This window comes from Salvelinus sp. IW2-2015, linkage group LG1 (genome assembly GCF_002910315.2).
Source record: "Salvelinus sp. IW2-2015 linkage group LG1, ASM291031v2, whole genome shotgun sequence".
Taxonomy (NCBI): Eukaryota; Metazoa; Chordata; class Actinopteri; order Salmoniformes; family Salmonidae; genus Salvelinus; species Salvelinus sp. IW2-2015.
Window position 1 is genome coordinate 15703315 of NC_036838.1, and position 144179 is coordinate 15847493.

Consider the following 144179-nt stretch of genomic DNA (forward strand, 5'->3'; position numbering starts at 1 on the left):
TTCATGAAAACCAACAGTTTTGTTTTAATTTAAGTTTAGGCATTAGGGTTAGCAGTGTTGTTAGGTTTAAAGTCAGATCGTATGACTTTGTGGCTGTGCCAGCTAGTGACCACTCTGCAGAGCTCCCTCCAGAACAAGATTCATGACGAAAAAAGCTAATCTGCCTCTCAAAGTTTAGTAGTCCTGGGTTAAAAGCTATTTCGATGGTGATTCTACATTGACCATGATTTTTATTACAGGGCTAGGAAGAAAAACTTGCCCTTTGTTATGTAGAACACTACCTGAGGAAGTAGTTTTGTCACAACTGCTGTAGCATAATATGCTGATCTGCTTGTGTTTCTATAAATATTTGTGTAGCCTATAGTACACTACAGTCAGTGCGAATTACACCGTGACATAACACATTTTTTATGGACATAATAATAAAGACTGGTAAAAATGGTAAAAATGTATTGCCTTTTAATGTGTCATGAACACCACCAGTCATGATGCTTTCATCTGATTGTCAGACAAACAGCTTCAAAGCGTAGGCTACCTGTGCATGTTCTTCCACTCCAAAATAATCCAAACAGTGCAATGCATGTATACTCGTGCCATTTGATGAATGGAAATAGACATCTGTTACAAAACACCAAAAAGTGTGCCTAATGACATTCACCGGTTGCTATTGATTAGGCCTACATTAATTGATACATCTTCCTGAAAAAGTTACCTTTTTGGTAGCCAGAAATGGGGATGAAACTGTCCCGGGGAAAACGGGATGGTCAATTTTTACTAGACTAGGCTGCAATGTGTAGGCCTATTACCATGAACTTCAAATAAGCCTACCTGTAGCCAGTGATGTAGTGGGAAAATAAAAAGTTGGGTTAACTCTGATTACCGGTCACGGTGAGAAAAAACCCCCCGCTTCCTATACTTTCAGTTAGGGTTGGACGGTATCCAGATTTTCATCTTGCATAGCTTTCATATATCTTCATTAAGAAATGTAACTGGCTACATTCTTTCTATGATAGGCCTGAACAGAAATATGATGGCCATGCATCGTTTTTGCAAAAAAAAGCTCAGCATTCAACACCATAGTACCCTCCAAGCTCATCATTAAGCTTGAGTCCCTGGGTCTGAACCCCGCCCTGTGAAACTGGGTTCTGGAATTCCTGACTGGCCGCCCCCAGGTGGTGAGTTAGGAACAGAAACACATCCACTTTGCTGATCCTCAACACTGGGGCCCCTTAAGGATGCGTGCTCAGCCCCCTCATGTACTCCGGCCTGATTACCAACAATGACGAGACCGCCTACAGGGAGGAGGTGAGGGCCCTGGGAGTGTGTTGCCAGGAATATAACCTCTCACTCAACGTCAACATACAAAGGAGATGATTGTGGACCCCCCCCCCCCCTGAAGGTACACATCACTGACAAACTGAAATGGTCCACCCACACAGGTAGTGTGGTGAAGAAAGCGCATCAGCGACTCTTCAACCTCAGGAGGCTGAAGTAATTTGGCTTGTCACCTAAAACCCTCACAAACTTTTACAGATGCAGGTGAGAGCATCCTGTCTGGCTGTATCACCGCCTGGTACGGCAACTGCACCGCCCACAACCACAGGACTCTCCAGAATCACCCTGTGCGGTCTGCCCAACGTATCATCGGGGACAAACTACCTGCCCCCCAGGACACCTACAGCACCCGATGTCACAGGAAGGCCAAAAAGATCATCAAGGACAACAACCACCCAAGCCACTGTCTGTTCACCCCGCTATCATCCAGAAGGTGAGGTCAGTACATGTGCATCAAAGCTGGGATCGAGAGCTGTTTGCAGTCTCTATTGCAAGGCCAGACTGTTAAATAGCACATCAGAGGCTGCTGCCCTATATACATAGACTTGAAATCACTGGCCACTTTAATAATGGAACACTAGTCACTTTAATAATGTTTACATATTTTGCATTACTCATCTCATATGTATATACTGTATTCTATCCTATTCTACTGTATCTTAGTCTATGCCGCTCTGACATTGCTTGTTCAAATATTTAACATATTCTAATTCCTTTACTTTAGATTGTGTGTATCTAAGAACAACAGCAAAGGACTTTGTGAAGATGCTGGAGGAAACAGGTACAAAAGTATATCTATCCACAGTAAAGCGAGTCCTATATCAACATAACCTGAAAGGCCGCTCAGCAAGGAAGAAGCCACTGCTCCAAAACCGCCATAAAAAAGTCAGACTATGGTTTGCAACTGCACAGGAGGGACTGGTGCACTTCACAAAATAGATAGCATCATGAGAAAAGAAATGTATGTGGATATATTGAGCAACATTTCAAGACATCAGTCAGGAAGTTAAAGCTTGGTCGCAAATGGGTCTTCCAAATGGACAATGACCCCAAGCATACTTCCAAAGTTGTGTCAAAATGGCTTAAGGCCAACAAAGTCAAGGTATTGGAGTGGCCATCACAAAGCCCTGATCTCAATCCCATAGAACATTTGTGGGCAGAACTGAAAAACAGTGTGCGAGCAAGGAGGCCTACAAACCTGACTCAGTTACAGCAGCTCTGTCAGGAGGAATGGGCCAAAATTCACCCTACTTATTGTGGGAAGCTTGTGGAAGGCTACCTGAAATGTTTGACCAAAGTTAAACAATTTAAAGGCAATGCTACCAAATACTAATTGAGTGTATGTAAGGTTCTGACCCACTGGGAATGTGATGAAATAAATAAATGCTGAAATAAATAATTCTCTCTGCTATTATTCTTACATTTCACATTCTTAAAATTAAGTGGTGATCCTAACTGACCTAAGACAGGGAATTTTTACGAGGATTAAATGTCAGGAATTGTGAAACACTGAGTTTAAATGTATTTGGTGTATGTACATTTCTGACTTCAACTGTATGTATATGTTAGGTAAGGCTGCAGTCAGTTGTAATTTCGGATAGAGCAAACATTTCCATATATTTTTGTTAACTACACGTGACAACTCCGCCTTTCCTATTCATAATATAATTGAATAAAAAAAATGTTTTAATCAATTTGTATGTTTGAGTTTAACCTTAATATTTGTTACTTGTTCTGTCTTTTCTTGGGATGAAACTGGAATTGCAACCAGCTTTGTATGGCTTGTTTTTAGAAAGGGTGATATTTTGAAAATGGTTCCATTATCAATTGACTGAAAGTGAGAGGTTGTAATCTGGATTTCCTTTATTTCCCTTATAAAGGCAATTTTTTGAACAATGGGTGAGCTTTTCTTACTAATCTACTGGAGAACTAGTTTTGGTTTAAGTATAACTTTTGTATGACTGATGCTTTTAGTAAGAGGTTTAATTCTTGAATATTTAATAATTTTTGCCCCCCCCGAACTCATTCATTATATAAATAAGCACGTTTAATTTTGTCTGGCTTGCCGTTCCTAATAAAGGAAAATGTATTTCTGCTCATATCATTTTATAAACTAATTATTTGGCATAGGCAGGGCCATAAAATGTGTAAACTGGCATATGACTAAATAATTAATCAGGGTGATTTTTCTACAAATAGACAGGTATTTATCTTTCCATGGTAGTAAGCAAGATCTTATCTATTTTTGCTAACTTTCTATTGAAATTTGTTGTGAGTTAATTTATTTTAGGGATATGAATACTGAGTATGTCTGTCATTGTTGCTGTTGTAGAATATACTGGGACCTGTACATTCAGACAAACGCAGTGATCAGAGAGCGAGCCCCCGCCAACCATCTACCTCCCCACCCGGAGATTGAGCTCCAACGCGCCCAGCTCACCACCAAGCTACGGCAGCACTACCAAGAGCTCTGCTACCAACGAGAAGGTAAATTACCCACACAACTGGCGTTGTCAAGTCAAACTTTGCTTTAAATGAAGATTATTGCTTTTCTTACCTTTTTTTAATGACTTACTTTTCAAAGTGCCTCCCCATTATGCTGTCAGATGTTTGCTTTCTAGATGAGCTTGAGGTGTCTGTCTGAAAACAGTTCTAAGGTGTCATATTTTTTTTTAACAACGCTCAACATTTTTTTAAGCCATTGTTGTCACTCACCACCCCTGGTCCTGGAGTGCCATAGGGTGAGCAGATTTTTACTCCAGCCCAGGGTCACGTTCATTAGTAGTAAGCTGTTAATGTAAATAATAATTTGTTCTTAAACTGACTTGCCTAGTTAAATAAAGGTTACATTAAAAAAATATATACAGTGGGGAGAACAAGTATTTGATACACTGCTGATTTTGCAGATTTTCCTACTTACAAAGCATGTAGAGGTCTGTAATTTTTATCATAGGTACACTTCAACTGTGAGAGACGGAATCTAAAACAAAAATCCCGAAAATCACATTGTATGATTTTTAAGTAATTAATTAGCATTTTATTGCATGACATAAGTATTTGATCACCTACCAACCAGTAAGAATTCCGGCTCTCACAGACCTGTTAGTTTTTCTTTAAGAAGCCCTCCTGTTCTCCACTCATTACCTGTATTAACTGCACCTGTTTGAACTCGTTACCTGTATAAAAGACACCTGTCCACACACTCAATCAAACAGACTCCAACCTCTCCACAATGGCCAAGACCAGAGAGCTGTGTAAGGACATCAGGGATAAAATTGTAGACCTGCACAAGGCTGGGATGGGCTACAGGACAATAGGCAAGCAGCTTGGTGAGAAGGCAACAACTGTTGGCGCAAGGGAGTCTTTCAACCGCTGGCCCCCTACTGCCCAGCGATTGTGACCCCATCATCTCCCGGTCCATGTTCAGAGAGGTCATGAACGACATCCCCATCAGGTCAGTGGGAAAGGGAATCTGTACCAGTCCTGGCTTCAAATCTGTGCTTGATTGATCTTTCCTGGCGCAAAGGAACCAATGGAATAGACCCACAACTGCAAACCCCGCCCATTGGACACACCATGCTGGCTCAATCAAACGCTCAATGTATTTGAAAGATGTCAAATATAATATTTGAAAGAAGACCTGTACATACCAATTATACTATATTCTTTAATTAACGTCTGTATGGCTTGATTCAATACAGTAAATTACGTTGTCTGATGTTGCACAAGGAGCTAGTGAAAAATGAGTGCGTCAGTCTGGTGCAATTTTGTTGCATGTGAAATGTCGTCTTAGCAATTCATTCAATTTATGGTTAATTTGGACAACAGTGGCTCCTCTCAACACTTTTTCATTTACTACTATTTTGTCATTTCTTATGCCAGGTTGTCCCGCATCAAGTACAAAGAGGAGGCCCGGAAGCTCTTATTCAAATACGCTGAAGCTGCCAAGAAAATTATTGACTCAAGGTAGGTGTTTCTGGCACACTATAATTAATTTTTTACAAATTCCCTTTTTATATGGCCTGATATTCTTTGATGTCGCTCCCAAGTATGACGTTATAGAAGCTGTCTTGAAGAATTCGAGCCACTAATATGTTCTGGCACACCGCTACATAAAGCCCCTTGACAATTTAGAATGTACTCTATATGGCCGATAAGTTATATAACTCAAGTGATGGCTCAGCATTTTTTAAGACCACCGCTTTGACTGCAAGATTCAGCTCATAACATAAAAAGCAACACAATGTCTCAGTATTTCGGCATCCTACATAGAAAGCTTTTATCGACCTGAAGCAGAAACCCGCAGCTTCTGGGTTTGCACTCTAATGCTAAACCAAAACCGTCCCTTATCTTTTTCCAACTGTCTTGACTGAGTGGCAGCTTTGATAGATTGGAGAAAAACTGAAGAGAAAAAGAAAGCATTTAAATGGGAGATTGATTGGGCTTGTTGAGTGTCTCTTTGGTTTGAAATGCTTTGTCTTGCTTGGAGAATGACCGGTGTGTTTTATGTCCTGTTAGGAACGCCACACCAGACAGCCGGAAGGTTGTGAAATGGAATGCGGAGGACACCATGAACTGGCTACGGAGAGACCACTCAGCCAGTAAAGAAGACTACATGGTATGTGTGTGTGTGTGGTCAAGGAGTAGAGTTTGTGTGTGTGTGTACTCATGTGTAGTTGAGTAGTAGATTGTGTGGTTTAGAAGTGTGGTGAACTGTATGTTTGTGGCAAAAAAAAAGTATCCATTGCTGTATAAATTCACCTCAATAGAAAGTACACTGACATGTATCTGTTGAAAAGCGGATCCTAAAACAAGTTTTTCCCTCAGGATCGTCTGGAGCACTTGCGGAAACAGTGTGGTCCCCATGTAACGGCAGTAGCCAAAGACTCTGTGGAGGGAATTTGTACAAAGATCTACCACATCTCAGTAGAGTACGTGCGACGTATTCGCCAGGCCCACCAGACCCTGCTGAAGGACTGCAACATCACGGGTGAGACGTGCTAGCTAGCTAAATCGCCTTAGACTGCACACTAGGCTAGACGCCATCCATTTAGCCCCACCCACGGTCTCTGTGAAATGATATTTAAAAGAATGCAGGGGGTGAATATGAAAGTATAATCTATAGCTTTGTAACGATTCACCTATACAAGTGCATTGGTCCGCGGACCCCAAACTGATCCAAATGTAGTATTCGCCTGTCAGAAAAATGATTAAAACATTACGAATCGCCTGTTCACTACATTTTTTTTGGCTCATTTTCCATTTTTTTACCCTCCGAAAATACCTTTAATCTTTTCTGAAAACTGATATGTCCTCCTTCAGTATCGAACTGCATTGACAGTCATTAATTTACAATTAATTTTGCATGCTAAACAACCCCAGGCAATATCAGTAGACTAGTCAAACTGGGCACTGTGCCCGGCTTTGCACGCTGGCTAACATGAGGAATGCCCCTGTTCCTGATCTTTCACATCTGCGCGGCACCTTCAGCATTCAAATGCTAAAATGGCTTCCTTGATATTAGGTTTTATTAGTTGAGTGACAACCTATGTAATTTGCTAGGTTATTGTTATCTATGCGATGTTGAATATCTTGTTTTACCGGAATATAGGTAAATTACCGGAGACTCAACTCTCATCTAGCTAAACCTGCTGAACGGGGCTCACAATAGATTTTAGTTTGATTGTTTAGTTTCACCATCAGCGATAGTTTTGCTTTAAACAGTCAGTGCCTTCAGAATGTGCTCATACCTCTTTACATTTTGTTGCTATAGCCTGAAATCCAAATGGATTAAATAAATAAAAAATGCTGACCCATCTACACACAATAACCCATAATGACAAAGGGAAAACATGTTTTAGGAAGATTTTGCCAATTTAGTGGGGGAAAAATAAAAAATAAATATATATACAGAAATATCTCATTTACATAAGTATTCATACCCCTGAGTCAATGCATGTTAGAATCACCTTTGGCAGCGATTTACAGCTGTGAGTCTTTCTGGGTAAGTATCTAAAAAATTTCCACACCTGGTGTCGGTTGGAAAGCAGACTGAACAACTGCCCGAGTTACACCAGGAACTCAAAATCCCTCCATCAGTGCTCAGACTGTCCGCAATAGGCTGAGAGACGCTGGACTGAGGGCTTGTAGGCCTGTTGTAAGGCAGGTCCTCACCAGACATCACCGGCAACAATGTTGCTTATGGGCACAAAACCACCGTCGCTGGACCAGACAGGACTGGCCAAAAGTGCTCTTCACTGACGAGTCGCGGTTTTGTCTCACCAGGGGTGATGGTCGGATTTGTGTTTATCGTCGAAGGAATGAGCGTTACACCAAGACCTGTACTCTGGAGCGGGATCGATTTGGAGGTGGAGGGTCCGTCATGTCACAGCATCATCGGACTGAGCTTGTTGTCATTGCAGGCAATCTCAACGCTGTGCGTTACAGGGAAGTCATCCTCCTCCCTCATGTGGTACCCTCCCTGCAGGCTCATCCTGACATGACCTTCCAGCATGACAATGCCACCATCCATATTGCAAGTTCTGTGCGTGATTTCCTGCAAGACAGGAATGTGAGCCATGGCAGCAAAGAGCTCGGATCTCAATCCCATTGAGCATGTCTGGGACCTGTTGGATCGGAGGGTGAGGGCTAGGGCCATTCCCCCCAGAAATGTCCGGGAACTTGCAGGTGCCTTGGTGGAAGAATAGGGTAACATCTCACAGCAAGAATTGGCCAATATGGTGCAGTCCATGAGGAGGAGATGCACTGCAGTACTTAATGCAGCTGGTGGCCACACCCGATACTGACTGTTACAGGGACACATTATTCCATTTCTGTCAGTCATATGTATGTGTAACTTGTTCAGTTTATGTCTGTTGTTGAATCTTGTCATGTTCATACAAATATTTACACATGATAAGTTTGCTGGAAATACACACACACACACACACACACACACACACACACACACACACACACACACACACACACAGTACCAGGAAAAAGTTTGGACACCTACTCATTCCAGGGTGTCTATTTATTGGTACTATTTTCGACATTGTAGAATAATAGTGAGAACATCAACACGATGAAATAACAGATATGGAATCCTGTAGTAACCAAAAAATGTCGAACAAATCAAAATATATTTGACATTCTTCAAAGTAGCCACCCTTTACCTTGATTACAACTTTGCACACTCTTGGCATTCCCTCAACCAGCTTCATGAGGTAGTCACCTGGAATCCATTTCCATTAACAGGTGTGCCTTGTTCAAAGTTCCTCCTTAATGCATTTGAGCCAATCAGTTGTGTTTTGACAAGGTAGGGGTGGTATACAGGTAAAAGGCCAAGTCTGTATGATGGCAAGAACAACTCAAATAAGCTAAGAGAAACAACAATCCATTAGTACTTTGACTGACCTTCATGTCTTAATCTGGAAAATGTCAAGAAATTTGAAAGTTTCTTCAAATGCAGTTGCAACAACCATCAAGCGCTATGATGAAACTGGTGCTCATGAGGACCGCCACAGGAAATGAAGACCAAGCATTACCTCTGCTGCAAAGGATAAGTTCATTAGCGTTACCAGCCTCAGATTGCAGTCCAAATAAATGCTTCACAGAGTTCAAGTAACAGACACATCTCAACATCAACTGGTCAGAGGAAACTGCATGAATCAGGCCTTAATGGTTGAATTGCTGCAAAGAAACCACTACTAAAGGACACCAATAATAAGAAGATACTTATTTGGGCCAAGAAACAAGAGCAATGGACATTAGAATGGTGGAAATCTCCTTTTGGTCTGTCCAAATGTGAGATTTTTGGTTCCAACCACTGTGTCCTTGTGAGACGCAGAGTGGGTGAACGGATGATTTCTACATGTGTGGTTCCCACCTTGAAGCATGGAGGAGGTGGTGTGGGAGTGCTTTGCTGGTGACACTGTCTGTGATTTTATTTCGAATGTAAAGCACACTTAACCAGCATGGCTACCACACCATTCTGCAGCGATACGCCATCCCATCTGGTTTGCGCTTAGAGGGACTATCATTTGGTTTTTCAACAGGACAGTATCCCAAAACACATCCCCAGGCTGTGTAAAGGCTATTTGACCAAGGAGAGTGATGGAGTGTTGCATAAGATGACCCGGCCTTCACAATCACCCGACCTCAACCCAATTGATATGGTTTGGGATGAGTTGGACCGCAGAGTGAAGGAAAAGCAGCCAACAAGTGTTCAGCATATGGGAACTCCTTCAAGACTGTTGGAAAAGCATTCCTCATGAAGCTGGTTGAGAGCATGCCAAGAGTGTGTAAAGCTGTCATCAAGGCAAAGGGTGGCTACTTTGAAGAACCATAACACTTTTTTTTTACTACATGATGTGTTATGTCACAGTGTTGATGTCTTCACTATTATTTTACAATGTAAAAATAAAGAAAACCCTTTAATGAGGTGTCAACTTTTGAGTGTGTGTGTGTAACATTATTCAATTAGCACGCCCTTTGAAGAAGTTTCCTCTATTTTCCCTCCCGTGCGTGACATCGTCACCATTTCTATTCCAATGTATCTCAGAACTAATACGATGTCCAACTTATATATATATATTTTCTCACCTGTCCGTATATTGCTGCAGTGCTGACTGATCCGGGTCTTAAGGCTTCGACGGGTTTTCCCTATGTAAGACAGACCGCGGGGACATTTCAACATGTAAACAACATTGGTGGACATGCAGGTAATCAGGCCTTTGATCTTAAATCTTTGTCCTGTGCTGGGTAAATGAGTCACATTTTATACTTGGAACTGCCCAAGTACCCTTTCGAAAAGGACTCTCCCGGATGCACCCTGAATAGGACACTAGCATAGTTGCAGTCTAATTGCACTGTATGAAGGGAGTTTAAATATCTTTCTCACTTCCTTTCTCAGGGAGGAGATGTACTAGAAGGCAGTTCACGGCACGGTGGTCATCTTCCTGCAGAATGACGCCGGCTTCACCAAGTGGGAGCCCACGCCGGAGTGCATCCAGGAGCTGCTGGCAGCCTACCAGGTCTCCCAGCGAGCATTTTGCTCCCCAGTTCCCTCCTCCACCTCCTCTGCACCCACTATGCCCTCTCCAGCCAGTGCGGGGGTGTCGGGCAACAAAGACTCTACTGCCGCCAAGACGGCACCTAAGCGATCGGCCAGTTTGGACACATCACCCGCTAGCCAGGAAAACAGCAGTAGTTCTTGTAGTCCTCTGGAAAATACTACACCACCTTCCGAGGCAGCCAGCCTTTAAAAGCCGGGGAGGGGACATGGGTGAGATTAATGTGCGTTTTGGGGATGGGGACCCTACAACTGGTGCTGAGAGAGTGTGGGGTGAGGATTTGGCCCTGGACTACTCGGGCGCTTGGGTAGCCTACGAAGGAGGGCCTCTCCCCTAAAATAGGCTTACTTTCTCTGCCTCGACTATTTAATATTAGTTCTACTAGGTTTTTATGATTCTGGTCGTTATTTACTATAGTATCTCTCGTTGCTTTTTATCAATGTAGCTAGTGGTAACGGTTTACTAGGATTTATTTTTCCATCATTGTTGCTGTCATTGTCAGTAATTATTGGGTAATTCTATTCCTTGTTCATTGACCTTTTGCCGTAGAGTGCGTCCAAAATGGCACCCTGAGAATAGGGTGCCATTTGGAACATACATTTTGATCTGCTCCCGGACAGCAGGACTTGGTTGTCGGTTTTGACGTGTGGAATTGAAAAGTGAGTCCTTGGAAAAGTTTTTTGTTTTGTTTGTCCAAATCCTCTCTATCACTTAATAGGTACAGAAGGGAGATGTGTCATTGGGTGATAAGGCAGCTATGTTTCTAACCCCCTTAAGCCTACAAATAGTTTAGAGGCAATCATTGTACATAGGACAGCCATCAGTAAGTTAGAGCAGGGTTTCCCAAGCTCGGTTTTTGCCCTAGCAGTACACAGTGATTCAAATAATCAAMGCATGATGATGAGTTGGATGTTTTAAATCAGCTGTGTAGTGCTAGGGGAAAAACCAAAACGGGCACCCAGGGTGGGCCCCAGGATCGAGTTTGGGAAACCCTCAGAGTACTGAACGAGAGAGATTGATGGCTTTGAAGACATTGCATTTCTTTGTGGACTATTTTTATGCAGGTCACACATACCACAGAGTAGTAGTTCCATATCGGCCAAGTCGATACACCATTTCCATATCTGCAGTTAGAGGAATTTTGTAAAAAATAATTATCAATAAATGCAAATACAGGCCATTAATACATCTTACAATGGCAATATGTTATGCATTGGCTCGAGCAACAGCTGAATTACTATGCCTTTCCCCCTGCGCTGTGTGTAAATCCAAAACAACTGACAAAATTTGTTGAACTGGCTTGTTGCTTATAACCCTATCCACGTCTCTAAAATATGGTAAAGTACTAAATGAAATAATACCTGATGTAAATTATACCCTCGTTAAACATAATTTTGGGAAATTCTGTGATTGTGTTCAACCTGGTTGCGTTATTTTCACATTGTAGTGCGTGGTATGGCATGGAAACAGAATAGTTATGTTGTTTTTAATCCCTCCAATCTCAATTTTTATATGTTTACACCAGTATGACATTAGAACGCATCACTGGGCAGCACAATGAATGTACATTTTTAAATGGCAAAACAGAAGGTCTCAGATGCGTCCCACATGGCACTATCTTCCCTATGTAGTGCACTACTTTCGACTAGGGCTCTGGTCAAAAGTAGTGCACTATATAGGGAATACGGTGCCATTAGGGATGCTGCCAAAGCGATGCCATTAGGGATGCAGCCAAAGCGACTCACCTCGGCCTCAGTCATCTAGCCGAGAGAATAAATGTATAAAAAATAAGATACAAATGTTTATTATACAATTCCTCATTATATGACTAATTGTCTCTGTCCTTGTAAACTATGATCCTCACGCACTACTATGCCATCTCCGCATATATTCTTATCTATAGCCTGAATGCTTGTACAATGGTTTTAGGCATAAGTTTCTTACTAGAACTCTTCACTTGCCTTTGCCCCATTTGTATATACTTAGGATTTTGGTTTTTATAGAGAAGTAATTAGGCATGGGGCTGGAGGTTAAGGCAAGGTTCTGTTTATGCTGTTGCAAATGTATGATGGTTGTCTTGCTCTTTGAACATAATACTTACTGCAGTAAGTCTGGCATCGTGCCCAAGAACCTGGAGACAAACTCTAGCCATTCATTCTTCGTCATTTGAGCGTCGAGCAACAGTCACATACCCTGATCCTAGTATGTTTCTGTCACCAGCAAAACAAAGTGTAGATATTATACAGAAAATTGGTATGAAGTATGTTATTTTTCTCTGCTACACAGTTGTATTGAACTCTGATAGCAAAAATAATAATTGTGCTGTCTGTTTATCCATAATTTTTTTATTTGAGTTAATTTAACATAATTTAAGAAATCTGTTTTATGTATTATACAGTTTATTACATATAAATTGTTTTAAACTAAACCAAAGTGTTATTAAAATAAATATATATATATATTGTATGTAAAAGTAGACGTGTGTATGATTGCATTAGTAATGCTTAAGGTGTAACCAGCAAAATTACTACTTGAGTTTTATTTTTATAATTCTCTTTTTTTTGTTCTGGTAAGAGCATATTTTATGTTTGGAATTTATTTTGCATGACATTTCTGACACCTTAAATCATAAGAAATATATTTGTATTCTTTAATCAGTTCATAGACTTTTTACATAAAGGATGAGTATGAATACATTAATTTATCCCTATAGGTTTACCCTTATGGTCATTTATTGTCTGTAGAGCATCTAATACCATAAATGTTTTTCTCAATGTGATTCCTATGGGCAAGAATCAGGAGAATGTAAATGCTGAAGTCATTCATTTTCCTAGTTCCCTCTGAGTAAATTATCAATGTTGTGACATGATCTCCATTGGAACCAGCATAGAGATGCGCCGAATCACATTTGCTCCCAGTAAAATGTGTCAAACCATGTATGTTATTTGGATCTCTAATAAACTAGAACACCGTAGTAAGTTTTCAGGCTCTCTTCAAGATGCTTACTTATCTTCTGACACCACATGTTTTGGGCTTTGAACCATAATTTGAATAGCTCTCACAGACTATAAAATATTAGATACATTTTGCCATAGTTTTTCCATTCCCCTTACAGTGCATTTGGAAAGTATTCAGACCCCTTTACTTTTTCCACATTTTGTTTGTTACAGCCTTATTCTAAAACTGATTAAATGAATGGTTTTCCTTCCGAGTGGTACAGCGGTCTAAGGCACTGCATCTCAGTGCTAGAGGCGTCACTACAGACCCTGGTTCGATTCCTGGCTCTATCACAACCAGCCGTGATTGGGAGTCCCATATGGTGGCGCACAATTGGTCCAGCGTCGTTAGGGTTTGGCAGGCCGTCATTGTAAATAAGAATTTGTTCTTAACTGACTTGCCTAGTTAAATAAAATCGTTCTACACACAATATCCCATAATGACAATGTGAAAACAGGTTTTGACATTTTTGCAAACATATATATTTAAAAAATTATAATAATAGAAAATACTTATGAAAATATGGTAAGATGCTTAAAATTGAGCTCAGGTGCATCCTGGTTCCATTGATCATCTTTGAGATTTTTCTACAACTTGATTGGACATGATTTGGAAAGGCACACACCTGTCTATATAAGGTCCCACAGTTGACAGTGCATGTCAGAGCAAAACAAAACAAGCCATGAGGTCGAAGGAATTGTCCGTAGAGCGCCGAGACAGGATTGTGTTGAGGAACAGATCTGTGGAAGGGTACCAAAAACTCTGCAGCATTGAAGGTCCCCAAGAACACTGGCCTCCATCATTCTTAAATGGAAGAAGTTTGGAACCACCAAAGCTCTTCCTAGAGCTGCCTGCCCGGCCAAACTGAGCAATCGGGGGGGAGAAGGGCCTTGGTCAGGGAGGTGACCAAGAACCCGATGGTCACTCTGACAGGGCTCCAGAGTTCCTCTGTGGAGATTGGTGGAGGTCTTCCAGAAGGACTCCACCAATCAGGCCTTTATGGTAGAGTGGCCAGATGGAAGCCACTCCTCAGCAAAAGAAACAAGTTGGCCAAAAGGCACTTAAAGACTGACCATAAGAAACTAGATTTGGTCTAAGGCACTGCATCTCAGAGTAGGAGGCGTCACTACAGTCCCTGGTTTGATTCCAGGCTAAACCACATCCGGCCGTGATTGGGAGTCCCATAGGGCGGCGCACAATTGACCCAGCGTTGTCCGGGTTTGGCCGGGGTGGGCTATCATTGTAAATAAGAATGTGTTCTTAACTGACTTGCCTAGTTAAATTAATAAAAATGTATAATTTGCTAAAATTTCTAAAAACCTGTTTTTGCATTGTGTGGGAGGGGACGATGACGGCCTAACCCGGACAAAACGTAATGCTCTCTGTTTGTAACATTGTAGTTTCAGGAACAGAGAACTGTATTGAGATCAAACGATTCATCGATGAGAAAATGTGCATAATGTCGGCCAAAATCCATCTCGCGCGATCTTCTCCCATCTGCCGGCCATCGGGCTTCCTCTCATCACCATATTTGGTGGTGAGTGGAAACGCCAAAGGGATGCTTCATATTTATATATCCGGGGAAACATCTGGCTCATTCTGTGATATTACTTTGGGGAAATAAAAACGTATACTGTCATGCTAGTAAATACAACCGTAATGTTACAACCCAGTATGCTGATAGCAGTACGGAATAGTCCGTATATTCCAAAATGTTTGGTGATAGTCAAATTGCTGCTGAAAGCCCCTACAAAGATGGCGGCTGCATTGGTTCATAAGCATTCGTCACACGGACACGCTTTTACGCGTGCGCTGAATACATTTTGGTACCTCCCGTACAATAGATGGCAGTCATATGTTCGTTTTGGTTTTTAGAAACATCGTCTGTCAAAAAACTATTGTGTGGTTAGAAAATGAGACTGTTGCTTTTGATTGCTGGAATATTCTGTAAAGTTACTCAAGTAATTTGACAGCACGCATTTAGAAAACCATCAAGTCTTATTTTGTACAAATATATTTAAGATCTATTCGCAATTTGACAATTGCCCACTTCTGCAAAAGCGTCGAGACGGAACATAGTTTTCCTGGTCGCGAACTACCGCGAGGATCTATTCAATCATCACACCCCAGACTGTTGTCTTCAAATTAATACTTGCTAAATGGGTGCTCATCGAAGTGAGGGACGGAGGGATTGGCTTCAACAAGATGCTGTTGAACAGCCGCCCATACAAACTATGGTGAGCGCTAAGCATCTACAAACTCCATAACATACTTTCTTACGAACTGTGATTGCTACACAGTCATGTTACGATAAAGTGCACAACTGATAGTCCTTTTAAATAGTTTTGTATTTGTCAGTGAAAGTGGACAACTGATAGATGCTAATTTAAGGACTATCTCATCTGTCAATGATAGCTAGCTATCGCAGATTGATAGTTTGAGCTCATTCCTCAATCTTTGCGTGGAAGCGAGGCAATTATGTGTTTTGCGATTGTCATTTCAACAGTCTATAGGCCGGGCGTACGCTACACGTTTTTGCCGTCCCAAACGAATTTTCATAATCTGTTGAGCTGATTTTTTTGACCATTTCATTGGTCCTTAAGTGAAATCTGTATTTACCCGGTGCACCGGGCTATGCTAAACTCAATCCACCAATATTGGCCTACATTTGCGTCCTACCATGACATAAACCAAAAATATGATTTCATATTAAGTCCATATTCTGCGTCTTCGTCTCTTTTTCAAATTTTTTTTTTTTACAAAAGTATACATCTGCACATAATGCGTTACACTGTTTCAGTGACGGCATATTTTTCCTTACGACAACCAACAAACTCAGGGCAGGAACAACGAGGCAATTAATAATCGTGTAACGTTAGCACCCACGTCCTGAGGTTGAGAATGGACGGAATGAAAGATTTGGGAGAAGGAAATCAGAAAATGTGAGCACGTCAAAGTTAAGATTAAGTCGTGTAGTGTGTGTACAGCAGAAGTTTTGCAGTAGTGGTTGGCATTCAAATGTATTTATAAACTGGGCGTTCAAGCCCTGAATGCTGATTGTCTGAAAGCTGTGGTATATTTAAGCAATAAGGCACAAGGGGGTGTGGCTGTTCTTAGGCACGACGTAACGCGTGCCTTATTGTTATTATAAACTGGTTACCAATGTAATTAGAACAGTACAAATATATGTTTTGTCATACCCCATGGTATACGGTCTGATATACCACGGCTGTCAGCCAATCAGCATTCAGGGTTCGAACCACCCAGTTTATAATAGACCGTATACCACGGGTATGACAAAACATTTATTTTTTTACTGCTCTAATTACGTTGTAAACAAAGGCGAGCCGCACACTCTAGGAGCTCAGATGCAAAAATGTAATGTCCAACCTTTTGACAGCCAAGATGTCTTCATCAGGGTATAATCACAAACACTGCGAGATTACTTGTTTATATAGTGTCAAAAGACACACAGATGTCTGTAATCATGGCCAAATGTGGCTTAATATCATTGGTTAATTCTCAAGTATTAAAATGGCATACAAAGAACACCATAGAAAAAACAAATGAATAGCATACGGTCATAGATTCATTTTAGACTACACAAGCTTACAAACAATTACAATGGCAAAGTCACAATAATCACAAGAATGGCTTAAGCCTAAGCCTAATGGCTTAAGCCATTCTTGACCAATGATATTAGGCCACATTTGGCCATGATTACAGACATCTGTGTGTCTTTTGACACTATATAAACGAGTCATCTCGCAGTGTTTGTGATTATACCCTGATGAAGACAGCTTGGCTGTCGAAACGTTGGACATTACATTTTTGCATCTGAGCTCCTAGAGTGTGCGGCTCTCCTTTGTTTTCAAGTTTTCTACTCCGCTGGCCAGCACCTCGCCTAAACAGGTGTGCGTTTCTTTTTCTTCTAATTACGTTGTAACCAGTTTATAATAGCAATAAGGCACAACGTTTTTTTTTTGTATATGGCGAATATACCATAGCTAAGAGCTGTTCTAATTAAGCAATAAGGCACCTCGGGGGTTTGTGGTGTGGTATATTATACCACAAACCCCCGAGGTGCCTTATTGCTTAAATAGGTCATAATTTAAAAAACACTGAATTCTAACTGAAGCCGGGCGGGCCAGTTGTCCTCTTTGACGCCTCACTCAATTAAAATGTCTCTATTTTGGTGTTTTATTGCTGACTCTGTGCATCTTTTGCCTCTTCTTCCAGAATCCATGGAACATCATGATAAAACACAGACAGGTCCATCGCAGGGGCAGACGCTCACAGATGACCGTGAGGTAAGTTGACTGACTGTTAAAGGGATAGTTCACTCAAACACATCTGTGTATTTTGTTAATTAGTCCACTTTTAATAGTAATACAATACCAAATATTGTACATGTCAGCAGTCAAGTTTAAGATATATAATTTTTAGTACAGAGCTAAAACTGTGTTTTGTGAGAATGACTTTCCAGACAGATTTTCCAAAAGGTGTAATATAGCTAATCTATTCACTATCATTGTTCATCTAGTTACACGGATCCTGCTATATCCATGGACCTCCTCCGAACAGTTCTACAGCCCAGCTTCAATGAGGACATTATGGGAGTCTTCAGAAAATACATGAAGGTAAGTCTGCTGGATATATTTTCTTCCGAATTCCATGCATTTTAAATGGCGATTATCCCATTGCTATGTGAATATCTCCTCACAGTGCATACTCCCAGGACATGCATTTGTTTACTCATAACTTCAACTATTGTAATTCTCTCAAGGGATTTGATCAAATTTGAAATCCTTACTCAACACAGCTTACAAATTGAACATGCTTTTTATTAGACATTTTTCATAGTACCTTTTCATATGATTTAACGAGAGCACGTAATGGTTTTACACCCCAAACAAATCTGAAATGTAAACTAACAGTCACTACTTTGCCATTGATATGCTCATACTTTGGCATTTATTTGTCTCTGAAATGTGACTCCTTTCTTCTGTTGAGAGCAGTCTTCGTAGTTTGACTTTCTTTTACCGCAGTTCTTTGAGAAAGCAGCCAGCAATGTCAAGGAGAACGTTGGAGACGACGTGCAGACCGACCAGCTGATCCGAGAAGCCTGCAGAAACTGCCTGGAAAATGTAAGAAAGCAGCTAAATGTATTTAAGAAGTATCTCTGTGTAGATTGTGTGTTTAACACACGGAGACATCTATGGGTAATGTTCATTTCCTGTCCCTTGTCAGGCCAAACAGATCTTTTCAGATGGGGAGAAAGCGGTGGCAAGACCAGGGCCTGAGCTTCCATTCAAGGTAAAGGACGATTTTAAATGAGTGAAGAGAACGATGGCTTTTTTCTCCATCCATCTTTCCTTGATTCCTCACCTCAAAGTGCATTAGAGGAGAAGGACTGAGGGGAGGGCCTTGAAACTTCTCCTCCAATATGGTTGAAAGGAGGCGAGGAGATAGGATGCGAGGTATTGCAGAAGGACTTATCTAGATGGAGCCCAAGTCTCATATAAGTTAAGTTGTTTTAATGTGAACATGATACACTGATTCACGCTTCCAAAAAGTGATGTTGTTATTTGAAAGTGAGGATGCTGCCTGGAAGTATGAATGAGTGATTTACTCATTGCATTAGTCTTATTGCTCCTAAATCATAAATGGAGTTCTTGGAAGGAAAGTAGAGAGTACGCTGTCACTCATCTCAGCAACAATGTCTATTTTCTTACAGCGGGTGAAACTAGAGGATGAGTCCAGCCAAAGGGCCAGTCCTGTTCCAAAAAAGGTAAACTAGTCTGCCCTTCTTGTAGAAATAAACTTTTAGACATCATCAAAAATAATAAAGGTACCAAAAACCCAGAGTAACTGACAATTTGGAAATTATATATTTTTTACAGCGGAAAGGGCGTCCAACCGCTCCTGTCGGTTCTTACGACAAACCTGTTACATATAGCAATGTGTGAGTATGTGCTCCTGTTCAACAAGACATGATTTCACCTTGCTGCCAGTGAAGTTGTTTTCTTTGTCAAAACCTATGCAAAATACAAGTAAAAGCACTGATTCATGAACGCTCATACTCAAATTCACATAAGTGATGGTAATTTAGTTTTTTTATTTAACCTTTATTTAACTAGGCAAGTCAGGTAAGACAAATTCTTATTTACAATGACGGCCTAGGAACAGTGGGTTGCCTGCCTTGTTCAAGGGCAGAACGACAGATTTTTACCTTGTCAGCTTGGGGATTCGATCTAGCAACCTTTCGTTTACTGACCCAATGCTCTAACCTCTATGCAACCTGTCGCCCTGGATCTCAGCAATGTAAATCTAGCTTAAAATGAATATTCAAACATTTATGCCGTAAAATGCCATGATTCATATGCACGTTCACCCAGTGTATTCCCCCCTCTGTAGGCCCAAGCCCAAGACATTGGAGTCTGTAAAGCGTGAGGGACCAAAGGTGAGTTTATTGCATTTATTAATTACGTGATAATGGCTAAATGCAATAGTCATCAATCGATTACCGTGAAACTATAACTAACTATTTTCTCTCATGCGTTCTAATGTTTCAAAAGCACAGTCCTTTTTGGATTAAATTAAGATGAAAGTATGTCATTTGTTTGAATTATGTCCCATGGATTTGAGTGATTCATTTTCTCTATACAATACATTTTATATTCTACAGTGGGAACCTTCCAGACTGAATGAAGGAAGCACATTTGTTCTTGGGTCCAGGGCAAACAAGTAAGTGAAAATTAAGGGGAGTGTATTAACAACGTTCAATTGACTCACACAAAAAAAATAGAAAGATGATGACATTGAGTTACATGAAGTGTGGTCCAATGTCCAACTTTATATTTGTCTGCATTGCTTCTAATGCATATCTAAATCCCCTGCTTATCTGTAGGGCTTTAGGAATGGGTGGCACCAGAGGACGGATTTACATCAAACATGCTGAACTCTTCAAGGTAAATCTCTCTCTCTCGTGATGTACATTTGGTTGCAAACATACAGATCTGGTTCCAAATCTAACATACTGCATGATCCCAAATGTATTTTGGGACAAAATAAGAGCAATGAAAGAAGCATCAACTGAAATATTTATTTTCCAGACGGTTTAATTATAATACATTCAGAGAACATGGCATATTTAAAAATGTTATGCTAAATATGTTCTCTTGTCTAGAATCAAAATCTATGTGTACTGGCTGGCATTTCCATGCCAGGATCCTCCCTTTTTTTTCTCTCCTTCTTTTGAATGTGCTAAGGGATCCCATTACAGATCTCCTATGGCATATAACTCAGAAACCACCCTTTGGATATCTGGACAGTGGTCATAATCAAATGAAAAAAGGCCTTCCAGCAAGCCAAGGTCTACTATCTCTCTTGCTTGATGTGTTATGTAGTTGGACCATGATTTGGTATTGGTCAGAGGAAAGGTGTTATTTTCTTCATAAGCACAATACATTGCACTTCATAGCACTTCATAAGCAACCTACATTGCACTTCATAAGCACACTACCATGCAACAGCAGCGGTCCGTTGCATGGTAGTCTCCTCCGGGATTCCATAGGATGGCTGTGCATTGAACAGAAACTTTACTGACCTCAACAGTTACGTTATCCTCCTTGCTGCTTTCATTGGTCAATGCATCAGAAATGGATTCAGTGGAACAGAAGCCCTGGCTTATAGAATGAGTTTGTTCCACTAAGGTGGACTCAACATCTACAACAGTCTCTCCCTCAAAGGGAGTGTTTGCCAAGTCTTTCTCGTCCCTTAAGGAGTCATGGACTTTCTGGGGCGGAGTCTTGCATAGTTTTTGATCACAACCGGTTTATAGAACTCTTAAAATTTCAAGATTCAATCTAAAATAACATCACCCATCGGGGTTGTCCACATTAATGCGTTTCAGAATGTGCCCCATTCACTTGTAAATCAGGATAATCTGGGATTCATCAAAGCATCATTTGTTGTTATATTTGGACAGTCACAAAATGTTATAGAGGTTGAGTAAAAAGTATTTAGCTTAGGTTTTTTTGTTGTAGTGAAAACTAAGTTATCAGGAAAGTAAGAAGACAGTCCTTGCTTATTTTTACGAATAATATCTGCTGTCCTTGGATATGGCAACAGGTTGTGTTTACTTCAGTTACAGGTATTTCAATACAGTTTAGTAATAGACAAGTCTTTGGCGCAATATTCAAGTGACAACGTTCTTTGTTGTTTTTTTTGCACTGACTCTATGCACACACACTGGTCTCTACCCAAACACTCACACATATTTAAAATGACACCCCAACAGACACTACATACACCCACTCATGTATACTGAAGCCACACACACTTTAACACTTGCCACATATGCTACTGCATATCAGCTCATTCTATTATCTATCCTGTTGCGTAGTCACCCTACTCCTACCTATATGTACACTACATAGCTACCTCAATTACCTCGTACACCTGCACATCGACTCGGTACTGGTATTCCCTGTGTATAGCCATGGTATTTTTATTCACTATATTTATTCCTCATGTCACTATTTTTATTTGATCAATGAAATGTATTTATAAAGCCCTTTTTACATCAGCAGATGTCACAAAGTGCTTATACAGAAACCCAGCCTAAAACCTCAAAGAGCAAGCAATGCAGATGTAGAAGCATGGTGGCTAGGAAAAACTCACTAGAAAGGCAGTAACCTAGGAAGAAACCTAGAGGAACCAGGCTATGAGGTCTGGGATAAGGTAGCATGTCCAGTGAACAGGTCAGAAACCTAGAGGAACCAGGCTATGAGGGGTGGCCAGTCCTCTTCTGTCTGTGCCGGGTAGAGATTATAACAGTACATGGCCAAGATGTTCTTAGATGACCAGCAGGGTCCAATAATAATCACAATGGCTATAGAGGGGGCGGCAGGTAGCCTAGTGGTTAGAGCGTTGGACTAGTAACCGAAAGGTTGTACGATCGAATCCCCGAGCTGACAAGGTAAAAATCTGTCGTTCTGCCCCTGAACAAGGCAGTTAACCCACTGTTCCTAGGCCGTCATTGAAAATATATATTTTTTCTTAACTTGCCTAGTTAAATAAAGGTAAAATTTAAAAAAAAATACTCTCAGGAGTAAATGTCAGTTGTCTTTTCATAGCTGAGCATTCAGAGGTCAAGACTGCAGGTGCGGGAGTAGAGGGAGAGGCTGGGTCGAAACAGCAGGTCTGGGATAAGGTAGCATGTCCAGTGAACAGGTCAGGGTTCCATAGCCACAGGCAGAACAGCAGAAACTGGATCAGCAGCACGAGCAGGTAGGACGGGGACAGCCAGGAGTCATCAGGCCAGATAGTCCTGAGGCATGGTCCTGGGGCTCAGTTCTTTCGAGAGGGGAGAAAGTAAGGGAGATGTGGGAGAATTTGAGGGAGCATACTTAAGATCACATAGGACACCAGATAAGACAGGAGAATTACACCAGGTAGGACAGACTGACCATAGCCCCCGGCACATAGACTAAACTCAGCAAAAAAAGAAATGTCCTCTCACTGTCAACTGTGTTTATTTTCAGCAAACTTAACATGTGTAAATATCTGTATGAACATAAGATTCAACAACAAACATAAACTGAACAAGTTCCACAGACGTGACTAACAGAAATGGAATAATGTGTCCCTGAACAAAGGGGGAGATCAGAAGTAACAGTCAGTATCTGATGTGACCACCAGCTGCGTTAAGTACTGCAGTGCATCTCCTCATGGACTGCGCCAGATATGCCAGTTCTTGCTGTGAGATGTGACCCCACTCTTCCACCAAGGCACCTGCAAGTTCCCAGACATTTCTGGGGGGAATGGCCCTAACCCTCAACCTCTGAACCAACAGGTCCCAGACGTGCTCAATGCGATTGAGATCCGGGCTCTTTGCTAGCCAAGGCAGAACACTGACATTCCTGTCTTGCAGGAAATCACGCACAGAACAAGCAGTATGGCTGGTGGCATTGTCATGCTGGAGGGTCATGTCAGGATTGAAACGTCCCTTTTTCACTGTTGCTCCAAGCAGAGGAAACTGCAGTTCTGAAATACATCAAAACGCGTTAAGACTTCTGCCTGAAGCCCATACACGCAGCAGCGTACATGTTGGACCCCAAGTATGCTGGCAGTAGCATCCTGTCTGGTGCAGAGATCAACAAGGCCTATGGTGTCATCACTACTGTGTGTCTCGCCACCTTGGCCTGGATGAGGGTAAGGTTCTTGGCAGTGGCAAAGTACACTTCCAAGCAAGGCAAGCAAGGGCTTTGGGATGGAGATGCAATATGGCAGTCGTGCCAAGATATCTCATCAGCCACCTGGTGGAAGGGACTTTGTGGATCTGGGCCTCTTTCCCCTGTTGCCTCCATCCTCCTCCAAATCCCACCAACATCAGCCGCCTCGGAGCGCATCTGGTCCTTGTTTGGGAACACACACATCAAAGCACGCAACAGGCTGACCAATACAAGGTTTGAAAAATTGGTGGCCATCCAGGCAAATTTGAGGCTTTTTGAGGCTGACAACGAGCCATCCTCAACAAGGTTGGAAAGTGAAGATGAGGCCTCAGTCTGATGTTCAAGAGGTGGACATTGAGGAGGTCCAGGGAGAAGACATGGAAGCCTGAGAGGATGACAACCAAAGCTTTAGTTTCTAGACTATCATTTTACAGATGTATGTTGAAAATGTTTTTGTGGAGATGTGATGGATCATTGGTGATCATTCAATATTCCTGTTTTGTTGTTCAGTGAAATCATCCAATGTGAAAAGTCAACTCATTTAATTAAAGTTCAATTTGTAACTAAATTGTATTGGAAGGATTTAATAATTTGCAATTGTCTACTTATAAGGTAAAATGTTTGTTTGTCTCCATATGATATGGTAAATATATCAAATGCAAAGAACATCTACTTTTTATATGGTATTAATTTTCAAATATTCCCATGGAAATGTTCAACCTCTGAATATTCCCCAAAATGTGCAACCCTACTTGAGACAGGGGAGTTCAGGGGACACTGTGGCCCTGTTCAACGATACCCCCAGACAGGGCCAACCAGGCAGGATATAACCCCATCCACTTTGCCAAAGCACAGCCCCCACACCACCAGAGGGATATCAACAAACCACCAACTTACTACCCTGAGACAAGGCGGAGTATAGCCCACGAGGATCTCCCCCACCACACAAGCCCGAGAGGATGCAAAACCAGACAGGAAAATCATGTCAAGTCGAGTATAGCTAATAGTCTGGCACGACGTGATGCACCCCTCCTAGGGACGGCATGGGAGAGCACTGGCAAGCCAGTGACTCAGCCCCCGTAATAGGGTCAGAGAATGAGAGTGGAGAGAGGGGAGCCGGCCAGGCAGAGACAGCAAGGGCGGTTCATCACTACAGTGCCTTGCCGTTCACATTCGCACCCTTGGGCCAGACTACACTCAATCATAGGACCTACTGAAGAGATGAGTCTTTAGTAAAGATTGAGACCGAGTCTGAGTCTCACATGGATCGGCAGACTGTTCCATTAAAAAATGAGCTCTGTAGGCGAAAGCCCTGCCTCCAGCTGTTTGCTTATGGTCTGGGGCGATGTTCTGGGGCGATTTTCCATGGTTCGAGGTTGGCCCCTTAGTTCCAGTGAAGGGAAATCTTAACAGCATACAATTACATTCTAGACGGTTCTGTGCTTCCAACTTTGTGGCAATCGTTTGAAGGTCCTTTACTGTTTCAGCATGATAATGCCCCCGTGCACAAAGCGAGGTCCATACAGAATTTTTTTGGGGGGAAATCCGTGTGGAAGAACTTGACTGGCCTGCACAGAGCCCAGACCTCAACCCCATCAAACAACTTTGGGATAAATTGGAACGACGAGCAGAATTTCTATGATCTATGTCATCATAGAAAGTAATCAACATTCTAATCATGCCTCAACATTCTATTGCTATGGTTTCAACCTCACTCTAGTCCTTTATGCCTATCTTTATTACTAACAAAAATGTCCACCTATTAGAACATCCTATAAAAATGACCCTGGGCCTCAAGGTTTTGTGACGCTGACATGAATTGACCAAGTGGGTGACCTCTTGATTCATGTGTACATTGGGAGCTAAAAAACTGAATTGCAGTAGCACATACAATAAAATCTAAAAGTCAAATATGGAACAGGAATGGCCATGTGCGAGGACGGTTGCATCACTGCTCTATTATGCTAACCGACCTGTGAGTGAGACAACCAGTATCCCCTACCATAAACCATCACAAAGCTTACATAAAGTAATAATACTGTGTGTCTGTGTGTTTTTTCAGTATGCGGCTGATGCTCAGGACAAACACTGGTTGGCAGAGAGACAGCATATGAGAGCCACAGGTGGAAAGATGGTAAGAGCTCTGTACCAAACTCTAACCTCGTTGCAGATCTCTTTGTGCTTTAGCCAAACTCCTCTGTCATGTTCAATGTCATGCAAAGTTGGCTGAAGGACAAACAGGTCTTTGTGGACTACCCTACCAAATTCACATCCAAATGTGAGTTATACACTGAATGTACAAACCATTAGGAACCTGCTCTTTCTATGACACACTGACCAGGTCAATCCAGGTGAAAGCTATTATCCCTTGTTGATGTCACCAGTTAAATCTACTACAATCGGTGTAGATGAAGGGGAGGAGACAGGTTAAAGAATCATTTTTAAGCTTTGAGACATGGATTGTGTATATGTGTCATTGAGGGTGAATGGGCAAGACCAGCGGTTCCCAAACTAGAGGTCGCGACCCTTTTGAAAATTATTCAACTCTAAAAGATCAATTTCAACCAGAGTGCCCATAGATCATAGGAAAAGGCCGCAGTTGATCATTGCACTTGAATCATTCCTACGGTGAATGTCTAGGCCACCTACGCTATGAAACCACACACTATTGCAGAGACTTTGATATTACCGGCCGCAATTGATATGGTGAAAACAATGTGTAGGGAGGCAGAGGCACAGAAACTCACATTAATTCCTTTGTCAGATAACACTGTTAATCAAAGAATTTATGCTATTGCTAGCAATCAAGAGGAAACTGAATTAACGACTCAAACTCCCCAGCTTAAGCTCTCCAAATGTACGTTAGCTGTGAGGGCTGAGATGCGCATGCATTGACTTTTGTTCGCTATACATGTTGGGGAATTCTTTTCACAAAGTCATATTGTTCTTTTTCGCGATTCCCGAGCATGAAATGGCACAGGGGATGTTCAGTGTGCTGCGTGGCTATATTGACAAAAAACTGATTCTATGGGATTGAATGGTGGGCTTTTGCACAAATGGGGCTCCTATGGCAGATTGGTAGGCAGTCCTCTGCACTCTAGTTATGAATGTGTCTCCCTCTGCCATATGGACGCGTTGTATAATACACCGAGAGCAACTGATGGCAAAAGAGCTGAGCACAGAACTCTGCGATATACTGCAGCAGGTAACTTCGATTGTAAACTACATCAAACCACATACACTGCGTGAACGCCTGTTCACAACACTACATGGAGATATGGGATCAGAGCATGACAATGTTCTGTTTCACACCGAGGCTTGGTGGTTATCGAGGGGGAGTGTTGGAAAGAGGTTTCACATTGAGAGAGGAACTGTTATCATTCACAATGGATGTCGTGGAAATTCTTACACGGGGACACTCAGTCAAACTTAAATGAATCATCCTTTGTTTGTCAGCGTGCTGGAGAGGTTCTAACCAACTCAATGCACCATAGTACATATGTCTATCAGGAGCTCTGCCTGGGCAGTCCCAGCAGTTGTCTTATATACAGAAAAGTTACATTTGTATGATTTAGCATAATTCATGAATCATTACCATTTTGTTTCATTCATGTGACAGACCAATACCTCACGATGGTTCTTCTCTCTAAGCTGAGACATTGAAACAGATGTATTTTGTTCTTTCTCAAAACAAGGCCTCAGCTACTGATAGTGAGGATTTGTAGTCAGCCACTTGCATGAACACAGAAATTGGTTTATAGAACAGCACATGAATAGAACACAGAAATGTGTTATAAGAAAAGCCCAAACAAAAGTTAAAAAACAACAAAGCAGACTTCGTTGACTTTCTGTATAATGAAAAGAATGTTTCCTTGACTATGTAAGACATACAGGTATTTGGGAAACTGAATGCAAGCAATCTACATATGTGACCAAATCAGTGGATTCAAAGGAAATAATTCTTATTGGAGAGAGTCTTTCAAAAGCGATCTATGCCACCTTCCCTCGGCTGTGGATGTTTCTAACAGAAAACAGCATCAGTAAATGTCCCACTCGAGTGATGACTGCTCACCTCCAATGCTTGGAAGAGCAATTTGGGATTTGGGACCTACTTCCCAATCCATTGGACTGTGATTCTGGCACCGTTGACATGTCGGTAAGTGAAATCGAACAGCTGATCGAGCTGTCATGTGACCGAATGCTTCAGACAACGCATTCACAGGTCACTACAGAGGAGCTTTTGTTCCTGACTCAAAGGGAATACCCTGCTGTCTCCCTCTGAACATTAATGCCGCATTCAAAACAACTGGGAACTCGAAATCTCCGACTTCAGTGCGTTGAAGACAACTGGGAACTCTTGGGGGGGGGACAAGCTTAGACTGGGGGAAAATAGTTTTGAACGGCCATTCAACTCGGAATTAAGGCATCTTTCTACAGCTCCGACTTTCCCACCTGAACGTCACTGACGTCATAATTTGACCCCGTATTTTCGCAAGTTCCCAGTTGTTTTGAAAGCACCATAAAACTCATGGTACCTTTCGCCAGCTCATATCTGTATGAAGCTGGATTCAGTGCTCTCATCTGCATTAACCAGATATCGACCCAGGTTGGATGTGACAGCAGAGATGAGCTGTGTACTGTCAACCACACCCACTGACATTGAGTAGCTCCGACGCGACATGCATCAAGCACACTTATCTCATTAGTGGTGGTGAGAGACATTATGTCAGATTAATTTGCAATTGACTGTCATAGCCCACATTAAATGTATGTGATGGGGAGTTAAGACAATCAGAAATACAGTTAGAATGTTTTTCAATTGACTGCCATAGCCCCAAATAAAGTAAACCGTTAACAGCTGTTAATTACATAATTTTTTTCACATGGTTGGGGTCGCACTAATTTTCAGACATCAAAATGGGGTCATAGGGCCATAAAAGTTTGGGAACCCCTGGGCAAGAGAAAGATTGAACTGACTTTGAACAGGATATGGTAGTAGGTGCCAGGTGCACCGGTTTGAGTGTGTCAAGAACTGCAACACTGCTGGTTTATAGTAATTTAGTATGTTAAGATGCTTTTCTGTGCTGGAATGATGTGGGCGTATACACAACAGAATGCTGTGGGCGTATACTGGTCATAAAAATATAAGTAGACTGCTGGTTGGCCCAATCATCCTCCTCTAGACCGCTGATTGGCCAGCTCATCCTCCTCAGAAGTATGACATCATTCTCTGAGGAAATGGCAAGCATTTTTTTTAAACGGTCTGTGAGATACAAGTTCAATAACCCCACTTCAAAGTTTTTTTAACATTTATTATTATTTAATTCATGCATTGGCCGCATGAGTATAGCGTGAATCAACAACACTATTTGGGTATGCGTTAACAGAATATGAACATTTTAATGTGAGATTTTCACAGGACAGTTACTTTAAGCTTACCCTTTTCTGCTTTGTAAGCACTAGCTTCTTCAAATATAATATTTTTGCTTATTGAAAAGATTTTTGTTTAGATTTGTATTATTCTCTACAGTGTTGCTTATTTAGTCACATAAACTGAAATTAGGTGAACATGATCGTATATAGCAACCAGGTAATGGCGGAGCGATTTCTACATATTGTAAGTTTAAAAACAAGTTTGATTTGCTAAATGTATTAGCAAATGTAAGCTAATCTGAACATTTTATGATTTTTATAGGCCTATCTCCTTATTGAAGAGGACGTCCAGGACCTTTCTCTGAGTGACGATTACAAGTAAGGAAAACCTTTTGTTGGTCCCCATCTTATCCAGTAAGTGTCAATCTGTCATTGAACTGAGCATCTTCGATGGCTATTCACTTCTTAAACCAGGCACACCTCACCTGGTCGCCCCAGATGAGTTGGCCATAGCCTACAGCTCAAACAGGCTAAATCAAGCCCAATGGGTGTTACACTGGTGTCATGAGATTATGATTCTGTTGTGTATTGTTTATGTGATCTTTTTTCCAGAGATTGCCCCGACCTAAAAATGAACCCAATTGAATTAAAGCCTTTTACGGTTCCTGGGTGGATGATTGAGAAGATGCAGAAGGCCATGGAGGTCCAGAGTTCGGGGAAGGAATAAAATTGGACTTTGTGTGCGGGAAAGGAATAAAATCCAAGTTTGCGTCCCTATGGCACCCTATTCCCCATAGAGCACTACTTTTGACCCGAGCAATATACTGTAGGCCATGGTCAAAAGTAGTGAACGACATAAGGAATAAGGTGCCATTTGGGATGCAAACCTAGAAAACCACAGAACAAAAAGAATTCCTGTCATATCAAATCACGAGAGACTGGACAAGTGTGCCAATGTATTTTCTGCCTGTGTGGCTTTGGATGCAGTGTCATTGTATACAACTACTGAACAGTGTTCTTTGATGAAGAAATGTGCCCCTTTTTTCTATTTGTATCCTTACTGTACTGTAACGTTAAAAGGGGCTCTATGGCAGGCTATGGCCCCTTGGTAATAGAACGGTTCTTGGGGGTGAGGGTGTTTTTCCCCCCCCCCCCCCCCAACATAATGAATATACAAGGAGTTTCCATTGTTCTTGTACATTGATTTTGTTTTCCCATTTACTAGACTGTATTCTCAATTTTATATTTTAAAATGTTTCTACAATGTCAGTTGCTTTTGTTTGTCATTTGCTGTAATTTTATTTTTTACTACAAACTTTCAAGAGCAGAATGTATTTAATTTTGTCTTTTCGGATTAGCTGACTATGATTTAAAAGGATATGGGTGCTTGATGATCACTTTGTTAGTCATTTCTATGCAAAATACATGTTTTAATGACTATAGCTATATTTTGTTTAGTGTTTTGGTCATGACATTGTACTTCATGGCATAGACCTTGAACTTAAACCATGTCCTTTTTTTCTATCAAAAACGTGAATCAACCATCACTTAATATACAGTTGAAGTCGGAAGTTTACATACACCTTAGCCAAATGCATTTAAACTCAGTTTTTCACAATTCCTGACATTGAATCCTAGTAAAAATTCCCTGTTTTAGGTCAGTTAGGATCACCACTTTATTTTAAGAATGTGAAATGTCAGAATAATAGTAGAGAATTATTTATTTCAGCTTTTATTTCTTTCATCACATTCCCAGTGGGTCAGAAGTTTACATACACTCAATTAGTATTTGTTAGCATTGCCTTTAAATTGTTTAACTTGGGTCAAACGTTTCAGGTAGCCTTCCACAAGCTTCCCACAATAAGTTGGGTGAATTTTGGCGCATTCCTCCTGACAGAGCTGGTGTAACTGAGTCATGTTTGTAGGCCTCCTTGCTCGCACACTCTTTTTCAGTTCTGCCCACAAATGTTCTATAGGGTTGAGGTCAGGGCTTTGAGATGGCCACTCCAATACCTTGACTTTATTGTCCTTGAGCCATTTTGACACAACTTTGGAAGTATGCTTGGGGTCATTGTCCATTTGGAAGACCCAATTGCGACCAAGCTTTAACTTCCTGACTGATGTCTTGAGATGTTGCTTCAATTGCTTCAATAGATCCACATAATTTCCCCTCATGATGCTGCCACCCCTGTGCTTCACGGTTGGGATGGTATTCTTCGGCTTGCAAGCCTCCCCCTTTTACCTCCAAACATAATGATGGTCATTATGGCCAAATGGTTCTATTTTTGTTTCATCAGACCAGAGGACATTTCTCCAAAAAGTTTGATCTTGTCCCCATGTGCAGTTGCAAACTGTAGTCTGGCTTTTTTATGTCGGTTTTAGAGCAGTGGCTTCTTCCTTGCTGAGCGGCCTTTCAGGTTATGTCGATATAGGACTCGTTTTACTGTGGATATAGATACCTTTGTGTCTGTTTCCTCCAGCATCTTCACAAGGTCCTTTGCTGTTGTTCTGGGATTGATTTGCACTTTTTGCACCAAAGTACGTTCATCTCTAGGAGACAGAAGGCGTCTCCTTCCTGAGCGGTATGATGGCTGCGTGGTCCCATAATGTTTATACTTGCGTACTATTGTTTGTACAGATGAACGTGGTACCTTCAGGCGTTTGGAAATTGCTCCCAAGGATGAACCAGACTTTGGAGGTCTACACTTTTTTTCCTGAGGTCTTGGCTGATTTCTTTTGATTTTCCGATTATGTCAAGCAAAGAGGCACTGAGTTTGAAGGTAGGCCTTGATATACATCCACAAGTACACCTCCAATAGGTTAATTGACATCATTTGAGTCAATCAGAAGCTTCTAAAGCCAGGACATCATTTTCTGGAATTTTCCAAGCTGTTTAAAGGCACAGTTAACTTAGTATATGTAAACTTCTGACCCACTGGAGTTGTGATAAAGTGAAATAATCTGTTAACAATTGTTGGGAAAATTACTTGTGTGATGCACAAAGTAGATGTCCTAACTGACTTGCCAAAACTATAGTTTGTTAACAAGAAATTTGTGGAGTGGTTGAAAAACTAGTTTAAAGGACTCTAACCTAAGTGTATGTAAACTTCCGACTTCAACTGTATTTAAATGTGATATTTACGTTTTTTATTTTTAATACATTTGCAAATTAATTTTAAAACTTGTTTTTGCTTTGTCATGTGTTATTGTGTGTAGATTGATAAAAAATAACAAGGCTGTTACCTAACAAAATGTGGAAAAAGTCAAGGGGTCTGAATAATTTCCAAATGCACTGTAGATCATAGTGGTCAGAATTTGTATAAACCTAGCTGTTTGTCTCAGACATTTGCAACATTGTTTCAATATTCAAATTCGATCTCCAGCTGTCCCATAGTAATGAACGTGTCGGGAGTCGGGACGAGACCGACAGGCAGCTTTTCTCAGCCAGTCGAAAACATGAATCAGTGTAACAGTATAACTTTAAACCGTCCCCTCGCCCCGACACGGGCGCGAACCAGGGACCCTCTGCACACATCAACAACTGACACCCACGAAGCGTCGTTACCCATCGCTCCACAAAAGCCGCGGCCCTTGCAGAGCAAGGGGAAACCCTACTTCAGGTCTCAGAGCAAGTGACGTAACCGATTGAAATGCTATTAGCGCGTACCCGCTAACTAGCTAGCCATTTCACATCCGTTACATCAGCATAATCTTTATGGATATATACAAAGGACTATCAATAGAAAACAGTTTAAACAAAACTAAGTGCAGCTAGTTTGCAGTCTTTCCAGCTCCAGTTTGAATGGATTGTGTTAGCTGTGTTGTTGGCTAGCTCCTCTGAACAACAGTGTCCTGCCTAGAGAGCAAATTTTCTATGTCAGGTGAAATTGCACATTATTAGCTCATTGTTATGGGTGTATCCAAATAAGTTACACTAGAAAACAGCTTAAACTAATGCAAATGCAGCTACTTTGTTGTTATTCTGGCTGCACTGTTTGATGTGACTGTAAGTTAGCCGTTGTTGGCTAGCTAGTGTAACGGATGTGAAATGGCTAGCTAGTTAGCGAGGGAACGGTCTAAAGTTATACTGTTACACTAGGAAGGAAGGGATAAGAACGTTGCCAGCCAGTATGGCAATAGAATATTTTGAATGAACGTCCATATATACAGAACAAAAATACTTAATGACTGGGTTGCGTCTCTGGCAACCGAACCGATAGAACAAACGACCAGCTGGCTTCGGTAGCAACCCTAGATTTGTGTCGGACTATATTTTGTGGAAGGATGAAATAGTATGAATAAATTAATCAAAACAAGGTTTTTAATGAAAATATCTAAATCATTATTTTAATATGTTGGTAACCCATTGTATATAAGTGATAATGCCCTCGAAGCCAGTGTTTGGAGGATATATTGGCACAGTTTACTAACAACACCCATGCCAATGTATCCTCCAAACACTGGCTTCTCGGGAGTGGCGTGCCTGGGGCCTGGGCCTTCAGTGAAGTCCTACACAGTCCCACCCGAATTAATCCACCTCTTATTGCCATCATTATGATGCCATGGCTCTAGACACTATACATTTAGACAGAAACGCAGTATAACCAGGCGTTGCGTCACCTTGAAATTGACATTTTTATTCAGAGAATTGCAGGGGAAGAGTACAGTACAGTTCAACTAATAAGCAAGAACATAGTCGAGTGCAACAGAGTTATATTAATATTCTTCTATCCATTTCTGGTCCACAAACTTTGAGAAGAAAAAAAAATACAGTGTGTTCACTAAACAGCGCATTGTCGCACCCAAAGCAGTTTCACCGTGATGATAAAGACACATAACTATTCACTGAAAATAAAAGAAAGAAAACAAATAATTTGCAACATAGGCTATTTGCCATTTTATTTTGTTAATATATAGGCTATTTAATATTAACGAAATAAAATGCGAAACATACATACACATTTAATAAAAAATGTAATGCATTGTATGCCTACTCACCAAAGACTGATTATTTGAACACAAAATCCTTCCTCCTTTCTTTCCTCAAGAAGACTTCAATGACTCTGTTGTACAGTCTATCTGTGCGTTTTAGTTCCATCAATAAGTCCTTTTCTATCGACATGGAGGCTAATGCTGAAAGCCGAGTCTGTCCAGTAGCATTTCTGGAATACGTTATGATTCGCTTTAAGGCCGAGAATGACTGCTCGACAGAAGCCGTGGACACAGGGATAGTCACTGTCACACATGCCAATGTGTAAAGTTGCCCCATGTCCTCATTCAGATTTTTCTGCTTAAGGAAATCAAGGAGATCAGAGGGACTTTTCCCTTCAAAATCAGTCATAGCATACATTACAGTCAGTTCTGTTTTTAGCTTGGATAGGTCGAACAGTGTTCCGTGACTCTCTGTTAAGCTGGAGAAGGCTGTTTGCGGGATTTTTTCCCGGTAGGTCTGAAAGTGCTGGGGGTCCAGGAGGGAGAGAAACATACATTTTTCGTGGTCTTGAAACCTGTTTCGTATCTGGCAAAGAATGTTGTCCAGAATATTGCTGTGGAGTTGTTGGTAGTATGTGCGAGGGTCTTCTTGTGCTGGGCCTCTGCGTGCGCTGGGTGAACTTGAGATGCGCGCTGTGTCATCGTAGATTTGACTGAACCTGCGCCTCTCTCACTCAATTGTGTCACAAAACTCGTTCACCCTTGTCAGGCAGAATTGTACATCCAAAGTTTGTTTCTGTAGAATTCCAAAAAGCACATCCGAATAATTAAAAATCCCATTGAATGTTTCAAGCAAAAAACAAAACTCAAAATCATCCAAACGTGCATTAAATCCATCAGCCATAAGCACAGTATCCCCGTCATGGTCATCATGATGTTCCAGTAAGTGGTTAAACAGCTCCTTTAGGGCAACTCTCTTTTCAAAGACTGCATTGACCAATCTAGATGTATATTGCCACCTTGTTGGTGCAACCTTAGGAAGACGACGCTTGCAGATGTCATCCAGCAGTTGCGTGCGCTTAGGGGATCGTGAGAAAAATGCTGCAAGGCCATTGAGGTTAGCAAAGAAGACCTTGCATTCTTTAAGCTTTGAGGCTCCTTGAGTCAGTACTAAATTTAGTCGATGTGCATAGCAGTGAATGAATAAGGCCATCGGTGCCCTCTCTTTAACTTTAGTTTGCACCCCATTGAGTCCAGATGCCACGACTGCTGCACCATCAAAACACTGCCACAACTTTATCCAGACTACATTCCTTTTCCTCCAAGAAATGGAAAATAAGAGCGGCAATGTCATCAGCTCGCTTGCCGCTTGTCACATCTTCAAATCGGATAAATCACAATCAATGAGTCTTTTCAATATTTCCCTATTTTTCTTCACCTTTTCATTGTGCAGCTCCGTTGCCCTGCACGCTTGTTCGTTGAGCTGTAGATCCACTCGGGTGTCCCCAAAAGTTTTCAAAAGCACCATTGCTTGTAAGTGCCCAGCGGTACTTTGGTGTCTCGTTGCTGCCTTGGTTAGACAACTCAAGTTTGCAAAGCCAGTGTGGCTCCAAACACCAAATCGATCACTTGCAAATAATAGGCATTCCCAACAGTACAGTTTGCAGTGCTTCTCGGAGCCTGTGAGCCATTGATAGCGCTCGTAGTTGGAACTTTGAAAGTGGCGAACGAACCCCTTTCCCGCCTGTGACAGGCTTTGTAGCGTCGGCGTCGGGCGACCTCTCCTTACAATGTCTAAATTTTCTTGAAAAGTTCGTCTTGAGAATGGCGTTATAATTATATCCTCGACCAAATCGATATCTTCTCCTCCTTCCGCCATTGTGGGTTGAAAAAACAGCTTAGTAGTACGCGAATTAATTCGTTTATCAAATTCAGTTTCCTAGTTCTGAGGTTCTGCATAGACCTGCCCATAGGACCTGCCTCTCAATATTGGTAATCCAATCAAAAGACGTGCACGCACTACGCCTGCTAGCTGGCTCCTGTGTAACACTGGAGCCAGCCAGCAGGCGTACAATAGCCAACTCTAAAGCTGATTGGTTGACACTAAATTTTCATTTCTATTCACTTTAACCTACAAGCGCCCGCACTGTTGATTCTGAAGGCCTGAGGGCAGATTTTAGACCCCTGGCAACACATGATGGCTGAATATGATTGGATAAAAGATCTAACATAAAGACCAGCCCTCCAAATCTCAACCTGGGGCTGGAAGCAGTGCAACCAAGAGGAAAGCTATGAAATGAAGAGTATAACTCTTACTCTGGGGAATAATTTAATACATATTTGTGGGAAAATATATTTAAAACATTTTTTTATTCTGATGATGTTTAGGCCAGCAGAGAAGGCCTTGCTGGCCCTAACGGCCCACCACTGCTTCTCGGGTATTATCACTTAATTATCTACTTCCTTAGAGTCAGATGAATTCATGGATACCATTTTTATGCCTCTGCATCCAGTATGAAGGAAGTTAGAAGTTGTTTTGTGAGTCAATGCTAACTAGTGTTAGCGCAATGACTGGATGTCTATGGTATATACTAGCGTGCTAGCAGCTACCCATAGACTTCCAGTCATTGCGCTAACGCTAGTTAGCAATTGCGCTAACGCTAGTTAGCAATTGCGCTAACACCAGTTAGCAACTTCCTTCAAACTGCACGCAAAGGCATAAAAAAGGTATCCACTGGTTCATCTGACTCTGGGGAAGTAGATAAAGGGCTTCCTTGCCAAAATCTCAAAGTATCCTTTTAACCATTTGTAAATTTGAACTTCAATGGGCATGGTTGTGGGAAGATGTTTTTTTTGTGTGTAATGGCTATTTTGGTCCACTCGGGAGTAGTAAAGGCCATACAGTACTTTTCTGATTTATCAGGGGGCGCTGCAGCACCCTCAGTACCCCTTTTTAATTTTTATTTTTTGTTGTTGTTAAAAAATAAAAAAAAACGTATTTTATTCATAATACAAAAATCTACTTACATTGCTACATCAAACATGTCTAGCAAACCAAACACAGGTATTAACAGTGCTCAAACATACAAAAAATATAAAAATAAAATACAAAAAATAAACAATTTAAGTGCAATTATATTCACTCTGAAAATATCTTATTATAATGATTAATGGAGGTGTTATTCTTGTTGTTATTCACCAGGGTTAGTGTTTTAATAAGATAATTAAATTCAATCAGAAAAATTGGTAATTTTGGTATAGAATTTTGGAATTTTTGTTTGTGTAGAAAGTATTTGGCAACAAGAATTTAAAAAAGTAACAATAATTTCAGTGGTTTTGTTATCATTGCAATAGTAACATATTATATATTTTATGTTAAAATTATAGGCAGTGTTCATAATGGTAAATAAGTACTTTGCAAGGTTTTCCCAAAATTCTGACACAAATTTACATTCAAAGAACAAGTGAGACAGATTCTCACCTTCTTTTTCACAGAAAACGCAGATATCATCAATAGCCACACATTTGGAAATCATAGAGTTACATGGATATATCTTATGTAAAATTTTGATGTGCACTTCCTTAACTTTGTTTGGTATACAGTATTTGTAAGGCCTTAACCATGCATTTTTCCAGACAATGTCAGGAATAAGCATGTTCCAGAAAAACTTTCCTCTCGGTGTAAGTTGGTTTTATGAATGAAGAATTTGTCTTATATATTTATTACAACAAGATTTCTCAAGTAAGCCCACGCCTTCCAATCTGAGTTCTGGATAAACTTTGTGATCATTCCCAAAACTTAGATGACTTTTCATAAGTGTAGTTAGACCACTGGGAACGGCTTTGATCACAGAAATAAACTCTCTGAAAGGTATTGGAAACTCTTTCATTGTTATAAATTGTTCATATGTGAGAATATTACCCTTGTTGTCGAAAATATCTAGAACAAAGTAAATATTCCTCTCATGCCAGCTGGGGTAGAACAATGACTTATTCCTTACAGTGATGTCTGAATTATTCCACAAAAGAGCTTTATGAGGGGAAAAATTGTGCAGGAAACATATTTTCCAGGCCATTAAAGCTTGTTGGTGAAACCTAGCCAATTTAGCAGGTAATCTTTCAGGAATATAATTACATTTCAGTAAAAATCGAAGACCTCCCAATTTATTAAACACATTATTTGGAATGAAATACCATATTGAGTCAGTATCGAGCAAACATTTTTTTCAGCCAGTTTATCTTGAAAGTGTTATTTATGTCAACAAAATCCAACACTTCTAGACCGCCTTCAGCTCTTTTGTTAGAAAGGACAGATTTTTTTAGTTTGTGAGACTTATTTTTCCAGATGAAGTCAAGAAAGGTCTTATTGATCTCTTTACAAGTAGCTGGATTTACACATAACGATAATGAGGGGTACACAAAACGAGACAGTCCCTCTGCCTTGGACAGAAGTACTCTCCCAAGTATAGAAAGATCTCTTTGTAGCCAATTATTACATATATTTTGAGTTCTCTTAATTTTAGGAGAGAAATTCCAATGTTGTCTGACTAAGTGTTTTTTTGTTTTTTTGTATTCCTAAATATTTAACACAGTCCTTTACAGGAATATTTTCAATTTCTTTATCATCAGAGTCAAATAAACATAAGATTTCACATTTAGAAACATTCAGCATTAATCCTGATGCAATAGAAAATGCCGTTATAGCACCCTCAGTACCCCTACTTCCCGCTATGTCAGTGGGGTGACGTCAGAGTTGGGACGACCCATGGAGCCCTTTTAGACTTTCATTTGATGCGCGCTGTGTCATCGTAGATGACTACCGTTGAAAATGGTCCGGGATCCTTGGGACGTCCAAAGCTTGACTGAAATAGGTGCGGGTGTCACGTCCTGACCATAGAGAGCCCTTATTTTCTATGGTAGAGTAGGTCAGGGCGTGACTGGGGTGTTTTCTAGTTATTATTTTCTATATAGAGTTCTAGTTTAGTTTTTCTATGTTGGTGTTTGGTATGATCCCAATTAGAGGCAGCTGGCTATCGTTGTCTCTAATTGGGGATCATATTTAAGTAGCATTTTTTCCACCTGTGTTTTATGGGATATTGTTTTTGAGTTAGTGTATGTTACACCTCTTAGTTACGGTTCGTTGTTTGTTTGTTTCTTTGTTGTTTTGTGTGTTTCTAATAAATAATATGTGGAAACCATATCGCGCTGCAGCTTGGTCCAATAATTATTCCAGCGGACGTGACAGAATATCCCATCAATCCAGGACCAAGCACCGTGCCCAAAGAGGGAAGGATTTCTGGACATGGGAAGAAGTGATGGGGAGATGCGAAACCCTTCCTTGGCGACAGACAGAATGAGATTATGGAGGACAGCGACGACGACAGGGTTCGGTTTTTTTGGGGGGGGGGTTGTCAGCTCAGGGTTTCGCTTCTACTCGTCAGGCTACCTGCCACCCCCATACTGTCTTTAGCTGCGATTTAGGTGTGCTATTTATGAACTTTTTAATAAACATTACACATCAAATAGCCTAACAATGAGGAAAAAATTAGTTGGCTTGAGGATAAATTCAGCCACTATTTAGGCATATTGTTGTCTGGCTAATAGCCTACATAAATGGGCTGCAAAATTCAAGGTTAATTAAAATGGGCCTAAATCAAATTAAGTCCAACTTGAGAGACTCCCCTTGTGTCCTGAAGTACTCCTTTTTTGTGTGCAAATGTTTTCACCACGATCTGTAGGTCCAGGTTGTGGGCCAAAATGTTTTCTATACTGTGTATTGCCAACCCAGGCAGTCTTTCCTGAGACATTGGGCATTATATGTTCATTGCACTGCAGATGTAGTCTTGAAAGATGCATGCCAAGATATACCAGAGATAAGGGACTTGATATTGCAACCACACAACTCAAAGCCGGTTCACCAGTATGCATAGTCACTTTACCCCTACCTACATGTACAAATGACCTCAAATAACCCGTACCCCCGCACATTGACTCGGTACCGGTACCCCCTGTATATAGCCTCATTATTGTTATTTTATTGTGTTACTTTATTTTTAAAAATGTAATTAAATGTTTTACTTTAGTTTATTTAGTAAACATTTTCTTAACTGCATTGTTGGTAAAGGGCTTGTAAGTAAGCATTTCACTGCAAGGTCTACACCTGTTGTATTCGAAGCATGTGACAAATAAAATTTGATTTGATTTGAACGAAAATCGCAAACAGATATTTTTGTTCAAGCCCTCAAAAACTGTTATATGCTAAATATGATAATCTGTTTGCATATGCCACTTTATTGGCTGCCCAGTATCCAGACGACCTGTCCCTGGAGCTTCCTATACAGTTAATCTCTTTAACATGTTGAGGCCGGCAATCAAGGAGAATGAGCGGCTCAATTAAAGATGTTACTGAACTGCTGTATTTGACGCACTCCTCCTTTCTGCCCAGTTTCCCTGATGTTGCTACGGCACTCAAGCTGTTTGTAACCATCCCTGCAACTGTCGCTTTTGCAGTGAGATTGTTTTCTAAACTAAATAACTATTCTGAACGCAACATGCAGCAATTTCAAAGATTTTACAGTTACAGTTCATATGAGAAAATCAGTCAATTGAAATAAATTCATTAGGCCCTAATCTATAGATTTCACATGACTGGGCTAGGGTGCAGCCATGGGTGGGCATAGGCCCACCCACTTGGGAGACAGGCCCACCCACTCGGGAGCCAGTCCTAGCCAATCAGAATGAGTTTTTCCCCACAATAAGGCTTTTACCCCACAGTTTCATCAGCTGTCCGGGTGGTTGGTCTCAGACGATCCCGCAGGTGAAGAAGCCAAATTTGGAGGTGCTGGGCTGGCGTGGTTACAGGTGGTCTGCTGTTGTGAGGCCGTTTGGACGTACTGCCAAAATTCTCTAAAACGATGTTGGAGGTGGCTTATGGTAGAGAAATTAACATTCAATTATCTGGCAACAGCTCCGGTGGGCATTCCTGCATTCAGCATGCTAATTGGACACTCCCTCAAAACTTGAGACATTTGTTATTGTGTGACAAAATTGCACATACAGTGGGGAGAACAAGTATTTGATACACTGATGATTTTGCAGGTTTTCCTACTTACAAAGCATGTAGAGGTCTGTAATTTTTATCATAGGTACACTTCAACTGTGAGAGACGGAATCTAAAACAAAAATCCAGAATATCACATTGTATGATTTTTAAGTAATTAATTTGCATTTTATTGCATGACATAAGTATTTGATACATCAGAAAAGCAGAACTTAATATTTGGTACAGAAACTTCGTTTGCAATTACAGAGATCATACGTTTCCTGTAGTTCTTGACCAGGTTTGCACACACTGCAGCAGGGATTTTGGCCCATCCTCCATACAGACCTTCTCCAGATCCTTCAGGTTTCGGGGCTGTCGCTGGGCAATACGGACTTTCGGCTCCCTCCAAAGATTTTCTATTGGGTTCAGGTCTGGAGACTGGCTAGGCCACTCCAGGACCTTGAGATGCTTCTTACGGAGCCACTCCTTGTTGCCCTGGCTGTGTGTTTCGGGTCGTTGTCATGCTGGAAGACCAGCCACGACCCATCTTCAATGCTCTTACTGAGGGAAGGAGGTTGTTGGTGTAGATCTCGCGATAACATGGCCCCATCCATCCTCCCCTCAATACGGTGCAGTCGTCCTGTCCCCTTTGCAGAAAAGCATCCCCAAAGAATGATGTTTCCACCTCCATGCTTCACGGTTGGGATGGTGTTCTTGGGGTTGTACTCATCCTTCTATTCCTCCAAACACGGCGAGTGGAGTTTAGAGCAAAAAGCTCTATTTTTTGTCTCATCAGACCACATGACCTTCTCCCTTTCTCCTCTGGATCATCCAGATGGTCATTGGCAAACTTCAGACGGGCCTGGACATGCGCTGGCTTGAGCAGGGGGACCTTGTGTGCGCTGCAGGATTTTAATCCATGACGGCGTAGTGTGTTACTAATGGTTTCTTTGAGACTGTGGTCCCAGCTCTCTCAGGTCATTGACCAGGTCCTGCCGTGTAGTTCTGGGCTGATCCCTCACATTCCTCATGATCATTGATGCCCACGAGGTGAGATCTTGCATGGAGCCCCAGACCGAGGGTGATTGACCGTCATCTTGAACTTCTTCCATTTTCTAATAATTGTGCCAACAGTTGTTGCCTTCTCATCAAGCTGCTTGCCTATTGTCCTGTAGCCCATCCCAGCCTTGTACAGGTCTACAATTTATCCTGATGTCCTTACACAGCTCTCTGGTCTTGGCCATTGTGGAGAGGTTGGAGTCTGTTTGATTGAGTGTGTGGACAGGTGTCTTTTATACAGGTAACGAGTTCAAACAGGTGCAGTTAATACAGGTAATGAGTGGAGAACAGGAGGGCTTCTTAAAGAAAAACTAACAGGTCTGTGAGAGCCGGAAATTCTTACTGGTTGGTAGGTGATCAAATACTTATGTCATGCAATAAAATGCAAATTAATTACTTAAAAATCATACAATGTGATTTTCTGGACTTTTGTTTTAGATTCCGTCTCTCACAGTTGAAGTGTACCTATGATAAAAATGACAGACCTCTACATGCTTTGTAAGTAGGAAAACCTGCAAAATCGGCAGTGTATCAAATACTTGTTCTCCCCACTGTATTAGAGTGGCTTTTTATTGTCCCCAGCACATCTGTGTAATGGATGGAGTCTTTTGGCAAAGGAAAAATGCTCACTAACAGAGATGTCAAACAAATTTGTGGACAAAACTTGAGAGAAATAAGCTTTTTGGCCATATGGAACATTTCTGGGATCTTTTATTTCAGCTCATGAAACATGGGACCAACACTACATGTTGCATTTATATTTTTGTTCAGTAAACATAAGAAGCATTAGGCTCGCGGTCTGATATGAGCTTTGAAAAGCTGCGTAAGCTCCACTCATCGCACTAGCGCCGTTGTAGCCTTGACCATGGCATCTATTCGCCGATATCCCCGGTAGCCGGACATACACTACATGACTTCGCCACGAATTTGTCACGTTTTTTTGCCGTCCGAGACAACTTTTCATGATCGGGTTGAAATTCTATGAACATGTGCAGGATCAGTACGTTGGGATTCGCGTAGTTTGAGCAAGGTAAGGACGCACCGATGCCGGCCTTTCTGTTCTCCAGACCCCTGTCAGATGTCCTGATAATTTTCTGGCATGTCAGAAATTTTGGCATCTTGTATTATGAGCATTGCTACGACGCGATTGGACAAGGACTACTGCCAAGAGCCAATGAGCACTCAGCATTGGAGACCAAAACAAGGATGGCTAAGAGGAAAGCAACAACATGCAGTTGTCACTAGTTTAAGACAGCCACTATGTCAAAATAGGCTATATCGTAAACATTTCTGAAAACCTTAATTTGAGGTTAGGGTTAGGCATAAAATAAGCAAGGTTAGGGTTAGGGTTAAGGTTTACCTAACCTGGTTAAGTTTAGGGTTAAATTTAAAATCAGATTTTAAGAAGATAAATTGTAGAAATAGGCAGGGTTTAGCCACAATGATGACAGATTGGTGGAGTTGTGGAGAGAATGCAGCTGCCTTTTCAATATTAAAAGTTTTCACCTCCAATTCCCTCTGTAGAATATAAATCCATATTCTCCATGTCTGCCCAATCATCTGCTGGTGCAAATTCTACGCCTCAGTCTTTTTTTGGGGTGATGTTTCTGCACATAATAATGTGCACACTTATAAAGCAGCTTGCTGTTTGCATGTAAGAGTTTTTTCCCTAAGACAACGGAGAAGAGGAGGGCAGGATCAAATAGGAATCATTGTGTAACGTGAGCACCCATGTCCTGGGGTTGAGGATTTGGGACAAGGAAATAGAGAAATGTGAGCACATCCAAGTTGTTAAGATTTAAGAAATCATGTAGTGTATGCCCAGCATTATACTTTCAATCAGAATTTTTGGGGGGAGGTTTTCATGTCCTGGGGCACTTTTTCAGTCACACTATGAAGCCCAATAAACAAACACTTCTCTTACTAGTACATATATGGAATTTAAAAAAGGTTTATGAAAAAAATTGTTTTTGGAGGGTTACTGCCATGAACTATTAAATTAAATGAATTATTAATTTAAAACAATTTGACCTCTGACAGGCGCATGGCCCCCCAGCACGATATACCTGTGGGTGTAGACAGAGGTTAAGATTAGGGTCGTCCCAAGGATGCCAAATAGCACAGACCTGTACAAATGAATTCGGACCAACCATTTGGCAATCTGTCACTTCCGAATGATCTTTCCCCCAATCACATCGAAGTATTTAGTAGGCGCATTCTTTCAAATGGTTGCTACGGAGTTGCTTTGTTTAAAACATGAAGTTGCGATTGGTCATGTTCGCAAACAGAGCTGTGACACCGTTTTGAGAAATAACATTTAAACGGGGGCGGGATATCTACACAGTTTGAAAATCTCAGTAGCAGAAAAACTGAGTTGGTGAAGACAGAACAGACACATCAGGCAAGTTACATTATGGCAACATTTGAGTCTTATTTTTTGGTGGGGGCTGGTTGTTCTAAGTTGGTTATTTAGCTAACGTTAGGTGGCTAAAGAAGTCATTCAACCTGTTTTATGCTGCAACAAGATAACACTCACTCAGCTAACCGTTAGCTGGCTAGCTAATGTAGCTTGCATTTGCGCTGTAACAATGTTTAACTAGCTAGCTAACATTATTAGCAAACATACTCATGTGTTATTAGCTAACCGTGGTAAATTGTGTTGTGCCTAGCCCAGGATATATGTGGCCTACGTTAGCCAATGCAAACATTTCTAACGTTAGCTATGCCTTGCTAGCTGAAATGGATAACTAGGCAATTAAAAAATCCAGCTAACGTCATGACAACACCCTGGTTAGTTGCTTGCAGGTGCGAAGCAAAATGCCGTGCACTTGAGTGTTTAAGTAGCTAATATTTGTCTTTACTAGCAAGGTAGTTTAGTTTCCGACGTTAGCTAATTATCGTCCTCTCGATTGTTCTTCCAGTAGAAGTATGGCCTCTCAAAATATGGACCCTGCAGCAGCCTCATCCACAGCAGCTCTGAAAGGCACTGAGACCGGTGGGAGTGCAGCAAAGGGCTCAGTCACGAAAAGGTTTGACATTTAGTTTTGTTCATCTAGATTTAAGCTAATCTTAGTTCCCAGCTTTAGTAGGAAAGTAACGTTAACATGTAAGTGGAGGAACCAAACAGTATTCTGTCATTTGATTGGTGCCACTATTTGGGCATAGGCTAGTCGGGGTAAAAAGTTTGGGCATTTCTGAATCTTTGCTTTTTATACCCTAGACTTCAACAAGAACTGATGACACTAATGGTAAGTGTTCCCCATGTAGGACCATCTCTTTATAATCACAATTGGAGATATCAATCAACATATTTTGTAGAATTGCTATTTCCTTGATCTGATGTTTATTTCTTCATCGTGTAGATGTCTGGAGATAAAGGGATCTCCGCTTTCCCGGAGTCTGACAACCTTTTTAAGTGGATAGGAACGATAGACGGAGCGCAGGGAACAGTAAGTCGTGTTTACTTTCTACTCCAGCATGAAAAGTACAGCCTCAGTAGTTGCTCAGATTTTTAAGAACAGTAACCCTATACCATATGAACATGGTCAACAAGTCTACGGTATAACTCCTTTGAACATTCAAACGCTTGCTGTGAAATGCTTTTGCACACAAAAACAGTATAACAAAAATCTTCCATCGTTCATTCTTAGGTTTACGAAGGCCTGAGGTACAAGCTGTCGTTGGAGTTCCCCAGTGGCTACCCGTACAAAGCCCCCCGAGTGAAGTTCGTCACGCCATGTTTTCACCCCAACGTCGATGATCAGGGCTTCATCTGTCTCGATATCTTGAAAGACAAATGGTCAGCCCTGTACGACGTACGGTCCATTCTTCTGTCCATCCAGAGTTTATTAGGAGGTAAGGCACTTCCAACAGAAATTAATAAATGGCACTCAGTTCAGCAAGTTCACTGGAATTCACCCAACCAACTAGGTTTAACAGTGCTTTGCGATCAAATCACTGTCCAAGTTGTCACCTGTTTTTATTATTGTTTTGAGAGTTTGTGTGCCACTGTCCAATTTGTTAACTTTGTACTACTCTGTCTTCAGAGCCCAACATTGAGAGTCCATTGAACACTGCTGCTGCTGAGCTTTGGGATAACCAGGAAGGTTAGTATATGGACACATCTGTCCCAACATGGTGCACTTCTGACCAGGGCCCATAGGTCATTTGGGACGCACACTGTTAATACTCGTGTCACGAGTCAAGTTGTATGATGTTAAACAAACTTGCACTATATTAAGCAAAGGATTTTTTTCTTTCAGCTTTCAAAGTCCATTTGAACACAACCTACAAGAACTGACTCAAGCTCCTATAATCCTGCCATGTGTTTTATTTCTATGTGTTTTTCTATACTCTAATTATGTACATTTCAATACTGGGTATGTCTGTACAATATTTTTGTTTGTATGACCTCTATGTGAATAAAGATGTCTAGGTATGTTAATTGTGGCTCTATTGGTTACTTTCCACTCAACATTTGGCTTTATTTCACTTTGAAAAATATATTTATCTATCACTAACTTCAATACTTATGACATATCACTAAGATGGATATAATGACCATAAACATCTATCCTCTGCATAGTTCATAATGCCTTCAAAGGCTGCTTGTAAATTTAGATTGGATATCATCAGGATTTATCCCAGTATTCTACACAGGTGCATTTTTTTCTTCCCCCATCTATGCGGTCTGACACCCCTGTCTCACTGGGCCATGGCTCTGGTGGACTTGCTCACACTTGGTGCCAAAGCCAAGCCACTGGTACTTTTAAGATTGCATTTTAAACTTCTCGAAAACCAACTTTTGATAATGCAAAGGTTGACCATTCTGCTCTTCACAAGTCCTCACTGTCAGCCCTAACTGGAAGCAATTTCCCTTAGTGTAACACTGGTGTTAGGGACCAGTTATGCAGCTTTGACTACCCAAAGACATTTGTCCACCAGTCATTTTATTAGCCAAATGAAAATGACTTATGCCTGCATGTGTTTTTTCTCTGCATCACTGACAACATTCAGTAACCAAGTGTTCAAGATTACACCCCAAATTTGTCAGGTCAATAGACATCACCTTAACAGTTTAGGGGATGATACCATCTTGGGACACCACCTCTATCTCTTCCAGTCACACTCGTTCTGAGACTGGGCACCCTCCACCCAGGCCTCTTCAGTACTCCACTGCTAGCCAGGGGGGGGGGGTTTGGACTGACGCCACCCTAGAGACACCATCAGAAGCCCCTGTTTTCACCAGGGCCCAGTGGTCATTCCTTTGTTTCAAGGGGAAGCAGTCTATTACGTCACTGGCTTTGACAGGTCCTGTTGGCGCTTCTCTAACCCAGTGAGGACGGGGACCCACCACCCCCCACCTGTTGATTTTCTTGTCCAGAGTCTCCCAGCTGTCTGCAAACCTGGATCATGAGACAACATACAGACGAATCGGAGTGGAATTTGCATATGATGCACACACTATACAATGCATTTCCCAAGTACACACATTCTTGCACTTGTGGTTTCAGTTCCAGATGTAATTGTTCTGTCAATTACATTATTGTATACTTTATAGACCCCAAAGGGCTGAAAATGTTGCACTTCAAAAGATATAACCTGAATTTGAATGGAAGGGTCCAGATCTTGAGGTCCATTAAGCATTCAACAGCATTGGAGTGGCCTTACCTGTGCAGATTCTATAAGCCAGTGCTCTGGTCTCGCCCATCTCAGAAATCTGCCGTCCGAGTTGCTTCCGACAGAGGTGGCCATTTGTTGGAAACAGGCAGTCACCTTGCTCAGGGCCTGCTGGACAACCTCAAACTCTGTGACCTGCTTCCTAGCCTGGAGCTCATCCACTGACTTCCGCCACGATTCATCTGAACCAGTGGAGACTGCTGAGGGGAGGACAGCTCATAATAATGTCTGGAACGGAGCAAATGGAATGGCGTCAAACACATGGAAACCATGTGTGTGTGGTGTATTTGATACCCTTCCACCTCTTCCGCTCCAGCCATTATCACAAGCCCGTCGTCCCCAAATTAAGAACCTCCTGTGATCTGAACCTGCACAGAGAAACCATACAACAAAATGTAATACAATACTTCCATAATTGGTCCATTTACACAGATATTCTATATTTTTTGCTGTCTCATTACCCAACCTTATGTAACAGTATTGCTTCCGTCCCTCTCCTCGCCCCTACCTGGGCTCGATCCAGGGACCCTCTGCACACATCAACAGCCACCCTCGACGCATCGTTACCCATTGCGCCACAAAAGCCACGGCCCTTGCAGAGCAAGGGAACAACTACTTCAAGGTCTCAGAGCAAGTGACGTCACCGATTGAAACGCTATTAGCGCGCACCACCACTAACTAGCTAGCCATACACTTACACACATCTAAAGTGCCTTGCTCAAGAGCACAAAAGTAGGTATTATATGGGATATTGAAGCCGTTAACACTCCAGCTGCCAGCTCGCTTCCTGTAGGATCCCTACCAAGCATCTTGGGGATAAAATCCGGGAACCCTCTGGTTACCGGCTCACATCTCTAACCTTAAGGCTATCAAACCATAGCCTATTCATGGTACAGACTAAATAAATGACAGTAATAAATACAAATAATAAAAAATTCACACAACTTCACTAAACCAGGGGAATGTATTGTTATTATAAAACCAATATAGTCCTGAATATTGATAGTCATCTCTGATGATGATGATTATGATGATTGGCATTTAATGTTCACTTTAAAAGTATCATGAAGTTGTATTTTCTTTAAGGGTTCAAGGCTAGACAGCAAATATCCCTCATCCTCTTCCTTTATATTTCAATTAAAAAATATTCTTAGCATTACTATCAGTATTCCAGAATCTACAATCCAAATCTATACTCTGCCACCACTAATAACTCCACTAATTTCCACCAACTTTATCATGACCACATATGAAACACAAAATACAGGAATCTGGAATCAAGAGTTATTAGCTACTTACCAATTTACCAATCACCAAACGTCAACAGACAAATAGCTAACTCACCTCTGTTTTGAAAAGACTCCCCAGGGTCTCATGCTTTCTTATAGCCTATGGCCAAGTTGACAGCCTTCGACACAAGACTGAATACAACTGAGGAACTTCAGGATAAACCCTCAGTATTCGGCTCCTCCTCCACACCCCCCTGCTTAGTCTTTCCTCGCTGGCACTGGCAGGAACTGGTCTTCAGGGAAACACTTTTCATTTAGGCCAACCCAAGCAGCTGAGGCCCATGGAACCATTTGGTCTCTTGCTCTTCTTCCAAAATAAAAGTACTTTACGTCAATTGGGGACAGACAACTGAATAGTTTATTTCCAAAACGCTTTATCCATTTGTATGTTTTAATCAGAAATGATTGCTTGTGGGTACTTTCATGTGTGTGTAAAATGTTACAGTTCTAAGATTTTTTATTCATACTGTAGATTTCAAATGTATATGAAAAATGCTAAATGCAAAAGTATTCTGACCCCTTGGATTTCTTCCAATTTTATTGTGTTACAAAGTGTGATTAAAATTGATTTAATTGTAATTTTTTGTCAACGATACTTTGTCAAAGTGGAAGAAAAATGTGATTTAATAAAAAAGTTGAATAAGAAATTAAATAACTAAAATATAGTCGTTGCATAAGTATTCAGCCTCTATGTTTAGGCAAGCCTAAATTATTTCAGGAGTAAAATTTGGCTTAACAAATAACATAACAAGTTACATGGACTCACTCAGTGTGAAATAATTGGGGCTGACATTATTCTTTAAATGAAAGGGAAACTGCCTTGCTCAGGTGCAGAACAACATATTTTTTATCTTGCCAACTCAGAGATTCAACCAGAAACCTTTCGGTTAATGGCCCAACGCTCTAACCACTAGGCTGACTAACCCTTCTTATGTCCCGCATACATACAACCTCTGTAAGGTCCCTCAGTACTGAATTTCAAGGACAGATTCAACTACAAAGACCAGGGAGCTTTTTGAAAGTCTCATAAAAAAGGGCTGTGGGTGATTGGTAGATGGGCAGTGATTGGTAGATGGGTAACAATAACAAATCAGACATTGAATATCTCGTAAAGCATGGTCTAGTTAATAATTATGCTGTGCATTATCTATTAAACCACCCAGACACCCCAAAGATACAGTCATCCTCCTCAACTGAGCTGCAGGACAGGAATGAAACTTCTCAGGGATGTTACCATGAGGCCATTATTGATTTTAAAACAGCTACAGGGTTCAATGGCTGTGATGGAAGAGAACTGAGGATGGATCAACAACATTGTAGTGAAAATACAAATATTCCAAAACAACAAGGCACTAAAGTAATACCGCAAAAAAAAAACATGTCAAAGGAATACACTTGGTCTAAATGCAAAGCCCTATGTTTGGAGCAAATCCAACACAACACCACTGAGTAACTGCTTCCTTATTTAAAAGAATGGTGGTGGTTGCATCATAGTATGGATATGCTTGACATTGGACAATTACTGGAGAGATTTCAGGATAAATAGAAATGGGCACAGACAAAATCCTAGAGCAAAACCTTCTTCAATCTGCTTTAAACCAGACACTGGAAGAGGAATTCACCTTTCAGCAGGTCAATACCCTACAACACAAGGCCACATCTACACTGGAGTTGCTTACCAAGAAGACAGTGAATGTTCCTAAGTGGCCAAGTTATAGTGTTGACTTAAATCGTCTTGAATTATGATGGAAATATTTGAAAATGGCTGTCTAGCCATGATCCCCAACATCTTGACAGAGCTTGAAGAATTTTGCAAGAATAATAGGCAAATATTTCACACACCAGGTGTGCAAAGGTCTTCCACTTACCCAATAAGTCTCTCAGCTGTAATTACTGCCAAATGTGTTTCTAACCTGTATGGAGTCAGGGTGTGAATACTTAGGCAACAATTATATTTTATTTATTAAATGTATGTTAATACTAATAAAAAACGATTTCTTCCACTTTGACATTACTGAGTATTTTGTGTAGATTGTTGACAAAAAAAAATACAATTAAATCAATTTTAATCATACTTTGTAACACAACAAAATGTGAAGAAATCCAAGGGTTCTGAATACTTTTGCAAGCCATTGTTTAGCTGGCATGGAATGTTCGTATCCTGTATATTGGACTGTGATATGTGGTTGTCTCACCTAGCTATCTTAAGACGAAGGCATTTACTTACTAGCAGTACTACTTGTTTCACTGAGTGAGGCGGATATATAGCACTTTGCATAAAAACACCATGGTTCTTTGTCTCTCTGAAATGAAACCGTCAAGTAATAGATTTCAAACAAATGCATGTCTGTCATTGAACATGTCTGCAATGCCATGATTAGATAGTGAAAAAACACACCAATCTTTAACAAAAAAAAACAAATTTACCTACATTTCTGAAAAACTGATATATAGCGTTGTGGAATGAAACTCTGTCTGTTTGCCTCAAGTTTTGACAGAGGTTCATTATTAATCAAATCTAAAATTGTGTTTTTGGAAAGTGTTTAATTGAAACAGTAAAAGGGGTAACGTAAAGGTAGAATGATCAAGACGGGAGAGTAGAAAGGATGGACACGGAGAACGAACCCCGGTCTCCAAGGTTGACATCATCTAATGCTACGTGAGGTTTCTTATAATTAGCAGCATTTGATCGTGCTAGACAGGTATTCCTTCAAGTTGCGCTCCAGTGATAACTAACTAGAAGCTTTGAAGAGCTGAGGACCGTCGATGCAGCACGGGTGTTTCCATGTGCCAAGGTCTTCAGAGTAAGGTCACAAAAATTAGCTCATCGAGTTAGCAAAATGTCAGGAATTTAGCAAAATGGGTCTGTGGGGCTGCAACTGAATCCAGTGATTCACACATCACCACATGGTACACTTTTCACTGGGGGAAATTCTTCTGCATAAACAGCTACACATATTGTGGGATAATATTTTGATTTCTCCAGTCTCCTGAGGGTAGTTTAATTCAAGCAATGTATGTAGCTTTGTCTTGTCTTCCATGTCTAAATAAATGATGCAAGAAGCAACATATATTGGATCATTTTTTTGGTGGTTTTTACATAATACTTATTCCATTGTAATTGTGAAGTATAAGGAATGTGATTGTAGTCTATTAAAACTGCAGATTGGATAGTTGCCCATGAAGTGTGGGTTATGGGAGACATGTAAAAAAATAATGGCAAAGATCACAAAAGTGTCTTGAGTCTTTATTGAAATATCTAGTAACAGTTTAGGCGTTAGGCGGTTTGTCCATTCCAAATGCAATAACACAGACAAGTTCATATTACAACATTAAGTTACTGCAGGGGCACAGACAGACATGCCTTACAAAGGCAACTCGGAACTTCAACAGTATACATGGAGACTGTGCTGTATGTCTGAATACATCCCTAAAACTATTTTCATAGTCCGTATCCCATAGGTCGAGCAGATAGGTATTCTACCACGATAAGGTTAACAGTGTATGTGCAGTCATAGTAGATAGTATGAGAGGGTCGTATTCTTTTTGAACAATACAGTTTAGTGATCGTCACAATAACTAAAGCCCATTCCGGTAAGCCGTATAAACACAAACAACAGCAATCTGATGCAGGTTGAGCTGTGTAATTAGAAAACCATTCATCGGGTCATGGGCGTTGCACAGGTTGGCTTGTCTCGAATGTTCCAGTGGAAAGCCCTACATCCTAATCCAAGTGGTCACTCGGAATTGTTCGTTTTAGTGCTGGTATTATCTGAAGTGGGAAATAAGAAAGAAAGGGGTGGGTAGGGGTGTATTTTACAAAGGAGAGGGGATATACAGTGCAGTGAAAAAGTATTTGCCCCCTTACACTTTTGAATCATCTGTCCATAGAACATTATTTCAAGAGTCTTGATCATCCAAGTGCTTCCAGGTGCTTTTTGGCAAACTTGAGTCAACTTTTTGGACGACATGGGTCCAATTATGCCTGGCAAAAACCAAACACTGCATTCCACCGTAAGAACCTCATACCAATGGCCAAGCAAGGTAGTGTTAGTGTGATGGTTTGGGGATGCTTTGCTGCGTCAGGACCTGGATGACTTGCCTTAAAATAAGGAACCATCAATTCTGTTCTGTATCAGATAATTCTACAGGAGAATGTCAGGCCATCTGTCTGTGAGCTGAAGCTGAAGAGCAGCTGGGCCATGGGGCAAGACAATGATCCAAAACACAAAATCAAGTCTACATGAAAATGGCTAAAAGCAATACATTTGAAGTTTTGGAATTACCTAGTCAAAGTCCAGACCTAATCCCAATTGAGATGTGGCAGGACTTGAAACGAGCAGTTCATGCTTGAAAACCCACATATGTCGCTGAGTTACAGCAGTTCTGCATGGAAGAGTGAGGCAAAATTCCTCCACAGCGATGTGAGAAACTGATCAACAACTACAGGAAGCGTTTGGTTGGAGTCATTGCAGTTTATGGTGGCACTACCAGTTATTGAGTGTGAAGGGGCAATTACTTTGTTTATGAAATAAATGAAATAAATATGTAATTGTTGTGTTATTTGTTCACTCAGGTTCCCTTTATGTAATGTTAGGTTTTGGTTGTAGATCTGATAACATTCAGTATCAAAAATATGCAAAAGTAGGGTTAAATCAGAAAGGGAGAAAATACTTTTTCACGGCACTGTAGATATGCATCAGTGATTTGGTTTGGTCTTTTACAGGTCTCGCTATGTCATGTCCACAGGTAGACATACATTGGTATTAGGGGGTTGAGTAGGGGAGGGGAGTAAAGTGGGGACGTGACTATGTAGCTATTGACTGCATGATCTCATGGCAAAGGCATTGACAGAAGCCATAGAACACACACAGAACTAGGGTGGAGGGCACCAGGCTGACCAGGATGACGCCCAGGGTGAGCTGCTGGATCATCAGCAGGTAGATGCCCAGCGGCAGCGACGAGAAGAAGACCAGACACAGGACACCGATTAGGAAGCTGGGAAAGTTGCGCGAGGTCCAAGCCCCGCACTTCTGCAAGGGCATGTTGCAGGGCTGCGAGGCCAGGCTTGCGGGCCGGTACAGGCGCACCATATTGAGCATGCTCATGGAGTCCGATGACTGCGATTCGCCCGGCACCTCCATGATGGTGATGACCAGGCAGTCGGAGGAGCTATGCGACTGCTCGCCGGTTGTGACGCAGTCACCCCCAGAATCACCACCACAGCCGTCCCCTCCACCTCCGCTCCCGCTCAGGCTGCTTGGGGTGAGCAGTACTTCCCCGCCAGGGGGGATGGAACCGCCACTCTTCCTGGCCCGGTCCTGATAGGTGAGGATGGCCAGGATGTTGCTGTCGTCCTGCAGCAGCCAGATCTCCTCGTAGGGCACGTGCGTCTCGTGGCGGCAGAAGGGGCAGCTGACGATGCTGGGGGACGAGTTCTCCACAATCTTCTTCAGGCATTTGGCGCAGACGCGGTGGAGGCAGCCCAGCACCTTGGGCTTGCGGGTGCGCGTGTCGTAGCGGTTATAGCAAATCTTGCACTCCAGCTCCTCCACGGTGTAGACCAGAGGCTGGCAGCGCTGGTCCGTCTGCAAGTCCAACTTTTCAAACTTCTGGTTCATCCTGAGAGAGGCAAGGAAGGGCGGAATGCCCAGATTGCCAGAAATGCAGGTGCTGATGCAGCAGCGCTAGCCAGGAATGGTGAATGTTCCAAGGCGTCACCCTGCACTGATTCAACAGCAGCTGCCCGGTAAAGTTTTGTCCCTGATTCAAGATTTATATGATTTTTTTCTCAAGTGTGAAGATAGTGAATGTTATTTTTAGACTGTTATTTGTTTTTGTCCACATTATAGCTCACAAGAAGCGGGGTAAAAATAATTATTTAAGACACTGATATGATGGCACAAATATACTTTTTTTTACACCTTTTCACAGTAAAAATACATTCACATACGGTATTACTTCGCAAATATTGACACCTAGGTTGCAAAGAGAACAATCAGGCCCTGATATATATTTTTGTCTGGTCGTGAATACCCTGAATAACTGAGTTCGTACAGTTGAGCATGCTGATTGGTTTTACTTTCACAACGATGTACAGTATAGTGCTAAATTAGTGTTTGAGGGCATAGGATTGGGGAAGACAGCTTTGGACTGGTCCCTACCCTAACGTAGCGCAGGCAGACTTCGGATCAGAGGGGTTCTTTTGCAGTTATCTACTGCTATCATACAATGCAATGCTCTCATGGTTACCCTGCACATACAATGTCTGTCTGCAGATTTGGTACAAATTCAGATCTGCAGATGAGTTTCCAATGACAAAACCATTCCAACAATTTACTGAGAGAACCTACTGGTTTTGAAAGTCCCTGTGATGTGTAAAGTGCGTAAACAGAAAACATACACAAGTGGACAGGGAGCTGGAACCATTTTCAAATTTGCCTGTGTCACTATTGCTTCGATCGGAATATCCAAAATATGGAGGGATGAATTGGATTATATCCGTCAGGAAATCTTGCGTGAGTGGTTGTCGAACGATCAAGCTAGAGAGGGGTAGTGGTGTTGCCAGTATTGGTATTCTCAGGACACTGGTACAGCAGCATGGTCACTCCTCTGTGGAAAGAACACAAAGGAATATTTGTCAGTGAACATTTGGGAATCAAAAACAAGTATAAAACCATACAGTAGAGGCCTAGGACGATCTAGCGGTCTAAGCTGTTGCCTCCTGTGCACATACAGTACCAGTCAAAAGTTTGGACACGCCTACTCATTCAAGGGTTTTTTCTTTATTTTTTACTATTTTTTACATTGTAGAATAATAGTGAAGACATCAAAACTATGAAATAACATATGGAATCATGTAGTGACCAAAAAAGTATGAAACTTCTTCGGTATCGGTGTCCCTTCCACGGGACGGTTGAGCTAACGTAGGCTAATGCGAGTAACATGAGGAACATTTCCCAGGACATAGACATATCTGATATTGGCAGAAAGCTTAAATTCTTGTTAATCTAACTGTACTGTCCAATTTACAGTAGCTATTACAGTGAAAGAATACCCTGCTATTGTTTGAGGAGAGTGCACAATTTTGAACATGAAAAGTTATTAATAAACAAATAAGGCACATTTGGGCAGTCTTGATACAAAACTTTGAACAGAAATGCAATGGTTCATTGGATCAGTATAAACTTTGCACATAGACTGATGCCATCTAGTGTCCAAAATCTAAATTGCACCTGGGCTGGAATAATACATTATGGCCTTTCTCTTGCATTTCAAAGATGATGGTACAAGAAAATACAAAAGATTGGTTGGTTTTCTCTTTGTATTATCTTTTACCAGATCTATTGTTTTATATTCTACTACATTCCTTTCACATTTCCATAAACTCCAAAGTGTTTCCTTTCAAATGGTACTAAGAATATGCATATCCTTGCTTCAGGGCCTGAGCTACAGGCAGTTAGATTTGGGTGTGTCATTTTAGACATAACTTTTAAAAAAGGGGCTAATCCTTAAGAGTTGTTAAACAAATCAAAATATATTTTATATTTGAGATTCTTCAAAGTAGCCACCCTTTGCACACTCTTGGCATTCTCTTAACCAGCTGCATGAGGTAGTCACCTGCAATGCATTTCAATTAACAGGTGTGCCTTGTTAAAAGTACATTTGTGGAATTTCTTTCCTTCTTAATGCTTTTGAGCCAATCAGTTGTGTTGTGACAAGGTAGGGGTGGTATACAGAAGATAGCCCTATTTGGTAAAAGACCAGGTCCATATTATGGTAAGAACAGCTCAAATAAGCAAAGAGAAATGACAGTCCATCATTACTATAAGACATGAAGGTCAGTCAATGCGGAACATTTCAAGAACTTTGAAAGTTTCTTCAAGTGCAGTTGCAAAAAAAAGTCAATCGTTATGATGAAACTGGCTCTCATGAGGACCGCCACAGGAAAGGAAGACCCAGAGTTACCTATGTTGCAGAGGATAAATTCATTAGAGTTACCAGCCTCAGAAATTGCAGCCCAAATAAATGCTTTGCTGAGTTCAAGTAACAGACACATCTCAACATCAACTGTTCAGAGGAGACTGCATGAATCAGGGCTCCATGGTCGAATTGATACAAAGACACCACTACTAAAGGACACCAATGAGAAGAAAATACTTGCTTGGGCCAAGAAACATGAGCAATGTACATTAGACCGGTGGTAATCTGTCCTTTGGTCTGATGAGTCCAAACTGGGCGCGTTCCCAGTCATCAGCGTTATCTGCATTGCCTCTATTCAAATGACTCTCTCCTAACACACACGCCGTATGTTGCTGCTATTATTATTATTTTTTGATCCTGCATATAACTACCTCTGTCACGCCTACTCCAGCTCTTCCCCTCCGGCGTTCAACGTCGCCGGTATACTAACCACCGGTCCACCGGTTCCACCATGATACTCACCTGGACTCCATTCCCTTCCTGATTACCTCCCCTATATCTGTCACTCCCTTGGGTTCCTTCCTCAGTAAGTATTGTTCCTGTGTTCATGTGTAAACTCTACTGTTATGTTGTCTCATTTCATGTTTGTTGTTTTATTAAACGTTTCTCCTGCACCTGCTTCTCGACTCACAGCGTCCCCGTTACAGAATACTGACTCAAACAATGGAAGCTGCAGGAAAACCGAATATCTCTCAGATGGTCGACAAGCAGGGTTACCTTCTACGTTAACACCATGACCAGCAGGCACAACTGGGGACGGATATGGAAGAGGTTCTTCGCAGTTTGCAATGTTTCGAACACACCCGGGAGGTCTTGCCTTCAACTAACGGAGGATACTCTACAACCAGCCGACCCAGCGAGCCAGCACAACAGCCCATTCAGCAACCCGCTCAGGTCAGCGATGCCCGTCTGTCCCACCCAGATAAATATGACAGTACCTCATCCAAATGCCGTGGCTTACTACTTAATGTGCTCCCTCTTCTTTACATATCAGATGGGAGCTCCCACCACCGAGAGGACCAAGGTTGTCACGGTTATTTCTCTGATGACTGGGCGGACGTTGGAATGGGCTACGGTCGTATGGGAGAGAGGAGGAGCTAGAATCCTATGAGGGGTTCATGGCTCTATTTAAATGTATCTTCGATCATCCCCCGGAGGGCAGAGGGGGGGGGGGGGGGGGGGGGGGGGGTGAGTGCTACTTCAAATACGGCAGGGGCACCAGACGGCTGCCGAGTATGCGCTCACCTTCCGGACAGTGGCAGCATTCCAGCGGATGGAATGAGCTGGTGCTTCATATGCTATTCAGAAGAGGTCTGCGTGAGGAGGTCCAGACGGAACTGGCCTGTCGACACGACGACCTCACCTTGAAACAAACTCATTGCGATGGTCATCCGTCTGGATAACCCACTTTGTGAGTGTCAGTACTCTCATCACATCTCTCCCTCCCTTAGCGAACACTCGGGATCAGAGCCTAAACCCATGGAGGTAGGGGTCACACGCTTCCCCGCGGCGGAGCACCGCAGATGGATACAGCTGGGGCTCTGTCTGTACTGTGGGCAAGGAGGGCACAAGCTCCAGCGGTGTCCGGCACTTTCGATTCCGGGATCCACAAGAGCAGAGGGACGGTCACGTGATCTTCCACCCCCTGGGGCAGCAGTGAGTATTCCATCTTCATCACTTTCTGCTAGGCTCTTTTTGGTGTCCATCACACTAGTTGACTGTCCCTCATGTACTGTGTCTACAGCATTAGTGGATTCCAGGGAGACGCGGCTAAATTTATTGACCAGACCCTTGTCTCCTCTCTTAATATCATCTCATACCCGCTCTCCTCTCCTTTTCCGGTTCAAGCCCTCGATAGTTGACCATTAGGATCTGGAACCGTCACACACATCACCCAACCACTCACCCTCACCGTGGAGTCCACTCATCAGGAGAACATCCCCTTCTGCATTACCAGTGCACCAGTTCACAAGATCATCCTTAGCCTCCCTTGGCTTCAACGCCATAACCCTACCTTCTTATGGTCGAGGATGAGAATCACAGACTGGTGACTTATGACAGACTTATGATCTACCTGCTTCCCTGTCCCCTGTGGTTCCACGTCAGTTGAGAGTCCTGTGGTTGCCCTTCAGCCCAACATCCTGGAGGTATACCAAGACCTGCGGGAGGTATTCTCAAAGACCTGCGCCACCTGTCTTCCTCCTCATTGCCCCTGGGACTGTGCCATCGACCTGCTTGCAGGTTCAGCACCTCCGTGCAGACGCATCTACCCTCTGTCGGTGGCTGAGACCCAGGCCATGGAGGATTACATCCAAGAGGGGCTCCAACAAGGTTTTATCCGCACGACCACTTCTCCTGTGTCGGCTGGTTTCTTCTTCGTGGCCATGAATTGACTACAGTGGACTCAATGAGATTATCACAACGTATCGGTACCCTCTCTGGTTGTTGCCAGCAGCCATCGGACAGCTCCGCGGGTCCCGGATTATTACCAAACTGGACCTGTGGAGTGCGTACAATCTCATCCGTATCCGGGAGGGGGATGAGTGGAAGATTACGTTTAGTACGATGTGTGGTCACTACGAGTACTTGGTGATGCCATTTGGCTTAGCCAATGCTCTGTCAGTGTTCCAGGCATTCATTAACAAGGTGTTCAGGGACATGCTCGGACTCCAGGTGGTCATGTATATCGAAGACATCTTGATCTACTTGGCTAACCTGGAGGATCACATCACTCACGTTCGAGCAGTCCTGGAATGGCTCCTGGCTAACCACCTGTAGGTCAAGGATGAGAAGTGCCAATTTCATCAGAGGGCTGTCTCCTTCTTATGCTACCAAATCAGCCTGCGGGGAATTGAGGATGGACGACAAGAAGGTAGATGGGGCAGGGGCACCAGACAGCCCCATCAGGTCATGGCCAGTCCCAACCACCATAAAGGGGTTACAATGGTTTTTGGGGTTTGCCAACTTCTACCGTCATTTCATCAAGAACTTCAGCTCTGTCACCAGTCCTCTCACCTCTCTCCTTAAGGGAGGCCTCGTAGGTTGTTGTGGAGCCCAGCAGCCGACGAGGCCTTCTGTCTACTCAAGGGATGTTTCATCTCCGCCCCATTGCTCAAACATCCAGATCCCACGATATCCTTTGTGGTGGAGGTGGATGCTTCAGAGGTAGGCGTGTGGGCAGTTCTGTCTCAACAACAGGGTAATCCATAGAAGTTGTACCCGTGTGCTTTTTACTCTAAGAAACTGTTCCCTGCAGAGAGGAATTATACGTCGGTGATCGTGAGCTCCTGGCGGTGAAGTTGGCATTAGAGGAGTGGAGACACTGGCTGGAGGGCACCAATGAACCATTTGTCATTCTCACCGACCATCAGAACCTGGAGGACATACGGACAGCAAGAAGGCTGAATCCGCACCAAGCAAGGTGGGCCCTTTTCTTCACAAGGTTTGACTTCACGCTGACCTATCACCCAGGTTCAAAGAACACCAAGGCCGATGCACTGTCCCACCTCTACAATTCGGGAGAGGGTCCTGTCCAGAATGCGCCTATGATCCCATCCTCCCGAGTTGTAGCTCCTGTGGTCTGGGATGAAGATGTGGACATCCGCCAGGCTCTGGAGAGGGGGCCCGCATCCAACTCTCCTCCCGAGCACATTTACATTCCTACATGGATAACACAGCTGGGCAAACACAGCTGTTGTCGCTGGACATACATGTATTTCTCGCACTACCCAATCCATCTCTGGGGAATACTGGTGGCGCACCTTAGCACAGGATGTCACTTGCTACGTCAACTTCTGTTCCGTATGTGCCCAAACCAAATCCCCCCGGAATGCTCCAACAGGGAAGCTCCCTCCCCTTCCTGTGCCTCAGCATCCCTGGTCCCATCTATCCATTGACTTTGTTACAGATCTCCCCTCCTTTGATGGTTTCACCACCATTTTGGTGGTTGTGGATAGATTTTCAAAATCCTGTCGTTTAATCGCTCTTACTGGTCTCCCTACTGCTCTCCAGGTCACTGAGGCACTCTTCCAGCAGGTCTTCCAGCATTATGGCCTTCCCGGAGGACATTGTCTCCGACCGTGGCCCCCAATTCACATCACGGGTATGGAAAGCCTTAATGGAGAAGCTCTGTGTCACGGTCAGCCTCACGTCCGGGCACCGGCCTCAGTTCAACGGGCAGGTGGCGAGGATGAACCTGGAGCTGGGGAGGTTCCTGAGGAGTCACTGTCAGGAGAGAGGGAGAGTGGGCACAATTCCTTCCATGGGCAGAGTATGCCCAGAACTCGCTATGTCACTCCTCCACTGGGTTGACCCCCTTGCAGTGTGTTCTAGGCCCTGGCTCCGTGGACCCCGGGCCAGACCGATGCTCCTGCGGTTGATGAGTGGTTCCGGCAAGCAGAAGAAGTGTGGAGCGATGGTCACTTGAGAATCCAGCGAGCCGTCCACCATCAAAAGGAGCAGGCAGAACGCCACCCTAGTGCGACCCCTGTGTTCCAGCCTGGGGATCGTGTCTGGCTTTCTACCAGGAACCTCTCACTCCGCCTGCCCTGCAAGAAACTGAGCCCCCGGTTTGTGGGGCTGTTCAAGGTTCTCCGGAGGGTCAACGAGGTGACTACCGTATCTCACCTTCTTTTAATGTCTCCCTTCTCAGGCTGGTGGTTCCTGGTCCCCTAGCTGATACTGTCCCCACGACACCCCTACACCCCCGGACATCGAGGGGAGTCCGCCATATGCCGTCAGATCCCGACTGGACTCCCGACGTTGTGGGTGTTGGCTCCATTTCCTGGTGGACTGGGAGGGGTATGGCCCAGAGGAGCGGTGTTGTGTTCCGGTGGAGGACATTCTGGATCCCAACATTATCCGTGATTTCCACCTTCGCAGCACAGACCAGGCCGCTCCTCATCCTCAGGGTTGTCCCTCTGGCTGGTGTCGTCCTGCGGCAGGAGCCGCACGTCAGGGGGGGGGGGGGGGGGTGTACTGTCTACTCCTGCTCCTCCCCTCCGGCGTTCAACATCGCTGGTATACTAACCACCGGTCCTGGTATCCATCATTATGCGCATCTCTTATACACATCTAGATGTGTATAAGAGACAGCCCTCCTCCCCTCCGGCGTTCAACATCGCTGGTATACTAACCACCGGTCCTGGTATCCATCATTATGCGCACCTGCAGATCATCATGATACTCAACTGGACCCCATTACCGTCCTGATTACCTCCCCTATATCTGTCACTCCCTTGGGTTCCTTCCTCAGTCAGTATTTTTCCTGTGTTCATGCGTAAACACCACTGTTATGTTGTCTTGTTTCATGTTTGTTGCTTTATTAAATGTTTCACCTGCTTCTCGACTCACAGCGTCTACATTACACTCATCTATCACTGATATCGTTATCGATATTGTTCTTGTACATATCATTTTTTAAATATTGACACTATCTATTTTGGATATTGCTACTATGCAAGTAACCATTTCGCTGTACAGTTAACACCTTCTGTAGAGACCCATCCAGATGTGGCTGGGGGTTATAGCATTTATTTCATATGACCCATTAATTTAGACAAGTGTATCTGGGTAAGCGTCATCTAATATTTATAAAATATTTTTATCTGGACACTTGCTGTTTACCTGCAATTTTTCCTGATTGTAGGTTATTACTTTAACCTCTCTTGGGTAGGGGGCAGTATTTTCACGTCAGGATGAAAAGCATGCCCAGAGTAAACTGCCTGCTACTCAGGCCCAGATGCTAGGATATACATATTATTACTATATTTGGATAGTAACCATTTGAATTATATCTGTGAGTAAAACAGAACTCATTTTGCAGCAAACTTCCTGATAGGAAGTGAAAAATCTGAAATCGATGCTCTGTTCCAGGGCCTTCCTATTCATTTGCTTGAAATCTATGGATATACATGCCCTTCATACGCCTTCCACTAGATGTCAACAGGCAGTGGGAGGTGGAATGGGGTGTCTAGCTTGATCTGAGGTCGAACAAGAGCTCTTGGAATGACGTGMCCACWATTTCCTTTGTCTACCAAGGCGCGGGAAGGACATCAGCATTGGCTTCTGAAAAGCGTTCRGTATAGACGGCTAATATCTCYGGCTTTGATTTTATTTGATACATGTGATAATATCATCGTAAAGTATGTTTTTTCAATATAGTTTTATCAGATTATTCAACGTTTATCGGGAGTTTTGGAGTTTTCCGTTCTCTGCGTTAGATGAAGATGGACATCTTCGCGCCACTTGGCTAGCTAAGGTTGCTAATTCGACAGGAGAAGAGGACATTCTAAAACCAAACAACAATTTATTCTGGACAAAGGACTCCTTGTACAAGATTCTGATGGAAGCTCAGCAAAAGTAAGAACCATTTATGATGTTATTTTGTATTTCTGTGGAAAATGTTTAGTCGTATTTTCCTTCCTTTTTGCGGGCGCTGTCTCGCTATAACGTAAGCTGTTTGTTATGGTAAAGTTATTTTAAAAAATCTAACACAACGATTGCATTAAGAACTAGTGTATCTTTCATTTGCTGTCCAACATGTATTTTTTAGTAAAGTTTATGATGAGTTATTTGGTCAGATTAGGTGAGTGTCAGAAATATATCCGGGGATTCTGGGAAAAAGTTGCTACATTTTCACAATGTATAACCACGGTTTTCAGCTCAAAATATGCACATTTTCGAACAAAACATAAGTGTATTGTATAACCTGATGTTATAGGACTGTCATCTGATGAAGTTGGTCAAGGTTAGTGATTAATTTTATATCTTTTGCTGTTTTTTTGCGACCTTTGCGGTGAATGAATGCAGTTGTGTGTTTGGCTATTGTGGTAAGCCAATATAATGCTAAATTGTGTTTTTGCTGTAAAACACTTAAAAAATCTGAAATATTGGCTGGATTCACAAGATGTTTATCTTTCATTTGCTGTACACCATGTATTTTTCATAAATGTTTTATGATGAGTATTTAATTATTTCACGTTGCTCTCTGTAATTATTCTGGCTGCTTTGGTGATATTTTTGATGGTAGCTGCAATGTAAAACTATGATTTATACCTCAAATATGCACATTTTCGAACAAAACATAGATTTATTGTATAACATGTTATAAGACTGTCATCTGATGAAGTTGTTTCTTGGTTAGTGACTAATTATATCTCTATTTGGTCGGTTTTGTGATAGCTACCTATGCGGTAAAAAATTGTGAAAATATGCGGTTGAGTCTTTTGCTATTGTGGTTAGCTTAATAGGAAATATCATATTGTGTTTTCGCTGTAAAACATTTAGAAAAATCGGAAATTATGGCTGGATTCACAAGATGTATCTTTCATTTGCTGTATTGGACTTGTGATTTCATGATATTATATGCTAGTATTTACTTTGTGGCGCTTATGCTAGGCTATGCTAGTCAGCTTTATTTACTGATGAGATGCTCCCGGATCAGGATTGGTGATGAAGTAGAAGGTTAAAGGGTACACAAATACATTTTCTGAAGTATCTATTGTCTGAGTTTTGGCTGCACATAAGTCAATTTTCTTGATAAGACAAATGTTCAAATGATGTCTGCGTTACAGGGAAAGAAAGGGAAATATTACTCACTTAATGGGGTTGAATGACCTCTGACCTCTGTTTTGACTTTCTGGGAGCCTGATCATCCCTCACTAGAAAGGCTAGAGACATTGGGTGAGATTTAAATGTAAACACTAATAACTAGAAGTTTCAATCATTTATCAATAGTCCTATGTGTGATTCGGACCACGAGAAGGACAGAGAGAGCTCTGCCCCTGAATGAGGTACACCTGTCTCTAGTCTATTTCCTTTGATTTAAGGGTTTATTTTGTATTTCTGTTTTGTTATTATTTATCTTATCAGAATTTTTTTTTTGGAACGCATTAATCATGATGTGGGTCATGTGTCCAAAAGAGGATAAGGAGTTCTATATGAAGACGTGTAATGCTGTTGTTGTTTATTTTGTTATTGTCTTGCGTCAATACAAATCTCACCAGATTGGGTCTGCTGGATGGTCGGAATTTCTCCCTAAGGATTAGCCCTCTGACTTCTTGACCCTGTAACTCTGCCGTTGAGACGCCAAGATGATAGGGAGGAGTATTAGCCAAAAAAAAAAAGGTTTCAACTGTGGCTCTTTGATGTTGTGACAATCTGTATTAGAATATTGGTTAGTAAGTAATAATTTGTCATACAGTGAATAATTTGTCTGGATTCCTGAATCAGAAATGCCATTAACTCTCTGGATTTCCTGAATCAGAAATGCCATCTAACTCTCTCCCTCTCTCTCTCTTCTCTCTCTCTCTCTCTCTCTCTCTCTTCTCTCTCTCTCTCTCTCTCTCTCTCTCTCTCGTCCTCCTCTCTCTCTCTCTCTCTCTCTCTCTCTCTCTCTCTCTCTCTCTCTCTCTCTCTCTCTCTCTCTCTCCTCTCTCTCTCTCTCTCTTCTTCTCTCTCTCTCTCTCTTCTCTCTCTCTCTCTCTCTCTCTCTCTCTCTCTCTCTCTCTCTCTCTCTTCTCTCTCTCTCTCTCTCTCTCTCTCTCTCTCTCTCTCTCCTCTCTCTCTCCTCTCTCTCTCTCTCTCCTCTCTCTCTCTCTCTCTCTCTCTCTCTCCTCTCTTCTCTCTCTTACTCTCTCTCCCTCCTCTCTCTCTCTCTCTTCTCTCATGGCGAAGGTGACCACAGATGGTATCTAGATGCATGGAAGGGTTAATTTGACCAAGAACAGTTTGAGCGTCACGCCCTCAAACCTGAGTCCGAGTCATTAACCTGTACACAGCATCCAGTCGAAGCTATCAACTGACTTTTCTCTCATGCCATTTCTCTCAGGAGTGCAACATGAGTCCACGTGGTGTGAGCATGGAGAGAGATCCCGTACAAACTTCTCTCATGCTGCTGGTGTACTGGTCGGAAACGGTTTTGACAGTTATTGTATTTTCATGACGGTCTTCACCAATAACCGTCAGTTACATGGTTATTCAATTACCATCACACCGCTAGCGCCTAGTACTATCCGGACAGGACAGACAGGACAGACAGGCAGAGCAGCGATGGGACCAGACAGGGTGGGATCGAGTCCTTGCGCTGGTCTGGCCAAAATACAGGGGGAGCTGATAGCCAGTGTCACTTTAGATGATAATGGGGGCCAGGAGGGTGACAGCTCCAGTGCACGTAAAGGTGTTAGGGGCTGCCCCGTGAGGCCAGTCCACAGAGACACAGCAGTCTTGGGGGAAAGAGTGGCGGACCAGTCTAAGGCACTGCATCACAGTGCTAGAGGCGTCACTAGAGACTCAGGTTTGATCCTGGGCTGTGATCAGGAATCCCATAGGGCGGCGCACAATTAGCCCAGCATCGTCCGGGTTAGGGGAGGGTTTAGCCGGGGTAGCCTGTCAGTGCAAATAAGAATTTCTTCTTAACTGACTTGCCAGGTTAAATAAAGGTAAAATAAAAAACATGCCACGGGGGTGGCAGAGGATTCTCAAACTCAGTTAGTGTAGGGCCAGTGGGGCCCTTTCGTGGGCGATGAGTACGATGCCGGAGGATGGCCAAGGCTAGAGGCGGTCTCTCGCGTGCTGTGGCTGAGGATTGTTGCATGCCGGCCACAACTTTCGTTAGCAGCTCATTGGCTGCTGCTGAGGTTGGTGACTCATTCACCACTGCTGAAAGCGATGGTTCCCATGGTGGAGTAGATGGGGACCCCTGGGCGAGGCTCATCAGAGTTCTGGAGGCAGGGGCCGGCTGGGGCCCAGGTGCAAGAGCCGGAGTGCAGGAGGCGGGCGGCCCCCCAGAACTGAAGACAGTGGGTCCCCCAGGTCAGGGGGCAGAGGGCCTAGCAGTGCAGGAAGCCAAGAGCCTGACTGGACAGGGGACTTGGAACCTACTACTAAGGCTGAGGAATGCAAGCCAGGTATGGCGGGATGCTGCAAACCTAGCTGAGCAGGGAACTTGTAGGCCAGCGCTAGTATAGCCTCCTGTGATATCAACATTGTGAACATGGTGGCGGTTGGGTTTGTTATGGGCAGCCATGTACTACGGACAACAAACACAATTGCTTTTTTAACAAAGGCAATTTGAGTGCACAAAGATACCGTGACGAGATCCTGAGGCCCATTGTCGTGCCATTCATCCGCTGCCATCACCTCATGTTTCAACAGATGCATATCTGTGTCAAGGCTCATGAGCAGACCCAGAAGCAGACAGTTTCTAAGTAACACAAGTTTATTACAAAAACGGGTGCAGGCAAACGACAGGTCAAAGGCAGGCAGATGTCAGTAATCCAGAGCAGAGTCCGAAATGTACAGAACGGCAGGCAGGCTCAGGGCAGGCAGAGGTCAGTAATCCAGGGTGGTGTGATATGGTACAGAACAGCAGGCAGGATCAGGGTCAGGGCAGGCAGAGTGGTCAAAACCGGGAAAACTAGAGATATTTTACCTTGATTTAACTAGGCAAGTCAGTTAAGAACAAATTCTTATTTTCAATGACGGCCTAGGAACAGTGGGATAACTGCCTTGTTCAGGGGCAGAAAGACAGATTTGTACCTTGTCAGCTTGGGGATTTGATCTTGCAACCTTTACGGTTACTAGTCCAACACTCTAACCACTAGGCTGCGCTGCATGGAAAAAATACGCTGGTAGGCTTGACAAAACTAAACAAAACGAACTGGCAACAGACAAACAGAGAACACAGGTATAAATACACTGGGGATAATGGGGGAGATGGGTGACACCTGGAGGGGGGTGGAGACATGCACAAAGACAGGTGAAACAGATCAGGGTGTGACAATCTGCATTCCCGGTCATTTGAAATTCATAGATTAGGGCCTAATGAATTTATTTCAATTGACTGATTTCCTTATATGAACTGTAACTCAGTAAAATCTTTCAAATTGTTGCGTTTATATTTTTGTTCATTTATAGAACGGCTGAGGGCTGGGAGCCTAGTGCTGATAACTTAGGGCCTGACAGGAAAGCGACTCTGAACCTGACAGGGAAACTGAATGTGAACCTGAGAGGGAGAATGACTCTGGACCTGACAGGGAAACTGGCACTGGGCCTGACAGGGAAACTGGCTGAGAGTTAGGAGAGTGGTAGAGCTCTGGGCCTGACAGAGCAGCAAACGTAGAGGCTGCTAGTGCAGGGAACCGGGGCCCTAGTACTAAGGCAGCAGTCCAGGTACCTAAGCCAGAACCAAGGAGGGGAACTCTGACCCTACCGGGAAGGAAGGGAACTCTGACCCAACCGAAAAGAAAGGGAAATCTGACCCTACTGGGAACGAAGGGAATTTTGACCCTACCGTGGTGCAGTGTTAATTTTGGCACTCTTTTTAGATTTAGTCTAGTCTTAGTCAATAGCTAGGTTTCCATTCAATTGGCGACAGATTTGAATGCGAATATTCAAAAAATCTGTATGAAACAATATGTACATTTTCTCACCAGAGATGTGTTTCCATAAAACGGACATATTGCGGATAAAAGGCTGTGCGTAAAGACATAGTGCACATAAAAATAACTTTTGCAGTTAAATTCCTATGTACCGAATTAAAAATAAAAGTTTCGATAGCATTTTCATATGCGCTCTAGCCAACAGTTTGCAGCTACGTTGTGGGTAGGCTACCTACGTGATGATATTATTATGGATAAGAGTGAGATTATTTATATTTGTCAAACGGAAGCTAAGTATCATTCATCAGGACACCAGAATAAGACCCTGGATATTTATTGGAAAGGAGCATCAAGCGTGTCACCATGCGCTTTCACCACCCAGTGAAGTTCATCATAATTTATTTAATCTGTAGCCTAATAAACTGCATGCTTTCCACAAGTGATAGTGGGAGGACCACACAACATATCGTTGCATGACTCCAAGTTTACATCGATATGATGGTTATTATATCAATACTTACTTATCAACGCCATGTCTCGCATAATTCATTTAACTGACACGAAAAGGTCTGACCATGTCGAACAAACAAATTGTCTTTCTGCATTTGTACATTTGTAGCGGCATATCCTGTTTCCATCAGCCCGGTCGTTACTTTTTTCATGCATCAGGTAATTCGCCCCCATTAAATGGTTGGATAGAAACCTGGTTATTTTTACAAAAATGTCATCAAGTCTTAGTCACATTTTTGTCATTTCAATAAACATTTAGTCTAGTTATTGTCAAAATTAAAAAAGTGGGCCATTTTAGTCAAATAAATGTCATTTTATTTTAGTCACATTTTTATTGCCTCATTAATCTATAGTAAACATACATAGCTGACTTCCATGTGCACAAACATGCAGAGCAGTGTCCTAACAACATATTCTTCTGCATAACATCCTGTTCTCTTCCCAACAGCAAAGATATAACATACACTATATAAACAAAAGCACATGGACACCCCTTCAAATTAGTGGATTTGGCTATTTCTGACAGGTGTATACAATCAAGCACACAGCCATGCAATCTCCACAGACAAGCATTGGCAGTAGAATGGCTTTACTGAAGAGCTCAGTGACTTTCAACGTGGCACAGTCATAGGATGCCACCTTTCCAACAAGCCAGTTCGTCAAATTTCTGCCCTGCTAGAGCTGCCCCGGGCAACTGTAAGTGCTGTTGTCTTTGACAATATTTAGGGCCTTCCTCTGACCGCCTGGTGTAGAGGTCCTGGATGGCAGGGAGCTTGGCCCAAGTGATGTACTGGGCAGAATGCACTTCCCTCTGAAGTGCCTTGCGGTCCAAGGCCAAGGAGTTGCCATACCAGGCAGTGATGCAACCAGTCAGGATGCTCTCGATGGTGAAGCTGTAGAACTTTTTGAGGATCTGAGGACACATGTCAAATCTTTTCAGTCTCCTGAGTGGGAATAGGCTTTGTCGTGCCCTCTTCATGACTGTCTTGGTGTGTTTGGACCATGTCAGTTTGTTTGTGTAGTCCACAATCATCTCCTTTGTCTTGATCACTTTGAGGCAGAGGTTGTTATCCTGGCACCACACGGCCAAGTCTCTGACCTCCTCCCTATAGGCTGTCTCATCATTATCGGTGATCAGTAACTCTCCCTGTTGTGCCATTGGCAAAATGAATGATGGTGTTGGAGTCGTGCCTGGCCATACAGTCATGGTTGAACAGGGAGTACAGGAGGGGACTGAGCATGCTTCGCTGAGGGGCCTTCGTGTTGAGGATCAGCATGGCAGATGTGTTGTTACCTACCCTTACCACCTGGGGGCAGGCCCGTCAGGAAGTCCAGGATCCAGTTGCAGAGGGAGGTGTTTAGTCACAGGGTCCTTAGCTTGGTGATGAGCTTTGAGGGCACTATGGTGTTGTACGCTGAGCTGTAGTCAATGAATAGCACTCTCACATAGGTGTTCCTTTTGTCCAGGTGAGAAAGGGCAGTGTGGAGTGCAATAGAGATTGCATCAGCCGTGGATCTGTTGGGGCGGTATGAAAATTGGAGTGGGTCTAGGGTTTCTGTGATAATGGTGTTAATGTGAGCCATGACCAGCCTTTCAAAGCACTTCATGGCTACAGACGTGAGTGCTACGGGTCTGTCGTCATTTACTCAGGTTACCTTAGTGTTCTTGGGCACAGAGACAATGGTGGTCTGCTTGAAACATGTTGGTATTACAGACTCAGCTCGCGGCTGGGCATCCCTTTGTAGTCTGTAATAGTTTGCAAGTCTTGACACATTCGACGAGCGTCGGAGCCGGTGTAGTACTATTCAATCTTAGTCCTGTATTGATGCTTTGCCTGTTTGATGGTTCGTCTGAGTGCATAGCGGGATTTCTCATAAGCTTCCGGGTTAGTGTCCCACTCCTTGAAAGCAGCAGATCTACCCTTTAGCTCAGTGCAGATGTTGCCTGTAATCTATGGCTTCTGGTTGGGGTATGTACGTACGGTCACTGTGGGGACGACGTCATCAATGCACTTATTGATGAAGCCAGTGACTGATGTGGTGCAATCCTCAATGCCATTGGAAGAATCACGGAACATATTACAGTCTGTGCTAGCAAAACAGTCCTGTAGCTTAGCATCTGCGTCATCTGACCACTTCTTTTTTTTAAACGGATTTAAGTTTTCCTGCATTAAAGTTCCCAGCCACTAGGAGCGCCGCCTCTGGATAAGCGTTTTCCTGTTTCCTTGTGGCCTCATTGAGTGCTTGGTCTTGTAAGTTAACCTTAGAATCTACATTATATGCCTAGAATGATGCTTTGTTAATTTTAGTACAGCCTTGTAACTTAAGGTTTATCGCTTGTATTTGAATCCATTAATTTAAAAAAGTTATTAAATAATACTTGCTTTGATATTTCCTTCTCATAACCATTCCTTGATCTTAGTCAGCTAAACGCATAATACTTGATTGCAAATGGTTTTACTATAATGCTAAATGGAGTCAGATAATTTATTTAATATACTTTGTTAACATATTATTGCATAGTCTTATCACGAGTCGCATGCGAGGTATAAATAATATACACATCAAAGATTACCCCACTACACTTACATGCTGACCACACCGCTCACGTCGCGTGCGCGAGCGTTGCAAAATAGATTTACACATACATGTTATTCAATGATTGCACCCACACTGCTCACGAGCATCTGCGTAGCCAAGCGCTAAAGCAGAACTTGGTTCTATTTGTGACGCTTGACGCACTGCAAGTCCCGCCTCTCCCATCTCATCATTGGTTTTACCAAGCTAGCTAGCTAGCTAAATATCCTTGAATGTTTAATGCTTTTCGACCTATCCCCAAATTAATATATTTGGTTCAGAGTTTTTTAAATATTTCAACCTGCGTGTCCTGATCGCGTCTGGTGTGGGTGGACAAAATCAACATGCGCGCGATGGCGAACGCACGTGCGCGAGTGGTCTGGTTAGCACGTAAGAATGTGGACTAAGAGTATATGTATTAAGATTGTTTCACAAACACACTGGGAGTAGGCTATATGTATTTATTTATTTGAATCAAAACTGAAATCAAATCCTCCAGAGCTCTTTGTGAAACAGAGAAACTAAGCGACAAACAGCAACAGTTAACTCTACCCAATGCTGTGGGAACTGTGAATATCATGCTACCACACAGAGACAGATACTACTGTTTGAGGAACCCAGAGAAAATAGACCACTGGTGTTGTGTGCATATCCCCAGGATTTCTATTGACTTCAACAAAATGGAGCTCTTCTCGTGGCCTTTAACGATTTCCACTTGGTGTCAGTTTGATTGCATAATCATTAACACACTTGCTGACATAGCATAGTGTCACGGCCGTCGAAAGAACTGGACCAAAGCGCAGCGTTGTGAGCGTACATATTCCTTTTATTTAGAATGACGCCGACAAGGCAATAAACAATACCAAAACGACCGTGAAGCTTAAGGGCATATAGTGCCACAAACAAAGACAACTTCCCACACAGAAAGGAGGGAAAAGGGCTACCTAAGTATGGTTCCCAATCAGAGACAACGATAGACAGCTGTCCCTGATTGAGAACCATACCCGGCCAAAACAAAGAAATACAAAAACATAGAAAATAGAACATAGAAATGAATGCCCACCCAAATCACACCCTGACCAAACCCAAAATAGAGACATAAAAAGCTCTCTAAGGTCAGGGCGTGACACATAGTGTGTTTCCCTATCTGATCTGCGGACAATAAATCCAAGGTGGGTTGTAAATCAACTGGTGAGGGAGGCATCACTGTTCACCAGATATAGAATTATAAGGAAGACAATAGCCAACAGTCTCATTTAATGGATCTCGATAACAAAAGTAAACAGGTTATCATATGGCAAAGCTAATAAACCCATAAGCAGGACAGGCCTACCATATCCTTAATTGAATGTCAACTTGTCAAGCAGTATTGCTTTTAATGCTAGCCTATTTATGCATTTTGTAGTAAACAAAGAAACAGCAAATAATCTGATAGAACATTTCACACTCGTATGCATTGACTTTTTTCAAATGTTGTTGTGTTACAGCCTGAATTTAAAATGGATTAAATGTAGTATTTATTTTCACTGGCCTACACACAATACCCCATATTTTTTACACATTTATTAAAAATGAAAAGCTGAAATGTTTTGAGTCAATAAGTATTCCAGCCCTTTGTTATGGCAAGCCTAAATAAGTTGCATGGACTCACTCTGTGTGCAATAATAGTGTTTAACATGATTTTTGAATGACTACCTCTGTACCCCACACATACAATTATCTGTAAGGTCCCTCAGTCGAGCAATGAATTTGAAACACAGATTCAACCACAAAGGCTAGGGAGGTTTTCCAATGTCTTTCAAAGAAAAGCACCTATTGGTAGTAATGTAATATCCCTTTGAGCATGGTGAAGTTATTAACTCCTAAGATATAAGAGTCTTTCCTAACTCAGCTGCCGGAGAGGAAGGAAACCACTCAGGGATTTCACCATGAAGCCAATGGTGACTTTAAAACAGTGGCTGTGACAGGAGAAAACTGAGGATGGATCCAAAACATCATTGTTACTCCACAATACTAACCTAATTGACAGAGTGAAAATATTCCAAAACATGTATCCTGTTAGTAACAAGGTACTAAAGTAATACTGCAAAAAATGTGGCAAGGCAATTAACTTTTTGTCCTCAGTACAAAGTGTTTATAAAGATGTTATACCGTTGAGAGTTGTTTTCTAGGAAATTTAGGATTAGCTAACATATGGAAATGTTTTAAATCATTGAGCTATTTGATTTAGAGTTTTAGGACCCCTTTAGGTGTAAAAAATATATATATAAAAGTATAAAATATTGAATTTGGCCTTCAGTAATAAGAGTTCTTCTGTCCAGTGTCTGTGTTATTTTGCCCATCTTAATCTTTTATTTTTATTGGCCAGTCTGAGATATGGCTTTTCTTTGCAACTCTGCCTAGAAGGCCAGTATCCCGGAGTCACCTCTTCACTGTTGACATTGAGACTGGTGTTTTGCTGGTACTATTTAATGAAGCTGCTAGTTGAGGACTTGTGAGGCGTCTGTTTCTCAAACTAGACACTTGTCCTCTTGCTCAGTTTTTCACCGGGGCCTCCCACTCCTTCTATTCTGGTTCTGTACCAGATCTTCAGTTTCTTGGCAATTTCTCGCATGGAATAGCCTTCATTTCTCAGAACAAGAATAGACTGACAAGTTTCAGAAGAAAGTTTGTTTTAGAAACTTTGTTTCTAGTCATTTTGAGCCTGTAATCGAACCCACAAATGCTGATGCTCCAGATACTCAACTAGTCTAAATCAGAAAAACAGTTTTCAGCTGTGCTAACATAATTGCAAAAGGTTTTTCTAAAGATCAATTAGCCTTTTAAAATGATAAACTTGGATTAGCTAACACAACGTGCCATTGGAACACAGGAGTGATGGTTGCTGATAATGGGCTTCTGTACGCCTATGTAGATATTCCATAACAAATCTGTCGTTTCCAGCTACAATAGTCATTTATAACATTAACAATGTCTACACCGTATTTCTGATCAATTTGATGTTATTTTAATGGACATAAAATGTGCTTTTCTTTCAAAAACAAGGACATTTCTAAGTGACCCCAAACTTTTGAACGGTAGTGTATGTATCTTTTTTTTACCCCATTTTTCTCCCCAATTTTGATCTTGTCTCATCGCCGCAACATACTCGGGAGGCAAACCGTGCTTCTTAACACCTGCGCGCTTAACCCGGAAGCCAGCTGCACCAATGTGTCGGAGGAAACACCGTTCACCTGACGACCGGGGTCAACCTGCAGGCGCCCGGCCCGCCACAAGGAGTCGCTAGAGCGCGATGAGCCAAGTAAAGCCCCCCTGGCCAAACCCTCCCCTTATTCAGACGACGCTGGGCCAGTTGTGATACAGCCCTGGATCAATCCCGGGTCTGTAGTGACATCTCTAGCACTGAGATGCAGTGCCTTAGACTGCTGCGCCACTCGGGAGGCCCATAATATTATCAGCTGAGAAATAAATATAGTAGCAGTAGAAGGCTGGGACCCTCCTCTTTTTAATGGCAACCATCAAAACTCTGCTTTCACACAGGATTGCATATAGGAATGTTTGGGCTTATAAGAACACGTATTTCACTTCATGCATCGACCACTGTTTGAGAAGCATGCAGCCTCATGGATAGAACGTTTGGAGTGTAGCATAAGGTAACCAGTCCATCCAGTATGCATGATACAGTCCACACTCAAAGGCGATTGCTCTACCAAAGACATCTTAAATCAAAATTAAATCACATTTTATTGGTCGCGTACACATATTTTGCAGATGTTATCGCAGGTGCAGCGAAATGCTTATGTTTCTAGCTCCAACAGCAGTAATACCTAACAATAAAAACAATAAACACAAATTAAAAACATTTAAAGAAAGAAGCCTATGTATAGTATACATGGCACAATCATTTAATTCAGTTTATTTTGGGGCCTTGGACTCATATATAGACCTATGTGTATGCATATGCTCTAATACGTGTATGGGTGTTTTGAATTAACCATCACCTTAGAAAGTGCTGTCCATTTCCTTGTGTTTGGCTTTGAAACAACATCCACAACGACCATGTTTTCCACTCAATTTCAACCTGTTGTTGAACCTCTTTCTTCAAATTGATCCTCACAGTGAGGTGAGTTTTAAAAGCATTATACTGTTTTGATTATGTGTTTGATGTGATTTTCGATAGCATTTGCATTGATGTCAGAGTGGTTAGAGGGACAAAAGCGCTGAGTACCAGGCCATTAGTGACCTGACGGTTGTTAGCGAGTTGGGTACTACCAACGCGTGTTCAGAGTGCATAAGAGGAGATTACTGTGACTCAACGGTTATGTGGAATTTGACTGTGGTCATGACTTATAACTGGAATGACAATGATATTCTATACCAGGGTTCCCGAACTGGCGGCCCCACAAGTTTTCTGAGCAAAAAGTCAAACAAAAAAACATATATTTTTTATTGTTGGACATAAAACACCTCTAAAGTGACTTTACTTTTGGAAATATGTTCCAAAATATTCCCACACATAATAGAGATGATGTGATTGTATACAAATGTAAGTTATATGATCATATCGGCATAGGTTTATAAAAGCCATTTCTGGGACTACAGTATATAAAAAATATTGGTATTTCAGTACTGTATAATACGATGGAGCTAATTCACTATGAATGTAAAAATATAGCCCAATAACTTCCTTCCTACTTTGTAAAGTATACAGAAACATAAGCACACTTGGCACTGAACCGTGAAATACTATCCATACTGTATGAGACAGACACTTGTCTTTTCTTGTTTCTAATTTTAGACACAGCAAAACTCTTGATTTGATGGGATCGGACAGGTCGATATATTGCACCTGGGAATAGTGGTGGTCAAGTCAACCACTCTTTTCCACTCTTTGCATTAACGGTCTGACTGACAGTGAAACCTGATCGATTAGGTTGCTTTTCTTTTCTTACAGTGTCAGAGTAGCATTGCCACACACTTTGAGCAAATTGACAGTCAATATAACGCTGAGCTGCTTTCAAGTATAAGACATGCAGTAAAAGTGCATTGTTTTACAGATGTTGGATCTTAATTTGACCCCCATCGTCACAGGAGGAAAATAATCTGGCAGCAGGAGGATTTGAAGAAATATTTAGAATCGCCACCAGGGGGCAGCTGGAAGCGGTGTTTGCAGTACCGTACCTACATTATACCTTATGTAGGTTAGTGCATTGTGAATTCTTATGTGTATTATAATGATTTGACATATTTGTAGGGGGTACATGTATTTTTCATAGGGAAAATCTGTTTGTTTAGATTGTTATATGTTGAAGGCAAGCAAAAGGCAGAATAAATTATTGGTTACCTCAGTGCCTGTGTGGTCCTTCGGTTACAGCTGCTTACCCCGGCACACATATGCCAGAGTTGGCATGGGTTCGAATACGGCCCACTGGCCTTTGACTCATAAGATTAATGTCTATTTTTGACGCATTAATTCCGCGTGGTTAGAGGGTTAATTCCGCGTGGTTACAGGGTTAAAACAGAAAATATGTTTAAAATATAGAAGCAGTTAAATATAGCCCAACTTAAAAATGGGTATGATTTCTTTGATAGACTACACTATCGACTTTACTACTTTGGATTATCAGGCAGTTAGATCACATATTTTATCACAAATAATTACACTCAGACTAGCCTGCTACACTTTTATACACTCTCCTACTAGAATACCACAGTATATGCAAATATATATATATATTTCACCTTTATTTAACCAGGTAGGCAAGTTGAGAACAAGTTCTCATTTACAACTGCGACCTGGCCAAGATAAAGCAAAGCAGTTCGACAGATATAACAACACAGAGTTACACATGGAGTAAAACAAACATACAGTCAATAATACAGTAGAAAAATAAGTCTATATACAATGTGAGCAAATGAGGTGAGATAAGGGAGGTAAAGGCAATAAATAGGCCATGGTGGCGAAGTAAATACAATATGGCAATTAAAACACTGGAATGGTATATTTGACAGTAGATGAGTGTGCAAAGTAGAAATACTGAGGCGCAAAGGAGCAAAATAAATAAATAAATACATTAGGGGAAGAGGTAGTTGTTTGGGCTATATATAGATGGGCTATGTACAGGTGCAGTGATCTGTGAGCTGCTCTGACAGCTGGTGCTTAAAACTAGTGAGGGAGATAAGTGTTTCCAGTTTCAGAGATTTTTGTAGTTTGTTCCAGTCAGTGGCAGCAGATAATTGGAAGGAGAGGCGGCCAAAGGAGGAATTATTTTATCCCAAGTGTTTATCCCTTACTTCAACCATACATTTATTTCTTAATCAAAAAATATAGCTATAAAAAATTATCTTATGACTGGATAGATAAATAAAGTAAGGATACAGGGATGGAAGTCCTAATGGATGGAGGGATTAAAGGGGGTTAAGTTGGACAGATTGGTATGATAATGGAATGAACGTATTGTTGAAGGGAGGTTGAAGGAGGATGGGTGTGTGTGTCTCTATTAGGGTTGAATATTTTCTCTGTATTTTACAAATGGTCTATCCTAAGAATATATCACTTTTCTCCCGGTTAACCAAGGAATTTTCCACAAAAATCAGAAGTGTCATTCAAAAGCATTATAAAACATAGAAATATGTGTGGATTTGATTAGGGCTTTGATCTGCATGAAAATTCAAACCTAATGTTACCTGAGCCTGATTAACCATATATTAAATACATTTTATGAGCCCTACATTAACAACATTTAATGACCCCAAAAGATTGTGACATTATCCAATACATATATACAGGTACAGGCTACTGCACATTACGCACAACAAAAGAACATGAAATCCCATAGATGTAGTTAGTTATATGCTGTCATGACTCTCCTGCGAGGATCCAAAAGATCAGGTTACAGTGGATCAGCTCTGCAGAGAGAGAGCTCTGCAGAGCTGGAATGTGCTGTGTGTAGAGAGAGAGTCTTGCCTAAAAACGTTAACATCAAACAATGGACATTGAAACAATATTTCTAACAAAGAATGTTGAGAATGATGACAGATGGAATAAGGGAAATTAATGTCTATTTTGTGATGTCATTACAATTATCAGAAAGATATTATAACGGGAACATTGTAACTTTAAGAGCTTTCACACATTATATATCAGATGTACATCTAAATGTTATAATCTTATATGATTAAATATGAAACTATTTTTGAAAAGATAGAAATGTGATTTTAGTCTTCTAATGAGATAATGTTTTCTCATGTCTGTTGCATACTAAGACACGCCACTAATGAGGTCAGAGTTCGTGTCAACATGATGGAACCACCTTTCAGGCCAGAGTGCTTAACTTCTAGTTCCTCCCAATCCCGGATCCGGGAGCACCCCCCACAGTAAAAAAGCTGACTAGCATAGCCTAGCATAGCGTCACAAGTAAATACTAGCATCTAAATATCATTAAATCACAAGTCCAAGACACCAGATGAAAGATACAGATCTTGTGAATCCAGCCATMATTTCTGATTTTTAAAATGTTTTACAGGGAAGACACAATATGTAAATCTATTAGCTAACCACGATAGCAAAAGACACAACTTTTTTTTCTCCACCATTTTTTTCCTGCATGGGCAGCTATCACAATTTCGACTAAATAAAGATATATATAGCCACTAACCAAGAAACAACTTCATAAGMKGACAGTCTGATAACATATTTATGGTATAGCATATGTTTTTTTAGAAAAATKTGCATATTTCAGGTATAAATCACAGTTCTACATTGCAGCTGCAATCTGAAATAGCGTTGGAAGCAGCCGGAATAATTACAGAGACCGACGTCAATTACCAAAATACTCATCCTAAAACATTTCTGAAAAATACACAGCATACAGCAAATGAAAGACCAACATCTTGTGAATCCAGCCATCATTTCTGATTTTTAAAATGTTTTACAGGGAAGACACAATATGTAAATCTATTAGCTAACCACGTTAGCAAAAGACACCACTTTTTTTACTCCACCAGTTTTTTACTCCATCAGTAGCTATCACWAWTTCGACTAAATAAAGATATATATAGCCACTAACCAAGAAACAACTTCATAAGCGGACAGTCTGATAACATATTTATGGTATAGCATATGTTTTTTTAGATGTGCATTTTTCAGGTATAAATCATAGTTTACCATTGCAGCCACTATCACAAAACTCACCAAAGCGACTAGAATAACTACAGAGAGCAACGTGTATTACCTAATTAATCATCATAAAACATTTCTTAAAAATACACAGCGTACAGCAACTGTCTCTTATACACATCTAGATGTGTATAAGAGACAGGTGTATTACCTAATTAATCATCATAAAACATTTCTTAAAAATACACAGCGTACAGCAATTGAAATACACAGATCTTTTATACACATCTAGATGTGTATAAGAGACAGATGCATATAGAGTTTGTTCGAAAATGTGCATATTTAGCATCACAAATCGTGGTTATGCAATGTAATCTGTCAAAACATGGCATGCATTCTGGCCGGCGCCATCTTGGAAAGGCACCTAAGTTTACGATTATTTATCGATTAGATTGACAAAAAAAATACAGGTTGGACAGCTAATGAAAGATGCATTAGTTATTAATGCAACCGCTGAGTTAGATTTTTTAAATTAACGTTACTAGACATACAGTGTGCGTTACAGCCAGACTAGTGCCGCAATAATGGCCGAAAAATGCGTTTACATTTTTCCACATAAATACGGAATAAAATCATAAATAGCTCTTACTTTTGGACGAGCTTCCATCAGTATCTTGGGCAAGGTGTCCTTTGTCCAAAAGAATCGTTGCTTTGTTGTAAAACGTCCTCTTCAACTTCGGAACTAGCAGCTAACAATAGCTACGTGGCACACACATGTCCAAATCCTCAAACGCAATACTACAAAAATTCAGAAAATAGCAATATACTCGCATAAACTGATATAAATCAGTTTCGAATAACTTCGTTATGATGTTTCTAACACCTATATCGAATTAAATCACAGACGGATATATCTTAGGCCGATAACAAGAGCTTTTCAACATGCCATTCTGATGTCCTCTCTTGCGCCTTGGCGAGCGTCCAAAAGAACGGACATGTCACTCCATTGCCTTTTATAAACTCTGAGAAATATGTAGAGACTCCATTCCACTTCTCATTGGTTACTGACATCCAGGGGAAGGCGGGTGCAGTTCATTTCGATCCATAGGGCACACACAGAGCTTTAAACTGATCTGAGAACAGAGACTATTTTTCTGACCTTCGCATGTCCTGTCATGATTTTCGCTGTAGAAAGAGTTCTGGTTCACCCACAGACATAATTCAAACGGTTTTAGAAACTAGAGATTGTTTTCTATCCAATAGTAATAATAATATGCATATTGTACGAGCAAGAATTGAGTATGAGGCAGTTTAATTTGGAGACGATATTTTCCAAAGTGGAAACAGCACCCCCTGTATTGAGAAAATGTTAAAAGGACTCGCTGAGAATGTAAATACAGACCAGAGAACGTAAGGATGTGGTCCACACAACATTTCAGATGTCATACCCTCTAAGTGTTTGTCTAACTTTTTGGAAAAGTGGTCAAAGTAGCTGATTTATGGCAAGTGACATTGTTTACAGTGAATGTTGGATGTCATGATGTCACAATGGGGAGCTTTAGAATGTTGAAAGAAGGGTCATTAAAGTGACTGAAAAAAATGGTTTAAAAAGTATAAAAGATATCAAAAAGTTAAATGAAAGCACACTATTCCAGATCATAATACACTTTTTAAAGTTTGAATGGCGTTTCCAGCTTAAACGGTGTAAGAGGAGTAGTGTGCAGAATAATAATAATAAGATGAAGTGTAACAAAGATTTTAAGTCGGGAATTTGCTTCGCAAGTCTCATCTAATAATTTTAAATGACGTGCCTATGTATCATCAATAATATTCTTAGTGCTTGCTAGAGCATTATTAACTGCCGTAGTGCAGTGGTCTACGCGGCGCGCTCCAGCTCCGAGCCTCATGAGTTTGCGCCCAGTGCTGGCAATCTAGTGACAAGCCTGAGCCTACATTAGGCCCACAAGTTAATTGCATTTATTTTAATATTTTCAAGAAGTTAAATGAATAGTGTGATTTACACATCAGAGAAAAATTTCTTAGCTCAACTAAATCGTCTTTGGATAGACTCAAATGTATAAACATATTGACAGCTTTACGAAATTAAATATTAAAGCCACACAATACAGGCTTTCAATCCACACCAAAGACCATAACTAAATCAACAAAATATACATAACCTAACTATAAAACGTGGGCGAGCATCCACGAGTATCCACACTGGACAAAAGTTTATCGTTCTACAGTAGGCCTACATCTGTCAATCAACTGATGGCCTAAATCAATTTAGCCAGGGAAACACAAACAAATCAAATCAAATTATTCACATGCTTACTCACAAGCCCTTAATCACACCTTTCATTTTGTGCCAATGGATAGGCTAATGGGTAGCCTACAGAATGTAGCCTGTTGGAATATAGCCAAATAACAAGGGGCTTATTGCAAACATCGATGGTACTAGATTAATGCTGGCTGACGGCTCTTGCAGGTCATGGCTGGCTGACGGCTCTGGCAGGTCATGGCTGGCTGACGGCTCTGGCAGGTCATGGCTGGCTGGCGGCTCTGGCAGGTCATGGCTGGCTGGCGGCTCTGGCAGATCCTGGCTGGCGGCTCTGGCAGCTCCTGGCTGGCTGGCGGCTCTGGCAGCTCCTAGCTGGCTGGCCGCTCTGGCCGCTCCTGTCTGGCGGGCGGCTCTGGCAGCTCCTGTCTGGCGGGCGGCTCTGGCAGCTCCTGTCTGGCGGACGGCTCTGGCGGCTCCTGACTGACGGACGGCTCTGAAGGCTCAGGACAGACGGGCGGCTTTGAAGGCTCAGGACAGACGGGCGGCTCAGACGGCGCTGGGCAGACGGGCAGTTCAGACGGCGCTGGGCAGACGGGCAGTGCAGACGGCGCTGGGCAGACGGGCAGTGCAGACGGCGCTGGGCAGACGGCAGACTCTGGCCGGCTGAGGCGCACAGTAGGCCTAGTGCGTGGTGCCGGAACTGGTGGTACCGGGCTAAGGGAACGCACCTTAAGGCTAGTGCGGGGAGCAGCAACAGGGCGCACAGGGCTCTGGAGACGCACAGGAGGCTTGGTGCGTGGTGCCGGAACTGGTGGTACCGGGCTGGAGACACGCACCACAGGGCGAGTGCGTGGAGGAGGAACAGGGCTCTGGAGACACACTGGAAGCCTGGTGCGTGGTGTTGGCACTGGTGGTACTGGGCTGGAGCGGGGAGGTGGCGCCGGATATACCGGACCGTGAAGGCGTACTGGCTCCCTTGAGCACCGAGCCTGCCCAACCTTACCTGGTTGAATGCTCCCCGTAGCCCGACCAGTGCGGGGAGGTGGAATAACCCGCACTGGGCTGTGTTGGCGAACCGGGGACACCATGCGTAAGGCTGGTGCCATGTATGCCGGCCCGAGGAGATGCACTGGAGACCAGACGCGTTGAGCCGGCTTCATGGCACCTGGCTCAATGCTCAATCTAGCCCGGCCGATACGTGGAGCTGGAATGTACCGCACCGGGCTAAGCACACGTACAGGAGACACCGTGCGCTTTACCGCATAACACGGTGTCTGCCCGTACTTTCGCTCTCCACGGTAGGCTCGGGGAGTTGGTGCAGGTCTCCTACCTGACTTCGCCACACTCCCTTGTAGCCGCCCCCCAAGAAATCTTTGGGCTTGACTCTCAGGCTTCCGTGCTAGCCGCGTACCTTCATAACGCCGGTTCCCTTTCGCAGCTGCCTCCGCTCTCCTAGCTGCCTCCACCTGTTCCCATGGAAGGCGATCCCTTCCAGCCAGGATCTCCTCCCATGTGTAGCAACCTTTTCCGTCCAACACATCCTCCCAAGTCCATTCCTCCTGACATCGCTGCTCCTGCCGCTTACCACGCTGCTTGGTCCGAGTGTGGTGGGTGATTCTGTAACGCTCGTCTTTAGGTGGAAGAGAGGAGGACCAAGGCGCAGCGTGGTGAATGTTCATGATGTCGAATTTTAATGATATCCAACAAAACAGAACACTGACAAAATACAAAATAACAAAACGAYGTGAACAGACCTGAACTTGAGAACATAAAACATGAACGCATGAACAGGTAGGAACAAACGAACGAACGAAACGAAACAGTACCGTGTGGTGAAACAAACACAGACACAGCAACAATCACCCACAAACAAACAGTGAGAACAGCCTACCTTAATATGGTTCTCAATCAGAGGAAACGTAAAACACCTGCCCCTGATTGAGAACCATATCAGGCTAATGCAATGAACCCAACATAGAAACACATAACATAGAATGCCCACCCAGCTCACGTCCTGACCAACTAAACAAGGCTAAACAAAGGAAATAAGTTCAGGAACGTGACACCTATACTGTATGTGCACACTGAACGTAGCGTACCAAATCGCTAGATCACCCCAGGCCGCATTTGAACTTCCTCATTTGAATTTCCTGGTACAGTAGGAAAATCCTCAGTGACAAAAGAGTGATCAAGTTAAGAGCTGACATCTGTAGATGCGTGTTGATTCACAACATTGTGAGACATGTACTGTTGGACCTATATACATTCATCAAATTCACTTTCAAAATAGTTGTATATAAAGCTGCTATAAATAAAATAATCAATAATTCAGTGATTTACTGAGTCCACCCTCTCCCCCAACACATTGTTTCAAATAATGACACTTAAAATGGTTTAAAACGGTTTCAGATACTCTAGTTATTGGGGATACATTTTTCAAACCTGTCCAAGTATTTACATAAATACCTGTTGACATTTCTCTAAGATATTGAACTTTTTATATTTAACCATGTTAAAACAATTTAGGCACTACTGAAACTACTACTTTGTGATTGAAAACATGTCCAATGAAGGCTTATGAAGATTTAAAACAATAGCCTATTCTAATTAGGTGGGCATGTCTGTCAAAATTGTACAATCCGACACCCAGTTTTGATCAGAAGCAAGCTTCTGGAACTCCTGTTGCAATATAATTTCACTATAGTCACTTCAGGAGATTTTAAAACGCCTTTTAAAATGGACCCCATATTTAGTTTTGGCAACTAAACTGACCAGACTGATTCTAACCTATTGATAGGCTACATATTTATTTCAGCATAAACATGTTTTACAGAAGTTGTTGTTGCTGTGGCTGGGTATTAGCCTGTTGTGTTGCATAAATTAATGCATTATAATTCCCAACAAGAAAAACAAATGGCAGCCCTGTATATTTGGAGTAGGCTGTATTTGAAAAGCCTTGTTTGAATACAATCTTAATATCATTCACATAGTGGTCCTTTGTAGCTCAGTTGGTATAGCATGGTGCTAGTAACTTTAGGGTAGTGGGTTCGATTCCTGTGAACACCCTTTGTAAAATGTATGCACATATGACTTTAAGTCACTGGATAAAAGCATCTGCTAAATGACATATATTATGCAACCTATACTCATGTATAATAACCTATAGCACTATAATAGAAAATGTACATGTATTTGTTAGATAGAACATAGGCCTATACTACTAGGTGTGACAATTTGTTATGCATATTGAAATTGAATATAACCCAGTTGCAACAAGCCTCATTTACATTCAGTAGCATACATTAGACTAATCCAACAATCACATATCACCGCAGTTATGTGCACTCGCCTTTGATAGGAAAGTGTAGGACGAAAAACCTGGCTCACCATATGACAGTCTTCCCAGTGTCTTCCCGTCAAGGTCCAAGGTAACCGAGGCTTATCGCCATCACATTTCTTCTTCCCTTGTTATCTAGTGTCGCGCCCTGTCGGTGAGTCACTGTGGATCTTGAGGTCCCATCTGCCCATGTCGGACTGCTATCTCCCCTTCAATGCGGTAGCGCGAGCACCGTAGCATCAAGACCTGCACAGATTTATCTTCAGTGGTTGCTGTGGCAACAACACCAAGTGCAAGCTGCATGCAGCTGAGCTGCGCAAGACTCAATGGTAAAGCGTGGCTCTGGTCTGTTATGGCTAGAGACAGCAGAACCTGTGGCAGAACCATTCAATTTCACTGTCAATCAGTGGTAGGCTGTATAAATCTCTGCATGAAAATAAATGTTTTGTTTGCAATTTAAATGCTCATATCACAATTTGTTTTTGTCCAGGATATGTATATTGAATAATAAGCCTGTACACCAATAGCCTACACAGGGCAGTAACCAGGGTTAGAGTTTCAGACCTCACCAAAATTTCATTTTTGAAAGTTGGAAAAAAAATTGGAAGTCGAAGCTCATTTACTGCATTTCTATACAATTTATGAGTCATGACCTCAGTAAAATTACACGTGACTGTTTGAGTCACATATCTCCTCTTATGCCCCCTGGATATACGTTGGTAGTACCCAACTCTCTAACGACCAGTGCATCATTTGTAAAACGGGAGGGGGGGGGGTTCCCAAACACAATGTAGCAGCGCAGCAGACTAGACGACTAGTCTACTGTCTATGGTGGTGAAATGGACGGCACTCTCCAAGGTGCTGATTCATTCAAACACTTTAGACAACACTGCAGCATGCCCACATACTTGAGTGTAGCTGCGGGGCTTACACAAGTCCAAATTTTTCATAGCTTAATTTTCTAGACACTAGTGTACAGCAACAATTTCAGATGCCACTGCAGAACACCCTCCATTTGCCAATGCACACATACTCAGCTGTGGTGCTTACAAGACCCGAATTGCATATCATTTTCAAGACATCAATGTAGCAGTAGAACAAATATCACAACATTGGAATATAACTTCAAATAAAATAAATAAATGTAGGCTACACCAGCACACACATATGATAATATATAGGCGTCCTGCCTATGTGATAATATGAGGCACATATTCCGATTAACTTCACACTACATAGGTTTTCAAAACCTCCCACAATGACTCTTCCCATGCCAAGTCCATTTAACTCATGACAGTCACTTTCTTGCTCATAGCCATGAATGGGCTTGTGGCTGTGACGTTTAGTCTCCTAAGGGTGTTCGGAAGAGAGCTCTTCATTTTTTTATGTCGGAGGTGGAGGATGGGGCGGCAGGTATCCTAGGGGTTAGAGTGTTGGACTAGCAACCAAAAGGTTGCAAGATCAAATCCCTGAGCTGACAAGGTAAAAATCTGTTGTTCTGCCCCTGACCAAGGCAGTTAACCCACTGTTCCTAGGCTGTCATTGAAAATAAGAATTTGTTCTTAACTGACTTGCCTAGGTAAAAGAAACGTTACTGTACATTCCACCCACACTTTTGATACCTCCCGTTGTTTCTAGACCCAAGCTCCCTACCTTTTTGCATGTTGAATTCTGCATGACAAGCCAGGGGTTATATGTTTGCTTGTTCTTGAACTGTAAAGTGCACCTGCTCCGAGCACTTGTTGGTGGATGCACTGTCCCGTCTCAAATCAAATCAAATTTTATTGGTCACATACACGTTTAGCAGATGTTATTGCGGGTGTAGAGAAATGCTTGTGTTTCTTGCTCCAACAGTGCAGTAAAATCTAACAAGTAATATCTAACAATTGTGGTGGCTTATCCCAGTATTACCAAATGACAAAAGAGAGAGACAAACTTCACACACAGTCAGAGTTATACTTAAACTACATCTTTAATGAGCTTTAAGCTTTAGCCTTTGACTTTCAACAATTCACTAATTAATTTTGAGAGTGACTACAGAAGAATACAAAGATCTTTTATGGCCAAGATACACCCCTCTCAATTTACATGATGAACCACAGATCTTACGAACTCTTCACAAAGGGACTTTTACTTGAGAAAGGAGTATCATTTGTAAAACAATATAAAACTCAATATCATTGAAGATTATCTTGCTGGCATTCGCTATAAATTATCGCTCAGTTTGGTCTCTAAAACGAGGTTATAATCTCGTTCCTGGTACTTCATAGTCCAAAAACATTACCTCATCCAAGGCATAACTCAATTGTCAACTCTAGATACTCCCATCTCAAGTAAACCCCTCTTGACCCCACTCCTGGACAAGCTCCCTGTGGGGAGTGAGCCTTTAGGTCATACACTATCCCAGGATAAGTGTAAGATGAGAGAGGACCTACAATGTTTCCAGACACTGCCATACACCTCCCCCCAATGGGAAAAGGAGGGAGTGACTGGCGCACAGACATTGTGGAGACAAGTAATTGGTTCCCCATTAATCACGGCATCCCTTCACATGGTTTAAGAATAGGTAAAGACACATTCACATATGAAGACAATGTTCCATTCTGTTCTCTTCCCTTTCTGATATTCTGCATAACACCAGGGACATGTGAAAGACAAGCCTGACCTCTACCCTCTCTGGACCCCAAGTGACTGAGCCCTAGCTGAGGGAAAAGTGCAACTGCCAACACTATAGTCCAAAAGGATACATTCTAATGACAAGTATCTCACATAAGCATATTATATAAATAAAACATCTTATTTATCTATGTTACCCAACTAATTCTGATTCATCCGCCACACAATTCACAACAATACACAAAAATGTAAAGTAAAGGAATGGAATTAAGAATATATAAATATTTGGACCAGCAATGTTGGGGCGGCATAGACAAAAATTCAGTAGAATACAATAGAATACAGTACATACTTAAATATGAGATGAGTAAAGCAAAATATGTAAACATTATTAAAGTGACTAGTATTCCAATATTCAAGTGGCCAGTGATTTCAAGTATATGTATATAGGGCAGCAGCATCTAAGGTGCAAGTGATGGCTATTTAACAGTCTGATGGCCTTGAGATAGCTGTTTTTCAGTCTCTCGGTCCCAGCTTTGATGCACCTGTACTGACCTTGCCTTCTGGAAGATAACGGGTTGAACAGGCAATGGCTCCGGTGGTTGTTGTCCTTGATGATCTTTTTGGCCTTCCTGTGACATCGGGTGCTGTAGGTGTTCTGGAGGGCAGATAGTGCCGGTAGTGCCCCCGGTGATGTGTTGGGCAGACCGTACCTTCCTCTGGAGAGCCCTACAGTTGTGGGCGGTGCATTTGCTATACCAAGCGATGATACAGCCCGACAGGATGCTCTCAATTGTGCATCTGTAAAAGTTTGTGAGGGTAATAGATGCCAAGACAAATTTCTTCAGCCTCCTGAGGTTGAAGAGACTCTGTCGCGCCTTCTTCACCACACTGTTTGTGTGGGTGGACCATTTCAGTTTGTCAGTGATGTGTACACCAAGGAACTTGAAGCTTTCCAACTTCTCCACTGCGGTCCAGTCAATGTGGATAGGGGGGTGCTACCTCTGCTGTCTCCTGAAGTCCACGATCAGCTCGTTTGTTTTGTTGACGTTGAGGGAGAGGTTATTATCCTGGCACCACACTCCCAGTGCCCTCACCTCCTCTCTGTTGGTGATCAAGCCTACTACTGTTGTGTCGTCTGCAAACTGGATGATTGAGTTGGAGGCATGCGTGGCCACGCAGCCATGGGTGAACAGGGAGTACAAGGGGGCTGAGCATGCACCCTTGTGGGGCCCCTGTGTTGAGGATCAGCGAAGTGGAGGTGTTGTTTCCTACCTTCACCACCTGGGCGCGGCCCGTCAGGAAGTACAGGACCCAGTTGCACAGGTCGGAGTTCAGACCCAGGGCCCCAAGCTTAATGATGAGCTTGGAGGGTACTATGGTGTTGAATACTGAACTAAGTACCGATACAGATATAGCCCTTGGTTCACTCCAGACTTGACTGCCCTTGACCAGCACAAAAACATCCTGTGGTGTACTACATTAACATTGAACAGCCCTGGCGATATGCAACTTTCAGGGAAGTCAGGAACCAATATACACAGTCAGTTAGGAAAGCTAAGGCTAGCTTTTACAAACAGAAATTTGCATCCTGTAGCACTAATTCCAAAAAGTTTTGGGACACTGTAAAGTCCATGGAGAATAAGAGCACCTCCTCCCAACTGCCCACTGCACTGAGGCTAGGAAACACTGTCACCACTGATAAATCTATGATGTCACGGCTCCTCCTCTGCAGTGCAGGGGGCGGTTCCTCCTGCAAGCAGAGGAGGGTCGTTAGTGATTGGAGTCACCTGGGCTCAGGGTATTTATAAACTGTTTCACTAATCACCTCTCTCTCTCCCTCTGCTCCTCCAGGTATGATCCTGTTTTGTTTGTTCTTTTGTAGTTTTGCATAGTTTTCACTCAGTCATATTCACATACACAGATTCACGCATCCATGCACTTTACATACACCTTCCATTATGATACTTCCACACCTCATTCCTTTTTCTTAGTTAATAGTTTGGTTTATAATAAAGAACATTTTTAATTGGCCTATACCTGTTGTTCGTGTCCCCTCATTGTCACAGGCTATGAGCTGGCTTGTGACAAGTGGGGACTCATTCGGGATAGTAGTTAACTTGGGTTAGTTTAGTTCAGAAACACAAAAAATTGGCAGAGGGGATGTTTTGGTTGGGCCAATTTTGTTGAAGAGAGCGTTGAGAGCCATGTGTTCTTTTGGTTCAGTTAGCTTGGTAGCTAAGCAATTCACTCTGGGTTTTGTTCAGGTGGGAGTCCTCTCCTGTTTAGGCTTATCAGCGAGTGTCAATAGGAGGCTTATGGTGTTTTTGCTTTAGGTGGCAGTGAACGTGGGTAGAGCATCCCTTTCCCTTTTTCCCTACATCGGCTCGGGAGCACCTCCGTGGTTATGGGAGGGCCGCCAGTTTCTGGTTGTCTTTTCCACTCCACTGGTTTTGTGTGCATAACCCCACCACATGTGACTGCACGAAGACCAGGGCCAGTTAGTTAGTTGTTTTTTGAGGATAGTGGGGTGTGGCTCCTGTCCTTGAACCCAGACTGAGAGCAGGTGAGTTGTGTGTTTTTTTAGCATTTGTAATAGTTGTATTGTTTGACAAATGTCTTCCATTTTGAGTAGTTTTGTTCAAGCTCCTTCAGAGGTAGCCTTAGAGTTGTGTACTAAGGAGCAGTTATTTGAAATTGCTGAACATTATCAGATTGAGATTGTTGCTAAAAAAATTAAAGAGACTGTTAACTAGATTAAAGCAGGGTCTTAGGAAAATGGGTGTTTTTGGCGGTCAGTCTGCTAGTAGTGAGGGTGCAAGTTTTCAGTCTAGCCCTTCATTAACTTTTGAGCAGCAGAGAGCTGTTGCAAATGCAGTTAGAGATAGAGCGATTGAGAAATGCTAATAGACCAGAAGGACTACCACAGTTTGATGTTTCACAGAATCTTCGTTTGTTGCCTAAATTTGATGAGTCAGATCCAGACACATACTTCGCTTTATTTGAGCGTATTGCGGAAGCTAGAGCTTGGTCAGATTTGGACATGACTATGTTGTTGCAATGTGTACTTACAGGTAAAGCACGTGAGGCTTTTGCAGCACTGAGTGTAGCTGATAGTGAAGTTTTTGCTAAAGTTAAATCAGCAGTTCTGAAGGTCTACGAGCTTGTGCCAGAGGCATATCGTCAACGTTTTCGTTACAGGAAAAAGTTAGATTCACAAACCTATTCTGAGTTTGTTCGTGATTTGACTTCTGCATTTAATTGTTGGTGTACAGCTTCTGAAGTTAGTACTTTTGAGGGTCTGTCTAATTTGATTGTGTTAGAACAGTTCAAAAATTCTGTGTCTGACCAGGTTGCTACATACATGAATGAACGTAAAGTTAAGTCTCCAAGTGATGCAGCAATCCTTGCAGATGAGTACAGGCTAACACATAAAAGCCATTTTGAGTCAAACAGTGACATGTACCATAAAAATWACTTTACTCCTAGGAATAGTAGGTCACCTTTTTTTGGAGCTTCTTTCCAAAGGCCTCAGCAGAAGTTTGGGTCTGGAGGACTTAAAGCACCAGTTAATGCTAATACCTGTCGCTACTGTTTAGTTGAAGGACATTGGAAGAAAGATTGTCCTCTGCTTAATTTCAAAACAGTTCAGGGTCAAGTTAATAACCTGATTTGGGACACCCCCCTTTTCTCAATTTCCGCCTGAAAACATACCCTAATCTAACTGCTTGTAGCTCAGGCCTAGAAGGAAGGATATGCATATTCTTGGTATCATTTGAAAGGAAACATTCTGAAGTTTGTGTAAATGTGAATTGAAGTAGGAGAATATAACACAATAGATCTGGTAGAGAGAAAATACAAGGAAATCACAGATGTTTTTTGTTCTTTTACTGTTGCATCTTAAAAATCAACAAGAAAGGCCAAACATTTCAGTATGATACTGGGATCATTTCAAATCAGAACATAAGTAGGCAACAGTATTTTAACCAAAGTTTCAGATGGATACCTTCAGGAATGAGTGATACATGCCACTTGAGCATGCAGTCAAACGAGGTGTCCCCACAAGTTTCCAAATGTACCAAGTGGCCGAATTGGTACAATGATACAAATAACTATATACAAAACAATTATTTAACATACCCAAAAAATATGTATTTGAAAAATTCAATAAAAATTAAAAAATAAAGATCACACAACACATATTAATATACACAATATGCCTATGGTGAGGTTGTCCATTCCATTTTAGATATAAAATACATGTAAACAATTAGGTAATAATTATAAAGACACACAGACACATATTATAGACACACAGACATACACCCACAATGTAGAGCAATATGTACTTTCTACATTTCAATATACTTGWGTACTTTATATTTCATGTCCTAGTCCTATTTTTATATAAGGCAAATAAAATACAAATATCTCAAACAACTCAAATGAATAATATTTGATATTATTAATTTCAAACAACGTTACTTACCGATCCAAAACTGCGTCTTCCCCGTAGAGGAACATCTCCTCAAATTCAGAATCAAAAGATTGATTAGACTCACTAGATTCATTTTGGTGTTCACTTCCACTATCTCTATCTATTTCGTCAATTATATCGTGTAGGTCCGTGTACTTGGTCTTCGTCTTCGATTTGACTGATTTATTTGCCATTATTATGTCTTGAAAATGCTCTAAAATAAACTGTTGCGGTGCGTAAACGGCATGGCTGCTGCTTGTAGAATTTTCAATGGCGAATGGCTGTGTGTACGCATGAGTTTAGGACAAAGGATATTCTTCCCGGGTCGAACCATTACATGTTCCCATTTACCTCAGTTCATTGGCTATCTATCCAGCTAGATTTCAAGAAGATCAGTGGTCATTGGTCCGAAATACAGTCAATCAACGAAGGACAGGTCATTTGATTGGCGCGTAATGAGGGCGTTGTTTGGTGTGTTCAAATCAGTTCCTTTCGGTCAATATGTCCCGGGAAAAGAACCATGATGTTTGGTTGTTTTACTCACAGAGGATTGTAATGAAACCGAACATGACTGGATAAACGTCCGTTTAGAGTGAGTAATTACAATGAATGTTACGTCCAAAGTTGAAGGACGCTGAATTTTCCACACAAGCCGTTTACAAAATGTTTCGTGTTAGGCTATAAAAATGGATTATATCGAACAAAACGCCACTTBATTGTTTCGTCGTGACCTTTAGGATTGCCAAAAGAAGAGAATTTCCTAAGGTAATTGATGAATATTATTGCAGTTTCTGACTTTCGTGACTAATCTACTTTGCTGTAACTGTACCTAATGTGTTTACTGATCGATAATCGCTTTTGCAGTGAAGCTTTTCGAAATCGGACATGGTGGCTAGATTAACAAGAGGTATAGCTTTGATTTGGTGTATAACACTTCTGATTTAATTGAAGTTAAATATTTATAATGTCATTTCGCCAATTTTTATGAAACGTTCCGCTAGCGGAACTCCGGAGCCAGACAGGTTAAACCTGCTGTGATGGCAGCTCCTGTTACAGCCTCTGACCACCAGGGTGAGCTGTGTCAGCCACTAGTTGAGTTTGATTCTCAGTCTTCCCACTGATTTTTCAGCCTTTATTTCAGATGGTGTAGTGTCCCTGGTAGATGGCAACAAATGTTTCAATCAAAATCTTAAGAGACACTGGAGCTTTAGATTCTTTTATTCTGGAATCTGTTTTGCCGTTCTCTAAAGAGTCTGATACTGGTCGTTGTGTAATGGTATGTGGTATGGGTTTAGTTCCATTCTCTTGTCCTTTACATGAAGTTACCCTAAAATGTGGTCTAGTGGAGGGTGATGTAGATGTTGGGGTTAGACCCCAGTTGCCAGTAGAGGGAGTCCACATGATTTTGGGTTATGACTTGGCAGGTAGTAAGGTGTGGGCAGATGGCAAACTAAACATCTGTAAGAAGCAACCTTCAGTGTCCCCTGCAAGGGAATCTCCGGATCAAAAYTGKGTGTCTCCTGAGRTATTTCCAGTYTGTGCGGTTACCCGCGCAGCCTCTCGTAAGGAGATTGAGAGTAAGCCAGAAAGTCTTGAGTTGCCAGTCAAACTCCAGACAGAACAGTTGACTAGTTCTAGAGATTCATTGATGGCTGAGCAAAAGGCCGATACTACTTTGGCTGATCTGTTTGATAAAGTKGTTCCTGATYCAGTGGTGAGGAATAGTGCTCAGTGTTATYTTCTTCTTGATGGGCTGTTGGTCAGGAAATGGRTTCCACACTATGATCAGGGTCTAGGAGAACCAGTCTTTCAAATAGTTGTACCTACTACCTTGCGAAATAAAGTGTTGCAAACTTCACATGGTGATGTGGCAGGTCATATGGGTGTTCGTAAAACGTATGATCGCATACGTCGTTATTTTTTCTGGCCACGTTTAAAGTGGGATGTATCTCAGTTTATTAACTTGTCATACGTGTCAGCGCACAAGCCAAACCAGGTCTTACAAGGTCGGTTGAAAAACTCCCAGACTTGGCAATACTTTGGGGTTTTGGTAGATCATTTAGACTCTGAGAAATGTGATGAATTGGTAGTTCTTATTAGAAACTACCCTGTTTGGTTTTCTGACACTCCATCGCAAACCCACTTAATTGAGCATGATATAGACATCGGAGATGCTAAGCCTATCAAACAGAGATTTTATCCTGTATCTGAGGAGAAGAGACAGACTGCATCTCTGTTTGAAGTTTCAATGTTGGACAATAGTATTGCGGAGCCATGTTCAAATTGGGCTTCACCCTGTCTTTTGGTCAAAAAGTCTGATTCCACTTTCAGACGTTGCATTGATTATAGAAAAGTTAACAATGAAAACTCAATGTGAGTTTGCCAAGGCTACAGTCACATACCTAGGCAAGGTTGTTGGTCAGGGATTTGTCTGTCCCGTGGAAGCCAAGGTTGAGGCTGTGAAGCAGTTCCCACAGCCCTCCACAAAGAAAGAACTGATGCGCTTCCTGGGAATGGCGGGGTACTACCGTGCTTTCTGTAAACTTTTCGGTAGTAGTGTCCCCCCTGACCAATCTGTTGAAGGCTGAATTTATCGGGTCCACCCAGTGTCGAGAGGCATTTGATGCTCTTTTGTGTTTGGCACCTGTGTTGGCATCACCAAATCTTGGGAAACTTTTCAAATTGCAGGTAGACGCCAGTCAAATCGGTGCTGGGGCTGTACTTCTCCAGGAGAATGATGACAATGTTGAGTGTCCAGTCAGTTTCTTCTCCCGGAAATGTAATGAGTATCAGAAACTGTTCTGTAATTGAAAAGGAGGCTTTAGGTCTCATTTGGGCTTTACATCACTTCGAGGTCTATGTTGTTTCTGGTTTGACCCCTTTAACTGTGTTCACTGACCACAACCCACTTGTTTTTCTGAGGTCCCTGCAAAATCCCAACCAGCGCCTGATGGTTTGTGCTTTGTACTTGCAACCATTCAACCTTGATATTAGACACATTAGTGGTAAGGATAATATCATTGCTGATGCTCTGTCCCGTGCTCCTTTAACCTAGCTTGTATCTTTTCTCTGCTGACCCCTACGGGCTGTCTGCGCCTCTTTCCTCTTAAATTGCTCCCCAGGTACCAGGGCTGCTGAGTTTGAGGGGCGGACAGTCAGCTGGGGGACACGGGGCTACTGCTAGGAGCCGGGATTGGTATCCTTTTTTTTTTTGGGGGGTGGAAATTTGGATTGTTTTGAATATGTTGGAGGAAGTTGGGTTGAGGGTGGGACCCTCATTTTAAGGAGGGGGGGTGTCACGGCTCCTCCTCTGCAGTGCAGGGGGCGGTTCCTCCTGCAGGCAGAGGAGGAAGTTTTAGTTTAAAGTTAATAGTTTGGTTTATAATAAAGAACATTTTTAATTGGCCTATACCTGTTGTTCGTCCCCTCATTTTTGTCACAGGCTATGAGCCGGACTGTGACAATGATAATCGAGAATTTCAATAAGCATTTTTCTACAGCCAGCCATGCTTTCCACCTGGCTAACGTGAACCCGGCCAACAGCGCTGCACCCCCCGCAGCAACTTGCCCAAGCCCACCCCCCGCTTCTCTTTCACCGAAATCCAGATAGCTGATGTTCTGAAAGAGCTGCAAAACCTGGATGCCTACAAATCAGCTGGGCTAGACAATCTGGACCCCCTCTTTCTAAAATGATCCGTCGAAATTGTTGCAACCCCTATTACTAGCCTGTTCAACCTCTCTTTTGTATCGTCCTGCCTTTCTAAAGTCTTCGAAAGCCAAGTTAACAAACAGATCACCGACCATTTCGAATCCCACCGTACCTTCTCCACTATGCAATCTGGTTTCTGACCTGGTCATAACCGCCATCGATAAAAGATAGTACTGTGCAGCCGTCTTCATCAACCTGGCCAAGGCTTTCGACTCTGTCAATCACCACATTCTTATCGGCAGACTCAATAGCCTTGGTTTCTCAAATGACTGCCTCGCCTGGTTCACCAACTACTTGTCAGAGAGTTCACTGTGTCAAATCGGGGGGTCTGTTGTCCGGACCTCTGACAGTCTCTATGGGGGTGCCATAGGGTTCAATTCTCGGGTCAACTCTTTTCTCTGTATATATCAAATGATGTTGCTCTTGCTGCTGGTGATTTTCTGATCCACCTCTACGCAGATGACACCATTCTGTATACATCTGGTCCTTCTTTTGACACTGTGTTAACAAACCTCCAAACGAGCTTCAATGCCATACAACACTCGTTCCGTGGCCTCCAACTGCTCTTAGGTGCTAGTAAAACTAAAGGAATGCTCTTCAACCAATTGCTACCCGCCCGACGGATTAGCATCACTACTCTGGACGTTCTGACTTCGAATAAGTGGACAACTACAAATACCTAGGTGTCTGGTTAGACTGTAAACTCCTTCCAGACTCACATTAAGCATCTCCAATCCAAAATTAAATCTAGAATCGGCTTCCTACTTCGCAACAAAGTCTCCTTCACTCATGCTGCCAAACATACCCTCGTAAAACTGACTATCCTACCGATCCTTGACTTCGGCGATGTCATTTACAAAATAGCCTCCAACACTCTACTCAGAATACTTCCAATTTGCTATCACAGTGCCATCCGTTTTGTCACAAGCCCAATATACTACCCACCACTGCGACCTGTATGCTCTCATTGGCTGGCCCTCGCTACATATTCGTCGCCAATCCCACTGGCTCCAGGTTATCTATAAGTCTTTGCTAGGTAAAGCCCCGTCTTATCTCAGCTCACTGGTCACCATAGCAACGCCCACCCGTAGCACGCGATCCAGCAGGTATATTTCACTGGTCATCCCCAAAGCCAACACCTCTTTGGCCTTCTTTCCTTCCAGTTCCCTGTTGCCAATGACTGGAACGAACTGCAAAAATCACTGAAGATGGAGACTTATATCTCCCTCTCTAACTTTTAGCATCAGCTGTCAGAGCAGCTTATCGATCACTGTACCCGTACATAGCCCATCTGTAAATAGCACACCCAACTACCTCATCCCCATATTGTTATTATTATTATTTTCTTCTCTTTTGCACCCCAGTATCTCTACTTGCACATCATCATCTATCACTCCAGTGTTAATGCCAAATTGTAATTATTTCGCCACTATGGCCTATTTATTGCCTTACCTCCCTAATCTTACTACATTTGCACACACTGTACATAGATTTTTCTATTGTGTTATTGACTATGTTTGTTTATTTGTAACTCTGTTTGTCGCACTGCTTTTCTTTATCTTGACCAGGTCGCAGTTGTAAATGAGAACTTGTTCTCAACTGGCCTACCTGGTTAAATAAAGGTAAAATCTATTATTTTAAATGTCAGGGAAAGGCAACCCTGTTCCTGGAGTGCCGCAGGTATGGGGGGCATAGCGGGGAATATAAATATGATTCAAATTTATTTAGCCTGTTGTGCATGTTTTTTGGGCTTTCATACGTATCACATATCACATACGTATCACATATCAGTTTGTGATACATAGTGCTTTGTGTGCTGGTGGGGCAGCCAGCGGAAAATACAGAGCATAGAGGTTGGTAATGTTCTCTAATTGCGCCATGATTGGCTCAGTGTTCTGTCACTCATGGGGACATTACATCACTGCAAAATCTACAGGGAGAGCTCAAATTCAAGCTCCTTGGGTGCTGCCATAGACTTACATTAGAAGTGCCCATCCAAGAAGGTTCAAGGTCATTGAGCACAGATAAAATAACATCAAATCATGTTACCTACCGTAGTTTTGATTGGACTGATCATGTCAACATCATACTTTCAAAATCTTAGCTAACAAGCTAGCAGTCATCATGAATCAAGTCGATAATCTACAGGCAAATCCTTCTCAATTCTTGTCATATGAAGAGAAATTATAGATAAAATGTGTCGGTGCTCATCGGCAATTGGACATAAACAAGTTAAACAATGAGTTGTTTGGAAGGAATCAATGGCTAACTGCAAGCATTGCAAAGCAATTACTAGCCTGCTATTTAGTGGAGTGGTGTGTGTGGTCCAAGTCTGGGTTTAAGGGTCTCTTTTCCAAGTGTCGTGTCTTGACTATCATTAATGTTAAGATGCCTCCTAGGAATCAGGAGCAGGAGAGCAAGGAAATCCCAGTGGCAAAAGTTTAACTTCTCTGCGCTAAGGATCCCTTTAGCGGAGTCATTTTCCTAAACAACCGCTGAATTGCAGGGCGCAAAATATTACTTAAAATATTTATAATCATGCAATCACAAGTGAAATATACCAAAACACAGCTTAGCTTGTTGTTAATCCACCTATCGTGTCAGATTTTGAAAATATGCTTTACAGCGAAAGAAATCCAAGCTTTTGTGAGTGTATCAATCAATGCTAGAATAGTTAGCCCAAAATTAGCATGGTCACAAAAGTCAGAAAAGCAATAATGAATCGCTTACCTTTGATAATCTTCGGATGTTTGCACTCACGAGACTCCCAGTTACACAAATGTTATTTTTGTTCGATAAATATTACTTTTATAACAAAAAGCCATTTGGGTTGCGCGTTAGTTCAGAAAACCAAAGCCTTGTTCCGTTCGACGAAAATTCTAAAGTATCCGTAATGTTCGTAGAAACATGTCAAATGTTTTTTATAATCAATCCTCAGGTTGTTTTTAACAAACATAATTGATAATATTTCGAACGTAACCTATTCAATTAAAGAGAAAGAAAATGGAGAGCTACCCCTCTCGGGCGCAGGAACTAATCAAAGGAGATCTCACTAGTTTTGAAAAATCTCGCTAATTTTTCAAAATAAAAGCCTGAAACTGTCTAAAGCCTGGTCACAGCCTGAGGAAGCCATTGGAAAAGGAATCTGGTTGATACCCCTTTAAATGGAAGAAAGACGGGCAAGGAAACACAGATTTAAAAATATATATATCACTTCCGGGTTAGATTTCCTCAGGTTTTCGCCTGCAGAATCAGTTTTTATACTCACAGACAATATTTTGACAGTTTTGGAAACTTTGGAGTGTTTTCTATCATATCATCTGTAAAATTCTATGCATATTCTACGATCTGGACCTGAGAAATGGTCCGTTTACCTTGAACGTTATTTAAAAAAAAAAAAAATAATCTGACCCCTAGCGTCAATGAGCAGTCCCAACACAACTACAACATGGGACTAAAACACGCCCAAAACGAGATTGCCACACACACAGGGAATAAAGTGTAACACACACGGAGGAGAAACCTCTACTACTAAACTCAATACCAAAACTGCAAAACTGCCGAGAGAAAGAAACCCTGTGGTGCAGACACGCACCCCTAAATAACATCGTCTTATCAATACCCGGATGACCAGAGGAGGGTAACGTGTGCGCCCACCGAATCAACCTATCACGGACACCAAGTGCGACGTACTTCCGTCCAGCTGGGCACTGAGGTGGGGTAGGCTCTGACCGAGATGCCCGCTCAATGTCCGCGTCCACCTCCCACACCACCGGCGCCACCAGACAAGAGGCCGGAAGTATGGCGGTAGGATTGATGGACCGCTCCTCTGTATACAGACGGGACAGTGCGTCTGCCTTAGCGTTCTGGGAACCCGGTCTATACGATATCGTGAATCTGGTGAAAAACATGGCCCACTTTGCCTGGCGAGGGTTCAGTCTCCTTGTCGCCCGGATGTACTCCAGATTACGGTGGTCAGTCCAGATGAGGAGAGGGTGTTGAGCCCCCTCAAGCCAATGTCTCCACACCTTCAGGGCTTTTACGACAGCCAGCAACTCCGGATAAACCTCCGGTAGTAATTGGCAAACCCTAAAAACCGCTGCACCTCCTTTACCGTGGTGGGAGTCAGCCAATTACGCACGGCTGCAATGCGGTCACACTCCATCACCAACCCTGATGTGGAAATGCGATAACCCAGGAAGGAGACGGCCTGTTGGGAGAACACGCATTTGTCAGCCTTGACGTATAGGTCATGCTCCAACAGTCACCCAAGTACTCTGCACACCAGAGACACATGCGTGGCGCGTGTGGTGGAATATATCAAGATGTCATTGATATACGCCACCACACCTTGCCCGTGCAGGTCCCTGAGAATCTAGTCTACAAAGGATTGGAAGACTGCTGGGGAATTCTTTAACCCATACGGCATTACGAGGTACTCATAATGGCCAGATGTGGTACTAAATGCTGTCTTCCACTCATCACACTCCCGGATACGTACCAAGTTATACGCGCTCCAGTTTTGTGAAGAAGCGTGCTCCGTGAAATGACTCAGTCGCCGTAGCGATGAGAAGTAGCGAGTAACTGTACCCCACCGTATTAGAATTTAGACCTCTATAGTCAATGCACGGACACAGACCTCCCTCCTTCACAAAAAAGAAACTCGAGGAGGCGGGTAACGTGGAGGACCGAATGTACCCCTGCCTCAGAGATTCAGAGATATGTTTCCATAGCCACCGTCTCCTCCTGTGACAGGGGATACACGTGACTCCTGGGAAGTGCGGCGTTTATCGCACAATCCCCTCGTCAATGGGGTGGTAATTGGGTCGCCCTCTTTTTACAGAAAGCGATAGCCAAATCGGCATATTCGGGGGGAATGCGCACGGTGGAGCTTTGGTCTGGACTCTCCATCGTCGTTGCACCGATGGAAACTCCCACACACCTACCTGAGCACTCTGACCACCCCTTTAGAGCCCTCTGTTGCCACGAAATAGTTTACATTTACATTTAAGTCATTTAGCAGACGCTCTTATCCAGAGCGACTTACAAATTGGAAAGTTCATACATATTCATCCTGGTCCCCCCGTGGGGAATGAACCCACAACCCTGGCGTTGCAAGCGCCATGCTCTACCAACTGAGCCACACGGGACCGATAGTGGGGTTGTGTAGTGGGGTTGTGAAGGGCCAACCAGGGAATCCCCAGCACCACCGGAAATGCAGGTGAATCAATGAGGAAGAGACTAATTCTCTCCTCGTGACCCTCCTGCGTAATCATGTCCGGTGGAGCCGTGGACTCCCTGACTACCCCTGACCCTAATGGTCGACTATCTAGAGCACAGGTGTCAAACTCATTCCACGGGGGGCCGAGTGTCTGCGGGTTTTCGCTCCTCCCTTGTACTTGATTGATGAATTAACATCACTAATTAGTTAGGAACTCCCCACACCTGGTTGTCTAGTGCTTTATTGAAAGGAAAAACCAAAAACCTGCAGACACTAGGCCCTCCGTGGAATGAGTTTGACACCCCTGCTCTAGAGAGTGCACATGGAATGGCTTGTCCATCTGAACCAGGGGAATCCCTAACCTATGCGTGAAACCGCAGTCCATGAAATTCCCCGCTGCGCCTGAATCTACTAGCACCTTATGCTGGGAATGGGGAAAAAAACTCAGGGAAAGAGATTAACACATACATGTGACCAACAGGGAGCTCTGGGTGAGCCTGGTGCTGACTCACCTGGGGTGCCCAAATAGTACTCGGCCTGCCGTCTCAACTCCCAGACGAGCTCCTGCAGCATCGGTCGGCAGTGTGCCCTCTCCGACCACACCCAGTGCAGGAAGAGGCTCCTCCTCCGATCGCCCTCGCTGCAGCACCCCCTAACTCCATGGGGGTTGGAGCGGAGGCGCTGGGGGGTGGAACCAACAGGACCTGATCCGGACGCCCGTGTGTAGCCAGCAAGTTGTCCAACCTGATGGACATGTCCACTAGCTGGTCCAGGGTGAGGGTAGCGTCTCTACATGCTAACTCCCTGCGGACGTCCTCACGTAGGCTGCACCTATAGTGGTCAACCAGGGCCCTGTCGTTCCACCCTGCGCCTGCGGCCACGAACACGGCCCGGAAACTGCAGGTGAACTCTGGGTAGTGGTCCCTCGCTGAGTCTGGTCCATCCCAGACCGCGTTGGCCCACTCCAGAGCTTTGCCGGACAGGCAGGAGACGAGGGTGTTCACACTCTCACCTCCCGAAGGAGTCGGGTGCACGGTTGCCAGGTAAAGCTCCAGCTGGAGCAAAAAACCCTTGCATCCGGCAGCCGTCCCATCGTACTCTCTTGGGAGCGCGAGCCGAATACCGCTGGGTCCGGATGGCGCCGGAGAAGGTGGTGGTGCTGATTGGAGTGTGGCAGGTGGAGGCAGAACCGCCTATCTCCCATCTCTCCATCGTCGCCATCACTTGATCCATAGTGGTCCCGAGACGATGGAGAACGGTGGTGTGGTGTTGAATGCGCTCCTCCATAGAAGTGGAGAGCGTCAGCTCCTGCTGATTCCATAGCTGTTGGTGCGGGATTCTGTTAAGGTGCCTCCTAACGGGAGGTGCAGGAATCAGGAGCAGGAGAGCAAGGAAATCCCAGTGGCAAAAGTTTAATGAGCAGTCCCAACACAACTATAACATGGGACTAAAACGCGCACAAAACGAGATTGCCACACACACAGGGAATAAAGCGTAACACACACAGAGGAGAAACCTCTACTACTAAACTCAATACCAAAACTGCAAAACTGCCGAGAGAAAAGAAACCCCCTGGTGCACACGCACCCCTAAATAACGTCACCACAGAAAACAATCCCGCACAAAGACTCGCAGGCAGCGGAGGTAAATATACCCACCGAAATCAACTAACAAGACACAGGTGTAAACAATACAGACAGACACAAACGAAAAGGAAAAATGGATCGGTGGCAGCTAGTAGGCCGGCGACGACGACCGCCGAGCACCGCCCGAACAGGGAGAGGAGCCACTTTTGGTGGAAGTCGTGACAATTAAAAGTGAAGACTGTTATATTATCAAATCAATTCTCTAGGTTTAATTATTACGTGATTAAACTAATCATGTAAACATTAACTAGGAATTCGGGGCACCACAGGAAAATGTCGTTACAGAGTTATTATTTCCCGAAAATAACTCTTCTGATATTTTTGAATCTTGTCAAAACAGTCGCTTGTTAATGAGATTTTCCTCGATCAGTTTCGTTCTTGAACGTCGTAATTCCTTCGTCTGCACGAATCCAGACTTTACTTGATGAATCATCCATATACAAATTGGCTCAATTATTTATTTACTAGCTAATTAAACAATTACAGAATATATAAAACATTCTAACATTATACAGTAAATACTGTCCCTAGAGGACTTAACAAAACATGACAGTTTGGTTATAACACAATAGATACAGAGAGAAAAGGGGTTGGAAGGAAAGGAGACAAATAATTCGGTCTTTAGGACAATGGGGAAGCTACTCTCACGGAAATGCAAATACATATGCCACTAATAAATCGCTAGTTCGAAAAGTAATGCAATGTTTTTACGTGAAGCTGGCTTCGATAGTTGGTCGATGAGGTAAGATTCTGGTTTGTCCAGTAGAGATTGCCATTGTCCTTTGTAGAATCTTCGAGGTCGTAGTGGTGTGAGGTTCATCTCACTTTATAGATGCTTCTGCGTTGTCGTCAGTGTTCTCGGACTAGACTTAAGCAAATTTTCAGATGCAGACTGATATAGGCTGTAGTCTAGAATTCTCCTTTGTGATCAATAGTTCAGAGTTCATTTCCAGCCGTGTAGCTCACGCTCCACGCCGTCTGGTCTTTTGGTTGAGTTGTAGTTTCAAACCATTTGTAACACCTGGCTTACACTGTGGTTTGCATGGTCTGGTGTGAATTGCGTCACAGGGGCTTTTATGCTTGGGTAGAAAAGGGGCCGTCTCAACCATGCCCATGTGGGCACGAACATGATATTGACTGTGCATAAGTTACCATTAAACTAACTAGCTAGCTTGCCTACTCCAACTAACTCCACAGATAAAAGGGTAAACCAAGTTTGTTTCTATTAATCCCTCCTTCAGGCTTCTAATTCTTCTTTGAACTTTATATGGCGGTTGGCAACCAACTAAGGTGCATTACCACCACCAACTGGAGTGTGGACCTCAGTTCATCTTTCAATCACCCACGTGGGTATATGCTTCTAAAAACCAATGAGGAAATGGGAGAGGCGGGATTTTCAGCGCATCAAGCGTTACAAATAGAACCAACTTCTATTTTAGCGCCTGGCTATGCAGACCCTCGTTGACGCGCGCAAGTTGTGTGGGTGCAATGATTGAATAACATGTATGTGTATATTTATTTTGCAAAGCTCGCGCACGTGATGCATGTGGTGTGGTCAGCATGTAAGTATGTTATCCTACGGTTTTGACTTGGTGTACAGGGAGAATACTGTAAAAATGGCCCATGTTCTGAATTCTGTCACTGTACATTTCAAAAGTTTGTGGGCACCTTTTGTCACCATAATTATGCAATTAATGTATTGTTTAGTGTTGTGTTGTGTAGTAGCTTTGCTGGCATGCATCAAAACCATTTTGGGGGAGTTTGCTCCACCAAGATTTACAATGCCTTTGGAAAGTATTCAGACCCCTTACCTTTTCCCACATTTTGTTACATAACAGCATTATCGTGCTGAGGTTTTTTTCAGCGGCAGGGACTGGGAGACTAGTCAGGATCAAGGGAAAGATTAACAGAGCAAAGTACAGAGATCCTTGCTGAAAACCTGCTCCAGAATGTTCAGGACCACAATTTCTGGGGAAGGTTCAACTTCCAACAAGACAAAAACTCTAAGCATACAGCCAAGACAATGCAGGAGCGGCTTCCTTAAGTGGCCCAGTCAGAGCCCAAACTTGCCGATCGAACATCTCTGGAGAGGCCTGAAAATAGCTGTGCAGCGACGCTCCCCATCCAACCTGACAGATGTTGAGAGAATCTGCAGAGAAGAATGGGAGAAACTCCCCAAATACAGGTGTGCCACGCTTGTAGCGTCATACCCAAGAAGACTCGAGGCTGTAATTGGTACCAAAGGTGCTTCAACAAAGTACGGAGTAAAGGGTCTGAATACTTATGTAAATGTGATATTTCATTTTTTTTTTTTTTATACATTTGCAACTCTGTATAAAAACCTGTTTTTGCTTTGTCATTATGGGATATTGTGTGTAGATTGAGAATTAAAACAATTTAATCAAGTTTAGAATAAGGCTGTAAAGTAAGAAAGGGGTCTGAATACTTTCCAAATGCACTGCAGATAGGACCCATTTATTTATGGACTGAATACATTTTCACCCAAATATAATTGCTTTTTAAACATAGCAATTCGGGGTTGTGTTCATTAGGCACGAAACAGAAGAAAAACTGAAACAGAGAGTACCTGGACTTGTCCTATAAGAAACGGTCATTTTTGTTTCTGTTGCAAAACATTTTAAAGCATTTTCCGTGAATACGGACAGATTTCAGACTTTCACTTTTTTTTCTAGTGAAAAATAAGTGCATTCTCTGGACTCCCGGGTGGCGCAGCGGTCTAAGGCACTGCATCGCAGTGCTGAGGAGCCACTACAGCCTCGTGTTCGATCCCAGACTGTCACAGCCAGCCGTGACTGGAAGCCCTATGGGACGGCGCACAATTGGCCCAGTGCTGTCCGGGTTTGGTTGGAGATTTCCTTGGCTAATCGTGATCTAGCGACTCTTTGTTGGCGGTCCGGGCGCCTGCAGGCTGACTTTGGTCGTCAGTTGGATGTGGTTTCCTCCGACACATTAGTGCGGCTGGCTTTCAGGTTAAGCAAGCAGTGTGTCAAGAAGCAGTGTGGCTTGGCAGGTCATGTTTCAGAGGACGCATGCCTCTCCCGAGTCCGTTGGGGGGTTGCAGCGATGTGACAAGATTGTAACTACCAATTGGATATCATTAAATATTTTGTTATTTCCGCACCGTAAAAGTGTCCATAATTTGCAGGATGCTGGATGAGTACTTTGAGGAGCAGATGAAGGAGATCATCAGGATGTGTGCCTACCAGACAGACCATGCTCTTCTCTGCCACCATGAGCGAGGAATACAGACACAACCTGTATTCCTTTATTATCACATTGGTCACCAAACCCGGTCTTGGTGAGCTACAGGGTGTGCAGGCTTTTGTTCCAGCTCAGCATTAACTCACCTGATTCGACTTGTCGCCGTCATCTTGATGATTGGCTGATGAGTTTGGTCATGTGTGGTAGTGTCTGGTGATGGTATGCCAATATGGTTTGTGTTGACAAATATGGCATATTGTTCAATTAGATTCTGATCGTTGCTTTGTTTTTCCATTACTTTACCCTCCAGTGGCTGCATTGTTTATTGAAATGGTGTTATCTTTCTCTCTCTTTGTCCTCCAGGTGAAAGACTTGGCGTCGGGTCTCTCTGAAGCAGCCAGTGCGTAATCTTTGTGAAAAGCAACACAGACGTGGCGCCCTACAGGAGTTTGTCAGGATCCGACCAGCCAAGAAAGGAGACAAGGAGGCCGTTGTGGGCGGTGAGTTGTCTGGACAACTATCACAATACAGTGCTGAGTTATTGTGAAGTAAAGTACAACATGTAGCAGAAAGTTCACTGCTCACCCTTTTCACCTTCGTCATTTTCCATTGAACAGAAATGGAAAACCATGCAGTTGAAAAAGGTGAACATTGAACTTTCTGATACATGTAGCAATCTCGACTAACTGTGGGTGTGTCACCAGTCTGTGCATGTGTGTCTCTTGTGTCTCCTGCCTGTGTGTTTTGTGTTTATCTCCTGTGTCTATGTCTGTGTGTCTCAGCCCTGCTGACGCAGACGTTCCAGGACCACGTGATGGTGTTCACCCAGACTAAGAAGCAGGCCCAACGGATGCACATCCTCCTGGGCCTGATGGGGCTAAAGGTGGGGAAGCTGCACGGGAACCTGTCCCAGACCCAGAGACTGGAGAGCCTCAGGTACCTAGACACTTTCCAACTAACTGGCCTTACACCGCTCCGCAAAGAATTACACTGTTTTTATTTTCAACTATTGAACGTGCGGCTCACGCCCAAGAACACTTGATAAATTGCTATGCAAAAGCTATGCATCCAGTGTAGCAGCTTAAAACCTACTCTTTTTGCGATGCTACAGGGTAGCTCCCCTGTAACACTTACAGTATTATACACTATTACCTACTTACACACTATTCCCTGATTTACACTATTGGACCAAGCGAAGTCGAGCTGTACTGAGCTGGCCTGGTTACGCATCAACCATAGTTGCGGCAACCGTGCTGAAAAGGACAATGTGAAATGAAACTACGTTTTGTGTCGTTTGTTTTGTGTCAATCAGGCATTTGACATTGCTAAAATAATAAGTATGCATAATACATACCCAGGCATCTTTTCTCAGAAATTAATCGAGTAGCTGGTGCAAGATTTTTGTTCTGTTGTGCTGAGATAAGTGAGTGAGGTCAGGGTGGGAAATACATTTTTGGGTCAGCCAGCAAAAAATCTACCAGCCACTCAATATTTACCAGCCCAAATATATATTTTTACATACATTTTTTTTAAATCAATGGATGAGCATGCTTTGTAATGTTTCTAAAGCAAAAATGTATTACTAGTATGTATTACATTCTCAATCAAGCACGAACATTTCAGCTGTCCCTTTAAAGGACGGGACGTTACCGTGTTAACTGGGCACACTCTTGTCTTCCTAGCAGCAAACTCAAACTAACATTGAAAAACAACCTAGTGTGTGAACAAAACTATGTAACTGGCCAAGAAACACGACGACAAAGTCACACTTTAGTAGCTTTTCTTGTCAATTGTGACCAACTTCTACATGTGGGATTTTGATTGAAAAAACGGTTCCCAAATGCTCTGTGACTACCCACCAACGTGACAAATGAAATAGTCATTCTTACCCACCAATGACAAAATTTGCCCGCGTTTGGCCGGTGTTCATTTTCCATCCTACTTGTGGCTATAGTTTATATAAAAGCTGCCCTTCACTGTAGAAATTAACCATTTCTCTTCAGATGATCAACTTGACCATGCCGATGAAGCCATTTTCAGATTGAGATGCACCCGCTAACATCGTCGTTCTCCTCCACAGGTGATCAACTTCACCATGCCCAACACAATGAAGCACTACATTCACAGGGTGGGCCGCACAGCCAGATCCGGCAAGGTGGGTTGCTCTGTGTCCATGGTGGGCGAGACAGAGAGGTAGATGCTCAAGGACATTGTCTGGAAGGCCAATACTCCTGTGAAGGCCCGTGTCCTGGCACAAGGTAAAAGCTCAACGCCAGGACCCTTTTAAAATAGTGCAGAAATGCATCTTTCCTTCCTTGTGTACTTGAGATAATATCTATAAGTGTTTGGATAGGTATAGGCAGGGATATCACCCTGTTAATTTTAAGAATTCAAACAATTCAGATCACTGATTACTGAAAGGAAGGTAAGGATTCATTTCTAAAGTTTTAAAAATGTTGAAGTCGATTCTATTGCAATGGGACTCATCTGACTAAATAAAATAAAAGGAACCTCTGCATACCTACTCCTCATTCAAGAGGGACTCTAATCCTCCAAATTTGTAGAATTTTATGTTATTCTTAAAGGATTATTCAATTTGATGGCCACAAGGTCAATTGATCTTTTTTCTCTGGTTGTGCTTTTGTGATGACTGAGCTGTTCTCTCTCTTCTTCAGAGGTGATTTAAAAATTCCGAGACCTGATTGAGAAGCTGGAGAAGGACGTGTACGCCGTGATGCGCCTGGAGAGAGAGGAGAGGGCCATGGCCTACTCGGAGGCTCAGGTAAAAAGCAGCATATTGTGTGTATTCAAATACATGGTAGTGTGTTCCTGTGGTCATATGTGTGTATTTTGTGTGTGTGTGCGCGCACGTGTCATTCAGGTCAGTGTGTCACAGAAGCAGCGAGCACAAAACGCAGACGAGGCAGACCTCCAGAGGACGTGGTTCCAAATGCACGACGAGCGCAAGACCGCAGTGAGTACCGCAGACCAATACTTACTATAGGCCTACCAACCCCCCTACCATGTTCCTCGCTGCTACAAGATGGCATCTTCATATCACAACATCCTGCCCTTTCGATGTTATATACACAGTACACGCAGTGCATTACCATGGACAGCATAGCTCATCTCACTGCAACCAATGCCCACGACCTCGACTACAGCTCAACTAAAACCGGCCCTTGACCAGACCCATAATTCATGATTTAACCTTTGTTTCTGCCAGTGACCAAAGCTCTGGCGGACTTTGACTTGACCCTAAGGGGAAAGAAGAGAGAGAAGTTCATCAAAGAGGGGAAAAAGAAAGAGTTATCGGTACGAGTGCTCATATTAGTTCCCTGTTTGACTGGTACCATGTTTTCATTTTGTATGTTTTTTTTCCTAGATTTTTCGGTCTTTTTTTCTGTATAATTAAAATGAATGTTAACAGAATTCCCCATCAACGGTGTTTCCACTCAGGAATCTTTTACTTAATCATTTACATACTTTATAGCATCGAAACCATTACATTTGACTAATAATTTGCTATTTATGTCCTCTGTACACTAGATATGGTTTTGAACTAGTTAAAAACTGGTAAGGGATGCAACAGTTGAAAGTTCAACTCAGGCTAGCCAGCTCAAATCTCGAAGCGGTCAGTTCTGTCATATAGCTAAATTACATTTATGTTTACTTAGCAATCTTAGAGTATCCTGTAGTTATCCGGGTATACATCAGTTCATATAGTAAGGAGCCTTGTCCGAGCCAGAACGGCCCATATGGCAGGAGCCTATCCTCTGTCTGTAGCGCGAGGCAGCTTGATGTACAAGTACACTTCCTGGATAGGACGCTACTCTATCTCAGCGTTATTACTTTGACTATGCAGTTGGAGCTAGATACCCTTTTCTTCCCTAGTCGTCTCCACTGAAATTCAATTTGCTAGAGTGACATTTATTGTATTGTGCACGTCTCTCTATAATTTCCGTATAACATACAACTACATAAAGATTGTAAAGCAAAGCAGACGTGTGTGTGTGTATATACATCATCTTTGGGTCAAGTACTTTTTCAGTTAGCTGTGTATCTTGTCCAATCACCGTTTTCTCTTTCTGCCTCTCAGTCTGAGGACAAAGCCCAGTTTGAGATCCTCAAGTCCTCAACCCAAAATGGCGTTTTTTTGTTATAAAAGTAATATTTATTGAACAAAAAGAACATTTATTGTGTAACTGGGAGTCTCGTGAGTGCAAACATCCGAAGATTATCAAAGGTAAGTGATTAACTTTATTGCTTTTCTGACTTTCGTGACCATGCTAATTTAGGGCTAGCTGTTGTAGCATTGATTGATACTCACAAAAGCTTGGATTGCTTTCGCTGCAAAGCATATTTTCTAAATCTGACACGATGGGTGATTAACAACAAGCTAAGCTGTGTTTTGGTATATTTCACTTGTGATTGCATGATTATAAATATTTTTAGTAATATTTTGCACACTGCAATTCAGCGGTTGTTTAGGAAAATGATCCCGCTAATGGGAGCCGTAGCGCAGAGAAGTTAAGAACATACAGCTGTCGGGTTGTACACTCTATAGGCAGGATAGAACAGCAGCCTCTGGTAAGACACGGGGCAGGGGCCTATGCATATATGTAAACAACAGCTGGTGCACGACATCTAAGGAAGTCTCAAGGTTTTACTCGCCTGAGGTAGAGTATCTCATGATAAACTGTAGATTACACTATCTACCGAGAGAGTTTTCATCTGTATTTTTCGTAGCTGTCTACATACCACCACAGACTGAGGCTGGCGCTAAAACCCCAATCAATGAGCTGTATTCTGCCATAAAGCAAACAGGAAAACGTTCATCCAGAGGCAGCGCTCCTAGTGGCCGGGGAATTTAATGGAGGGAAACTTATTAAAACAGTTTTACTTCATTTCTATCAGCATATTAAATGTGCAACTAGAGGGAAATAAATTCTAGACCACCTTTACTCCACACACAGCGACGCGTACAAAGCTCTCCCTTGCCCTCCATTTGGCAAATCTGACCATAACGCTATCCTCCTGATTCCTGCTTACAAGCTACATTAAGCAGGAAGCACCAGTGACTTGATCTATAAAAAAGTGGTCAGATGAAGCAGATGTTAAACTACAGGACTGTTTTGCTAGCACAGACTGGAAAATGTTCTGGGATTCTTCCGGTTGCATTAAGGAGTACACCACATCAGTCACTGGCTTCATCAATAAGTGCATCGAGGATGTTGTCCCCACAGTGACTGTACGTACATACCCCAAACAGTACCCCAAACACATTTGCACTGAGCTAAAGGGTAGAGCTGCCGCTTTTAAGGAGTGGGACTCTAACCCGGAAGCTTCTAAGAAGTCCCGCTATGCCCTCTGACGACCCAACAAACAGGCAAGTCAATACAGAACAAAGATCTAATGCACTACACCGGCTCCGATGCTCGTCGGATGCGGCATGGCTTGCAAACTGTTACAGACTACAAAGGGAAGCACAGCTGCCTAGTGACACAAGCCTACCAGACGAGCTAAATAACTTCTATACTCGCTTCGGGGCAAGCAACACTGAAACATGCATGAGAGCATCTGCTGTTCCGGACGACTGTTTGATCACGCTTGCCACAGCCAATGTGAGTAAGACCTTTAAACAGGTCAACATTCACAAGGCCGCAGGACCAGACAGATTACCAGGACGTGTACCTGACCGTGTGGTGCAAGGACAACAACCTCTCCCTCAATGTGATCAAGACAAAGGACATGATTGTGGACTACAGGAAAAGGAGGACCGATCGCACCCCCATTCTCATCAATGGAGCTGTTGTGGAGCAGGTTGAGAGCTTCAAGTTCCTTGGCGTCCACATCACCAACAAACTAACATGATCCAAGCACACCAAGACAGTCGAGAAGAGGGCACGACAATCCCATCCCCCTCAGGAGACTCGCATGGGTCCTCAGATCCTCAAAAAGGTTTTACAGCTGCACCATCGAGAGCATCCTGACGGGTTGCATCACTGCCTGGTATGGCAACTGCTCGGCCTCCGACCGCAAGGCACTACAGAGGGTAGTGTGTACGGCCCAGTACATTAACAGGGCCAAGCTTCCTGCAATCCAGGACCTCTATACCAGGCGGTGTCAGAGGAAGGCCCTAAAAATTGTCAAAGACTCCAGGCACCCCTCTATTATGGAGGAAATCAGGGAGTTAGCTTATAGGCAGCCTGCCACCTCTGAGAACCTCCAACCAGCCAGTAACCTTTTTTCTATTCGTGGTGAGTTTCTACAGCCTACCCCAGCTCCCCAAGAACCCCACTTACCTCCTCCGGAGTGATATTCTGGGGATCCTGGAACCTGCCTGGGTTTTCTTTCTCAGTGCTCCCTTATTTTTGAGCTACAGCCATCTTTGTTCCCTTCGGACCAATCAGAGATAGCGTATATTATTACGCTAGTGTCGGGAAGGGCGCTCTCCTGGGCTACGGCAGTTTGGGAGCAACAATCCACCATTTGTCATCTAGAGGATTTCTTGGCAGAGGTGAGGAAGGTGTTCGATTCTCCGGTATCCGGGAGAGAGGTGGCCCGTAAACTTCTTGAATTACGTCAAGACTCCCATAGTGTGGTAGACTACGCTGTAGACTTTTGCACGTTGGCAGCCGAGAGTGCCTGGAATCCAGAGTCCCTTTTCGGTACCTTCCTGAATGGATTATCAGAGGTAATAAAAGATGAGCTAGCTGCTCGGGAATTACCGGTTGACCTCGATTCCCTCATCGCTCACACCATTAGGATTGATGGACGTGTACGGGAACACAGGAGTGAGAGGAGGTCTGGCCTAGGTCACACTCGTTCATCTGCTGTGGCTCGCACACCTCCAAGGGAATCCGGAAGTCTGGATTTCTGAAGAGAGGATCTGAAGCCACCCGAGCTGCCTCGAGAATCATCGACGATGGGTGAGTCGGATACACCGGAACCTATGCAACTAGGAAGAACTAGATTATCGCCTAGGGAACATTCACATAGGCTAAGCTCCAACAGTTGTCTGTATTGTGGTGCTGTGGGGCATTTCATAGCTACCTGCCCAGTGAAGAGACCTAAATCATTAGTAGGTACAAGTACACTGGAGAGCCAGACTGGGAATACTCTACTTCCTATTACCCGTACCCCTTTTGCTCTTATCCTGCTGTGGGGAGACCAGTCAAAGTCTCTTCGGGTGCTCATTGACTCGGGGGCTGATGAGAGTTTCATGGACGCTACCCTTGTATCGGAATTTGGTATTCCCACTTAACTCCTCTCCATTCCCATGGATGCCAGAGCACTGGACGGCCGTTCCATTGGGAGAGTCACGCACAGCACAGTTCCCATTAATCTGCGGATATCTGGTAATCACAGTGAGTCAATACAGCTTCTCCTCGTTGAGTCTCCTCACATCCATGATATTTTGGGATTTTCTCCAGTAGCACAATTCCGATATTGACTGGACCACGGGTTCAATCCTGGGTTGGAGACCGTTCTGCCATTCACACTGCCTAAAGGTGGCGCAGGACGTCTGCCTCCAGGGTTAAGTACATTCATTCGACGCCATCACCTCATCTTTCAGCATGATGATGCACGGCCCCATGTCGCAAGGAACTGTACACAATTCCTGGAAGCTGAAAATGTCCCAGTTCTTCCATGGCCTGCTTACTCACCTAACATGTCACCCATTTAGCATGTTTGGGTAGCTCTGGATCAACGTGTACGACAATGTGCTCCAGTTCCCGCCAATATCCGGCATTGCACAGCCATCGAGGAGTGGGACAACATTCCACAGGCCACAATCAACAGCCTGATCAACTCTATGCGAAGGAGATGTTTTGCACTGCATGAGGCAAAAGGTGGTCACACCAGATACTGACTGGTTTTCTGATCCACACCCCTACTTTTTTAAAGGTATCTGTGACCAACAGATGCCTATCTGTATTCCCAGTCATTAGGTTCTACTGAATTTGTTTGAATTTACTGATTTCCTTATATGAACGATAACTCTGTGAAATCTTTGAAATTGTTGACTTTATATTTTTCTTCAATGTATTTTTTAAGATAATGTGGGCTATTTACTTCATTTTTCTGTTTTAATCAAATACAAAATTTGAAGAACAAACAAGTTTGTGGCAATTCATATCTTAACTGTAAATAAGACTTTAGACTCAAGAGAAGAACGGTTAAATGTTAACTTACTTAGAAAATAGTCCTGATCATATAGGCCTGGACCTAGACAATATTCGAAACAACTAATGATCCACTGAATTCATACATTTTCAATCATTTAAATGGTAAAGCCATGTCTTTCTACACAAGACCACAACACATTTTTCCAATCTGGGAAGAAAACTCATTAAAGTATTCATTAATCTTGCTGTGTATTTCGGATGGGGTCAAGTCATTAGAATGTACCAGAGGCACCAAAATAGAGCTCCTTCTGAGAAAGAAAATGTAAACCCTGCATGGCTGGCTACTGTATCTCTTTGTGGAAAACACTGAGAAGCTGCATTTTGGTATTCAGGCACATTCATATCTGATTGCAGTACTATGCTTTTCCAGTTTTACTCAGCGGCGAACACATTGCCAGTTTTCATATTGTTATTTGTTTGCTTTCTTGAGACAATTACACAAGTTTACAGGGCACCCCTCCTGACAACTCTATTAGTCCAATTCACCTCTGATCTCCAACCCCATACTACCTTGTTGGCTGCATAAATACTGGGTCCTACAACAACTCAGGAATGAAACAGAAAACCGGTAGACCAGCCAAGAAGTCTATTTGACAAGGAACTTACAAACACCAGTAAGAAAGCACTCAAGCAATACAGAGTTGGATAAGTGTCTCTTTCATAAACTTAGTTAATACCTTAACACCACTGAGACATTGACAACAAAACAGGGAACCTGGCTGTATGTACAGTTGAAATCAGAAGTTTACATACACCTTGGCCAAATACATTTAAACTCACTTTTTCACAATTCCTGACATTTATTCCTAGTAAAAATTCCCTGTTTTAGGTCAGTTAGGATCACCTAACTGACACATTTTAAGAATGTGAAATGTCAGAATAATAGTAGAGAGAATTATTTATTTCAGCTTTTATTTCTTTCATCACATTCCTAGTGGGTCAGAAGTTTACATGCACTTGTCGTAGCTGAATCAGAATTAGTTAGGTAACATAGATAAATAAGATGTTTTATTTACTTTCATAATATGCTTATGTGAGATACTTGTCATTAGAATGTCTCCTTTTGGACTATACTGTTGGCAGTTGCATTTTTCCTTTCTTCTCTAGGGAAAAGTCACTTGGGGCCCAGAGAGGGGAGAGGTCAGGCTTGTCTTTTACATGTCTGGTAATATGCAGAATATCAGAATGGAACATTGTCTTCATATGTGAACAGGTTTGAACATTGTCTTCATATGTGAATGTATCTGTTAAACCATGTGAAGGGCTCCACAATGTCTTTACTCCAGTCACTCCCTCCTTTTCCCATTGGGGGAGGAGTATGGCAGTGTCTGGATGCATTGTATTACCCATCTGATGTTGAACTTATCTTGACCTAGTATATGACCTAGAGGCTCACTCCCCTCAGTGAGCTTGTACAGGAGGGCGTGTATTTGAGATGGGAGTATCTAAAGTTGACAATTGATATATGCCATTGGATGAGGTAATGTTTTGGTACTATGAAGTACCAAGAACGAGATTAGAACCTCGTCTTAGAGAGCAAACTGAACGATAATTTACAGCTAATGCTTTTTGGCTATGGGATACTCCTCTCTCAAGTAAAAGGCCCTTTGTGAAGTTCCTAAGATCTGTGGTTCGTCATGTAAGTTGAGAGGGGTGTATCTTGGCTATAAAAGATACTAGAAATCTTTTGTAAGGACTCTCAGAGAATTCATTTATAGACACTGAATTGATCTGAGAGTTTAAGGGCTATGGTGAAGCTCATTTGATTAAAGATGAAGTGTAAAATATAACTCTGACTTGTGTGTGGTTTGTAAACTCTCCTCATTTAGTAATACAGGAAATTACCACGACACACTCAATTAGTATTTGGTAGCATTGCCTTTAAATTTAACTTGGGCCAAACATTTCGGGTAGCCTTCCACAAGCTTCCCACAAAAATGTGGGTGAATTTTGGCCCATTCCTCCTGACAGAGCTGGTGTAACCGAGTTAGGTTTGTAGTCATCCTTACTCGCACATGCTTTTTCAGTTCTGCCCACACATTTTCTATAGGATTGAGGTCAGGGCTTTGAAGGCCACTCCAATATTTGACTTTGTTGTCCTTAAGCCATTTTGCCACAACTTTGCAAGTATGCTTGGGGTCATTGTCCATTTGGAAGACCCATTTGCGATCAAGCTTTAACTTCCTGACTGATGTCTTGAGATGTTGCTTAAATATATCCACATAAATTTCCTACCTCATGAAGCCATCTATTTTGTGAAGTGCACCAGTCCCTCCTGCAACAAAGCACCCCCACAACATGATGCTGCCACCCTCGTGCTTCGTGATTGGGATGGTGTTCTTCGGCTTGCAAGCCTCCCCCTTTTTCCTCCAAACATAACGATGGTCATTATGGCCAAACAGTTCTATTTTTGTTTCGTCAGACCAGAGGACATTTCTCCAAAAAGTATGATCTTGTCCCCATGTGCAGTTGCAAACCGTAGTCTTGCTTTTTAATGGCGGTTTTGTAGCAATGTCTTCTTCCTTGCTGAGCGTCCTTTCAGGTTATGTCGATATAGGACTCGCTTTACTGTGGATATAGATACTTTTGTACCCGTTTCCTCCAGCATCTTCACAAGGTCCTTTGCTGTTGTTCTGTGATTGATTTGCACTTTTCGCACCAAAGTACGTTCATCTCTAGGAGACAGAATGCGTCTCTTTCCTGAGCGGTATGATGGCTGCGTGGGTCCATGGTGTTTATACTTGCGTACTATTGTTTGTACAGATTAACGTGGTACCTTCAGGGGTTTGGAAATTGCTCACAAGGATGAACCAGACTTGTGGAGGTCTACAATTTTTTTCGGAGGTCTTGGCTGATTTCTTTTGATTTACTCATGATGTCAAGCAAAGAGGCACTGAGTTTGAAGGAAGGCCTTTAAATACATCCACAGGTACACCTCCAATTGACTCAAATGATGTCAACTAGCCTATCAGAAGCTTCTAAAGCCATGACATCATTTTCTGGATTTTGTCCAAGCTGTTTAAAGGCACAGTCAATTTAGTGTATGTAAACTTCTGACCCACTGCAATTGTGATATAGTGAAATAATCTGTCTGTGAAGAATTGTTGGAAAAATGTATTGTGTCATGCACAAAGTACATATCCTAACCGACTTGCCAAAACTATAGTTTGTTAACAAGAAATTTGTGGAGTGGTTGAAAAACGAGTTTTAATGACTCCAACTTAAGTCTATGTAAACTTCCGACTTCAACTGTAGGTGACATGTACAGGGTTGTTTTAATCCTCAGACCCTCCTTTGAGGATAAGAAGAGGCTGAGAATTGCAAGAAACAAGAAAGGAGGCCGCTTCAAGTCGAAGGCCAAGTAAGTGAATGGGTCATCTGTAGTGGATTCATCTTGACCGTAGTACAATATCCATTGAAGACGGATCATGCAATGGCTCATGTTATACACATGCTTTTCTGTAGTTTTTGCAGTGACTTAATTTATACCGGTATTGAAATATAATGCCAATGGCATGCTAAGTAAAACCTTGACGTGACTAGTGATTATGAACAATGAATATTCCCAGCTTTTGGGCTGTCGAAGTGGGGGCTTGGCAGGTGCTTTGAGTCACTGTTCAAATGACCCTAACAGCTGCTCTAGTGCTATATCAATGTGTACTGTGTACATGTGCACTGTAGTAATCTTTTGATATGTTTGTTCTGTTTCAGGTTTAGGAGAAAGTAAGGGTCACATCGATGGGAAAATGACAAGAAATGCAGTTTGGATGGATCGATTCACCTTCAGTGTATTTTTTATTGACGTTAAAAGTATCTTTCTTTATAAAGCAGTGCTTTCCCACTTGTCAGCGAGGGCATGATAAAAAAGACACTCACACAGGTTGTGTGGTTGCGGTGTGTAACCATACCAGGGTTTCATGTAACCTGTTGAAGCCTCACAAAATAAAGATATAAAAGTTTTCCTTTTTAGATAACCATACTAAATATATTCATTTCACCAAAAAATTGATTAAAACACTGTTTTGCAATGAAGGTCGACAGTAGCCTCAGCAGCACTCCGTAGGCTAGCACCATGGTCTAGCCGGAGGACAGCTCGCTTCTGTCCTCTGGGTACATTGACTTCAATAAAAATCTAGGAGGCTCAAGGTTCTCACCCCCTTCCATAGACGTGTACAGTAATTATGACAACTTCCTAAGGAAGTCCTCCAACCTATCAGAGCTCAGGCAGCATGAACTGACATGTTGTCCACCCAATCAAAGGATCAGAGAATGAATCTAGTACTGAAAGCATACAGTGCATTCGACAAGTATTCAGACCCATTGGCTTTTTCCACATTTTGTTACTTTATAGCCCTATTCTAAAATGTATTAAATAGTTGTTTTCCCCCTCATCAATCTACACAAAATACTCCATAATGACAGAGCAAAAACAGCTTTTTAGAATTTTTTACAGATGTATTAAAAATAAATAACAGATATCACATTTGCATTCAGAAAGTATTCAGACTCATTGAATTTTTCCAGATTTTGTTATGTTACAGCCTTATTCTAAAATGGATTAAATAAATAAAAACTCTTCATCAATCTACACACATTACCCGATAATGACAAAGTGAAAACAGGTTTTTATAAATTGTTGCTAATTTATTAAAAATAAAAAACATACCTTGATTACATACAATACCAGTCAAAAGTTTGGACACCTACTCATTCAAGAGTTTTCTACTATTTTATACATTGTAGAATAATCGTGAAGATATCAAAACTAGGAAATAACACATATGGAATCATGTAGCAACCAAAAAAGTGTTAAACAAATCAAAATATGTTTTATATTTTAGATTCTTCAAAGTAGCCTCCCTTTGCCTTGACAGCTTTGCACACTCTTGGCATTCTCTCAACCAGTTTCACGAGGAATGCTTTTCCAACAGTCTTGAAGGAGTTCCCACATATGCTGAGCACTTGTTAGCTGCTTTTCCTTTACTCTGCGGTCTAACTCATCCCAAACCATCTCAATTGGGTTGAGGTCGGGTGATTGTGGAGGCCAGGTCATCTGATGCAGCACTCCATCACTCTCATTCTTGGTCAAATAGCCCTTGTACAGCCTGGAGGTATGTTTTGGGTCATTGTCCTGTTGAAAAACAAATGATAGTCCCACCATGCGCAAACCAGATCGCTGCAGAATGCTGTGGTAGCCATGTTGGTTAAATGTACCTTGAATTCTAAATAAATTACAGACAGTGTCACAGCAAAGCACCATCACACCTCCTCCTCCATGTTTCACTGTGGTAACCACACATTCTGAGAAAATCCGTTCACCTACTCTGCGTCTCACTAAGACATAGCGGTTGGAACAAAAAATCTAAAATTTGGACTCCTCAGACCAAAGGACAGATTTCCACCGGTCTATTGTCCATTGCTCGTGTTTCTTGGCCCAAGCAAGTCTCTTCTTATTATTGGTGTCCTTTAATAGTAGTTTCTTTACAGCAATTTGACCATGAAGGCCTCATTCATGCAGTCTCCTCTGAACAGTTGATATTGAGATGTGTCTGTTACTTGAACTCTATTAAGTATTTATTTGGACTGCAATTTGAGGTGCAGTTAACACTAATGAACGTATCCTCTGCAGCAGAGGTAACTCTGGGTCTTCCTTTCCTGTGGCGGGTCCTCATGAGAACCAGTTTCATCATAGTATTTGATGTTTTTTTTGCAACTGCACTTGAAGAAACTTTCAAAGTTCTTGAAATGTTCCGCATTGACTGACCTTCATGTCTTAAAGTAATGATGGACTGTCATTTCTCTTTGCTTATTTGAGCTGTTCTTACCATAATATGGACTTGGTCTTTTACCAAATAGGGCTATGTTCTGTATACCACCCCTACCTTGTAACAACACAACTGATTGGCTCAATCACATTTCGAAGGAAAGAAATTCCACAAATGTACTTTTAACAAGGCACACCTGTTAATGATGCATTCCAGGTGAGTGCATCATGAAGCTGGTTGAGAGAATGCAAAGCTGCCATCAAGGCAAAGGGTGGCTACTTTGAAGAATCTCAAATATAAAATATATCTTGATTTGTTGAACACTTTTTTGTTTACTACATGATTCCATATATGTTATGTCATAGTTTGGATGATTTCACTATTCTACAATGTAGAAAATAGTAAAAATAAAAAACCCTTGAATGAGTAGGTGTCCACACTTTTGACTGGTACTATATATGCTTGTCAACAACAGCCAGTGTTAATTAATATTATATATATTTTTTACCTGAACCCTAATTTGACTGACTGTTACCATCAATCAAATGCTTTTTAACAACTGATCACAGTGTGGTGGAGGGACTAAATAGCCTATCTAGAACTGCTAAAAAGTTGTCATGACGTGCGGGCCTCTCTCACTCACGTGATTCATCCAATAGTGGACTAAGCTGCCTGCTGCAGCCCTCTGAACACACACACACCCCTCCCCACAGCCTGATAGTCAGCAGAAGCAGGTCACAGTGAAATATATATAAGCCTATTTATTTTTAAAATTTAACTAGGCAAGTCAGTTAAGAACAAATTCTTATTTACAATGACGGCATACCAGGGAACAGTGGGTTAACTGCCTTGTTCAGGGTCTGAAGGACAGAATGACCTCGTCAGCTCAGGGATTCGATCCAGAAACCTTTCAGTTACTGGCCCAACGTCCTAACCACTAGGCTACCTGCCATGGCGGCAGAAATGCAACTTAGAAGTAGCCCAAAAACCTGCAACCAATACATTTTCATCCACAACATCGTTTTCAAAGTAGACCAATTTCGGGAAAACCTCGAACATGGCAACCCTGTGCGTACTTGAAGTATAGCAAATGTTTATAACTAAGCCAAGACAGACCACAGCCTGCCATTCCCATGGGAACAAATGAGTCATAGGGCAGAACAAGCAAGGAGGGGGGCAGAGCCAAGAACGAGCTAGCAGGACCCTGCTTGCTCCTTGTAGCATGTATTTGCATATTTCTGTTCGGGAACACCTACGCTGTGAAGTGCGGGTGTGCAAAAACTCAATTCGTCCTAAGCAACACCATTTTATAAACATTTACAAAGGATACAGTCTACAAAACTTAATTCACTCTGTTCGTAGCAGATTCTGGGTTTGGGAATAGAAAACTGTATTGACATCAAATATTTCATCAATGAGAACATTTGCAGAATGTCCTCTAAAATCCATCTCATTCCCTCTACTGGCCTGATATTCCTCTCACCATCATATCTACTATTATTATATATATTTTTTTTAATTTAACCTTTATTTAAAAAGGCAAGTCAGTTTAAGAACAAATTCTTATTTACAATGACAGCCGACACCAGCCAAACCTTGCTGACGCTGGGCCAATTGTGCGCAACCCTATAGGACTCCCAACCACAGCTTGGACTTGAACCAGCAGTGCCTTAGACCACTGCACCACCCGGGAGCCCTTTTGGTAATGAGCGGAACCGCTAAGCAGATGCTTCACATTTATACATCCAGTGAAATATCTGTCTCATTGTTCTATTTGTGGTATAGGCTTTATTGGCATTTAAAGCGCTTCCGGGTTTTTCTATCACTAGTAAATCTTATTACGAGTTTAAAGTGTGATAAAACGGATACAACGAGTTCGGCACACGCCTACTGTATATTGCTGCATTCAAAACAACTGGGAACTCCGAAAAATACGAGGTCAATTCATGACTTCAGTGATTCTCAGGTCGGAAATTCAGAACTCTAGAAAGAGGCCAGAATCCCGAGTTGGCATTCCAAGTGTGTGACCGTTCAAATCGATTTTTCCCAGCCAGGAGCAATTTTTCCCCGAGTTCCCAGTTTTTTCGAACACTCGGAAGTCGAACATTTCCAACTTCCCACTGGAACGCAGCATATAATTTGGAAAACGAAACTAACAGGAAACAGCCAGGGCCCATTTGAAAAGCGCCTCGTGGAATCAGTGTTGCCAACAATTTTGATGTGAGAATCGCTATTGGCTCCTTGATTTGAAGCTAGATTACGACGACATCACAGCACCAATTTGGCTTGCTGCGGCACGTCCGCTGGACGAAAAAGGTATTCAAATGTATGCAATCATTACTGTAACTCGCTCTGGATAAGAGCGTCTGCTAAGTAGTACATTTTTGTCCGACGTTACGTTATCGCCCCCTCTGCCACCGCACCTATGTGAAGCTGGCCACAATAAGAATTATTTTTGCCACAATAGCGGAATTTGTGTGTTACCTTCAAAATAAAAGTCCCCAATTGAAAGTAATTCCAACAGATACAAATAGTGGAATCATGTCATATTTGAACTAGACAATGATAGTCAAGGTCAGAATATTGTTAAATAAATTCAACAAGAGTCAATAACTAGATAATTTGACAAAAAAAAAGATATTGAAATTGCACTGTTGATGTACTATATGAGACTTTAGAATTGCATTGGGGGCATACTTATATACACTATACAGCCGCCCTAACCTATGGATGTTGGACCCATGAAATGGGGTATCAGCCTACTTAGTGATACTCACAGAACACAACTATGTAGAGTTTACACAAATATTAGCATCTTAGTGTAACAGTCTTGCTTCCGTCCTCCCTTTGCCCCAATCTGGGCTCGAACCAGGGACCCTCGAACAAATCGACAACATTCACCCCCGAAGCATCGTTACCTGTCGCTCCACAAAAGCTGTGGTCCTTGCTGAGCAAGGGAAACAACTACTTCAAGGTCTCAGATCGAGTGACGTCGCCGACTGAAACACCACTAGCATGCACCGCTAACTAGCTAGCCATTTCACACTGGTTAGCCTCACAAATTTATGTAAACTCTAGACAGTTGTGTTCTGTGAGTGTCACTGAGTAGGGTGATCTCCCATTTAATGGGTGCAACATCCACAGGCTGTACAGGGCTATAATACAGTTCAAACGGCCCAAAACAAACTAATGACAATTTATTCTCAAGCTCAGCTCTAGGACGGCATTGGTCCTAATCATTTCAGGGAACTGAACTGGCTTCCAGTTGATCTCCGCATAGTGCAGATCAAACTGTTGATGGTCATGACCTTGCCCCCAGTTACCTGTCTGGTTATTTTAATTTCATGAGAGGTTCAAGCCATGGATTACAGGCAACATTTGCACTGAGCTAAAGGGTAGAGCTGCCGCTTTCAAGGAGCGGGACTCTAACCCGAAAGCTTATAAGAAATCCTGCTATGCCCTCCGACGAACCACCAAACAGGCAAGCGTCAATACAGGGCGAAGATTGAATAGTACTACACTGGCTCCGACACTCGTTGGATGTGGCAGGGCTTGCAAACTATTACAGACTACAAAGGGATGCCCAGCCGCAAGCTGAGTCTGTAATCCCAACATGTTTCAAGCAGACCACCATTGTCTCTGTGCCCAAGAACACTAAGGGAACCTGCCTAAATGACTACCGACCCGTAGCACTCACGTCTGTAGCCATGAAGTGCTTTGAAAGGCTAGTCATGGCTCACATCAACACCATTATCCCAGAAACCCTAGACCCACTCCAATTTGCATACTGCCCCACAGATCCACAGATGATGCAACTCCACACTGCCCTTTCCCAGCTGGACAAATGGAACACCTACGTGAGAATGCTGTTCATTGACTACAGCTCAGCATTCAGCACCATAGTGCCCTCAAAGCTCATCACTAAGCTAAGGACCCTGGGACTAAACACCTCCCTCTGCAACTGGATCCTGGACTTCCTGACGGGCCGCCCCCAGGTGGTAAGGGTAGGTAACAACACATCCGCCACACTGATCCTGAACACGGGGGCCCCTCAGGGAGGCCCTAAAAATTGCCAAAGACTCCAGTCACCCTAGTCATAGACTGTTCTCTCTGCTACCGCATGGCAAGCGGCATGCCAAGTCTAGGTCCAAGAGGCTTCTAAACAGCTTCTACCCCCAAGCCATACGACTGCTGAGCAGCTAATCAAATGACTACCCAGACTATTTGCATTGCCACCCCCCCCCCCTTCCTTTTAGGCTGCTGCTATTCTCTGTTTATTATTTCTGCATAGTCACTTTAACTGTACCTACATGTACATATTACCTCAATTACCTCGATTAACCGGTGCCCCCGCACATTGACTCTGTACCGGTACCCCCTGTATATGGTTTGATACTTTTATTTTACATCTATTTTTTACTTAACACTTATTTTTATTAAAACTGCATTGTTGTTTAATGTCTTGTAAGCATTTCACTGTAAGGTCAACACCTGTTGTATTCGGCGCGTGTGACAAATAACATTTCATTTGATAGTCATCACACCAGAGCTAGTGTTGCCAGTATCAGACCGCTGCGCTATAGGAGCATGGCAGTAAAACACTTTTTCCTTAACACTGGTGCAGAGGAATGGGATGGTGTACCAAACCATATAAAATCTATCCCTACGCTAGAGAGTTTGAAGATACAGTGAACCTTAAGTAATGGTTTATGGGCAAAATGCGTAGGCTTAAAGAAAGTATAATTATTTCAATGAATGTTACTTGGTAATCTATTTTATTTCTTGTACGGTTTCCTCCCTATTGATGAGATGTATTTTGTTTTCATGTTATAATCTTGTTTAGGTTTTATTTTCATGTATTTTCATGAGGACCATAATGGAAATACTTCTTAACTTTTTTGTGTCATCCTTGATGATTTTAATGGCATTGTACTGTATCCACATGTGTGGTTTCATTGTGCCTAAAATTGTTAAAAAATATATATATAATAATAATATAAATGTCCAATACATACAATAGACTGACTGGAAATGTGATTTCCCACAGTCAAAGTCCTGCACAGGACAGTTGTGTTGTGTGAGTGTCACTGAGTAGTCTGATACCCCATTTCATGGTTTCAACATCCATAGATTAGGCTGTACAGACAGTGCTTATAAGTATGGCCCCATAGCCATTCTAAAGTCTAATACATCGACAGTGTGATTTCAACTGCATTTTTTTTGTTGTTGTGTCAAATTAACTAAATATTGTCTCTTGTTGGATTTATTTAACATCATTATGACCTTGTTTAGCATTATTTACTTCAAATATGGCATGATTCCACTATTTGTATCCATTTGATTCACTTTCAAATGGGGGACTTTTATTTCGAAGGCGACCTGCAAATTCCACTATTGTGGTTTATCCTTATTGTGGCTAGCTTCACATGGGTGAATTCACCAACACTGACCAGCAGAGAAGGACTAAACTGATCATTACTGTCAACCAGACAAGGACAACTGAAATCCACATATTAAAACGTTTGATGTAGTCTGAAAATTGGGACAGGAATCACAAAAACAATCACAAGTTCATAACAAGGTATGTTTTTCCTTTTACATCGCTTTGTTTTATCGAACGCTCTAGAATAGAAAATGTATCAGGCGACCACACTTTCGGCTCTAGTAAATAACGAGTAAATATATTGAATAAAAATATAAACGCAACATTCAACAATGTCCGGTTTTACTGAGTTACAGTTCATATAAGGCAATCAGTCAATTGAAATAAATGCACGAGGCCCTAATCTATGGATTTCACATGACTGGGCAGGGGCGCAGCCATGGTTGGGCCTGGTAGGGCATAGGCCCACCCACATGGGAGCCAGACCCACCCAATCAGAAGGAGTTTTTCCCCACAAAAGTACTTTATTACAGACAGAAATACTCCTCAGTTTCATCAGCTGTCCGGTAGTCTGGTCTCAGACAATCCCGCAGGTGAAGAAGCCGCATGTGGAGGTCCTGGGCTGGAGTGGTTACACGTGGTCTGCGGTTGTGAAGCCGGTTGGACATACTGCCAAATTCTCTAAAACGACGTTGGAGACGGCGAATGGTAGAGAAATTAACATTCAATTCTCTGACGAGAGCGCCGGTGGAAATTCCTGCAGTCAAGCATGCCTATTGCACGCACCCTCAACTCGAGACATCTGTGGCATTGTGTTTTGTGACAAAACTGCACATTTTAGAATGGCCTTTTATTGTCCACCACAAGGTGCACCTGTGTAATGATCATGCTGTTAAATCAGCTTATTTATATGCCACACCTGTCAGGTGGATGGATTATCTTGGCAAAGGATAAATGCTCACTAACAGGGATGTAAACAAATTTGTGCACAACATTTTAGGGAAATAAGCTTTTTGTAGGTATGGAACATTTCTGGCATCATTTATTTCCGCTCATGAAACATGGGGACCAACACTTTACATGTTGCGTTTATATTTTTCTTCAGTGCACAAAATTGTATGTAATATCACAGTCACTTGGTTTACACACTTGGCAAAAAAGAAAATATTTCAAAATTAGCAAAGGATTCACAATTTGCATCATTGCATAACTGTCATAAAAAGACAGTCCATGCTAAAACTGACATTTTGAGGGTGAAATCGTCACCTTCGGTTTCGAAGGTATACAGATTTAGTTTGATAACAGACTGTTACATTGTATCATGTATCCAAGTGATGTAATTTCTGTAGAAATGAAACCAATGCCATTTCAATGTAATCTCTTGTTGTATCCATTAGATGGCACACGTCATCCACCACAATATAAAATAACCATGCATAAATATCAAGTTTGCCTCTGTTTTGGAATCCATTTGAAGAAATTGTAAATTCCATTGTTATAAACATTCAAATAGTTTTGGGTTTCATTACTTGTCTTAGAGGACCAATAGTAAGTCATCCTGAATGGATCCCCCAAACAGAGGGGGGCAACGGAGAGGTAGAGGAGGAGCTAACCATGTCGATCACAGAAGAGGTAAGGAGATTTCTTTTTTCTTTTGGACAAGCAAAACATGATTGGCATTTCCTTCTTTAGATTGATATAGATTTCCCTGTTGTTTGCCTCAGGTGCTGAGGCTGGTCAGAGAGAAGAGGAAGGGATAGCCAACCAAGGGAGAGGGGGAAGAGGTAGGGGGGCCAGGGAAGAGAGGAGAGGGGTTAATGGGGGGAACCCGAGGGAGGATAGGAGAGAGCGAGATGACAGAGCAGGGAAGGGAAGAGGAAGAGCAGGGGAGGATGCCAGGGGTAGGGGTGGTCGAGCGGGAGGAGGAGGAGGAAGGGAGATAGTGGGAGGCAGAGAAAATAGAGGGGGAGGGAGAGGCAGAGGAGGAGTGAGGGGGCGAGGTAGAGGAAGGGGTGGTAGAGGAAGAGGGGGAGGGAGAGGAATATCTATAGACGGTGGCACCCCTCAGGTTCATCCAATGGATTACCCAACCTTGGAGGAGCTGTCAGGGAAAGACCCTTCAGATGTAGCCATCGCTCTGGCCTCTATGAACCATGAACTGCAAGCTCTCCTCGACGAGAGAGAGATGCGACAGGACCTTGTTCAGCTTCTCTGCCAAGTATTATGCAAGGCCTTCTTGTCCAAAACCATCCGCCAAACCGTACAGTACTTGACTGGCTTAATCAAGGATTCCGGATTCTTCCGAACCATCCTGCCCCATTACGTGATGGGAATGGGATCCGAGTTTGACCACACTCGCCGGGAACAATACCCCCGGCACTTGGACAACATCATGACCCTTCTCTCCAAGGTGCTCAGCGTCTTCCCAGCTAGCTCTATAAAGGGCGTGTCCATGATAGTTGCCCTCTTCAGACCAGTCATCAAGAGCCTGCAAGGCGAGGGGGTGGACGTCCTGGAGCAGACGGAGGAGAACCTGGATAGGATCCAGGGCCTGGTCGAGCACCTCCAGGAGAGAGCCAGGGAGGGCACCCTGAGGTCTGACAACTACTCCTTCATCACCCCCCAGGAAGATGCCCCACCCGGGGAGGCCGACTTCAGGACCCTGCCAATCTACCCCATCCCCAAAGAGTTCCACCAGGACCAGAGATCCTACCTCAGGCCCAACCTCATCTCCCAACGCTACGCCAGCGGACTGCTCTACCTGGACACGCACTTCCGGCTCATGCGAGAGGACTTTGTGAGGCCTCTTCGAGAGGGCATCCAGCAGCTGATTCAGAGCCAGCAGGACCTGGGCAATAAAGACATCCCTTTGAGAAAGTGCCGCTTTGATGACATCAGAGTGTACTTTGACACTCGACTGGTGGTTCCATTGTGCACCCCGTCTGGTTTGGCCTATAAGGTCCAGTTTGACTCCCATCCTCTTAAGGTCAGTGAGTTTAATTCAGAGTATTTGAATAGAAAAATGATAACTTACCAACATTGTGTAGTTATATAACTTAAAATATAGTGAGATTATACAATACTCTTTGAAATTACATTAATACATACAATGTCTATCCATATCTGAAGAGTGTATTCAAATATATGTTCATGTTCTTCTCTGTCCCGCACAGTTTGTCCGCTGGCAAAACTCCAAGCGGCTGATATACGGCTCCCTGCTCTGCATGTCCTGTGACAACTTTGACACCTTCCTGTTTGCTACTGTGTCGGACCGGGACCCCAAGGAGCTAGAGAAGGGCTTTGTCCAGCTCAGTTTCTTAGGGGAGAGCAGGCGAGCCCTGGCCGGAGTGGAGGCCCACCAATCGTTCCTCATGGTGGAGACCACAGCCTACTTTGAGGCCTACCGCTACGTCCTCGAAGGGCTGCAGGAGCTGGAGGTGGAGGATCTGCCCTTTCAGAGGTCGGTGAACTGTCTGTCTGTCGTTCTTAATTTCAGCAATTAGCTTGTGAATGCACCAGTGTTGTTGATGCTATGACATAGAGAGTCGGCTAATCAGCTTTGGGACAAGCTTAAGACAAAATGTTGGGTTTTCATCATGCTTTTCTGACAATGAGAATTGCAGATTGTATTGATACAGTTCCATGCTTCTGATCTTAAAGTGCTTAACATGGTTTGTGAGTGACTTAATTCTTCCACCAGCTGCTAGATGAATTTGGCTGAAATTATGTTCACCACATGTCAATTCTTGTAATGAAGAATGACATTCGTGATTTATGACGACATGTAAATTACAGGTATATAGTGGAATGCAGCTCAGACGTCAAACCTCCTGCCTACCTGCCCAGGGCAGATACGTATGACCTGTCTGCTATTGCAGTGCCTGAGTTTAAGAGCAGTATCAAGAGCTTCCACACCCTGGATCCTGAAGCCTGGCCCCCCATGGAGCAGCTGGGATTGGACGAGTCTCAGATGAGAGCCCTTCAGCTCGCACTCACCAAGGAGCTGGCTATCATCCAGGGACCCCCAGGCACAGGTGGAATACATTTTGAATAAGTCATACATATTGAATAGATCATGTTTACGTACATGTACAGTACCGGTCAAAAGTTTGGACACACCTACTCATTCAAGGGTTTTTATTTATTATTTTTTTAACTATTTTCTACATTGTAGAATAATAGGGAAGACATCAAAACTATGAAATAACACATATGGAAACATGTAGTAACCAACAAAGTGTTAAATCAAAATATGTTTTATATTTTAGATTCTTCAAAGTAACTACCCTTTGCCTTGACAGTTTTGCACACTCTTGGCATTCTCTCAACCAGCTTCATGTGGAATGCTTATCCAACAGTCTTCAAGGAGTTCCCACATATACTGAGCACTTATTGGCTGCTTTTCCTTCACTCTGCGGTCTAACTCATCCCAAACCATCTCAATTAGGTTGAGGTTAGGTGATTGTGGAGGCCAGGTCATCTGATGCAGCACTCCATCACTCTCCTTCTTGGTCAAATAGCCCTTACACAGCCTGGAGGTGTGTTGGGTCATTGTCACGTTGAAAAACAAGTCCCACTAAGCGCAAACCAGATGGGATGGCGTATCGCTGCAGAATGCTGTGGTAGCCATGTTGGTTAAGTGTGCCGTGAATTCTAAATAAATCACAGTGTCACCAGCAAAGCACCCCCACACCATTATGCCTTTTCCTCCATGCATCACGGTGGAAACCACATATGCAGAGATCAACCATCCACCAACTCTGCGTCGTACAAAGACATGGCGGTTGGAACCAAAAATCTCACATTTGGACTCATCAGACCAAAGCACAGATTTCCACCGGTCTAATGTCCATTGCTCATGTATCTTGGCCAAAGCAAGTCTCTTTTTATTGTTGTCCTTTAGTAGTGGTTTCTTTGCAGCAATTCGACCATGAATGCCTGACTCACGCAGTCTCCTCTGAACAGTTGATGTTGAGATGTGTCTGTTATTTGAACTCTGAAGCATTTATTTGGGCTGCAGATTCTGAGGCTGGTAACTAATGAACTTATCCTCTGCAACAGAGGTAACTCTGGGTCTTCCTTTCCTGTGGCGGTCCTCATGAGAGCCAGTTTCATCATAGTGCTTGATGGTTTTTACGACTGCACTTGAGGAAACGTTCAAAGTTCTTGAAATGTTCCGTATTGACTGACCTTCGTGTCTTAAAGTAATGATGGACTCTCGCTTCTCTTTGCTTATTTGAGCTGTTTCTGTCATAATATGGACTTGGTCTTTTACCACTGTTATTATTCCACAATGTAGAAAAGATTCAAAATAAATAAAAACCCTTGAATGAGTACGTGTGGCCAAACTGTTGACTGGTACTGTATACACATAAAAATGTCCAGGCCAAAAGCTGAGAAATTGTGCCACGTTGCTTCATGTAACGTAGTCTTTAGTGCAACAGCTCTGCAGGAGTGTAACACTTTTAGACATTTGTTTTCTTTCCTTACTCATAATCCCAGGGAAGACCTACACAGGACTAAAGATCGCCCAGGCTCTGCTTACCAATCAGGAGATGGGGAGAGGTTTCACCTCGCCCATGCTGGTGGTTTGTTACACCAACCACGCTCTGGACCAGTTCCTAGAAGGTAGTCCTCCTTTTTTCTGGATGCAATGCACACACCTCACGCTACTTTTGCTTCTCAAATTAAGTTATTTTCCACCTCAAGCCATTCTTGAAGAATTTCAGATGCTACATACCATAATTTGGTGTTTGACCAAAGATAATTCTGAAGGGCACTTTTGTTGTTGTATGTATGACCACCTTTTTAATTTGTTAAACAATGCGCACCATAGGCATCCACAAGTTTTTACCAGACGGTATTGTGAGAGTGGGTGGGCAAAGCAACAGTGAGGTCCTGAAGCGTTTCACGCTGAGGGAGCTGAAAAGCTCCCATTACTTCCGCCGCAACCTACCGCAACATCTTCGCCGTGCCAACAGTGAGGTGAGGCCCAACTTGAAACCTGAAAGTTACACTGACCAATATGTGAACATTTCAGAAATAGTCTTTAAATGTAAATTGTAAATGTAGCTATTGAAGTGAATGTAGCTCAGCTTTCATTTTTTGTCAGGAATGTAACAGTCAGGTTGGCTATCTTTTGGGAAAAGTCAACCAGCGAAATAATATCACATAGTGATGTTCAGAATATTGTTTCCCCTCAGATCTATGATGCATTGCGGACAGAAGAGACTAAGATCCAAACTCAGTCTGTGCAGCTGGAGTGCAGTCTTCGGGGCGTCCTAAGGGAGCAGTACCTCCAAAAGTTCATCTCAGAGAAACACTGGGATAGCCTGACGCTACAGCCAGTGAGTCTTTGATAGCCTCTCTGTCCGACCTTTATAATTACAACTATCAGGCTGGTGACTACTTCTACGACTATAACTAATAGTTCCATCCCCACAGCTACTACTAGAACTATGTACCCGCAATCGCGCGCATGTTGATTTTGTCCACCCACACCAGACGCGATCAGGACACGCAGGTTGAAATATCAGAACGAACTTTGAACCAGCTATATTAATTTGGGGACAGGTCGAAAAGCCTTAAACATTTATGGCAATTTAGCTAGCTAGCTTGCTGTTGCTAGCTAATTTGTCCTGTGATATAAACATTGGGTTGTTATTTTACCTGAAATGCACAAGGTCCTCTACTCCAACAATTAATCCACAGATAAAATGGTAAAACGAGTTTGTTTCTAGTAATCCCTCCTTCAGGCTTCTTCTTTCGACTTCATATGGCGGTTGGCAACCAACGTTAAGGTGCATTACTACCACCAACTGGACTGGAGTGTGGGCCTCAGTTCATCTTTCAATCACCCACGTGGGTATATGCTCCTAAAAACCAATGAGGAGATGGGAGAAGCGGGACTTGCAGCGCATCAAGTGTCACAAATATAACCAACTTCGATTTTAGCACCTGGCTATGCAGACGCGTGTGAACAGTATGGGTGCAACGATTGAAAAACATGTATGTGTACTTTTATTTTGCAATGCAAAATGTGGTCAGCATGTAAATGACTACTGACCCGTAGCACTCACGTCTGTAGCCATGAAGTGCTTTGAAAGGCTGGTTATGGCTCACATTAACACCATCATCTCAGAGACCCTAGACCCACTTCAATTTGCATACCGCCCCAACAGATCCACAGATGACACAATCTCTATTGCACTCAACACTGCCCTTTCTCACCTGGACAAAAAGAACACCTAAGGGAGAATGCTGTTCATTGACTACAGCTCAGCGTTCAACACCATAGTGCCCTCAAAGCTCATCATTAAGCTAAGGACCCTGGGACTAAACACCTCCCTCTGCAACTGGATCCTGGTCTTCCTGACGGGCCGTCCTCAGGTGGTAAGGGTAGGCAACAACACATCCGCCACGCTGATCCTCAACACGGGCTTAGTCCCCTCCTGTACTTCCTGTTCACACATGACTGTGTGGCCAAGCACAACTCCAACACCATCATTAAGTTTGCCGACGACACAACAGTGGCAGGCCTGATCACCAACAACAGTAAGACAGCCTATAGGGAGGAGGTCAGAGATCTGGAAGTGTGATGCCAGGGCAACAACCTCTCCCTCAATGTGATAAAGACAAAGGAGATGATCGTGGACTACAGGAAAAGGATGGCCGAGCACTCCCCCATTCTCATCGAACGGGGCTGTAGTGGAGCAGGTTTAGAGCTTCAAGTTCCTTCGTGTACACATCACCAACAAACTATCATGGTCCAAACACACCAGTCGTGAAGAGGGCACGACAATGCTTATTCCCCCTGAGGAGAATGAAAAGATTTGTCCTGGGTCCTCAGATCCTCAAATAGTTCTACAGCTGCACCATCAAGAGCATCCTGACTGTTTGCATCACTGCCTGGTATGACGACTGCTTGGCCTCTGACCGCAAGGCGCTACAGAGGGTAGTGTGTACGGCCCTGTACATCACTGGGGCCAAGCTTCCTGCTATCCAGGACCTCTATACCAGGCAGTGTCAGAGGAAGGCCCTAAAAATTGCCAGACTCAAGCCACCGTAGTCATAGACTGTTCTCTCTGCTACTGCACGGCAAGCAGTACCGGAGTGCCAAATCTAGGTCCAAAAGGCTTCTAAACAGCTTCTAACCCCAAGCCATACGACTGCTGAACAGCTAATCAAAGGGCTACTCGGACTATTTGAATTGACCCCCCCCTTTTTTACGCTGCTGCTACTAGCTGTTTATTATCTATACATAGTCACTTTACCCCTACCTACATGTACATATTACTTCAATTACCTCAACTAACCTGTACCCCCACATTGACTCGGTACCGGTACCCCCTGTATATAGCCTCCTTATTGTTATTTTAGTGTTGCTCTTTTATTTTTTACATTTTACATTTACATTTACATTTAAGTCATTTAGCAGACGCTCTTATCCAGAGCGACTTACAAATTGGTGCATTCACCTTATGAAATCCAGTGGAACAACCACTTTACAATAGTGCATCCATTCTGGATGTGTGGACTCTCAGTCTGCCAGACAGATGGAGACTGTACCGGTAATACTCCTGCATCTTTTACTTTAGCTTATTTAGTAAATATTTGTTCTTAACTATTATTTTTTCTTAACTGCATTGTTGTTTAAGGGCTTGTAAGTAAGCATTTCACGGTAAGGTCTACACTTGTTGTGTTCTGCGCATGTGACAAATACAATTTTATTTGATGTTATCGTCGGATAGGACAACTAATATGAGTACGCTAACCCCAACTCCCTCTACAAGGCTTGAGATTCAAAAAGTAGGTCTGGCATTCCCAGAAAAGCTTTATGAAACGATGTTGAACTGTGATAATCTGTCATTGGCCAGAGAGGAGACAATACTTACTATTCATATGTAATCCTCAGGCACTGGATGGCTTTGAGGGCTGTGGTGGGAAGAAGCCGTCTCTTGTTATGGAGTGGCTGGGATTAGGTTTCACTGTCTTCCAGCAGAGGACGCCACATCCTCAAAATTGCAATGCAGGTGAGAAGCCACTGCAGTACCACAGAGAGTGGACAAGACAACATGATCAGACAGATAATAAACGGAACAGGTGCAGAGAAATGCTTCTCTTTGTGGGATTGTATGTAGCTATTAACACAAGCATTTCGCTGCTTCTGCGATAACATCTACAAAACTGTGTAGGCGACCAATAAACTTTATTGATTTTATTTGATATTATTTAGTCTCTTTGAACTCTTTTTTGTTTCATTTAAAACTCCCTTTGATCCTAACTGAAACTATATGGGGGAAAAAAGAGTTCAGTGCTCATTTTCATGTTGAGACAACTCCTAGGAAGTTAGAAACTCTGGTCCTCACTCCTCACCCATTTTCACCTCTCTATTTGATAATAGATGGGGAAATGGACGAAGCTGAAGAGGAAGAGGACGACCTGATCGAGATAGCGGAGGAGGCAGACCTGATCCAGGCGGAACGCTTTGTAGAAGCCTCAAACATGCATCATGGTCGGGATGAAGATCTTAGAAAGACGGAGGAGACAGTCAGAGATATGGCGGAACTGATGCTGGCCATGAACCTGGAGAACACTGAGATACAGGCAGAGCAGAGTGAAGAAGGCTGGGAGGTGAGAACCAATAATTAACCTTGATCCAACAATATAACCAAAAGACATTGCATCATAAATCATGTGAATCATAAACCAACTGAGCTGCTTATTGATTTAAAATGACAACCTCCTGCTCTAAAGTATTTAGCTTAGGAGTATTGTAGAAAGACAGGTGCTGAGTTAAAGTGTTGTTAAAGTTATTTGAAAAGCCTGCGTGTCTCTCTGTATGTGCGCAGATGCAGCGGGTACAGAAGAGGAAGATGAAACATCGTATTAGGAGGGAGCTGGGCAGGAGCTCAGCCGTGAGTGAGGATGAGGAGGACACCATTCTGGATGTGTGGACTCTCAGTCTGCCAGACAGATGGAGACTGTACCGGTAATACTCCACCTCATCCCCTAGGCAACAGCATTCTGCGAGAGCGTTTATTCCCATTGAGCATAATTATGTCAACTAATTACAGAGAAAATGTATGCACTGATCCCCTCACCTCAAAGGCAAGATTTTGCTCTATAAAACGTTCTGTCACCGTGGCAATGTAACTGTGCTTAGCTTGTGAATGCATAGTCATCATGGCCACACAGGTGTGCACTTGGCTTGATCTAACTGGGGAAAAGACTAGTGCAAGGCTCAGTTGTGTGCCGGCCAAAAAGCTATCTTGGATTAAACCCAAAAATGTAATGTTAAGTCACAGCTTCAGCCTGTTTGATTGACTCTGCTCAATGCATTATTACGAATCTCAGATATTCTGATTTTGATTGTGCTGTATGAGGATGTCTGGTAAACACACGTGTTCTATGGGTTTTATATCATTCTTATGACATACTTATTTGGACTCGATAAGTGGTCTTGCAGTGAAATTCTACTCAATGACGTAATCTACTGCTGCTCTGTGTCTGCAGGTTATGGGTGAGGCGTTACCGGACTGAGCTGCGTATGCGAGCCCAGCAGGCGGAGCAGGACTATCAGGACGCAGCCGAGCGTCTGGCTGAGATTCGTTTCCTTGAGGACTTATATGTCCTGAAGGATGCCAAGGTCATCGGCATGACGACTACGGGGGCTGCTAGATGCCGCAAAGCTTTGCAGGAAGTGAGTCCCCGCCTGGTGATCGTGGAAGAGGCGGCGGAGGTACTGGAGGCCCACACCATCACCACTCTGAGCAAGGCTTGCCAGCATCTCATCCTCATTGGAGACCACCAACAGGTACAGGACACTCATTGGTCAGGCATGGTCAACTTCCTCTTAAAGATTTCACTGTTATTCCAGTAAATCCAGGAATTCAACTGGACATCGTGCTTGAACATTTTTCAAGTTCCTAATGTAAACTGGGCTTTTTTTAAAAATTGAAAGTCCATGGTCATTTTCATTTCTTAATTGGCTGGGATTGAAATGCAATCAACTTCCAACTCTGCGTGGAGTTCACCCAGCTATAAGGTCTTACATAACTTGACTTAATTCCCTTTAGCTCTGAGTGAATACAGTGTTGTCAGTAAGTATTCACACCCCTTGACTTTTTCCATATTTTGTTGTGTTACAGCCTGGATTTAAAATTGATTAAATATACATTTTGTGTCACTGGCCTACACAATATACCCCATAATGTCAAAGTGGAATTACGTATTCAACCACTTTGTTATGGCAAGCCTAACTAAGTTCAGGAGTAATAATTTGCTTAACAAGTCACATAAGTTGCATGGACTCTGTGTGCAATCATAGTGTGTAACATGATTTTTGAATGAGTACCTCATCTCTGTAACCCACACATACAATGATCTGTAAGATCCCTCAGTCGAGCAGTGAATTCCACTGCCTCGTAAAGAAAAAGTACCTATTGGTAGATGGGTAGTGCTGAACAATTTTCTTTTTTTAAACAACTAATTGATCAACATCAGTTCATTCCATTTAGTTAATATTTTTTCTGTGAGCTCAATGTGCACGTTGCACAGAGATAAATCAGATCCAGTAGGAAGTTGTAGTTTCCAACAGGCCAATATTCTACATAGTATTCACATAAAACGTGGAAATGAACTACAGTGACCATAATTCATTGTGCATCTACTTATCGGTATATAGACGGTATATAGAGAGCAGCTGTTGCTTTGCGAGGTACACTACGTGGCCAAAAGTATGTGGACATCCGCTCGTCGAACATCTCATTCCAAAATCATGGACATTAATATGGAGTTGGTCCCCTCTTTGCTACTACTGTATAACAGCCTCCATTCTTCTGGGAAGGCTTTCCACTAGATGTTGGAACATTGCTGCGGGGACTTGCTTCCATTCAGCCACAAGCGCATTAGTGAGGTCGGCACTGCAGTTGGGCAATTAGGCCTGGCTCTCAGTCGGCGTTCCAATTAATCCCAAAGGTTTTTGATGGGGTTGAGGTCAGGGCTCTGTGCAGGCCAGTCAAGTTCTTCCACACCACTCTCTACAAGCCATTTCTGTATTGACCACGCTTTGTGCACGGGGGCATTGTCATGCTGAAACAGGAAAGGGCCTACCCCAAACTGTTGCCACAAAGTTGGAAGCACAGAATTGTCTAGAATATCATTGTATGCTGTAGCGTTAAGATTTCCCTTCACTGGAACTAAGGGGCCTAGCCTGAAGCATGAAAAACAGCCCCAGACCATTATTCCTCCTCCACCAAACTTTACAGTTGGCACTATGCATTCGGGCAGGTAGCGTTCTCCTGGCATCCGCCAAACCCACATTCGTCCATCGGACTGCCAGATTCATTCCAGAGAACGCGTTTCCACTGCTCCAGAGTCCAATGGCGGCGAGCTTTACACCAATCCAGCTGATGCTTTGCATTGCGCATGGTGATTTTAGGCTTGTGTGTGGCTGCTTGGCCATGGAAACAAATTTTATGAAGTTTCCGACGAAATGTTGTCCCGGTCCTGTTCTATGTGCTTGTGTGGCCTACCATTTCTCGGCTGAGCCGTTATTGCTCCTAGACGTTTCCACTTACATTTACATTTACATTTAAGTCATTTAGCAGACGCTCTTATCCAGAGCGACTTACAAATTGGTGCATTCACCTTATGATATCCAGTGGAACAACCACTTTACAATAGTGCATCTAACTCTTTTAAGGGGGAGGGGGGGGGTTAGGAGGATTACTTTATCCTATCCTAGGTATTCCTTAAAGAGGTGGGGTTTCAGGTGTCTCCGGAAGGTGGTGATTGACTCCGGCTGACCTGGCGTCGTGAGGGAGTTTGTTCCACCATTGGGGTAGAGAAGCGAACAGTTTTGACTGGGCTGAGCGGGAACTGTACTCCCTCAGAGTAGGGAGGCGAGCAGGCCAGAGGTGGATGAACGCAGTGCCCTTGTTTGGGTGTAGGGCCTGATCAGAGCCTGAAGGTACGGAGGTGCCGTTCCCCTACAGCTCCGTAGGCAAGCACCATGGTCTTGTAGCGGATGCGAGCTTCAACTGGAAGATGGAGAGAGCGGAGGAGCGGGGTGAGTGAGAGAATTTGGGAAGGTTGACACCAGACGGGCTGCCGGGTTCTGGATGAGTTTGTAGGGGTTTAATGGCACAGGCAGGGAGCCCAGCCAGCAGCGAGTTGCAGTAATCCAGACGGGAGATGACAAGTGCCTGGATTAGACCTGCGCCGCTTCCTGTGTGAGGCAGGGTCGTACTCTGCGAATGTTGTAGAGCATGAACCTACAGGAACGGGTCACCGCCTTGATTTGAGTTGAGAACGACAGGGGTGGTTGTCCAGGATCACGCCAAGGTTCTAGCGCTCTGGGAGGAGGACACAATGGAGTTGTCAACCGTGATGGCGAGATCATGGAACGGGCAGTCTTCCCCGGGAGGAAGAGCAGCTCCGTCTTGCCGAGGTTCAGCTTGAGGTGGTGATCGTAATCCACACTGATATGTCTGCCAGACATGCAGAGATGCGATTCGCCACCTGGTTATCAGAGGGGGGAAAGGAGAAGATTAATTTGTGTCGTCTGCATAGCAATGATAGGAGAGGCCATGTGAGGATATGACAGAGCCAAGTGACTTGGTGTATAGCGAGAATAGGAGAGGGCCTAGAACAGAGCCTGGGGGACACCAGTGGTGAGAGCACGTGGTGCGGAGACAGATTCTCGCCACGCCCACCTGGTAGGAGCGACCTGCAGGTAGGACGCAATCCAAGCGTGGGCCGCGCCGGAGATGCCCAGCTCGGAGAGGGTGGAGAGGAGGATCTGATGGTTCACAGTATCAAAGGCAGCCGATAGGTCTAGAAGGATGAGAGCAGAGGAGAGAGAGTTAGCTTTAGCAGTGCGGAGCGCCTCCGTGACACAGAGAAGCGAGTCTCAGTTGAATGACTAGTCTTGAACACTGACTGATTTGGATCAAGAAGGTCATTCTGAGAGAGATAGCAGGAGAGCTGGCCAAGGACGGCACGTTCAAGAAGTTTTGGAGAGAAAAGAAAGAAGGGATACTGGTCTGTAGTTGTTGACATCGGAGGGATCGAGTGTAGGTTTTTTTAGAAGGGTGCAACTCTCGCTCTCTTGAAGACGGAAGGGACGTAGCCAGCGGCAAGGATGAGTTTGATGAGCGAGGTGAGGTAAGGGAGAAGGTCTCCGGAAATGGTCTGGAGAAGAGGGAGGGGATAGGGTCAAGCGGGCAGGTTGTTGGCGCGGCCGCCGTCACAAGACGCAAGATTTCATCTGGAGAGAGAGGGAGAAAGAGGTCAAAGCACAGGTAGGGCAGTGTGAGCAGAACCAGCGGTGTCGTTTGACTTAGCAAAGAGGATCGGATGTCGTCGACCTTCTTTTCAAAAATGGTTGACGAAGTCATCTGCAGAGAGGGAGGAGGGGGAGGGGGGAGGAGGATTCAGGAGGGAGGAGAAGGTGGCAAAGAGCTTCCTAGGTTAGAGGAGATGCTTGGAATTTAGAGTGGTGAAAGTGGCTTAGCAGCAGAACAGAAGAGGAGAATGTAAGAGGAGGGAGTGAAAGGATGCCAGGTCCGCAGGGAGGCGAGTTTTCCTCAATTTCCGCTCGGCTGCCCGGAGCCTGTTCTGTGAGCTCGCAGTGAGTCGTCGAGCCACGGAGCAGGAGGGGAGGACCGAGCCGGCCTGGAGGATAGGGGACATAGAGAGTCAAAGGATGCAGAAAGGGAGGAGAGGAGGGTTGAGAGGCAGAATCAGGAGATAGGTTGGAGAAGGTTTGAGCAGAGGGAAGAGATGAATAGGATGGAAGAGGAGAGAGTAGCGGGGGAGAGAGAGCGAAGGTTGGGACGGCGCGATACCATCCGAGTAGGGGCAGTGTGGGAAGTGTTAGATGAGAGCGAGAGGGAAAAGGATACAAGGTAGTGGTCGGAGACTTGGAGGGGAGTTGCAGTGAGATTAGTGGAAGAACAGCATCTAGTAAAGATGAGGTCAAGCGTATTGCCTGCCTGCCCGTACACTTCACAATAACAGCACGTACAGTTGACCGGGGCAGCTCTAGCAGGGCAGAAATTTGACCAACTGACTTGTTGGAAAGGTGGCATCCTATGACTGTGCCATGTTGAAAGTCACTGAGGTCTCCAATAAGGCCATTCTCCTGTCAATGTTTGTCTATGGAGATTGCATGGCTGCGTGCTTGATTTTATACACCTGTCAGCAATGGGTGTGGATGATATAGCTGAATCCACTAATTTGAAGGGGTGTCCTTTTGGAGATGCTTTTGGAGATGTAGCGTATCTCTACCTGAAAGTACATAAAAGTATGCCTTATTTACTTTGAAGAACTCCAGAATAGTGATTTTGTCAGACAGCATAGGCAGCAGCTCAATAGAGATGTGATGATGACTTGGAATAAAATAATAAAGTCATCAAATAAAACAAATGAAATATAAGCAACTGAAATATTTTAGTAAAGTAATGTTAATAAGTGATAAGCAGTAATAGGCAATCACTACCATCAACACAAGGCCAAATCGACACTGGAGTTGCTTACCACGAAGACAGTGAATGTTCCTGAGTGGCCAAATTACAGTTGACTTAAATCTGCTTGAAAATCTATGGCAAAAAAAATTATTGTCGTCGAGCAATGATCAACAACTAATTGGACAGAGCTTAAAGAATTTTTTGAATAATAATTGGGCAAATGTTGCATTATCCAGGTGTGGAAAGCTCATAGAGATTTACCCAGAAAGACACAGCTGTAATCGCTGTCAACGGTGCTTCTACAAAGTATTGACTCAGGGGTGGGAGACCCATGAGGCGGGGTCATGTTTTGGAGGACGCATGGCTCTCGACCTTCGCCTCTCCCGAGTCCGTACTGGAGTTGCTGCGATGGGACAAGACTGTAACTACCAATTGGATATTACAAAATTGGTGAGAAAAAGGGGTAAAACGTACCCCTAAAAATAAAAAATATACCAAAATTTTACTCAGAGTTTATTTGCCAATACACTGAGTATACAAAACATGACATAGACTGACCTGGTGAATCCAGGTTGAAGCTATGATTCCTTATTGTCACTTGTTAAATCCACTTCAATCAGTGTAAATGAAGGGTAGGAGACAGGTTAAAGAAGGATTTTTAAGCCTTGAGACAATTGAGACATGGTTTGTGTATGTGTGCCATTCAGAAGGTGAATGGGCAAGACAAAAGATTTAAGTGCCTTTGAACGGGGAATGGTAGTATTTATATATATTTATATTTATATATTTATATTTATATATATTTATATTTATATATATTTTTATATATTTTAGTCATTTAGTAGTAGGTGCTAGGCGGACCAGTTTGTGTCAAGAACTGCAACGCTGCTGTTTTTTTAATGCTCAACAGCTTCCCGTGTGTATCAAGAATGGTCCACCACCCAAAGGACATCCAGCCAAACTGACACAACTGTGGGAAGCATTGGAGCCAACATGGGCCAGCATCCTTGTGGAACGCTTTCGAAACCTTTTAGAGTCCATGCCCTGACGAATTGAGGCTGTTCTGAGGGAAAAAGGGGATGGGGGGTGCAACTCAATAATAGGAAGGTGTTCCTAAAGCTTGGTATACTCAGTGTATATTTCCCATACTCTTTACTTTATTACATTTATTCGACAAGGACAATGCACATTAAAAACAAAATTTCTGCAAATGTTTCAGGTTTAGTCGAAAGCCTAATATTCATCTGTAGTGAGCAGCATATTAAAAACAGTGATCTCCTCGACTCTATTGTCTGTTTATATTGTCTAAAACTGTTGAAATGAGGTGGTCCATGCCATCCTCTCTTGAGGTTCAGGGGTACTTATGTAGCTTGCAACCTCCATTGTCCCCCTAGCTCCGGCCCAGTGCAACAGTGTTTGACCTGGCCAAGAACTTCAGTCTTGAAGTGTCCATGTTTGAGAGGCTGATCAAGATGGACATTCCGTATGTCAGACTTAACTATCAGGTATGTGTGGGAATCTTAAGGGAAGTTTATATGGACAAACCAGATAAACCAATTACCCTTGTTCTTCATTCCTTGTTCTTCACTTCATTCCATATCCATTGACCAATCTTCTCACTGGGTCTATCCTACACAGCATCGTATGAGGCCAGACATTGCCCGTCTCCTGGTCCCTCACATCTACTCTGAGCTGGAGAACCACCCCTCAGTGATGGACTTTGAGAATGTTAAGGTAAATTAATGCATACATAAATGAATGCATACATAGATTTTTGACATGGTATTTTCCCCCCTAGCAGGAGTACATTTGAAGCTGTTTATCAATGAATTTCCCCATGTGGTCAATTCAATGTACCATTAATAAAGCATGATAAACCGTCCATATGTGTAGGCTTTAGAAGTTAGTTGCGGCCCAATATACATTGTATTCAACCCCCTGTTGTATTGCAGGGGCTTCACTCAAACATGTTCTTTGTGGAGCATAATTATCATGAAGAGGAGATCAAGGATGGAAAAAGTCACCAGAACCGCCACGAGGCCCTCTTCGTGGTGGCGCTGTGTCGCTACCTCCTGTTACAGGACTACCAGCCGTTCCAGATCACCATCCTCACCACTTACACAGGCCAACTCCACTGTCTGCGCAACCTCATGCCAGCCAAAGAGTTCAATGGGGTCAAAGTTCATGTTGTTGACAAATATCAAGGGGAGGAGAATGATATTGTCCTGCTGTCCCTGGTTCGAAGTAACAAACAGGGGAAGATGGGTTTCTTGAACATCCCCAACCGTGTCTGTGTAGCCCTGTCAAGGGCTAAGAAGGGCCTCTACTGCATTGGAAACATGGACATGTTGGGAAAGGTCAAGCTTTGGAGCAACATCCTGCACACTCTGCGAGAGAAAGACCAAGTGGGCCCTGCAATGACTTTGTGCTGCCAGAACCACCCTGAGCGACACATTAAAGTGTCCTGCGGAGACGACTTCAAACAAGCTCCCGAGGGAGGCTGCAACCTGCCCTGCGAGTTCCGCTTGAACTGTGGTCACGTGTGCTCCAGTGCCTGCCACCCGTACGACCAAGAGCACAAAAAGTACACATGCAACAAGAAGTGCCAGAAGGTCCTTTGTGAGCTGGGGCATCGATGCCAACGTCAGTGCTACCAGGAGTGCCCTACTGACTGCCTTAAGCGGGTAGAAAAGATTGTACCACAGTGCCAGCACAAGCAGATGGTGCCCTGTCACCAGGCTCCGGAGAAGTTTGTGTGCCAGGAGCCCTGTCAGCAGAAGCTCATGTGTGGGCATCCATGTGTCTTGGTGTGTGGGGAGTCCTGCACCACCACCTGCATGGTGATGGTCACATTGGAGCTCAAATGTGGACACAAGCAAGAAGATCCCTGTCATTATAAGAGATCTACCATACAGCCAGAATGCAGGACACATTGCAAACAGATGCTGAAGTGTGGCCACCCCTGTCCTGGTTCCTGCCAGAGGTGCCACCAGGGCCGCTTCCACATGGGCTGTCTCCACCAATGTGATCGCCTCCTAGTCTGCTCCCATAAATGTCGGGAGCCCTGTACACGTGGATGCCCACCCTGTCAAATGCGCTGTGAGAATCGCTGCATCCATAGTGTCTGTATGAAGCCATGCGGCCAGCTCTGTGCCCCCTGCATAGAGCCTTGTGCCTGGAAGTGCCCTCATCAGCGCTGCAGCAAGCTTTGCCATGAGCCTTGTGACCGTCCACCATGCACCCAACCCTGTACCAAAACCTTGCAC

General features: G+C 42.9%; 6 protein-coding genes and 1 long non-coding RNA gene across 9 annotated transcripts in view; 6 read left to right on the forward strand and 1 right to left on the reverse strand.

The window, feature by feature from the left end:
* The window catches only part of LOC111960832 (uncharacterized), a 24063-nt gene extending 22445 nt beyond the window's left edge, over positions 1–1618 (forward strand). The window contains exon 5 of one of the 2 annotated variants that reach the window (XR_011475757.1): positions 1534–1618. This is a non-coding gene — a long non-coding RNA (uncharacterized lncRNA). The other variant, XR_011475751.1, reaches the window with a different exon arrangement.
* Positions 1619–4668: 3050 nt separating this feature from the next.
* Positions 4669–13386, forward strand: LOC111961738 (uncharacterized). The gene is made up of 6 exons (XM_023984239.2): positions 4669–4789; positions 5218–5301; positions 5854–5953; positions 6163–6325; positions 9963–10061; positions 10253–13386. Exons 1-6 carry the CDS (start codon positions 4755–4757, stop codon positions 10747–10749), a joined length of 978 nt encoding a protein of 325 aa, XP_023840007.1. The 5' UTR covers positions 4669–4754; the 3' UTR covers positions 10750–13386.
* Positions 13387–15283: 1897 nt separating this feature from the next.
* Positions 15284–29998, forward strand: LOC111961747 (deoxynucleotidyltransferase terminal-interacting protein 1). The gene is made up of 13 exons (XM_023984259.2): positions 15284–15646; positions 17649–17719; positions 17953–18049; positions 18458–18556; positions 18660–18725; positions 19147–19200; positions 19313–19374; positions 19827–19872; positions 20098–20156; positions 20320–20380; positions 25710–25781; positions 29343–29398; positions 29633–29998. The coding sequence occupies exons 1-13, from the start codon at positions 15569–15571 to the stop codon at positions 29745–29747; spliced, it is 936 nt and encodes a 311-aa protein (XP_023840027.1). The 5' UTR covers positions 15284–15568; the 3' UTR covers positions 29748–29998.
* Positions 29999–44241: 14243 nt separating this feature from the next.
* On the forward strand, positions 44242–46497 carry LOC111961756 (ubiquitin-conjugating enzyme E2 C). 2 transcript variants are annotated; one of them, XM_023984270.2, is made up of 7 exons: positions 44242–44454; positions 44975–45082; positions 45274–45301; positions 45416–45502; positions 45704–45908; positions 46100–46159; positions 46316–46497. In XM_023984270.2, exons 2-7 carry the CDS (start codon positions 44982–44984, stop codon positions 46351–46353), a joined length of 519 nt encoding a protein of 172 aa, XP_023840038.1. In that variant the 5' UTR covers positions 44242–44454; positions 44975–44981; the 3' UTR covers positions 46354–46497. The 2 variants fall into 2 exon arrangements, with proteins under 2 accessions (XP_023840038.1, XP_023840047.1); XM_023984279.2 differs by having other exon boundaries at positions 44363–44454; positions 44978–45082.
* Positions 46498–52255: 5758 nt separating this feature from the next.
* On the reverse strand, positions 52256–85417 carry LOC111966374 (E3 ubiquitin-protein ligase RNF182-like). Its single transcript, XM_023991001.2, has 2 exons — positions 85260–85417; positions 52256–55633 (listed from the first exon to the last, which is right to left on the reverse strand). Exon 2 carries the CDS (start codon positions 54640–54642, stop codon positions 53830–53832), a length of 813 nt encoding a protein of 270 aa, XP_023846769.1. The 5' UTR covers positions 54643–55633; positions 85260–85417; the 3' UTR covers positions 52256–53829.
* Positions 85418–106045: 20628 nt separating this feature from the next.
* LOC111960935 (probable ATP-dependent RNA helicase DDX27) lies at positions 106046–109067 on the forward strand. The gene is made up of 6 exons (XM_023983116.2): positions 106046–106156; positions 106471–106600; positions 106883–107036; positions 108181–108358; positions 108776–108882; positions 108982–109067. Exons 1-4 carry the CDS (start codon positions 106046–106048, stop codon positions 108182–108184), a joined length of 399 nt encoding a protein of 132 aa, XP_023838884.1. The 3' UTR covers positions 108185–108358; positions 108776–108882; positions 108982–109067.
* A 16400-nt stretch (positions 109068–125467) lies between these two features.
* LOC111961035 (NFX1-type zinc finger-containing protein 1) overlaps positions 125468–144179 on the forward strand; it is a 21050-nt gene continuing 2338 nt past the window's right edge. The window contains exons 1-15 of the mRNA XM_023983193.3: positions 125468–125638; positions 126979–127072; positions 127165–128426; positions 128614–128900; positions 129236–129474; positions 130943–131068; positions 131277–131425; positions 131644–131787; positions 134355–134472; positions 134844–135073; positions 135292–135431; positions 135956–136256; positions 142308–142418; positions 142552–142647; positions 142866–144179. The exon at positions 142866–144179 is cut by the window's right edge and continues 2338 nt beyond it. Coding sequence (XP_023838961.3) covers positions 127003–127072; positions 127165–128426; positions 128614–128900; positions 129236–129474; positions 130943–131068; positions 131277–131425; positions 131644–131787; positions 134355–134472; positions 134844–135073; positions 135292–135431; positions 135956–136256; positions 142308–142418; positions 142552–142647; positions 142866–144179 — 4587 coding nt within the window. The 5' untranslated portion in view covers positions 125468–125638; positions 126979–127002. The remainder of the gene's footprint in view (positions 125639–126978; positions 127073–127164; positions 128427–128613; positions 128901–129235; positions 129475–130942; positions 131069–131276; positions 131426–131643; positions 131788–134354; positions 134473–134843; positions 135074–135291; positions 135432–135955; positions 136257–142307; positions 142419–142551; positions 142648–142865) is intronic.

What these genes read in the sequence shown, in the direction of transcription:
- LOC111961738 (XM_023984239.2), top strand. Translation starts at nt 4,755, where the DNA reads ATGTTCAGAGAGGTCATGAACGACATCCCCATCAG. An exon ending in GAAGGACTGCAACATCACGG is followed by an intron (nt 6,326 to 9,962) that starts GTGAGACGTGCT and finishes ATATTGCTGCAG; the next exon opens with TGCTGACTGATCCGGGTCTT. An exon ending in CAACATTGGTGGACATGCAG is followed by an intron (nt 10,062 to 10,252) that starts GTAATCAGGCCT and finishes TTCCTTTCTCAG; the next exon opens with GGAGGAGATGTACTAGAAGG.
- LOC111961747 (XM_023984259.2), top strand. Translation starts at nt 15,569, where the DNA reads ATGGGTGCTCATCGAAGTGAGGGACGGAGGGATTGGCTTCAACAAGAT. An exon ending in GAGCCACAGGTGGAAAGATG is followed by an intron (nt 25,782 to 29,342) that starts GTAAGAGCTCTG and finishes TGATTTTTATAG; the next exon opens with GCCTATCTCCTTATTGAAGA. An exon ending in TCTCTGAGTGACGATTACAA is followed by an intron (nt 29,399 to 29,632) that starts GTAAGGAAAACC and finishes TCTTTTTTCCAG; the next exon opens with AGATTGCCCCGACCTAAAAA.
- LOC111961756 (XM_023984270.2), top strand. Translation starts at nt 44,982, where the DNA reads ATGGCCTCTCAAAATATGGACCCTGCAGCAGCCTCATCCACAGCAGCT. An exon ending in AAGAACTGATGACACTAATG is followed by an intron (nt 45,302 to 45,415) that starts GTAAGTGTTCCC and finishes TTCATCGTGTAG; the next exon opens with ATGTCTGGAGATAAAGGGAT. An exon ending in CATCCAGAGTTTATTAGGAG is followed by an intron (nt 45,909 to 46,099) that starts GTAAGGCACTTC and finishes CTCTGTCTTCAG; the next exon opens with AGCCCAACATTGAGAGTCCA.
- LOC111966374 (XM_023991001.2), bottom strand. Translation starts at nt 54,642, where the DNA reads ATGAACCAGAAGTTTGAAAAGTTGGACTTGCAGACGGACCAGCGCTGC.
- LOC111960935 (XM_023983116.2), top strand. Translation starts at nt 106,046, where the DNA reads ATGCTGGATGAGTACTTTGAGGAGCAGATGAAGGAGATCATCAGGATG. An exon ending in GAGGAATACAGACACAACCT is followed by an intron (nt 106,157 to 106,470) that starts GTATTCCTTTAT and finishes TCCAGGTGAAAG; the next exon opens with ACTTGGCGTCGGGTCTCTCT. An exon ending in CAAGGAGGCCGTTGTGGGCG is followed by an intron (nt 106,601 to 106,882) that starts GTGAGTTGTCTG and finishes TGTGTGTCTCAG; the next exon opens with CCCTGCTGACGCAGACGTTC.